This window comes from Carassius carassius, chromosome 1, assembly GCF_963082965.1.
Source record: "Carassius carassius chromosome 1, fCarCar2.1, whole genome shotgun sequence".
Lineage (NCBI taxonomy): Eukaryota > Metazoa > Chordata > Actinopteri > Cypriniformes > Cyprinidae > Carassius > Carassius carassius.
In genome coordinates, this window is record NC_081755.1 from 43,289,703 (window position 1) to 43,432,426 (window position 142,724).

At 38.2% G+C, this 142,724-nt stretch overlaps 11 protein-coding genes across 15 annotated transcripts; 4 read left to right on the forward strand and 7 right to left on the reverse strand.

The window, feature by feature from the left end:
- Window positions 1-2,437: 2,437 nt before the first annotated feature.
- Window positions 2,438-3,998, forward strand: LOC132124436 (C-signal-like). The gene is made up of 6 exons (XM_059535470.1): window positions 2,438-2,628; window positions 2,703-2,757; window positions 2,842-3,029; window positions 3,128-3,289; window positions 3,613-3,723; window positions 3,863-3,998. Exons 1-6 carry the CDS (start codon window positions 2,488-2,490, stop codon window positions 3,974-3,976), a joined length of 771 nt encoding a protein of 256 aa, XP_059391453.1. The 5' UTR covers window positions 2,438-2,487; the 3' UTR covers window positions 3,977-3,998.
- Window positions 3,999-4,108: 110 nt separating this feature from the next.
- trim35-12 (tripartite motif containing 35-12) lies at window positions 4,109-9,297 on the reverse strand. The gene is made up of 6 exons (XM_059560121.1): window positions 8,721-9,297; window positions 7,054-7,149; window positions 6,712-6,942; window positions 6,600-6,622; window positions 6,403-6,521; window positions 4,109-5,378 (listed from the first exon to the last, which is right to left on the reverse strand). Exons 1-6 carry the CDS (start codon window positions 9,252-9,254, stop codon window positions 4,819-4,821), a joined length of 1,563 nt encoding a protein of 520 aa, XP_059416104.1. The 5' UTR covers window positions 9,255-9,297; the 3' UTR covers window positions 4,109-4,818.
- Window positions 9,298-10,534: 1,237 nt separating this feature from the next.
- Window positions 10,535-14,982, reverse strand: LOC132151772 (PDZ domain-containing protein GIPC1-like). Its single transcript, XM_059560133.1, has 7 exons — window positions 14,790-14,982; window positions 13,514-13,942; window positions 13,248-13,433; window positions 12,736-12,916; window positions 12,545-12,651; window positions 11,847-11,928; window positions 10,535-11,764 (listed from the first exon to the last, which is right to left on the reverse strand). The coding sequence occupies exons 2-7, from the start codon at window positions 13,811-13,813 to the stop codon at window positions 11,613-11,615; spliced, it is 1,008 nt and encodes a 335-aa protein (XP_059416116.1). The 5' UTR covers window positions 13,814-13,942; window positions 14,790-14,982; the 3' UTR covers window positions 10,535-11,612.
- Window positions 14,983-17,536: 2,554 nt separating this feature from the next.
- On the reverse strand, window positions 17,537-25,719 carry LOC132151781 (dnaJ homolog subfamily B member 1-like). Its single transcript, XM_059560143.1, has 3 exons — window positions 25,163-25,719; window positions 21,293-21,846; window positions 17,537-20,337 (listed from the first exon to the last, which is right to left on the reverse strand). The coding sequence occupies exons 1-3, from the start codon at window positions 25,371-25,373 to the stop codon at window positions 20,107-20,109; spliced, it is 996 nt and encodes a 331-aa protein (XP_059416126.1). The 5' UTR covers window positions 25,374-25,719; the 3' UTR covers window positions 17,537-20,106.
- A 7,397-nt stretch (window positions 25,720-33,116) lies between these two features.
- On the forward strand, window positions 33,117-39,394 carry LOC132151789 (very-long-chain enoyl-CoA reductase-like). Its single transcript, XM_059560156.1, has 11 exons — window positions 33,117-33,685; window positions 34,366-34,417; window positions 34,559-34,603; window positions 35,048-35,151; window positions 36,199-36,314; window positions 36,528-36,633; window positions 36,926-36,998; window positions 37,082-37,125; window positions 37,200-37,257; window positions 37,342-37,430; window positions 38,871-39,394. The coding sequence occupies exons 1-11, from the start codon at window positions 33,518-33,520 to the stop codon at window positions 39,042-39,044; spliced, it is 1,029 nt and encodes a 342-aa protein (XP_059416139.1). The 5' UTR covers window positions 33,117-33,517; the 3' UTR covers window positions 39,045-39,394.
- A 371-nt stretch (window positions 39,395-39,765) lies between these two features.
- LOC132151796 (polycomb protein SCMH1-like) lies at window positions 39,766-48,935 on the reverse strand. The gene is made up of 7 exons (XM_059560168.1): window positions 48,435-48,935; window positions 45,655-45,913; window positions 41,942-42,033; window positions 41,811-41,856; window positions 41,663-41,729; window positions 41,377-41,491; window positions 39,766-40,294 (listed from the first exon to the last, which is right to left on the reverse strand). The coding sequence occupies exons 1-7, from the start codon at window positions 48,777-48,779 to the stop codon at window positions 40,142-40,144; spliced, it is 1,077 nt and encodes a 358-aa protein (XP_059416151.1). The 5' UTR covers window positions 48,780-48,935; the 3' UTR covers window positions 39,766-40,141.
- Window positions 48,936-51,246: 2,311 nt separating this feature from the next.
- LOC132151803 (cAMP-dependent protein kinase catalytic subunit alpha) lies at window positions 51,247-74,556 on the reverse strand. 3 transcript variants are annotated; one of them, XM_059560191.1, is made up of 10 exons: window positions 73,603-74,556; window positions 57,552-57,613; window positions 56,992-57,120; window positions 56,817-56,915; window positions 55,950-56,032; window positions 54,973-55,099; window positions 54,692-54,787; window positions 54,489-54,611; window positions 53,139-53,303; window positions 51,247-52,996 (listed from the first exon to the last, which is right to left on the reverse strand). In XM_059560191.1, the coding sequence occupies exons 1-10, from the start codon at window positions 73,649-73,651 to the stop codon at window positions 52,871-52,873; spliced, it is 1,059 nt and encodes a 352-aa protein (XP_059416174.1). In that variant the 5' UTR covers window positions 73,652-74,556; the 3' UTR covers window positions 51,247-52,870. The 3 variants fall into 3 exon arrangements, with proteins under 3 accessions (XP_059416174.1, XP_059416181.1, XP_059416165.1); XM_059560198.1 differs by lacking the exon at window positions 73,603-74,556 and adding an exon at window positions 62,458-62,652; XM_059560182.1 differs by lacking the exon at window positions 73,603-74,556 and adding an exon at window positions 60,197-60,596.
- A 550-nt stretch (window positions 74,557-75,106) lies between these two features.
- LOC132151817 (histone chaperone asf1b-A) lies at window positions 75,107-81,763 on the reverse strand. The gene is made up of 4 exons (XM_059560212.1): window positions 81,311-81,763; window positions 79,658-79,773; window positions 77,463-77,639; window positions 75,107-75,823 (listed from the first exon to the last, which is right to left on the reverse strand). Exons 1-4 carry the CDS (start codon window positions 81,417-81,419, stop codon window positions 75,632-75,634), a joined length of 594 nt encoding a protein of 197 aa, XP_059416195.1. The 5' UTR covers window positions 81,420-81,763; the 3' UTR covers window positions 75,107-75,631.
- Window positions 81,764-82,958: 1,195 nt separating this feature from the next.
- Window positions 82,959-88,554, forward strand: LOC132151824 (protein crumbs homolog 3-like). 2 transcript variants are annotated; one of them, XM_059560226.1, is made up of 4 exons: window positions 82,961-83,346; window positions 84,261-84,462; window positions 86,597-86,640; window positions 87,487-88,554. In XM_059560226.1, exons 2-4 carry the CDS (start codon window positions 84,390-84,392, stop codon window positions 87,694-87,696), a joined length of 327 nt encoding a protein of 108 aa, XP_059416209.1. In that variant the 5' UTR covers window positions 82,961-83,346; window positions 84,261-84,389; the 3' UTR covers window positions 87,697-88,554. The 2 variants fall into 2 exon arrangements, 1 of the variants encoding a protein (XP_059416209.1); XR_009436445.1 differs by lacking the exon at window positions 86,597-86,640 and having other exon boundaries at window positions 82,959-83,346; window positions 87,487-87,603.
- A 1,819-nt stretch (window positions 88,555-90,373) lies between these two features.
- Window positions 90,374-94,891, reverse strand: LOC132151831 (tubulin beta chain). Of its 2 annotated transcripts, XM_059560252.1 has the most exons (4): window positions 94,322-94,891; window positions 93,263-93,371; window positions 92,287-92,397; window positions 90,374-91,749 (listed from the first exon to the last, which is right to left on the reverse strand). In XM_059560252.1, exons 1-4 carry the CDS (start codon window positions 94,400-94,402, stop codon window positions 90,692-90,694), a joined length of 1,359 nt encoding a protein of 452 aa, XP_059416235.1. In that variant the 5' UTR covers window positions 94,403-94,891; the 3' UTR covers window positions 90,374-90,691. The 2 variants fall into 2 exon arrangements, with proteins under 2 accessions (XP_059416235.1, XP_059416226.1); XM_059560243.1 differs by lacking the exon at window positions 94,322-94,891 and having other exon boundaries at window positions 93,263-93,397.
- A 1,177-nt stretch (window positions 94,892-96,068) lies between these two features.
- LOC132124502 (zinc-binding protein A33-like) lies at window positions 96,069-100,217 on the forward strand. Its single transcript, XM_059535589.1, has 6 exons — window positions 96,069-96,673; window positions 97,940-98,035; window positions 98,117-98,347; window positions 98,426-98,448; window positions 98,775-98,893; window positions 99,421-100,217. Exons 1-6 carry the CDS (start codon window positions 96,275-96,277, stop codon window positions 99,948-99,950), a joined length of 1,398 nt encoding a protein of 465 aa, XP_059391572.1. The 5' UTR covers window positions 96,069-96,274; the 3' UTR covers window positions 99,951-100,217.
- The last annotated feature ends 42,507 nt before the right edge of the window (window positions 100,218-142,724 follow it).

Below are 142,724 nucleotides of genomic sequence, written 5' to 3' on the forward strand. Positions count from 1 at the left end.
TAAATAGGGAAGTATTGGCAACCCCTCTGTTTTATGACACTGAGGGCCTCTATTAGACACTGAGGTTGATGATGAAGCAGCTTAGGAAGGGCAATTTTGCAGACTCAGCTGCTCTAGAAATTAATGTTTTGTCCAGTAGAATATTATCTGAGGCCTTCGGAGAACTATCCCCCATTTTTTACTACAGACAGCTCATCAGAGTGTCAGTATGGATATTTTGACAATGGCATGGCACCCTCAACTCTGGAGGTTCTGCAGCCAGTTGCGGAGTCCACAACAAACATTTCAGGGTCTATTGCATACCTTGCATTTGCTTCTAAAACTGAATGATGTCCCTTTCTACATGCTTGCGATTACAAGCTTGATTATGTATGACCCCTTCCTCCTGAGGATCCTGTTCAGACTGACGTAGCACTTTGCCTGCAGAAACCTCAGAGGGTAAACCAATGGTGTCCTCCTTTTGCATTGTAACACAACGTTAACTCAGTTTAGCTAGCTTTCTTCTACAGAGACAAAGAGGCCTCTTTGTCTGAATTATAATAAGACTCCCACACTGCGATCACAGACAGCTATCCTCAACATGGCAGCTTTCAGCCTTACAGGTGAACAGGCCAACCTTGGCTGTTTGTTAGGAACTACCTCTAGAAATATATAAATATATATTATCATATTTAAAATATAAACAACACCACATTGCTGTTTTAATACTCACCTTTTGTTTAAACATTTAAAACATATGCCAACATGGAAGCTTCCACCCTCACAGGTGAAGAGCTTCCATTAATCTCACTGCACTCTTCTTACACAAAGCACACGCTAATGTGTTAATTTCACGGGTAAAGATACTCCTGTCAGTCAGATACAACAAAAGAATGTGAAGCGGAATCTTTTCCTCAAACAACTCTACTGATAGCTAGGAGGCAAAAAAGAGAAATGACTGGCTACTTCGCACCTGTATTAATAGACGGCATGGTTAATTTGATATACTGTCTCCAGACAGCTCACCCTTAGCTAGGCTGACCTATACTGTGGCATGTTGACTGAGATGAAATACAACTGCTCAGTTAATAAGAGTATGCATGCTGATCTTTGCCGAGTATCCACAGTGGGCCGCCATTTATGCTGCAGCGCCCAGGGAGCAGTTGGGGGTTTGGTGCCTTGCTCAAGGGCACCTAAGTCATGGTATTGTCGGCCCAAGACTCAAACCCACAACCCTAGGGTTAGGAGTTATACTCTCTAACCACTAGGCCACATCTTCCCATGGTAAAGAATGGTAAAGAGTTCCTGGGCACTGAATAAATGCTAGTGAGAGAGCAGGGTCTCGATTGCTGTAGCATTCAAGGGTAAAGGCCTAAACTGGAGAATAATACACCCTTAATTACAAAGGTTCCAAAACGGGCTTTCGAAGCAATGCCATAAACTAACCCAATGAACCATTCAGTTTAGAGTCTTTAAAATAACTTTAAAAAAAAGGTTCTTTAGAAAAAATAAAGAAAAAATATAATGAAATAAAAACATTTTGTGGAATGGAAAGGTTCATGGATTTTAAAGGTTTTTATGTGATCACAGATGCAAATAAAGAACCTTCATTTTACTGGACAGCTGATGCTGAAGAAAATGTCATGACAGACCATTTTAAAATGTGCTTACCTACAAATGTTTTTAATTAAATAAATAAACCCATTTTTATTTTAAATGGAAAATGGCCAAGTTGGACTGTTATTTTCCAGTATACATGTGAACATGCATATCAGAATGCTCTTTTATCGACAAAGTGTTGGACACACTCGTCAGATTCTTGCAAAGAGACTGATGGGTTGGCTCCATAGTTGAGGTCCAGTGACACTAGAGTTAAGTAGTGAAGAAAGCTGGAAGACATAAATATTTATATGCCAGTGTTAAAATGTAAAATTTGTTTAATTCAAATGTATTTCAAGTTTGTTTTTTTTTTTGTTTTTTTCAGTGTTAAGTGTTTTTTGGGGAGTCTATTTTTAAACATCTTGACACAGCAACAACATTGGCTTAACCAATAGTGTTTTAGGATGGGAACATCTTGTTGTTTGACCAATTGGAGCAGGTGGAAAAGTTTTGGAAAATAAATATCTTATAAATAAATATCTTGCTCAAAGTCACAGTGCCAACAATGGAGCTACTAATTAGCTCATCCATTTCTGCGTCATACCTTCCAGATCTTGCTTTAGGACTGTTGTTTTATAGACTACATCTTTAATCTCTACTTTCACTTCTGATGGCATTTATGATTTGTAATAATACAGCTTTTGAAAAGCATCCAAGCAGTTTTATTACTAAAAGCAATAAGCTTTGATAAGTTTACGCTGAGTCACTCTGAAATGTCATCTTGACTCATCATGGTTACAAACACGAAGACCAGTGCAATATGGGGCGTGGTGTCCACTCAGCTTCCTACATAAAAAGCCAAATAGTGAGAGAGGTTGGTTTACAGTACCAAACTGTTCATTTTTGATCATGGCAGCATTAAAGGCATGCAGTGCTCTAGTGACAGGGGCCAACCGAGGCTTGGGTTTAGAAATGGTCAAGCAACTCCTGGAGGCCCATTGCTCAAACATTTTTGCTGCATGTCGTGACCCAGATGGGCCAAATTCTGAGGTAAGTGTTCAGGCGCTTTTGAAGACAGCTCAAGAAATCTTGATTTAATCACTCACATTCTCTTTCTCAATCAGGCACTGAGAGAACTGGCCAAAAAGCATCCAGGCGTTATCTACCTTGTGAAGCTTGGTAAATGTGCATTGTACATTTGACATTGCAATAGACAGTTTTTTGTGGTTTGAAATAACATCACGTTTTCCCTGCTACTATTAGATGTTGCTGATCCATGCAGTATCAAAGAGTCTGCCAAAAAAGTGGGTTTTCTTCTGGGGAAGAATGGTTTGAATCTGCTTGTGAATAATGCCGCAGTGTTGCCACAAAAAACCATGCTGACCACCACTGTTGAGGACATGCAAAACACCTTCAACACCAACGTGATAGGACCTTTATTTGTCATTAGGGTAATGTAATTACTTTTGGTAACAAGCCTTATCTAAAACAAGGCTTTATTTCTTGCAGTGTCTAAAACATTCTGAAACTTCTGATTGCCTTTAATCAGGAGTACCTGCCGTATCTGCGTACAGCAGCTAAAGCCAAGGGCAAACCAGGGATGTCATGTGATAAAGCAGCTGTGATTAACATCTCCACAGATGCAGCATCTATGAGCATCATGCCAGTACTTAAAGAACCGTTCCCACTCTTCCCATACAGCATCAGCAAGGTATGCAAGAATCCAAAGACTGATCTGGTGGGCTTCAAAAATCATAATTTGTATGTGGTTTGAAACTCAATTAAAATTATATTTTTGGAAAGGTTTCGGTATGAAAAGGTTAGATTAGATTTCAAATAGTTTAATGTGTAATGTCCCTGAATAGAAAAAAGTAAATTTTCCCAAAAGTAAATGATTTGAAATTGAATGTAATCTCATAATGAGTGTGCTAATGAGATGTGTGCAAAATCACCTCCATTCACTGATTGCTACAATTCTAACAAAACCCGTTTTACCTGATTTGAAACTTTGTCATACATCTGTTTTCCTTTCAGGCTGGTCTTAACATGTTGACCATATATACCGCAAGGGACTTGAAGGCAGATGAGATCCTCTGCATTTCCATTCACCCAGGATGGGTGAGGACAGACATGGGGGGAGATAAGGTAAATCTAGAGTCAGTAATAAAGGAATCTCTCAGGACAGAGCAGAACATAAGACCTGAATCACACAAGTACACTGATGGTCTCTTTTTGATAATGTTACCCTATTTAAAATGCATGTTCTTCCCTGTTTGTCCACCAGGCACCCATTGATGCCAGAGAAAGTGTGCAGGGAGTGATGCGTGTCATTGATAGCCTTACTGAGAAGCAGCATGGTGCATTCTTAGACTACAGTGGAAAAACAATGCCCTGGTAAACCAGAAAAAAGTTAATTAAAGGGCTGTAAATATAAATATATGTATAAATATATAATATGTCATTAAGGTCTGACATGTTCGGCATAATTTTCGGTGTGTTCAATACAATAAAACAAACTAAACAAACAATATTTAAATATTGTGTCATTTATCTGAAAGCAAAAACGTTTTGTGCTTTATAATTTACCATACATAAAAAAACACCATCACAACACATATTTAGTATTTAATGTTAAGTGTTTTCTGACAGTATTTCTACACTACTACATACACATTGTGAAAAGAGCAATAAATACAACTACTTTTCTGATCATTAGATATTTCTTATCAGTTACATTTTCAAATGTAAATATTAGTAAAATATCCAAACATTTACTTTGGTAGACAACAAACTGTCCATAAAACGTAACATCATGTACTACCAATAAAAGACACACTTGACTGAGCTCACGGTCAGTTTGTGTTAAGACCATAAAAAAACATGTGCTGATTACTTCTCTATAAATAGTATGCATGCTAGTGTTTGCTGAGACTCTACAAGGAATGGCAGAGTTCCTGGCCATTGAATAAATGCTAGTGAGAAAGGCATGTCTTTTTGATGCAACAATCAATGGTTAAGGGCCTAATACACTCTTAAATATAAAGGTTCCAAAAGGGGGCTTATGGAGCAATGCTATAAAAACTGGCCACACCTGGTCAATCTTCAGTTTGACTTGTTTCATGATTTTATTTAATTCTAAAACCTGGAAAAATAGTAATTTAGAAGAATATAAAGTAAACGTTTCCAAATCTTTGACTGGTAGTGTATAACTGAAGCAGAAATACTTAAATAAAACTGGCATCACCAGGAGGAACTGTTCCATACTGCCACTCTCACAGGGCAGATCTTCAGTGGCCCTGGATTGTTCCCGTTTATATTTGCCCCCGGACAGAAAAAAGGGAACATTGTCTCAGTAAAGTGGTCATTGAATGTGTAGATAGGTGTGACGCCCACTGAATCTAAGAAGATGACCTCTCCATTATTATAGTCGATCTTCACCCGAACCCTTTCCAGGTGGCCCTTCAGGTCGAGCGGTGTATGTGGGGTGGTCATGGCCGTGTACTTCCCATCAGAGAGAGCGATGGTCCAGAATCCTCCTTCGGGACAGCCTGAGATTTTGCCTTTTCTGCCTACTGATTCTTTAATCACACCAATAACCCAGTCATTATTTTGGCCCACGTCCACCTCCCAGGAATGACATCCTGACGTGAAACCCTTGGAGCCCAGTACAAAAACAAGGTGGTCAAAGCGCTCAGGGTTATCAGGCAGCTTTTTCATCGTCCCTGTGTTGGACACACTTGTCAGATTCTTGCTAAGAGACAAACAGGGGTACGCCGTGTTAGGGTCCAACGCCACTGGAGCTAAGGGGTGGAGAAAGTGGGGGAAACAATTTAACAAATGTATATTTATGTACCAGTGTTAAAATGTCAAATGTGTTTAATTTAAATGGAATTAAACTGTGTAATTTTTTTCAGTGTTAAAAGTTTTTTTTTTTTTTTTTTTTTTTTTTTTTTTAACATCTTGACACAGTAACATTAGCTCAACCAATAGTGTTTTGGGGCAGGGATATCTGGTTATTTCACCATTTGGAGAAAGTGGAAAGGTATTGGAAACCTGTCTGAAAACAATCACTTTTTGTGAACATTTCATTTGCCTTGTTAGTATTGACACCCATTAGATAAATAATGAAATATATTAATTTATTGGAATATAAATATATTACTATAAAAATATTTTTTAATTTTATAATTTAATCGCCATTTAACAAAATTTTTACATTATAGCATTGTATGTACCATGCCGGCTGAAAACTATTTCCCAGAAAGCTCTACTTCGAGGAAGTCGTGGCCTAGTGGTTAGAGAGTTTGACTCCTAACCCTAGGGTTGTGGGTTCGAATCTCGGGCCGGCAATACCATGGCTTAGGTGTCCTTGAGCAAGGCATCGAACCCCCAGCTGCTCCCCGGGCGCCGCAGCATAAATGGTCGCCCACTGCTCTGGGTGTGTTCACAGTGTGTGTGTGTGTTTTCACTGCTCTGTGTGTGTGCACTTCGGATGGGTTAAATGCAGAGCATGAATTCTGAGTATGGGTCACCATACTTGGCTGAATGTCACGTCACTTTCACTTTACTCAAAGTTTTCAAACTGGAGCCAAGCTAAATGCTGCAGATTTATAAGATAAAAACGCACACAGAACACATCAGTGACACTCTGAAAGTCTTTGAACTGCAGTTCAGTCATTTCCTTTTCCTTTCCATCTAATTCAACCTGTCAGACATTCTATTCAAATTGCAACTCCTGAATTTAAAGGGAACCTATTATGAAATTCCAAACACAAACTCATCCAACTATGGTAACTAGTACAACTATAGTAACTGAACACTCACTGTATTCCACCAGGCTCTGCATTTTTTCCCACACTCTGAACTGCAGCGAGGTGATGTGCTCCGCAACATCAATTAGAGAATTTGGGATGTTTTCTGGTTCGTTAAATGTTATCTGAGATCTGGAAGGACATTCATTCGGGTTAGTCGTGGCTTTTATGCAAATAGATCAATCAAATTCTTTCAAATGTACAAATTACCTCTTTTTGACATTCTTGTAGTTCTGTGTGGGGAAAAGTAAAATCAGTTACTTGCGCTAACATTTGTATAAACTTGATAAGATTAGATAACAATCCAAATACAGCAGGTTACCTGTAAAAAGAGACTGTCAGCATTAGCAATCTCATTTTCAATGGCAATGACAGCCTGAGAAAAGGTGAGTATATCACGGGTGATTATGTCAGTTTTTTTCTTCATCGTCTGTTTCTTGGTCTCTTCTTCTTTTGCCAGAACAGCAATCCTCGCAGCTTCCTCCTTCAGAAGAAATTGACGAAGCTCTTCAAACTCCTCGTGAATTTGTTTCTCTGTCTGTTGTCTTTGGTTCTATGTGAATCCAACATAAAGAAGGTAGTTAAGTGATTATTCCCAGTTATCAGTTGATGGTTAGTGTGTCATGTGATGTTTGTTAGTGTAGATCTTGTTCTTTGTTGATACCTTGATGTGGACAGTTATGTCATCACATTCCTGTTTGGCCTCATAGAGGCGTCGAAGGCTTTTCTTAAGCGGGATGACAATCTGCCGCATTTCCTCCTGGACATAAAAAAAAAAGTACATCTCAATCCAACAATGTCCAAAAACAACCCGCTAGGACAGTTTGTAAACTGTAAAAAATCTCATGACAAGATTTTGAAATACATTTATAATAATATAGAAATTATCCTAAAAGAAAATAGAAGTTCGAACTCTAGGAAAACACCCTTGACAACAAAACCAGTCATAAGGTTCAATGCATTACATTTTTTGGCATTAAAGAAAAATTTATAATTTTGACCCATACTATGTTTTTTTTGGCTATTGCTACAAATATACCCCAGCCACTTAAAGTCAGCATGAAACGGAAGTAGCGATTGTCTTTTTTTTGTCTACTGTGACATCTATCCGAGTGAAATGGCATTTGAAATGAGAGGGCGGGACTTGATTTTGTTCCTCGAGAATTGATTGGATTGTTGTAAGTTGAGGAGGCAGATCTGAATGCCAGTTTGCAGTTCGTTTTGAGGGGATTTCTCTCCACTGGATTCACGGCGACACCATAGCATGAGAGATGTTTATTTATTGAGGAAGATGACGACGAGGACAATCAACGGCACAAAACATGCCTAACAGAGACTGCCTCAATCACTGAGTACGTCCTCCATCAGGTTAAGTCATATTCATAAAAAAAATAAGTTTGCAATGTCCTAAGAGTAATGTTGTGGTAATATCCTCTCAACTTTTAAGGGTAGTGTACTCCCACATGGCTTGCCTCAGCACTGTTCAATGCATTGATTTCTAAAGGTTTTTCCTATAGAGTAGATGAGTTGTTTTGCGGGGGAGAGGAGGTTAACATTTTTGATTAAAGATTATGGGGACACATGAAATTTGAAAAACAAATAATAATGAAGTGCATGGATAAATTATTTATAATAAACACTGCAGTATTCCATTAAAAAAAAAAAAAAAAAGATTTTTTTAATTTTCATGGTGACTTTAAGACTTTAAGGTTTTGCCCTCCAGGGTCACATATTTACTATTAATGTCATTACTTTTGAAAATTCTATCGACTTCCCAGATATTATCAAGTTTTCCATGAGCATAAAAATGTTTTTTTTTTTTCAAAATCACCCACCATATTCCACAATTGTAATTTAGTAATAGTAACTAACCAACTTTATGCAGTTTTGTTTTGGCAAGGTAATCTGTATTATATTAATAAAATGCAAAACAATAATCACGTAATTATTGAATATACTGTATATAATGTATAAGAATATATTATTTAATATAGTAATCAAACTGTAGGTATTCATTCCGGCAGCATTTATTCTTCTAACTTTAGTTTATGCATATTAAATATTTACCATTAAAAATAATTAACAAAAAAATCTAATGCATCACACAGTAATAAGAATTGAGAATAATGAAAAATACAATAAAAAATATCCGAATGCATTACAATAATAAGGATTTTTGATGGTTAAAATATGCATGTCACAAATGAATTTTAAAATAAAAACAACCAAAAGCCTTATTATTATTAAGCCTTAGTTGGCTTATTTGGGGTTAAAAAATAAATAAATAAAAAAACCTTCAAAGAAGATATATTCTTAGAAATACTTAATCACCTTGAGATCATTTGCTGCTTCCTCCAAAGGACACACACTGTGGCCTTGATGCTTCTTGGAGGTTTGACAAACACAGCAGAGAACTTCTTCATCATGTTGGCAGAACAATTTGAGTCCCTCTCCGTGAGTGGCACAGAGAGCCTCTGGTTTAGACATCCCGTTAGCTAAATATGAGCCCACTCTCCCAGACGCCTGTCCTTTCTGCTCCTGTGCGATGGCGTCGCACACGTTCTTCAGAGCCAGACTCACGGTGGGCTCCGTCAGAGAACACTTCCTCCTGCACATGGGACATTCCCTCTTGGATGACTTCTTGTTCCAGAAGGCTTGAAGGCAGAGGCGGCAGAAACTGTGGCTGCACTTCAGGACCACGGGATCGGTGAAGATCTTGCAGCAGATCGGACAAGAGAGCTCATCCTCTAAGGGTGACTGCGTGTGGGACGACAAAGCTCTCGGGCGCAGAATTGGGACGTTTTTAAGGCTTGGAAGGGTGCTTGCTCTTCCAGGTTGAGAGGAAGCCCTCGGTCTCAAGGGCATGGCTGTCTGGTGTTGCTGAAGTGGAGTCCACTCGCTTTTGAAACCAAAAGCTACTCCTGCAGTGGTTCGTCTAGATCACAAGCACCCTCAAGTTCCAAAAACAAGTCTGTCCTTCACCAATAATGACCTTTTATAGAGCCGTGACTATCCTTAACTTGAAATACCATCACAAAATTCTCAGAAGTCAGTCTTTTGACCACACCTCGTCCACTGGAGCACTGGGTTTTTATTCACGTCACTCTAACATACGGTCTTGGTTCATTATAGGATCAACTGGTGCTTGAGGGGAAAACAACCCGCCAGTGATCCGTGAAATGTTTGGTGTAAGCATCATTGTTTTGGGAACTCAGAGGCAATGTGAGGGGTTGCAAGAGAGCAAATGTTTTCCAAATTCTATAGGGACATTTACACAAAGTAACTTTACACAGAAAACTCCACACATAGCCAGATGAGTGGAAAACATGGTTTCTAAAGGGATAACTTACAAATACTATACCAAATCACTCTTAAATTATATTTTCAGTTCAGCTCACTCCTTCCCGTGATATGTCCACAATGGAAATGGAAATATGCCCTTGGTGAGGTTGTTCAGCCAAGGAGAACGAACCCAATGTTTCAATGAACAACCATAAGAAGGAAACACCTACTGCTTTCCAGAACATAAAAACAAAACCAAACAACTCATTTTTGTTTGTTTTAATATTGTTGTTAAAATCTAACAAATGGTAATTTGGTGCAACAACAGATATAACAGATTTATATCATGATTATTGCCATTTGAAGGTAGTCTGAAACAGTGCAACATGAGTCCATCAAAACCATTGCATCAAAAGTGTAAAAACAACTCTTATCTAAATGTGTTCAAAAAGCATTGAATGAAAGAGTGTCCAAAGTAAATCAACGACAAGAGAGCTGTGTTTAAGCAACACTGATAGCTTAACAGTATGTAAAGTAACACCAAAACATTTTTTTTTCCTTTTACATTTACGATCTGGGTCCTTTAAACATTAACCTACATCTTCCATAATACAAGACGCCTGGCTAAATAATAATAATTAAAAAAAAGCTATATAAAGTTGAAAGTTTTCACCATCACATGATGAGTACTTTACATTTCAAACATGCTCTGACTTTACAGATGTGAAATATTACAGTGTTGAACTGCCTGGTTAAGAGAGTAATAATCAACTCTGAGTTCCACTAACTCAACATGTGCTCAGTATTTGGTCATATTCCCAGTAATATTGTCAGTATCATGGAAATGCTCATTGGACTGGTTGTAGTGTAGTTTTTTATATCAACAATATGTACACTCAAGTCAATACCATACAATCAATACCATCTAACACTTATACCATCAGTGCTTTAATATGAACCTGTAAATAGGTCTGGGCAATGTATATATATATATATTGTTTTCAAAATCCATGTTTTGCATATGTGTGTATATGTATATGCACAACATGGATTTTAAAATCTGAAACAAAACTATGCTATCGCCCAGCCCAACTTTTAAGCCCTTCATACCTCCTCCTTTACTCCTTTAAAGTATAAACACTGTAACAGGTGAAACACTATCTGTAATACTTCATGATATTTCGTAATACTGATTTAACTGATAAAAAAAGAAAAAGACTGTGTTGTGTTTGGCATTATGCGGTAGTTTACCACACTACTACAATGAAAACGGATGGTCTATTTCTTTCCCATTTCTTTTACCTTTTTAAAATAAGAGCTAAACCACAGAACTGGTAACGTAAAGCACTAGAGGTCATTTAGAAACGCTTCACTGCAACAGCTTCAAAGCCTCTTGAAATCCTTGGCATAACAAGAGCACATAACAAGACAGCACATGCTTTAGGGAATCATTATAGTGTTGATAAGACAAATGGTGCATGATTCTGCCATGGAACGGCTCAGATACACAGTGCAGAGGTCACTACAGTGCAAACTAGCATTGCCTTGATCTCTGCACTGTGTTCTGTGCCTTACCGTGCAATTTATACAGCGTCGGGCAAAACAGTGCAAGTGAACGTCTCAGTAAGTAACAGAGTAACCTCACAGGGGTACTAAACATGGGGCCTTGCAAATTCAATCAGTCTCAGCATCTTTCACTTAATATCCTACTAAATAAGACATTTCATATAAGTGATCAGGCTCAACCTAGTCAAATCTGAACACAATTTTAAATTACATTCAATGTAGTGTCTTCATAACATTTGGAGTTAAGAGGCCTACATACAAGTGTTTCCAGCGTTCTTAAAAGCATCCCAGCATACGCTCCCAAAATCAACAAAAACTCAATAGTGTTCCTAAAGCAGTATTTTCTAGAATTACCACTTTTAGCCATTTCTTATATTACACGCGACCGACCTTTGCATCGCCTATGGCACCCCACACATCAAACACAAACTCATCTGGAAATGCGAAATCACCCAGAGTCTCGTCCAAAGCTTCGGCAAATTCATCCGGGTTCATTTTGTCCTTGCCAAGCTCCACCATTGTGGCAGCTGTAAATGAGTGTGCGAGTTAGAAACATCAATTGTATAAAAACCAACTATAATAAAAACAGGAATATGCAGGGAAACATACCAAGTTCACTGTCTCTAATGCCCATGTAGCTCTCCAACAGATCATCGACTTTCTCGATAGCTTTTTCTTCAAATGCTGACGGCTGCAACACAAAGAATGAATGAAATATAACAGATTACCTCACTCAGCTAAAAATCATGATTGATTAGATGCTTGTGCCATTGCGGCTGGTCGTCTGTGGGGTTTTTCTAAAATGTTGTTGCAAACTCTACTGATTAGTCACCAGAATAATGTAATCTAGCTGGCATAGCATGAAGTAGCATAACACATATGGTTTTGCCGAAATATTTCAAATAAATATCACTGAAGTTTTTTTTTTTTTTTAAGATTTTACTGATACATGTAAATGTCATTTCTATAATTTTTCTATCCATGAATTCGAAATTTCTTAATATTTCAAGGTTTTCTATGACTGAGTAATGAAAAAGTCTTCTAAATAAGTGCAAATTCGAAGTACTTTTCCATGAGAGTACAGCCGCTTCCATGAGATCTAGGTTTTTCTCCTATTAATCACATTCCGATTATATTATTATATGTGACAATGCGCTGAGTTGTGAAATACAGCATGTACTTAAGTGTGTATCATATTACAAGACAGCTAGACATGCCTAGACTTCTCCAATCACACAAATACAAACACGTATCCACTGACTAATAAACTGAATTGTCATGATTGGCATTTAACCCCACGGTCTTACCAGTTCCTCTACGGTGGCTGGTCCTTTAGACCTCAGACGTAGAGTTCCTCTGCCCGTTCCTAACTGTGCAGAACCCGACCTGCTTCCCGACCGCTGACTGATCATGTCTTAAAAAAAAAGGGTATAAATATCATCATATCAGATTCATTGTGGCCATCAATGTCAGCTAAAGGCTATTCAGAAACACTTACCAAATGCCTTCAAAGGTTCCACCAGCTTCAGGAAAAATGTTTTCCCTTTAGGCAGTTCCTTCAGCATCTTGGCAACCTCATAATGGCGGCAGCCAATGAGTGTCTGCCCGTTGATTGACTCGATCATGTCGCCCACGTTGATGACCTGGATCTGATGAATAATACTGCCTTCTCTTATTCTCTGCAAAGGAAACAGAGGGTTTTCAGATGATTACAGCTTAGCAGTAGGCTGGGCGGTATAACTGGTCATATAAAGAAATGTTTGGTAGGTAAAACATGGTCGGTGTATACTCTATATGGTTGATGAGCAATGCACAACTTGACTTATTAATATAGAAATCAACTGATGTGCAATAACAAGCATGCTTATATCAGCTCATTCGCAACAATTAAGAATCAGAAAAACCCGTTTTGTAATGTTGGTTTTAGTACAAAATATTACATAAAATATAACATAATGTAGGGCTTATGTACGTACTTGCATCCTTAAAATCCCAGTTCATTCCTCTCACCTTAATGAAAGCATAGCCAGCTCCGTTATCAGTGATGGTGAGCCCCAGTGCATCCTCTCCTTTAAAGACCTCCACCTCTTTTTTCTGGCCTTTCACGTGAGCGAATATAAAGTCCTCTAGTCCGATCTGGCCTCCCAAAATTTTATCCATATCCACTTTGTGAGTATTCAGTGTGCAAAACATCACCTGGCGTAAGGACATAAGCATCTAGTTAGTATAATCACCAAGGCCTGCTTTTATAACACAAAGGGAAATCATGAACTCACCTCAGTCGGAGGAATCCCAAAGGCCTCTCCTATCTTGGCGTAGAGCTCACTCACGTTGCTGAAGCCCTCGATGCGACCCGTGGGGCTGCCGTGAGCCAGCTGGGTGTGGAAGAGCAGGCGAGGTCGCAGGCTGGGGGGAGGAGGTGGAAGGCCCTCATGGGTAGCTCCTTGACCCAGGCCAACCCTGCCACCAGTCAGGCCATCCAACCCTGGGACGTTCAGTCCAGCACGGATGGGCTCAGCCTCCTCGTTCTCCACCAGTGGAGACGCCTTCTTCCTGCGCCCCAATCCAAGTGGCATTTTGGACGCTGCAGTCTTCGTTTCTTGTACAGGCACAGTGTTTTAATACAAGAGGGGTCTGTGCAGCACCTTCAATAATGTCCTTTAATAGCCTTCTTGAGTTCAACCCATTCAAAGGATTCTACAGACCTGTGATACAAACAGGGGTCAAAATAAATACATCTGTAGCAAATTTAATAGACAAGCAAAGACGATAAATAATAATAATTTTAACTTGCAAGGAATTTAATTTGAAGAATATTCCTAATCATTATAAATAAAAGACAAAAAAAAACATTTCATTAAAAAGTTCATATAAAAATGTGTTACCAATAATAATAATAATATAAGTTTTACTTTGTTTTATTGTAGATATAATGCATAATTCTAAATGCAATTTCTATAATTTTGCTAACCTTGAATTCTACATTTCCTGATATTTCCAGGTTTCACTTTTCGGTATTCATAATAAGATTTAATGTATGAATGTATCTTCTATCAGTTCATTCAAAATACTCTGGTACTTCCATGTTTTTTATGACTGTGGGGACATAGTTTAATGTGCAATTATATTCCCTTCATTTCAAATGATAAAATTGCAAAATGCATGGTCTCTTCTATATATCAACGTCGTCATTCTCACACATTGATCACAAATTAACAAACTAGGTAACACATTTAATATACAAAGTCATTTTGTTTACATTTAAAAGGATTTAATTTGGATAAAATTCAAAGTCATTCCAAAACACCAAAAATAAGAAGAAATCATTTGGTTCTGCCTTGTTTATTTATATAACTGTTAAGTCATCCAGCAAGCAAACTCGAACAACAACCTGACTAAACATGACAAACTAAACTCAAAAACCGAGCACAGAAAAGCACTTTAATATGCTGAAGGGACAGGATTAAAGCAGCCTGGCATGTTTCTTTTCATAGACTGAGGCTAAAGCAGTTAACTGTGTGTTAGTTAGCATGTTAGCATCCTCACACTTACCAAACTAACATTGACAGACAATAAACCATGAACCGCTGGAACGTCGGGCTTATATTCTATTCATTGTAAAAGATGACTGATGAAGAGGGTTAAAGCGGGAGTTTAGGGACTATGTTCTGGTATGTGAGAGAAAGGCGGACACCACATCACTCAACAGGACCTGGAGCTCTTCCTCTACTGAGAAACCACACACACAGCAGCTCAAAGACGCGCGCGCCGCTGCCGCCTGCAGGAGCTGAAGAGGAAAGCGTTGCGAGTTACCAAAGCTGCGCAAGTACACTCGGCTGCAGCCTGCAGATCGAGGCGGGGCTGCACCTGGGACGCCCCGCCCATACCTACTCTGATTGGTTCGATCGTCTTTCAAAGACATACATGATAGGAAATGTGTGCGTAGTTGGTGTAGGATGGAGAATGCTGTTAAAAAAGCTAAAAACGCTGTAGAGTTTTACAAAGCCTTTACTATAATTATTTTTATTGTTAACTTGACTCACTATGTCTGATTTATTGAATCAAGAGATGTTAGATTAATTCACAAATGAATAATTGGGACATTCTAAAAGCACGCTTAACTTGAAAGTATGTGGCTTTAGGCATTTAAACAGTGTTTTAAAAAGACCAAACTCAGTAAACAAATTATTAATAAAGCATTCTATTCACAGACAAGCAGATATGAGCACAGAATACGAACACAAAGCGTTTAATTTCCACCCATAACCTGCTTGTCTGTAAATAAAATGTGTTATTAAAAATGTTTACTGAGTTTGGTCTTTTTAAAACACGTTTTAATGCATTATGCCACGTTACGCGTTTTCCTTTTAGTCTAATGGTTTTCTATGGGAGGAAAACGCTTAATTAAACACATTGCATTCTTATTCTGGAGTCATCTGCCTGTCAGTGAATAGAATGCTTTATTATTAATTTGTTTACTGAGTTTGGTCTTTTAAAAACAATGTTTTAATGCATAAAGCCACGTTAAACGTGGAATGTCCCGAATCATTCCAGCTGATTGAAAAGAATCGGCTCAATGGTCACAAAATGGATATCGGAGAAGATACCAATTTAATATAAATAGATGATACTTTATCAAGTTTATCTCAATGTTTGACAGTGGCTGTGAGACTGCACTAAAATAAGAGCACAATTATCATGAAATTGTGTTCGTCACTATAGCAACGGTTTACAGGTATGTCCTTTCAGAATCATCACTGGCCGATAGAAATAAAAGTTTATCGATTTCTTCACTTTCAAATAACGAGGAGCAGCATATTTTCCTGAAATAAAGGGGAGAAAAAGTCTATGTTTTGCAATGTAGTAAAGAAAATTAAAAGTTTCATAAAAATTGAATTGGCAGACACATTAGACTATTGCAGTGTCATTTATCAACTGCATGACGGATAATTATATGTAACAATAATTGTCTTGTCATGCTATATAAATTAAAACAGTAATGATACACCCCTTTCATTTCCTTTCTCATACTCGGATGATATGAAATAATCATATTTTCTAAAATTATTTAATTTAAAAAAAATTTTTTTTAGTCTATGCTTGGGCCCCGGTCCCCTCAGCAGACAGGCTCCTGGATGGCAAATTTAAAAAGTGGATACAAAATCAAATGAAAGTGATGTTGTGGTACATAAAAATAAGATTACTGTTGCAATACTATTAATCTGATTTGTGTTCAACAAACATACAAGGTTCTCACATTTTTGTATTGATGATTTTTTTGATGAACAGGTTTTGCACTGCTCAGACAAAGAGCAATACCATCTAGATATAAAGAAATAGCTCACCCAAAAATGAGTACCTGCTGAAAATTTGTTTCTTTAAAGATTTTGAGAATATCAGCATTACTAGCTGCTCACCAACGGATCCTCTGCAGTGAATGGGTGCCGTCAGAATGAGAGTCCATACAGATGATAAAACATCACAATAATCCATAAATCACATGACTCCAGTCCATTAATTATTGCCTTGTTAAGCAAAAAGCTGTGTTTGTATGAAACAAAGTACTTTTAAATTATCACTTCTGGCCATAGTAACACTTCTTCAGTGAGAAGATCCATCCTCTTTTCCTCTCACAACTAAATCCACCAACATATTTATTTAGAACGGCTTTTGCTCATAAACATACGTGCATATTTCTCTCCTAATTCAGATGAGATGACTTACTGGAGAAATAAATTTTATGGATAGATGACTCCTATTTTAGCCATAAACAACATTTTAAAGTTAGAAACATCTTAAAGATGGATTTGTTTCTTACAAACACAGCTTTTTACTTCACAAGATGTTAAGTGATGGACAGGAGTCATGTGAATTATGGATTATTGTGATTTTTTTATCAGCTATTTGGACTCATTCTGACGGCACCCATTCACTGCAGGGGGTTCCTTTGATGAGCAACTGATGTAATGCTACATTTCTCCAAATCTGTTCTAATGAAGAAACAAACTCACCTGCATCTCAGATGGGCTGAGGGTGAATAAATGTTCAGCTAATTTTCATTTTTAATTTATCACTTACAACAAGCACATCATCATCTACTGGTGTGGACATTAATATTCATTATAGTTCTTCATGTGAAAGGGCCTCTGAAGTAGAAATAGAAAAAAGATAACTTTTCTACTTATAAAATACTTAAAACTCTTGTAGCGCTGAAAATCACAATGATACTTTTCCATGATCATGTATGCATTCCTGAATACAAATACAGTAAAAGACTTACTACAAGACAGCACTTGTAAAGCCTTTAATCGCAAGGAATAAAAAACAATTATGCATATGATAAAGAATTGAGAAGCATTTCACAAAAAAACAACATCTTTTTACAGAAACACATATTCCATAACATTGTGAATTTCAAATAGCATGCTGATGATGCAGCAATCACGTGTGAGGTACTTTAAACTGTGTGCATATGTGCCATCGCAATCTGCATACGTTTGGCACAAATACTGTCAGTCCTTATAAAATTACTTCTGGTAATGGCAGTTCTAAGTTGCAAAATCCAGTAAAGTCTATAAAATCGCCATCATCTCATCATTGTACATCATCTCAATATGTGCACTACAATGACAGCATAAATACATGACTCTAAAATAAAAATGTGTTTCCCAGGCCATGAAAGAATATTATGAATTCTTTTCAAGCTACATTTACTGCAAGCAAAAGAAGGTTTAAGTTGTGTATAATGTTTTATAGTGTGAATTCCCACAAATGAATGCTCCTTAGCAAATTAGAAGTCTTGAAAGCTGAAGTGTGTAATTTTGCTGAAACTACACACTATTAGTGCTTTCCAAAACATCACCCATTAATAGTTAATTAAAGCTACATTCAGGCATTTTTAAACCTGAAATGTACTTGGCTGCAACAAACAAATAACTAGAGGAGGGATGGTCTGAATGGAGCAGTTATGTGCTCAAAGAAGGAAATCACAGTGACCCATGGGTCACTCCTAGCAGGAGAAAGCGAGTGATGTCCGCAGTGTGAATGTGCAGTCACATTTACCATTGCTCTGTGAATCTGCATGGTCGAAATCTAGTCTTTCCATCAGGAATCTATGAGTTTGGGAATTCTGTGGGAACGTTTCTGTGACGGTTTCAAAGTAGTCACAGAAATTCACCGCGTTGAGCCACAGAAAGCAGCTTCATTTGAAAATATGTGTGGGGAAAAATTTCCCCCCCACACAGATTCCTAGTCTCCTTATTTTCAACGTATGAGCTGATGCAGACATTTAACTTGAATGTGCGAGGCATCCGTTGTATTTCGTTTCCAGTTATTTTAATGACAAAACTGCTCGCTATACTGCTTGACATTGCAAACAGGTATTTCTTATTATCATATTGTCATAATTATAAACACACTGGTTTGCAGCAGAAGTAGTTTTACTGTAGCCTACTTATAGACCTTGTAGCCCCGCCCCTTTTCTGCACTGCATTCGTTGTCTTGTCTTCCGTTTTTTTTTTTCAACACACAGATCACATGAATTCATGAATTAACTACTCATTTAAAAATCGTCCCAGTCTTCTGACATTTACATCATTCGCTTCAAACATTACAATGTTTATGATAAATTCTGTTAGCTCTACATTAAGTAAACCCACTTCAACAGTTTATTCATCTTCGACAGTGATGCTATAGAGCTACCACAAAAACGGTAGTTCAAAATTCTAAAAACTAAAATTCTAAAGATGGCTGCACACGTGTTTCTCTGAAGCATAAGGTCTATTCTAAGCGGAAACCTTCCTGCCTCTCTTTTGAATCACACATGGAAGTGAGTTTAACTGCAGTTCATCAACTGACTGCTACAGACATGCTCCAAAAGGATTTCAATCCCATAGACCCCTCCCCCCCAATGTTAAAATGCCCAAGCGGAAAAGTGGTTTTGGACTACATAGCTAATCTTGCCCTAACTCATCTGTTTAAGTTATAATAAAATTCTGCATTAATTAAGGGCGTGGCCAGTTGAGTGACAGGTGGATTACCTGCTCCACCCACGTACTGCCTCTTTGCCCACTTCCAGTTATCTAAATCGAAAAAGATTTTCAGAAACCTATGAGTATGATCACAGACACTATGCCCATGTTTTATACAGTCTGTGGTCTACCCATCTATCTATTTACCTATAGTGCCTAATGAATCGGAAATCTCACACATTCATAGAAAATAGCTTACTTCATCATTGAAAAATGAGGTGGATTGGAATGACTCCATTTCCCCAATGAAGTTTTATCAAGCAATAGTAAATGTAACCACACTTTAACATACTCTGGAAGCACAGTGATAATGCTCAGGAGAGAAATTTCCTAGGCTCACTCTATGCAAAAAACTCGGCTCCCAGCAGCCCCGTCATTGGGGTTTCACACACCCACAATCACACACACACACACACACTTCTACAATCACTATCTGAGACCCTCAGAAATGTATAAAACCCTACTGTTCAGCATTGATGTTACTGTTAAGTACAATGTTGACTGCTCAGAGAGTAAAATTGCAATCTTAATTTAATAAACGAAAATATAAACAGATTCAAGGGGAAAGAAGGCTGAAGAAGCAAACAGGAGGATGATGGAGCAGTACTTGGAGGTACTACAAAAACTATGTGTGAAAGTCAATATATTACCAGTAAAAGTGCATTGCGATGTAAGTAAGTGGGTATAAATAATCTGTTGGGAGCTCTATTGTGTTTCTCTGAGCTTGAATTTTGTGTATTTACCACTGCTACTTTCAGGTGCAAAAATATCTAGAAAATCAGAAGGGCCCAATCATAGGATCTGTGTGTTGAGAGTCTGTCCTCCAGCGGTTGCGATGCTCAAGGTGGTAGGATCTGAACCAGAGATTCCCGGGCATTTGGTCCCAACTTGTCCGGAAATTTCACAGAGAAATCTAGCACCATGTCTCCTCTCTTTTCAGGACATTTGGACAGTGGCAGTCCTTCTCCCACGATCCTCTTCTTCATACCGGGTTTGATGACATCACGTGATGTCACTGTGACAGTTCTTCCGTCCAAGGTGGGGGCACTGATGGAGCAGCCGCAGAGAGCCTGAGTTAGTGATGGTTAAGAGAGAAAAACAAGATTAACACGACTTCCTTATTTAACCCTAAGTCTACACGAATAACCAAAATAATATCAAAATCACTATACGCCATACTGCCATTATTAAAGGCTGCGATTTAAATAAATAATTATATGCGCCGCCTGTTTCAGAGCGAATTGCTGCACTGTTCATTTACACGAGCAGCTGATGATCCAGTGTTTTCAGCATCTCAGAGCTAGTTTCACAGTAAATGCCAATGCCACATCTGCTCTGAGTTTGTGTGGCTTGTAACATGCAACTGGGAATGCCAGATGCATCAACCATCTGCCCAAACTTGTAAAGAGAAGCACTTACAAACCGTCTGTTTTCAACTAAAGAGAAAATGTAAGTGTTTTTCTACAAAAAGTAAAAAACAAATTTTCAACCTATTTTTTTTTAAATGATTAAAATGTATTTTAAAAAGTTAAGAACTTTTAAAATCATAGCTATAAATATTAGTATTTTAATTTTATAGTTGTACTGTAAAATAAAATAAAATGTCTGCACATTAAAATGCTTATTTTTATGTTATTTTATGAAATATTTCAATAGCAATATTATATTGTTAAATATTATTATTTAATAATAGTGTTATTATTATTATTACAATCATTTTAATACGTTATATTGATATAAACATCACAAATTGATTTTTGCAGCCCTATAAACAAACACAGTAAACCTGGAGTTCTCCCAAATCGTGCAGCCCTAGGTTAACCTTTGTATTCTCATGTTACTTTACTTGAATAAAGACATACTTTAATTATGAGAAGAATTCTAGGAACAAATTTTCATGTGATTTTTTAAAATGACCCTTTGCTGTACTGACTGAACACTTTTCAAAAGCTTAGCAGAAGTTCACTGGTGTATATTACTGGAGGTTAAGTAACTTCATCTCTCCAGCAGACACGAGACACTCACCTCTCGGAGGGATATCCTTGCAGGGTAGATGACGTCAGAGCCATCTCTCCTAAAAACTGGGTGAAGCTTGTCCTTAACCACAAACACTATGTCGGCAGGGATGTTGGTTGGCGTCTCGTCTCCCTCTTTGGGAAAGGTAATCTTAGTCCCCTCCTTCCAGCCACGCTTGATGTCCACAGTGAGGATCTTGTCTTCGGTGCGCACGGTGCAGCCATCCGGATTCAGCCTCTTGCGAGAGATCTTCATCTTTTTTGTGCAACCAGAGAACACTTCTTCCAGACTCACCTTGAGCTCGTGCACTACTGGGGGATCTTTCTTCTTTACTCGGCCCCCGTGCACACCGCCTCCCCGAGACTTAAAAGATCTGGGAAATCCGCCCATCCCGAAGGCTGCAAAGGGGTCGTCAATGTCCATGTCATCTGCGCCCCCAGCAGACGCAAAAAACTGATCGAACGGGCTGCGGCCACCGAAGAACTCTGCAAACATGGCGTGAGGATCACCGTGAAAAGTATAGCTTGGGCCATTGCAGCCACCTCCGGTGTGTCCCTTGAGTCCTGTACGAGAAAGAAATAATATTTACGGATTAACAGCAAATCAACATTTGAGAAAATATAAGAAACAGCATATAGAAAGAGCAGAACCAGCTCACAGGAATGACCCAGCCACGTGGTACAGTTTGAATTCCTAATCTGGAGATCAGAGGGGGTTTCAAGTCCCTCGTCGATTCCACCCTACACGCTCCTGTGTTTGCAGCATTCAGAAAAAAACTCAAACGGTCACCAAAGGTTATCAAGCTTCAGTCAAACAGAGACGCTAAAGGCTGATTTATACTTCTGCGTTGAAACTATGCTGTAGTGCGCGTCAAATCTATGCGTACCACAAGGACTGTGATTGGCCTGCTAGTACCCCTCCCTCCATATGTATTTGAGTTTGGTGTGCGTATATTAATATATTTTAATGTTACACCATATTTAAAAAAAAGCAAAGCAAAAAACAAGAGTCTATGCTGTCCGCGACAAACAGTTGTTCTACCAAGTCCTTGTGGAGATTTAAAGAATGCCATCTTTTCCTGTTATGTTGTCGTCTCTTTTTTTGTAGTTTAAATAAATTATCTGTTCTTTGATATTTATTTGCCACCGTCATGGCTGATGCTTCTCTGACAAGCTGCTTCTTCTTCAGCTTTTGTCTTGGTACTGCTGGTTACACCAGCAACATGCCCGTGGACACACTAGCCGTTTGCATGTGTACTGCACGTCGACGCAGAAGTGAAAACCGAAAACCGACAAACAGCCTAAAATGTAGAGGCTATATGGCGTATGTCTGATGCAGAAGTGTAAATCAGCCTTAAAGCTTTACTGCTACTGTGGGAGCTCACTTAATTTATACACTCCTCATTTAAGGCCCCAATATACTTCAAGCGAAATCCAAGAACAAATGGGTGTTATATAATATAAAGAAAAATGTGGCCAAAATGGTGTTTGTTTGGAGTGGTGGTTTGAAACTTGCCAAAGCTGACTCGCTGGAAAACATTGCACCTTGTGGAAAACACTTTCAAATTGCCATTGGCACACAATGATTACAGAATAAGTGGGTGTTGGAAATCATTTCAGGTTCATTTCGTCAACAATGGAGCCAGACTGAGACCTACATATATTTGGAAGTTAACCATACAGGTCCTTAAAATATAGATACCAAAAGTTAAGAACCAGTATTTAAAATTCAACTGCCTTGAGTTACAGGCAACCTTTTGGGGAAAAAAAATTGAAAAGTGCTTTTTTTCACAACTGGCATATAATGCAACAAAAATGGCTGTGATGAAAAAAATTAAAAAATAATCAGTTCCACCAGGGACCTCTGGTTGGGTTGACACTGAATGACCCGGCTGCTCTTTTCTGCTGTCTTTTTTTGTTCTGTATTTGTGCAACGTGCATAATGTAAATATCATCAGCAGCATAGTACACATACAGTACTGTACGCAACTTAACTGCTAATGCTAATTAATTTCTTTGCACTCATTTTAATTAATTAATTATATATATATGCACTTTTAAAACCTTGTTTTACCCCTGAGTGAAAAACAATAAAAATAATATAGAGTATATCGGGGCCTTTAGAGTACCACCGAAAAGCAGAAATACATATCAAGCAACATGACATGTCTCTTTTTAAATAATAACAACAATAGTAATAATAATAATAATAATAAAGAAATATCTACAATCTTCACTTTTAACAACACAACGTGACTTGTTTCCTTTTCAATTTTATTCATTTCCACAACAATTTTTCCATTAATAGCCTATCAGTGTGGACATCTATCCTTATATAAAGTACTAAAAGGTGTGTTATGGTACCACATCAGCACATTTTAAGAGCTGTCCATCTATCTGTATATATTAGTATTTATCTGTTCCATTAAAGCACTTATGAGCACACGCTGCCTGCGTTCAGCTCATATTCTCCAAAATGGTGCTATGTTGATGCGGAGAGACACAGAGACAAATTGTTGAATAAAGTTGTTGTTTTTGTTTTATTCGTGTACAAAAAGTATTCGTCACTTCATAACGTTACGGTTGAACCACTGATGACAGATGAACTATTTTGACGATGTCTTTCATACTTTTATGGACCTTGACAGTTTATTTTACTTGGCAGTCTATGGGACAGTCACAAGTCTCCTGGTTTTCTTCCAAAATATCTTAAATTGAGTTCTGACGATGAACGAAGCTTTTATGAGTTTGGAACGACATGGGGGCATGTGATCAATGACAAAATTTTCATTTTGGGGTGGAGTATCCCTTTAATACTGTGTGCTGTTACCTGGATGATCCACAACTGTTTTTCTGTTTTATGATGGTTGTTCATGAGTCCCTTGTTTGTTCTGAACAGTTAAACTGAGAACTGTTCTTCAGAAAAATCTTTAAGGTCCTGCAGATTCTTCAGTTCTCCAGCATCTTTGCATATTTGAACCCTTTCCAGCAGTGACTGTATGATTTTGAGATCCATCTTTTTACACTGAGGACAACAGAGGGACTCAAACACAACTATTAAAAAAGGTTCAAACAATCACTGATTTTATTTTTTATTTTTTTACAAAATAAGAAAAATTTGGACATCTTCATCCTGTTCAAAAGTTTTTACTTTTTACGGCTTTTAATGCATCTTGTTTTCTTCTGGAGCATCAGCGAACGTTTAAACCTATTTTTGAATAATTGTGTTTGAGTCCCTAAGTTGTCCTGTAAAAAGATGGATCTCAAAATCATTCAGTCACTGCTAGAAAATAAAATATGCAAAAATGCTGGAAAACTGAAGAATCTGCAGGACCTGGAGGATTTTTCTGAAGAACAGTTCCAAGTTTAACTGTTCAGAACAAACAAGGGACTCATGCACAACCATCACAAAACAAAAAATAAAAAGAAGTTGTGACCCATTGATCATCCAGGTAACCACACAAACTTTTGAATGGAGTTTTCTTTTATAATTTCAGCTATTTGTTGGTCTTGTGGACTATATGTTAACACATTTTATGTACAATATCTTACTCAGGACAATACTAAAAAATAACCTGCATTTTGTATGATCTCTCTTATTTTATTAAAATTATTCACATTTTCACAGATTCTGCAAAGGATTCCCAAACTTTCGCATGCCACTGTATATAACTATCTATATAGATAGACATATAGATAGACATACAGAGACAGACAGATAGATATAGATAGATGTACAATGTACTGTGATAGCAGTGTTATCAAAAGTACAAAAAGAATGTTATCTATCTATCCGTCTATTTATCTATATCTCTCTCTCTCTCTCCCTCTATCTATCCATCCATCCCTTTATCTTTGGCGGGACAGTGACAGCTCTTACCATCCTCTCCACATCTGTCATAGATGTCTTTCTTCTTGGCATCGCTCAAGACATCGTAGGCTTCGGCGATCTCTTTGAATTTGTCTTCTGCTCCGGCTGATTTGTTTTTGTCGGGATGAAACCTCAAAGCTTGTTTTCTGTAGGCTTTCTTGATCTCCTCGTCCGTGGCGCCCTTCTCTATCCCCAGGACCCTGTAATAATCTTTACCCATCACAAAACTCGACCAAAACGCCGCTGATGTTCAACTAACGTTAACTGCGTCCATATGTCGATACCCCACCAAATATTGAACGAGCTGACTAATTTAATCGATCCTCCTCCTCCTATTCTGTCGAAATCGGATGGACTCTATCAAACTGTTTTTAAGTTATTTATCCAAATCCTCACATATCGCGCACAGCCGCTGCCGCGTCCATGCGATATGCGATCATTTTCCCGAGACTCTTCTAACTTTAATCGATGTAATGTTTCAATATCACACAGAGTTCCCGGCGAAACGCACTGAACTGTAACTGTCAACGTCGCGAGCGTCCGCAGAAAGTCCGAGAAGCATGACTTGCTCGGCGGCGCAGATGCTGCAGATGTGACTGAACGAGCGCCTCCTGCGGCGAGGAGTGTGCCCTGCATGTTCCTAAAGACCTGTCTATAATCATTTGGCAAGTGTAAAATATTACATAACATTATTACATTAATACGAATAAGGATTAAATAAATAAGTAGTAAATAAAGTGAGCTGATAAATAAATGGAGATGTTGAAGCACTGTAGGTGTTTTATGAGTGAATCTGTTCAAATAGCCGATAGTGAAGAGACCAGACATGAGCTACTCACACGACTATGCCTGCAGTGACATAACAAAGAGAAATATGAGCAATATGAAATGCCTAAAGTAGTCAAACAGATAACAAAGGCAACCAAATAAAGACTACATTTTGTATTTTATTTGTACATGTTAGCCAGCTAGCTAGCTAGTTCACCTAATTAGCATACCCGTACCTTTCATTTTAATTCTGTGCATTCATACAGTGGAAAATTACATACTTGAACTTAATTATTTAATTTATTGAATGATAGATTATAGTCCTAGTCATGGTCTTTTTTAAAAGACATTTAGACACTTTTTGCTGAATTAAGAGCAAGCAGTAATAGAACTGATATTAAAACAACATCACAGAAGCTTACATTTATTTGAAAGAAAATAAAGTAAAATTAAATAAGCAGTTAACTCAAGCAAGAACATTTCACGGTGTCAGTGCTGCCAGTTAAGATGTTATAAAAAGGCTATTTCAATAAATATCATGGCTAATAAAAATAAACAGTCTTTAATGAGTGATTTTTATCTCTATATTGATTTTTTCTGCTCCTCTTCTTTGTATTGCTTACTGCCTCGTGCCCCTGATAATTTTCTTTTCCTATTTCTCTATTTTTATTTTTTTATTATTACTATACTTTAAGAGCAAATAAATTGCAAAACCTTTTTAACTGTATGCACCATACATAATTAATTTCTTATGATGACGTATTATAATTACGTCATGAGGCAGAAAGTGTTAAATCTTATGATTTTTCATTGATGTTAATTTTATTCTAGCATTACTTTAATCAGTTTGATGATTGAGCAGTACTAAAATTATGTCCTCATGAAATCAAAAATGTATTTATTTACTTTATTAGCGCACATTGCTAGTCTTGATGCAAGTTAAAAATGTTTGTCTTCGTAATCTTTAATCAAAATCTGAAATTTTTCTTGGGGGGTTAGGATTAGGCAGTCAGATGTATTAATAATTTGGCAGGGGGTGGAAAATGAGCACAACACCAGCCATAGCTCTTGTTGGGGAAAATGGCGCATAGCAACTTTGGCACATAATATCTGCTTTCTGATTGGTCAGTTCGCCTGTCAATAAAGCTTTTTTTTTTGTTTTGTTTTTTTTTGTTTTTTTGCGAAAGGTAAATTAGCCTAGATATTTCACTATCAATTTCCAAACATAATTGCAGCATTAAATATTGTAGCCAATCACCGACACATCTGTATAAGTGCACGAATGCAATGACTGGAGATTTTCGCTTAATAATAGACTACATTTTCGATTTGTTTTGGTTGTTCCCTACTGCATGCCTTCAGAACATTTGAAATATGGAATGAGTTGCATGGGAGGATTTCATATTTGTAAAAATATTGAAAAAGTTTACAATTTATTAAATGGACAAGTGCAAGCATTTTTTTTAAATCTTCTTTTATGATTTGAAAAAAGAAGGTAACCTAATATGAATAATAATATTAATAATAGCCTATTAGCGCATTTCATTGTGCATTAGGATGCAATATACGTATGCATTTTTTATGCTTATTTTGGCAAATGTAATGCAGTAGATCATCTGGGTATTATAGGCCTAGACAGAAAATCATATAGGCTTAATGTGCACAGTATCACACACAGTACTATATACTACAGAAATAGTAAGAGTGCTATGTTAGTATGCTATTCCAAACATAGCTGGAGCTGAGCAGTTGTTTACAGTAGTCTCGCAGTCCTTATTATAAAAAAGTGCAGCAGCCTATACTGAATAGTAAGCTTACCTATACAGAGAACAGCACTGCAAGGTATTTAAAAAAAATACCAGGGTACCATGATTACACAGCATGATATGATCTGCCATTGAAGAGCTTTCATGACTAGTCATGCATTTATATAAGGAGTCTTAATAACACATTGCTTCGGAAATGTATATTTCTCATGTTTTATATGTTTGGTTCAGCTGTCAATTGTGGAAACAGACCAAGAGTGGTGTAACACTCATCTAGTCTCATGTCTAGACAAGGACACAGTATTACTGCAAATCAAAATGTAGTAGTCTAACGTAATATGAGCTCTTGTTTGGTTCCATGCGTGCACGGTTAGCACACCATGATCATTTGGAGCAGTTGAAGTAAGCAAACAGATATAGGCTGTCTTCACTCCAGCTAAACTTGTCTGAGACATCATTTCATCTGAGCATCGTCTATTTTTATTTCTACTAAAAATCTTAGGATTATATCAAATTAAAGCTACTTTAATGAGTGAACACTGGCTTTTCCCAAAACACACTCATGGCAATTTCAGGTCTTTGGACCTTCATATTTGTATGAATCATCAAAAATACCACCTCATAATACAGTTACTTTATCTCATGAGACCGGGTTGATTTTTCCTGGGAGAAATAGAATAGAATAGAATAGAATAGACTTCTAATATATTGTAGACCTACATATATTTGAGTCACTCCAGCATTATTCATGTATTAATTTAGCTTAATGGTAAACCTTTTCTCAATGTTTTACCTTGTCAGTTCTGAAAACTTACTTTATAAGTTATGGTTTATTTGTGGTGTTGACAGTATTAGATTTGCATTAGTTTTTTCCTTAAAAAAGGGGCCCATATATTTTCATGGGGATAAAACAACAACACTTTTTTATGATTTAAATCTAAATTGTGTGATTAACCTGTCAAACTAAATTATGATCTGCTGTTCTGTATTGTACAATACAGAAGTGGAAAGAGTACAAAAATATTTTACTCAAGTAAAAGTAAAGTACCATTACATTCATGCAATTTTACTTAAAGGGTTAGTTCACCCAGATAGCAAATTTATGTAATTAATAACTTACCCTCATGTTGTTTCAAACCCGTAAAACCTCCGTTTATCTTTGGAACACAGTTTAAGATATTTTAGATTTAGTCCGAGAGCTCTCAGTCCCTCCATTGAAGCTGTGTGTACGGTATACTGTCCATGTCCAGAAAGGTAAGAAAAACATCATCAAAGTAGTCCATGTGACATCAGAGGGTCAGTTAGAATTTTTTGAAGCATCGAAAATACATTTCGGTCCAAAAATAGCAAAAACGATGACTTTATTCAACATTGTCTTCTCTTCCGTGTCTGTTGTGAGAGAGAGTTCATATCAAAGCAGTCTGGATATCCAGTTCGCGAACGAATCATTCAGTTCACCAAATCGAACTGAATCGTTTTAAACGGTTCGCGTCTCTAATACACATTAATCCACAAATGACTTAAGCTGTCAACTTTTTTAATGTGGCTGACACTCCCTCTGAGTTCAAACAAACCAATATCCCGGAGTAATTCATGTACTCAAACAGTACACTGACTGAACTGCTGTGAAGAGAGAACTGAAGATGAACACCGAGCCGAGCCAGATAGCGAACAATAGACTATAGACATATAGTTTTGAGCCAGAATAAACAGACGAGGAGTTACAAACTTTGGAAGCTGTAAGACGAAGGGAGAATCAGAACGAACACGGACTGGTGGTGTAAATGTGGAACATGCCAACCTATGCCGACAGAAACCGAGTGCCTTTGTTGTAATGAATGGGACCGGGTATAGCCATCAATGTCAAGGCTTGATAACAATCAAAATATTTGCGTCACTACCACGGAAGATTTCTCTGCCCTAATACACCCGGCAGTTGTCTTTTTTCCCCATTGTGACAAGATCAACTGGAAGAAACGCCCCATGCCGAGTGAACCTAATGGTCAGCTGGCCACCAAGTAAGTGATTTTGTTATAATGATCATTCATAGTTCAATGAAATTGTAGTATAGCCATTGCATACAGTGTGTCACAATAATAACAGTAAAGGGGATACACGGACCCCCTATTCACGTAATAGTGTCACTACTAAGGTTATATTACATTAGCATGGCACTGTTACAGTATGGCTAATGTTAGTCATCTCAAAACATAACGGAACACTTACCACAGCAACAGGTGATCCAATTTGTCCTGTCTTTATTATCGATGGGATGGCTGTATCCTTTAGCACACGTTTCATGGTCCGTGTGGCAACTTGCATTTTTTTCAAAATAGTCGTCTACAGTAAAATGTTCAGAGCAAACGAAATACTTCGTGATGGTGTTTACAGGTGTGTTTGGATCTATTTCCAGAGCAAGTAGCCATCGATTCATCAGGTCAGCGTTTGTGGTTGGAATTCTATTAAACATCATAGTAATACCTGGTCTCCCCTGTTTATTGTCGCAGTTCTTTACAATACAGCGAACACCCATGATTGTACACTATAAATCTACTATCTAGTAATTGCTGACTATTACTCCAACTCTGAGCGAACTCTCTTCTCCTCACCACGGCGCATCTCGGGTGCTGCGCTAATCACTCTGCCCAAGTAGCCACTCCGCCGAAGTAACGTTAGCTGTGCTCCTACGCCTAGTGAGAATATAGTTCCCAGTATTTATACGATTAAAAATGGTCTCTGTCTCATATAGCCTTGTTATTTGTACACGCTGTGACTATACAGATCACAACATGTAAATAGGAAAATGTTTGCATTATTTTGTCACTTATTGGGATTACTATGCTACCAGTATCCATTTACATCCAGTCTTTGTGCTAAGCTAGGCTAGCGGTGGGTGCGTCAAATAACACTTACAGAACGCACCGAAATAAAAAAGGTATGTATGGACTTATCTAACTCTGGGGGATACTGTAAATAAGCTAAAGTCCCAAAAAGTTGGAGTGTTCCTTTAAGTACAAGTAAAAGTACCAGTCTTAAAATCTATTCAAGTAAAAGTAAAAAGTAGCTCATTTAAAATTTACTCAGAGTAAAAATGACTTACTCTGTATTACTTATTGGTTACATTTTAACAGTGAGAGGGAGGCAAAAATGGCACAGGGCAAGGGTGTCGAACTCAGTTCCTGGAGGGCCACAGTCCTGCACAGTTTAGATATAACCCTAATTAAACACACCTGATCCAGCTAATCTAATCATTTAGGCTCATTTGAAAACTACATGATATGTGTGCTGGAGCAGGGTAAGAACTAAACTCTGCAGGGCTACGGTCCTCCAGTAACTGAGTTTGGCCTATTAATCTCAAACTAATTGTTTTTAATTAAAGGAATCAGTTATTTAGAATTATAAGACATTTGGGCTGTTACCAGGCAAATCAGTATCAACAAACTCATCTTTCCAACGCAGACGAAATGCAGAAGCTTCATCGGAAGTGGCATTTATATGTATTAACACATTGTTTAGTGCAGGACAAGAATGCATTTAACCTGCAGTTACAAATGCATGAATGATGTTTTGATATACAAGACATGAAATTTTGAATACTCATTTGAAATGATAAGAAATAATTCAATTAATTAAATCAAAAGATACTTTAAATGTGAAATTAAAATGGCCAGTATGTGTCAGCAAGTTACTGTTAATAAGTGAGTCATTGCGATTGAACCGAATCATTTAAACGGTTGATTCATTCAGGAACGAAACACATTGCTCAGAGATGCAAAACAGTGCTTTGGTGGCTGTGTTTGGAATAATTTTTTTGTTGTAGAAATAGAGCAAACTCAGGCAATATGGTGTCTAAAGCGCAAGTCTCTTAATTTACTAGTTTACTGACCTGTTGTAAATATGTGTATATATATATATATATATATATATATATATATATATATATATATATATATATATATATATATATATATATATAATCATGCTGATTTTTGGAGGAAAAGACGGCATTCTTTGTGTGATTTTGATTTACTATATGAAATAATATAAATATGTAAATTTTCTGCCCCTATATATCTTCAATTTTGTGATAATTTTAAATGCATTTTACAAGACTGAATAACAGTCTAATAGAACGCACTATAAATGCGCGCACACATCATTAAAACAACAACGATATTATCGCAGACGATATATTGCACGCTCCGCACCACTGTCTTTTTGGCTAATTTGTGCAAAACCTCTTGCTAAAATGTCAAAGCTTCATTTTAACCAACGATGCAATTATTTAGCTTACCTTACCGTCACATGCTTGCGAAGGGTTGATGTCTTGTCGAGAGTTTATAAGATGCTAGTTTGGTCTCCCTAAGCACAGCTTACACTGCATAATTGAGCATAAATATCGCCAGGGGTTTACTTCATTTCCTTCGAGTTCAACTTCAGAATATGACAGGGTTTCGTTTTCAGCGGTGTCTGCACCACTAACGCCTGTTTTGTCCGTCTGCATCTTTCTTGTGATTTTAGCGCCAGTTTGCCCTCATTATTTACTACAGTAGTTTCCAGGGAGCGATTTTCTTTTTCTTTTCTTTTTTTACTCAGTAATTAATGTGTTTTAAAATGTAGCGAAGTACAATACTTCAAACAAAATATACTCAAGCAAACGTAAAATTACAGATTTAAAAAATTACTTTAAAAAGTAGAAGTACACAAAAAAGATAGGCTACTCAATTACAGTAACGCGAGTAAAGGTAATTCGTTACTTTCCACCTCTGGTAAAATATCAAATAAATGTTACCTATAACTAAAATTAAATAAATAAGCTAGTTCCAAAGCAGCATTTTTCATTTTATGTAAACACATTTTATTTCATCATAATTTTAATTAAATTATGTACTAAAATAACCATAAATGAAAATTAAAAGCTTTATAAACATAAAAAACTTTTACAAATTGCTAAAACATACAATTGCAAATATATATATATATATATATATATATATATATATATATATATATATATATATATATATATATATATATATATATAAAAAACATAATTCATAATAATAATAATATCTTTATCTGTACAATCCTTTACATTCCTCAAAGCTTGAGAACAGCTGATGGAAACCAAAGACGGTAAATATACCAGATAACTTAAGACACTTTGCCTATCACTATGTCTGTCTGATCTACTTACTGCTGACAGACACAAATGGCTTCTGTAACCTGCCCAAACATAATGGGAGATCCTCTAGGGACCTCAGAAGTGGCTTATTTATTGACTCCGCTGGTGTGACCATGGACAAACTCAAATAGATGTCCTGACAGAGCCATTGCATGACTCTGCTTGCAAGGCAGATGTATTAATATTCCTCGGACACACACTGCTGCTGCACAGATGCACGCTGTCCTGACCCTAATTCAAAAAGAGACGGGGTGTGTAGGTAAGAGCCATGCACGGCCAGCTGGATTGAGTCCAACAAGGTCACGGGGGCTGGTATTCAGCAAAGCAGGCATATAAATTTAGCTTCATGAAAAGCCATGGATTATGTCTCTGGACTCTCAGCTTTCGTCTTCAGAGGAGTGGTTGTGATAGCCACCCCTCAGGTGTCAAGAGGTGGGAGATATTTCAGTGACACTGCACTCACTCACGCACACCGTCCTTCTCTGTCGCTTCTGCTCTCCGGCTGCACTGCACTCAACGGAGAGCTGGATTTGGGATTTATTATTAAGAACTGAGGCTTGAGGACTTAGGAGAGATGTGTGGGGTGTGAGAAAGACCTTTGAACTACGGACTAAACACAGTGTGCAATAAGTCGGAAGAAGTATCATGGATGCATTGGCTTTAGAGGCAAAAGGGGCTAAGAGTGAAAGCGCAGGAGCTTCGGCACCCCCCAAACCAAGACCAAAACCCCCCCAGAAAGCAAAACGAATTGTTTACTTTGAGGTGGAGATACAAGACGTCAAAACCCGGGAAAAACTACTGCTTCTGGATAAGGTATGTGTTAGATACCATTCAAATGACAAACCATTACTTGTGAATGGGGTTCCTCCTAAAAAAAAACGAACAAACAAAAAAAAACAGGTGAAACCAGCCTAAGATGGTTTTAGCTGGTCTTCCAGCCTGTTCACTGTTTGTTTGCAGACTGGCTTTACTGGGGTGTTTCTTTAACTGATCAAGTGGGTCTTAGCAAGCTAGGACCAACCAGCTGAACACCAGCTTGGAGACCAGCTAAGACCAGCCAACAGCTTATCCTGGTTTTAGCTGTTTCCCCCCCTCCATGACTCTAGATGTTCACTGTGTTTACACAATACAGAGAAGTAAAGAAATCACCTGTAATCATCAGCTGTTATAGATGACAGATAGCTAACAGTAATGCGAGAACAACTAATGCACATGCTGTAGGTTTGTAATAATAAAGCGGTCACTATCAGGAGGGTTCTGCATTGGTCGTGTTGCTTTTGGAACATGAGAATCTCCTCTGAGCTTCCGGGAATTCCTATGTGTGATCCATTGCTTAGACATGCATGTTTAGAATAGAGTAAACCTGATTTATGACTGCATGAGGTGGAAAACCGCAAAGAGGTGGCACTGTACATATCGCATATATTGTGTGTTTATGTATTATAATTGCAAAGCAGAATGTGGCTATTTAGCAGCCTTCTATCCTTCTGCAGGTAGAGCCAACAGCCACTATTTTGGACATTAAGTCTTTGTTCCACAAATCACGTAAGTTCTGCTCAGTGCTGAAGACGCTATGAAACTGCAAAGCCTTTCCTTAAATAGCTTTCTACAAGGAAGATGATAAGTTGATGACATAGAAATAATGGTTTTAGCCAAGTCTTACATGCCAGGCTTCAATTTTCACAGATCCGCACTGGTATCCTGCCAGACAGTCTTTATGCCTTGACCCAAGTAAGTACACCTTTAAACTTAGGAACATGCATGAGTAATATCTTAATGTTGTTCATTTACAACATATCACTGAAGCATGTTATTGCACTCTACCGCTGTTCATTTATTTGATTTCAAAACAGTTGAAACATTGATGTGCTAATATAACTAACCTCTGCACGATCCTCTGCATCCAATCTCCAGATCTGGTTTACCAACACCAGCTCATCCTAACCTGTGAAGATACGACTGTTATTCACTGAAATACCTCTGCATTGCTTTATTGACCATATACTCACCCGCTCTCCAAGTGCACCAGCCAAAACCTGTTCTTTGGATTACCCTGCTGCATTCTTCTGTTTTATGACACAGACTAAGTGAACATAGTTGGTGTCCATATCCATTATTTACGACACTGTATATGTGAGGAGAGCATTAATCGTAGTGTTACATTGTTGATTTCAGAAGGAAAACCCTTAAGAGATGAGGATATCCTTCAGGAGCTTCCTGTGGGAACCACTACAACCTTCTACTTCAGAGACTTGGGCGCCCAGATTGCTTGGGGAACTGTGAGTGTTCACATTTTTTTTGATTTACAAAAAAACTACAGGTGACAATATATGAACCCATCTTAATTTTAATTAAAGGCCAGAATGTAAGTTGAAATTCTGTTTCTTTTTTAATTTTTAAGAAGTCTGCCTTTTATTACAACAGCACGGTGTAGAGAAGACAAGAAGAGAAGAGGGAGAGAGAGAGAGAGAGGGGGCTGGGATTGGGATTGGGAAAGGTCCTATAGCTGGGATTCGAACTTGGGATGCCCATAACGAACATCGGCGCAAACAAATGTTGTGCAATGCAATACAATGATGATTTAGAGATGAAGCCTTAGAAATGTGCATAGTCCTGTCCTATCAGATACGCAGCAGGCCTCTTGATCAGAGAGCCACTGAAAGAAAGACATGCGTGCACACAAATACACATAAACCATTCTCTGAAAACGGTGCTGGGTGAGTTCCCATGAATCACAGGGTACCGAGGTGTCACATGTACAGTATTTGATTATTTTCAGTGAAAGTTGACTCAGTATCGCAGAGGAGAATTCCTTCTAAAACACAGAAGGTCTTCTGAACAGTAAGATAACTGACTCCACTGGAAATCTTTTTACATTTTTTGATATAATATGGAAAAGAGCAGCCTGGACATTCTACTATAAATAAATAACTTATTTTGTTTTCCAGAGAACAAAGTAGTTTATAACATGTGGTCGCGTCTGTGCAGTTAGTAGCATTTTACAATGGATTTGAACGTGGCTCATCAGAGTTTAGTTTCAGTCTTATAATCTTTCGCTGGCAATGTGAAAGTCAGATCAGTGGCTGAACAGTGTGTGCACAGGCCTCTGGTTCAGTTTTCTCTCACCTCCCCACTACTCAATCCTCTTTCTCAGAACTTCTAATCTCTCTGGCACCGTTTCCACACAGGTGTTGATCCCGTTCACCTTTTGCATGCGTAGCCCCCTTTGCCCACTCCTGTCCTGACTCCCACAGGACAGGGATGATGTCAGCACATGGGAGGTATGCACTACGTCACTTTATGAGTTTGTGAATGTGTGTTTGCAGGTGTTCCTTATGGAGTGCATTGGACCACTTGTCATATATCTGCTGTTTTATTTTCGACTGCCTTTAATCTACGCTCCCAAGTACGAGTTCACCGCCAGTAGGCATTTGGTTGTGCAGTAAGTATCATGAAGAAGAGCGCCGTCATGTGTTTAGTCTGTTGGATTCAGTCCAGACAGTGGGAACAGTGTCTCCTAACAGCTGACCTATACTGGTTAACCAAGATACCGGCCCAGAAGTGTATTTTGGGAATGATGTTTAGAAGCATTTGATTGATGTGTCTCAGGAATACACTTTTATTTGAAGATCTGTTGACTCTCTCTTCTCCACAGTATTGCCTGTGTGTGTCATTCCTTCCACTATGGGAAGCGAATCTTGGAGACGTTGTTCGTCCATCGCTTCTCCCACGGCACCATGCCATTTCGCAACATTTTTAAAGTGAGGATGCCTCGCAATTGTGTTTTTTGGTGTCATTTATATTTATATACATCCCAGAAGGCAGCAGTGTGTGACTGATGCATGCTAGGATTTATTTAGTTTTTTTTTTTTAAGCAAGTTCAGTTCTTTAAGTTGATGTGCATTGCACTAAATAAAGATTAGATCATGCCTTCAATATAGTTGATAAAAATGCAAAATAAAAAGAATAAGCACTGAATTTCAGTTAAAGGCAATCAAGCAGTTATATTACAGTATGAGTCTGTAAATCACATGTGATTCTTTCTTTTAACAGAACTGTTCCTATTACTGGTGCTCTGCTGCATGGATGGCTTATTACATCAATCACCCTCTCTACACACCGCCATGTATGTAACGTCTCACTCAAATGCTCTGCAACGTGTTTAATGCATTGAACCGTTGTTCTTAAAGCAAGTCTGTTTACATGCAGATTATGGGGAGACGCAGGTGAAGGCAGCTTTGGGAATCTTCCTAGTAAGCACGCTTCTGTAATGTGCATGTGTTTGTCTCATCAGCGTTCTTTACTCACTGATTTGTCATTTTTGCAGTTCTGTCAACTTGGCAGCTTCTCGATTCACATGGCTCTGCGCAATCTCAAACTATCTGGTAAGATCTGTGAAATAAATCACAAGCCTCAAGTCAACTACTGCGAGTTTGTTTGTATAATGCATTCAATTGTTCTTTACGAAGGCTGCAAGGTGAAGAAGATTCCTTATCCAACCAAAAATCCTTTTACATGGATATTTGCACTTGTTTCGTGCCCAAACTACACATACGAGGTGAGACCAGAGATTGCAGTGTGAGTGATTCCATGTCTTTATAGAGTTGTGCAGAGATTATGTGTTTTTGTAGGCCGACATTTAAAGTGACATCTGTCTGGTTCTCTTGACAAAAACCCATTGGGATTTTCAATTGGCTTTTGGATTGATGCAGAAAATATGCTCAGTGAGCAACAAAAGTTTATGATTCTTACACATTTTGTTCATCGGGATAATCCTCACGAATAAAAACAGGGTTTATGAATTGTAAAGCCTATATACAGTCGGTAAAAAAAGCCGAAAGTGTGCTATAAACGAACTGCAGAATGGGCATATTTTACCCAAAAATGAAAATTAGATATAGATCATTTTATCATTATATTACATTATATCATCCTTTGCAGTGAATGGGTGCCGTCAGAATGGGAGACCAAACAGTTGATAAAAACAAAACAAAACTCAACAACAAATCTTTGTCTTTATTTAATAATAATAATAATTAAATTTTTTAGTTTAAATTATAATAGTTTGAAAGAGTGTGATTATAAACACAGTGAGGCTGTAAAAGTGGACTAGTATTTACCTGTTCGGTGTGATGATGATGTTTACGGTGTGATGATGTTTAAAGGGGCTGTTTGTAATATTTTAACAGTACTGAAGCATAAAAAAAGGCTACACTGTTGGCAGATATTAAAGAATCATGATAAGCTTGCTACTTGTTTTCCCTGAAAAACAATGTTACAGCCAAATCATCTAATTTGAAAGATGTATTCTGTTTCTGAATGTCCATTTTTGTTTTGATCTGTGTGATTCTAACTCTAACCGAGTTCAGGGTTGACGTTTAGCTGAAAACACAGCGCTTTGCAGTCAGTGGAAGCCATTAAACTGACTGGGTCAGAGACTGCAGATTCTACATTACCTATATATATTTAAACACGGATAAATCACTCTTTAACTTTACAGTGTCATCCTCGCAGTCTTCCAGTATCTGTTGCGCTTGTGTTCTCAATCTGGCAACCCTTATGAGCGTCGAGTCTACATATATTTTGAATTTGGACTGCGGTACCCATTTCAACCGCTAGCTGTCAATGTTACATACTGTAAAGTCAGCCTCTGTAGTCCCAGTTGTCCACTTTAGCGAGTGCCAAAAAATAAATAGATATATAAAAACAAGTAAACAAAAAATATCTCAAGCGGGTTTTACTGATTATTTTATGTCATGAAATAAAAGCAGTGTGGTTCACACCTTATTCAGACATTTCAGTTTGGACAATGGAACCAAAAGAGCTAAAATTCTAAATCAGTTCCAGATTTTGGCCTACAATAATATATCATCCCTGCAGTAGCTACTTGTGTCCCGTGTGAACTGGTCCTGTAATGAAATGCTGACCCCTGCTGGTCTCGATGAGTATAGGCCTAAATAACAGACACTAAAGCTGCACTGTTGCTGTATTTCTGTAGCTGGGGTCTTGGCTGGGCTTCACACTCATGACCCAGTGTGTCCCGGTCTTGTTCTTCACTGTGGTGGGATTCGTACAGATGACGGTTTGGGCCAAAGGAAAGCATCGCAGCTACCTGAAGGAGTTCAAACATTATCCCACACTGCGCTCCCCAATCCTGCCCTTCATCCTATAGCAGGAAAATACAACACTACAAATAAGATATACAGAGGATTGTTTTTAAATCAGCTTACAAGTCAGAGATTTGCTAGCTTATATATATATATATATATATATATATATATATATATATATATATATATATATATATATATACACACATAATGAAATAAATAGTACTATGAGATATTTGTAATATTGTATTTGTCAAGTAAAGCCATTATATTTAAATTACAAATGTAAAATATAGAGTATAATGTCTTATTTATATACATGAATGTAGAATATTGTGCAAAATTATGGAAATAAAAAGATATTGAATTAGCAGACATAGTACCACTATCTAGAAATAAAAAGTGACTTTTTGTCTTTATGAGATGTGACTAAAGCAATGATGTCAGTTGAAGAGCAAATCTGTTCCTTTATTTTGAGGTGAATATAACACACTTAATTCCTTCCTCCAGGCGAGACTGAAGCTAATTAATTCGTATGTAGCATATATCCATCCCCTCTCAATCACTTCCAGGTGGTGTTATATTCTGCATTAGAAATTAAGTCTGATATTCTTTATATAAAAGAATAAATAATAATTGTTTTCTATCTCAATATGAATGTCAATATGAATGCTTCTCTCAGAGTAAATGAAGTGGCTGTGCAGTGCTGGAACCAAAGCATCAGTAACTCTCTCCAGATCTCTGCAAAACGCATCACAGAAAAGATTGATGCCACAAATACAATTTCAGATTCTGAAACTGGAATTTATTTCCTAACTCCACATGTCCATTTTAAGACATCTCTGAACATCGTACATTTAATTGGACAAGAACAATGTTTATATAATATTGCAACACTGTAAATCATACCTGACAAAAACAGAAGGACAAAACACTGGTGAATGAAAAGCTCCACCGTAGAAATAAAATAACACTTCTGCTAAGATGAATGGTCCCGTCAGCCCTGCGAGGGATGGACATGAGGACAGATGCAGGGCTGAATCATGCGGCATGTCCTCACACGGAAGAAGACAAGATAAGCTGAGGAGGATTGTGCAAATCAAGTCTTAAAGAGTTCATGTTTCCCCAGCGCTCTGAGCCAGAGCTGAAAACACCAGCACTATGAGAAGAGACGGCTGTCGTCCTGAAAGTGGCTCCTCTGCAGCACCTTCACATGATTCTCGTAGATTTTAAGAGCGGGGCCGAGTCTGAGCGACAGACCAGTCAACACGTCACTGCGCTGCATCAGCAGCAGGGACTTCCCATCTACTTCCTGTCAGAAGAGAAGATACAAAGGTGCAAATACTTTTACTCATCAAGGACACAGAAAATCGATCAAAAGTTACAGTAAAGATATTTATTATGTTTCAAAGGATTAAGATTTCAGATAAAGGCTTTTCTTTTGCACTCTTTTCATCAAATAGTTCTGGAGAATAAGTGTCACCATTTACACACACACAAAAAGAGCAGCACAATTGTTTTCATCACTGATATCATTTGCTTTAGTAGCAAGTAATTATATCAGTGATTTCTGAAGGATCATGTGACACCAAAGACTCGAGAAATGATGCTGAAAATACAGCTTTGACCGCACAGGGATAGATTACATTATAAAATATATTACAATAGAAAGCATATTGTAGATTTTAAATTTCCTTAGCCAACTTATTCACATAATTATGGCCATAAGATTGTAAGCAATATCTATTGAGGTTTGTTTAAAGTCACCATATAACTCATACTGATCCTTTTTCCTTCTTTCTTTTAGTCAAACAAGCTTTTTATTTCTAAAAACTACTCTAGTTAAAGAAGTTGGATTTTCTAGTTTTCTTGAAGATTTCATTATCATAATGTGTACTGTTGGTTTTAATTCCCATTATTGTATTCCTATTGTTGTTACTCAATGATGATAACGATGATGGAGGAAAGCAAAGTGTTCCTGCACTTTGAAAACACAATTTAATTCATTTCATACATTTAGATTAACTTTACTTGGCCTGGAAATAGTTTTTGTCCGAAGCCTAAACTCAGCGTAAGTTAAAGAAATGTCCTTCACATTATGTTTGGCATGAAAATATGAAATGAACGTCTTTTGCATTGTAAAACTATGATTTCATTTTTCTCTAGGTAAATGTATTTCCTTAGACTTCAGATGGAAAAAACAACTAAAAGATGTGCAAACGCTGCACTGAACCAACACTTTGGGTGCACAGATCAATAAAACCGTAATGACTTCAAATAAATCAAAAAAGCAGGATCCGCACTCACTAGTATACTTCCTAATCATTTACATAATCAGTAGAGTTAAAGTATGCTCTTATGCTCTTGGCAGGTTTGGTTCACTTCAGTACTAACCTGTGTCCTGAAAGCCAGCGCCTGCTCAGGGAAGCCCACAGACGTGAAGTACCTGGCCACATCGGCCACGCTCCAAAGCAAAGGGTCCTGTCCGATTTCAATCTTTACCACATCACTGACAATGACCAAAAACAGATTAAAGTCTCATAGTTCATGAGCAACTCATTCCAGACATTTACATATCACAACAACAAGACATGATCCAATGGGGTTTGATAACATGACACTTCTTCTGTATGATGCCACTGAAATGACACGTTAAGTTTAAGTCTCAATTTATACTCACTTGCCGTTATTCATCCCTCCATTGTTAACAGGTTCTTCCTCTGTTGTGCTCTTGGTGCACATTTCACCTGAGAAAGCACAGGTTTGAGTAAAATTGTCAGATCCGATGAGTTGACGGATACGGTGTGAGATTTAAAGAGAATGCTCACCCTGCTCAACAGCATCAGGTCGTCCGTCAGACTTCAGCGCCTCGTCCTGACGACAGACAGACAGACACAATATGAAGCAGAGGAACAGGACAGATGTGCTGTGACTGGAGGCGCAGGGCGGACATGCTTACCGACGTGACTGTGCAGTGTGACAGCAGCAGATCCTCGGCCTGAAGAGAGGAGAGACAGATGGCTGCCGGCTGCTGCATGAGCGCCACAGATCCTGTGGGTGACAACCACAGATCAAATCTCTTACACATTTAATCTTGGCTTCTTCTCACGGAGGTCTGTCACTCTCAACAGATATTAAACTATCCAACTCCTTGACATGCATAGCAATGCCTGAATTTGGCAGAAAATGAATGAAAAAAGAACAGGATTTGTAACAGGCTGATGGGGGTGCAAGAACTTTACCCTGTCAAAATGTGTGTTTGTATGTTTGTCCCCTTAAGACAAATTGTTGTTTTCTAACAGATTGTTCTGCTTCCACTTGATTATTTTATTAGTCACTTAAGTGTAGGAGAGCTCAAAATGGTTACACAATCCTCTTGGAACATCTGCGACAGGGATAAAATTTGTTGTGCTTATTTATAAAATAAATAGATGAATAAAAAAAAGAACACTGGTAAAATTTTTTGCAATGTTTTACATTTTACTATACTGAAAAACATCCATAGTTTTAAATGACCCGTTGGACAGACGCAATTTGCAGATCAATAGAATTAATGCAAATGCAGCAATTTGTTGCATTGTTTGTGGATGCTTGTATATTTTTTGTCTTATGCTGCATCCTAGGCAAGCCTGTGCATTAATCTGCGCCTGTATATATGCATGTTTTTAATATTTCAAATGAATGCAATAATGCACGCTGTAAAATTTTGACCTCTCTTGGATTTGTATAGCCTAATTTAATTTAAAAGCCCATTTTGCTAAGCATCTTATGCATTTCTTTTCTTTGTATTGTTCTTATTGGTTTAGTTTGGTTTATTTTGACGCTTTCCTTTTTTTCTGTTTTAGGCTATGCTCAACCAAGGCTGTGCGTTGGAATGTGATTTTGTACCCTGTTTGATTGTAAACAAGATGCAATAAAAAAAAATAAAAAATAAAAAATAAAAGTTTAATCATTCATCAGAAAAATAAAATAATAAAGTTGAAAAATGAAAAATAAAGTTGCTATAACTCAGACATACAATATCCAATCTTCCCCAAACTTCACATGTTTGATGAGACTCCGAACGTGAACAGATTGACATGCCCACATTCAGTTATAGTCACAGCGCCACCTATTGGCAACAGGAAGTGACATATTTTACACTGTGACAAACTACTCCTAGAAATTTTATGACATCAATGTCTTTTTTGTGGTCAGTCTAATCTAAAGGCCTGTGCGATGTTAAGTTGTGAAGATCTTGAGTTTTCGTTAAAAGGCTTGTCCATGGTGCCGTGACGAAGTTCGATGTCTCGCCATGGGAATAAAAGATGTTATTACTCAGGCATAAAATGTCCGATCTTCCCCAAACTTCACATGTGTGATAAGAGTCCTGGCCTGAACAGATCTGAAGGCCAATATTCCATCGGGTGTGGAAAAATGGTTCGATAGAGCCACCTATACACTTTCAACGGAGTGCGCCTCGAACTATGTTTCATGTACATGTACGAAAATCGGTAAACACATGTAACACACCAATACCTACAAAAAAGTATCTTGGTACGAAATCCGAATCCTAACAGGAAGTCGGTTATTTAGAATTTTTCTCTGCAAAATTGGTGTTGTTTTTGCCATTTCCAGGGGTTGTACTTTAACGAACTCCTCCTAGAGATTTATTCAGATCAACACCAAACTGTCAGTGTAATCTAAAGCCCTTAGTGATGTTAAATTGTGAAGATCTTGAGGTTTCGTTAAAGGGCGTGTCCACGGCGACCTGACAAATTTCGATGTTTCGCCATGAAAAAGGAAGTTGCTGTTACTCAGACATACAATGTCCAATCTGCCCCAAACTTCACATGTTGGATAAGACTCTTGACCTGAACAGATCTAAATGCCAATATTTAGTTATAGCCATAGCACCACCTGCTGGCAACAGGAAGTGACATGTTTTACGTTGTAACAATCTATTCCTAGAAAATTTAATGACATCAACATTTTAATTTGGTCAGTCTAATCTAAAGGTCTTTGTAATGTTAAATTGTGGAGATCTTGAATTTTTGTTAAAGGGCGTGTCTATGGCGCTGTGGCATTTGATGTCTCGCCATGGGAATAGAAGTTGTTGTAATTTAGGCATAAAATGTCCGATTTTCTCCAAACTTCAGATATTTTGAGAGTCATAGCCTGAAGACATGTAAAGGCCAGTATTCAGTTATAATCATAGCGCCACCTGTTGGCAATAGGACACACCATGCAGGAAGATTGGCAGATATAAATCACTTTGACATATTTCACTTATATTTACAACTTCAAACGCATAATTCTCGCCGTTCACTTTTTTACTAAAGCCATTTGCTTGCAGTGAGCCCGGGTGCGAGGGCCCGTTCATCGCTGCTTGCAGCTTTAATTATCATTGTATTTATAGTTATCGTCCTTGGTGTGAACAGGCTCACAGGACTTGCTTTTTAACTAAGCTTAAAGAGATAGTTCTCCCAAAAATCATAATTATATTATTAATCACTCACCCTCATGTCTTTCCAAAGACCTCCATTTATCTTCGGAACAGAGTTTAAGATATTTTTGATTTAGTCCGAGAGCTCTCAGTCCCTCCATTGAAGCTGTGTGTACGGTTTACTGCCCATGTCCAGAAAGGTAAGAAAAACATCATCAAAGTAGTCCATGTGACATCAGAGGGTCAGTTAGAATTTTTTGAAGCATCGAAAATACATTTTGGTCCAAAAATAGCAAAAACTACGACTTTATTCAGCATTGTCTTCTCTTCCGTGTTTGTTGTGAGAGAGTTTAAAACAAAGCAGTTTGTGATATCTGGTTCGCATACAAATCATTCGATGTAACCGGATCTTTTTGAACCAGTTCACCAAATCGAACTGAATCGTTTTAAACGGTTCGCGTCTCCAATACGCATTATGTGCTAAGTTTATGAGCGCGAGTAAACCGAAGGCTTGAATCAAGGGCAATCATCGCCAATGACGCCATTACGTCGAGCGCAAAAGAACCGGTGGAACCGTTTTCTTCAACCGGTTTATTGAATCGAACTGTCCGAAAGAACTACTGGTGATCCGAAAACCGATGCAACCGGTTCTTCACTCGTGAACAAGTCAGTCTATTGTTCGTTATCTGGCTCGGCTCGGTGTTCATCTTCAGTTCTCTCTTCACAGCAGTTCAGTCAGTGTACTGTTTGAGTGCATGCATTACTCCGGGATATTGGTTTGTTTGAACTCAGAGGGAGTGTCAGCCACATTAAACAAGTTGACAGCTTAAGTAATTTGTGGATTAATGCGTATTGGAGACGCGAACCGTTTAAAACGATTCAGTTCGATTTGGTGAACTAGTTCAAAAAGATCTGGTTACTTTGAATGATTCGACCCTCTGATGTCACATGGACTTCTTCGATGATGTTTTTCTTACCTTTCTGGAAATGGACAGTAGACCGTACACACAGTTTCAATGGAAGGACTGAGAGCTATCGGACTAAATCTAAAATATCTTAAACTCTGTTCCAAAGATAAATGGAGGTCTTACTGGTTTGGAACGACATGAGGGTAAGTTATTAATAACAAAATTATGATTTTTCAGTGAACTATCCCTTTAACTCATTTATTTGAATTACTATCTTTATTTAAATGCTGGTTAGTTTGCCATTTTATCTTGAGAAGTTAATTTAAAAAACTTGGGCACCTGTGTCTTGCTGGGCTGTAGGCTGTGTGTGCTCAGGTAGGATGTAAGCGCTGCCTGTGTCCTGCCTCAGAGCATCATGGGTAGGAGAGTTCTTTGAGGAAGCGGGGGAGGGAACAGGCTGACTGGTGTGACTGCTGGTGATGGGACTCATGCTGATGCCCGAGTCAGCGGTGCTCTGAGCACACAGGGCATCCAGACTGCTCTCATCCCCCTCCTCGTCCATACTGCTGTCCATTCCCGCTGTCGTGGACATCTCGTCCTAAAAAGATTGCAGCATTATTATTATTCTCATCCTTTTCAAGCAGGTACTTTGATCACCGCCAGTACTGCATAGAAATGAATGCAACATGAGGATTCAACAAAATGCACCACGTGGGCCATTTTTTTTCTACAGTTTCTATGGAACTTTATATAAATTATCTAATAAAAGTAGATACACTACACTTTGATTCATCAGGGATGCATTCAATTGATCGAAAGTGACAGCAAAGATTTCTAATTCAAATAAACGATTTAACCTTCTGTTTATCAAAGAATCCTCAAAAAAAAACCATTGACAATCATTGATATGTCTTTAACAGCAAATCAGAATGATTTCTGAAGGATCATGTGACACTGAAGACTGGAGTAATCATACTGAAAATTCAGCTTTGAGTCACAGGAATACATTATATTTCAATGTATATTAAAATAAAAACAGTTGTTTTACATTGTGATAATATTTAGCAATAGTATTATTATTTTTTCTTTTACTATCTTCATGACCAGATATATAAAAACCTTGGTGAGCATAAGAGACTTCTTTCAAAAACATGAAAATAATAATAATAATAATAATAATGTTTTAACAGTAGTGTATACATAATCATATACCGTTTTAAAATAATACTGGCATCTAAATATAGATTAAAACCCTTTTACTTTGATTACAAGCTGTATATTGTCACAAGGTTATAACACAAAATTGCAAAGATGCTTTTCCCTGGCAGTGGTTTAAAACATCTCATTTTAAATTAGCATAATTTCAGTGAATTTATACTTTAGACTGAAATTCTAGCACTGTCATAGTTTTTCAAAGACGACTGAACGCAAGAAGAAAGACTGAGTAAACTAGATAGTGAAGGCAGATTTTAATGTTTGGTTCTGAAATATTGAACTGTGTTCTCACAACAAGAATTCTTTACATAAATGTCTCCATTTTTCTTGGGCCAGGTTGTTGTGCGTTTTAAACCTTGCATTTTTTTTTTTTTTTACAAACTTGTTTTGTGTTTCCTAGTTGTTTACATGTTTCTGAAGTAATAAACTATTTAATGGCAGACTCCCATTATGTCTGCTTAACCCATTTAGTGTGCCAACATGCCCTGCTACTGGTTCAATGAAACGTCCGATGCAACAACGCTGCAAATGTTAACAAGGCCAGGAATATTTCCACTAAAAAGCATGACAAATACCAAGACGATAGGGGGAATAAACATCTAAATCACAGTATTAGCGCGCACTCAGGGGCGTTAAAAAAAGACTTCATAATGATTAGCACTTTAACGTACCAGTATCTCGCATTTAAACGAAATGATTTCAACAACCACACTTTGTGACTATGCTCAACCCATCGCTCTGCAAAACCGGATTATCATCGACCCGAGCGTCAATGTCTGAAGGCCGCGCGCACTGTTTATTCAGTCGGGAGTGAGCCAGAAATTCCTCTTCGTCCGTTCTTTCGTACGCTTTGAACCCCGGTTTTGGTCGGCACAGTGGGGTTAGGAACGTTACAAACACATCGAAATAACTTAATCACACAATATGAGGAACATTAGGGAGTGAGTTTGCTGAACGGAGGCGCGCTGAACTCCGACTCGCGCGCTGAGAGCGAAGCGAGCGGGCTCATGAATATTAAGTTACGTAGCATACGCGAGCTCATGAATATTAAGTTACACCAGGTTCGTCAGCGCCCCGAGAGAGAAGCGTGGTGAGCTCATGTATATTAATGAGCAACGCCATTGGCGAAGTTCACGCAGCCTAGTTAATATTCATGAACCCGCCCCGCTTCGCTCCGAGGCGCGCTGCCCGAGACAAGCGCGTCCCAAACCAAGCCAATGTTAAACGTGGCTGAAGCCAACATTTTCTCCCTTAAAACACACCCAGAACTAACGTTCACCTTTGCTCACATGTAAAAACCGTGATAAATAAGTACGGCAAGTTCACAAGCCGCACTGTCGACTTCGGTCGCACTTCGCGTTCACGGAGATAAAGGCTCATCCAGCAGCGCGTCTAATGACTTGCGCTTCAATGATCCCGAAACATTGTCGCATCGGACTCGATCACGACACGCACACGCGCAAAACAACAGTCTCTCGCCAGTGCGTTAAATAGCCGCTAATGCAATTGTCTCCGGTGTCGCTGCTTGTGCGAAATGCGTCAGTCGGCTGATCCGTGATGTTTTTGGTGACTTTCCCCCGCTGTGCAAAAGCAAGCTCGGGTTTATTGACATCGCGAAAGTTGAGTTAACGTGACCGGACTCATCCTGCGCTCACACAAAAACTCGCTCCGAGAGTTTTGGACATCGCAGGTCGTCCGAGCGCTTCCATTGTTGGCGATTTCCCGACGCTCGTGAAGGATCGCGCCGCTCCCCGTCTGCGACAGCGCGCGCGCGCGTCTCTCTATTTGCGCGTTTGCACTTGCGTTCACCTTTGCATACGCCACAACTAGTGATTAAAAACACAAATACTTCACATTCCGCGTCACGTTTTTCCCGGAGCGCAGCCGCTTCTCGGTTCACTTACTTCCAGATCCTCCATGTGATCCTCCTCCTCCGCGGGACCCAGAGCGCTTTCGCCGGGGCTCCAGTCCGCGAGACAAGGCTGTTTCACCGCACACTTGCTCTGCTCGGGTCTTCTCCTGCCTCTCAGCACCTTTGCCGCGTTGCGATAGGAAACTGAGCCTTTATAGTTGACTTTGAGCACCGTCTGCTCCTCTATCAGTTTCTCTAGTTCTGAGCGGGTTCGGTCCCAGTCCGAGCCGTGTCGTCTTTTGACCATCCTGCAAATTCTGTCCAGGTCCGGTCGCGCTTTCCTGGACCTCAGCGAGTCTATGGAGCCCAGGATCCACTCGCGGTACGGCTCAGACATTATTCCTAATGCGCTTCAGGCTTGATAGAGTGGATGAAGTGCGTCAGTGTTGCCTTCGACGTGACGCTCGCAGTCTTTCCAGCCGCGGCGCGAGCGCGCTGGAGAGAGAGAGAGAGAAAAAAGAAAAAGAAAAAAACGGAAACATACTGTACGCGTGCGTTGATCGCGTTGAGCGCTTTTAAGGTGGAATGCGCGAGATGCGCGGCCCGCCGCTAGGAGATTTAAGGAGGCGTTGCTCAGTTGCATGTTTACGTGCCACTTAAATGGCTGTCGATGCTGCTTTGGAATGCAATACAAGCAGACTGCATTACTGCGTATGGTTTTTTTTTTTAAGTCACACTTGAATAAGTCCGTTTTATGCAATTGCAAACTTTTCATTTACGTTCCTTCGTTTAATCCAGCTACTGATTTTGGAATTGAAAAGGTAAAAAAAACAAATTACTTTATCCACAATAAGTGGAGTGGAATATTACCTACGTACTGCATACTAAGCTACAAATAGTTTGTGAAACAATGGGTTATGCAACCTTAAATATCTAAAACAGTAGTACACTGAGCTCCATGTGAGAAACAAATATCAGAATCGTTAGTTATATATATATATATATATATATATATATAAATATAAAAACCCCCAAAGTTAAACATCTTAAAACGTCAGTCCATTCAAATGAGCAAAGTGTTTTTTGTTTTTTTTGTAAGATTTTGGGTCAAAGTACTTCTGCTTTATTGATCACACTAGAAATGGAAGGTCAAGTCAAGCGCATTGCACTGTGGGATACTTTATTGTGCAGTGTGCTTCACATTTTAGCAAGTGTAGTAGGTCATCTCGAGGAGATTTATAATAATAACTTCTCTGGTCTGCTGCCAGCTCATTTTGAGACAGAACATCATGTGACTAATGACAACACCGATCCATCGTTTATGCTTTTAAGAAAATGGTTAAAACTGTTAAATGTCCCGTGACAGATGAATCAGAATTCAGAACAATTAAGACGTCACCACATTTTTGTAATTTTAACAATTAAAACTTTATTGGAATGATACATGTTGCAAAATATTATTCTGTGTAATTTAAATTTTTTTTTTTTTTTTTAAACATAGTCGATGTGTCCTACGGATATCCGTCAACTTCTCCAGAAGGTAAAATAATTAAGACTGTTAAAGGCAGAGAATATACAGTGTTGTTTCCCGAGAAAGGTACAATAAACTACACCATCACCCATACCCATGGAGGGAGGAAAGAGACTCCTGTTGTTGAAAATATACTTAGAAAATATGCAAAAGTAAATCAAAAGTTTTTATGATTTTTTTTTTAAAGCAAATAGAAGAGTGTAGGAAATTGGATGTGTACAAAGGCAAACTGTATAATGGACTGATGCGTGCACGCACACGCACACGCACACACACACGCACACACACACACACACACACACACACACACACACACACACACACACACACACACACGACTGAAGGATGTGGGACACCCATGTATCTGAAAGGAAGGGACAGGACCCAGAGATAGATGGACGACATATGAATACGGCAAAAATGTCACATTTTTCCATGCTCTGACCAAAAAAAAAAAAAAAAAGGTGTAATGAAAGATGCATTTGAGCCACAATTTCCCCAAAAGTCACTGTTTTAAACCAGTGCTGCTTTAAACAGAACCCTTCCATGTTACGATCGAGCTCAGAGATGAGGAAAGGACGTGAAGCTGAACTGTACATTAAACTCAGCACACCAGTTGAGGATAGTCTTACGTTGCTTCTAGCGTCACAAGACCAGCGCAGAAGAGCCTTCTGGGTAATCTAAACATACAGACGCATTCTTTAAACACTGATCGTTTTGTTCTCCAGCTATTCAAACCAAGAGATGGAGCTGTTTCTCCTGTTTGTACAACCATTTAATGACAAAGTCTCCAGAAATGGGGCAAGAAAATGTCCCAGCAAAAGCTAGGCATGCAGGGAGAAGAATGAGGGAGGAAATCAAAACCTACCATGAAGTTTTGTGAAATATAAACTCCTCCCCTTTTGCTCGTCTATGTTTCTAAAGCAACATCAGCACCCGAATGATCAAAAACTGACCCAATCTGGTGTGTTTTGGCTGTGACTCTGACAGAATATATTGACATCACATTTCCTGAGAGGGAAAATGAGAGTATTTTGAGCTCGCACTGCAATTTAAATGGCATTAAAGCCGTTCAGTCTCCGATAGATACTTCTGTTGTTAGAAGAGTTGTCTGAAATACCAATTTTAACCTGGCACCAATTCTGTAGTTCGCACTCATTCAACAAAATTAAGTTAGATTAGTTATCATAACAAGCCAAAAATCGGATTTTGAAAACGCACCTAAACAGCCGACCCCTGAAGGACTGAGCTATGAGAAATGGTGGGCATCTCAGTTTTAAAGGTGAAGCGTGTCAGTTTTAAGCCACTAGCAGCAACAAAAATCTATTCTAAAATATCATGTCCTTTCTGTTACTCAAACTGACAGCGGTTCAGTTTGGCGCCTTTACAATCAAATTAAATATTCATCGACGCAAAGCTTTTCAAGCATAACGAAATAAAATCACTGCAACACACTACGCATTACTGCACACTTCTGAAAAACTAAACACCAACAACAACTAAAATCATGGGGGCTTTTGCATTTCGATTGTCTTGCATCCAATAAAGTTACAGAGCAAGATAGAAAGCAAACACATTTTGATCAGTTCGCCGGACGATATTTCAACAGACCGAATGGAGATTCACTAAAAGTCGATATCGTAAACAGACAATAAAGTCGACATGAACTACAAACTTATTTGAAGCAGAAAATGGAGATTGATTGGTGAAGCCTTAGAGAGTTAAAACTTACTGAAAATCGGCTTTATTTTCACACAACTTTCATGTCCAGAAGATTATTCTTATCATTGGTAAGGGTAAGGACAGATACCAGACTGTTCAATTAAACAAAAGGTTTGGTCACTATCAGGCGACACGGCAGAAAATTATAATAATATTAATAATAATAATACAAACAAAAAAACATCCACCAGGAACCCAGTGTGACCACAGAAACAGTGCTCTCCTTTAACGTTATCCTTTAAAAGCCTCTTTTTAAAAACAAACCAGCTGCATTACAAGTGTTTGTGTTTGCGGTTAATTCATTGCATTCCTTCAGTTCTGCTTTTTGTCAGTTTATCTGGAAATATATCTTAGGATCAAAGCCATCTGCGAAACGAGTGAAATAACGGATTTGGAGCTTCAAGTATGCTTTCATGCTACAGATGTGTAATTTAAAGTAGTGTAACGGATTTTCAGTGGCCACTTTCAACCCAAAGCACATTCTATTGGCTTAAATATGAACATTCCGGCTTTAAATACACTAAATGATCTGGAGAATGACAAATGAATGATCCAAATCAACCATCTTTACACCAAGCGGCTGATTCTGCCTGATCTTAGAGCACTGTAGCCAATTAATATGTGATGGCAAATTTGAAGGATGGTGGTGTGATGCTTGAAATCCAAAGGAGAAATAGGTGAGGTGTCAAACAAAAAGCCAGAAGTCTTGAACGGTGTAAGTTGGTTTGATTTGGTACTGGTTGCCAATAAGTGCACAGGACGTAAACATGATGTGACGGGGTGGAGAACTACAGAGCAAGGACACCTTTGCTAATTAAAACAAAACAAAACATTCTCTGGAGAAGCCAATATTCAGTACCTGAAAGTAACCTCTATATCTCTGGAAAAAAAAAAAAGAAAAAAAAAAAAAGAAGTCACATTTATCCCCATGCCAGCCAGTCACAGAGAAGTGATCGAATCTCTGCCCAATGGACCCTGGCTACCAAACAAGAGGAAAAACATGAAAATGGACAAGTAACATGGGGCGAAGGATCTGAAAAGGCAACACTGCTGGCGTCTCTCTCTGGACTTTGTTCTTCTTCTCCCTCCATCTGTGTGTGAGGGCTCTACGTTGTTGTTACCGGATAAGGCTCAGTCCAGTCCATCAACATCATCATCACCACCCTGGAAAACGTTTTCTTCTCTCTGTTGCCCCACATCTAACCTCTCTCCATCCCTCTCCTCCGCTGCTGCTTCTAGAATTCAGCAAACTCCTTTCCACATTTCTCTGAGAAAGAGACCCGGATTTCTTCTTCCTCGTAGTCGTCAAAGTTGCTGGTGTCCCCGGGGCCTTTGCACTTAGGGATGAAGGGGGCTTCCACCTGAAGACACGGGTTATTACATTCTGATGAAATATTATGAAGACCATAACATGTACTGATGATGAACTGTTTACAAATGAGGATGAGTTGAAGACTGGGGAAATGGTGAAAAGGTTATAAGAGCCCAGTGTGATTGAGGTACCTTCTTCTGGTAGACTGCGATCCAGTCGGTGGTTGCAAACCATTTGTGGCCCTTGATGTCATTGACGCCGTTCTTGAGGTTACCGAAGCGCTTCGTCAGATCTACCTGCAGCAGGTTCCTCAGCAAGTCCTTCAGGTCAGAGCTGAAATGTGAGGGGAAGCGGACCTAGAGAAAGATTGAGACACGCTGTCACCTTTACAAATATATGTCATGTTCCAATACACCAGAAAGTCTATCATAATTGACAATGCTGTGACTTGAATATTTAAATGTAAAACCATGTAGAAGACGGCTGATGTTGGACCCAAACTACAAAACTAATGAGAGCAGCAGCAGAAGGCAGCAAGCTAAAACCTTTAGATGACTTAAAATTGTAACTTTATTTTTAAAATTCATATCAGTATTAAAAGATACATTACTGGCAATAAGTAGATAAATAAATAAATAAATAAATAAATAAATAAATATGCAATAAGATTTCTCAATACACAATATTAAATTTTTCAGTTTAATACTGGATGGAAATTGTTAATTTGTCCCCTGGTTAAATATCTATGAGTGAACTATTGCCTAGTAACATTACAAAAAAAAATAATACAATGTAATATTAAACTAATACAATAAAACAAATATTAAAATTAATAAACGCAAATGTAAAATATGCTTGGTTATCTAATGCGCACACACACAAAGAAAAAATATACAAGCCCATAGGTCTGACTCCAAGACAGCATTTTTAGTATTATTTATATACTCCGTTTTTATTAAACTTTTGGAATAACTTTTTTCAGTTTAATTTTTAGTCATTTTGTTATGCGCCTTTGAGATTTTTATTTGGTTTTGTTCTTTTTAAATAATATTTAAGGTTATTTTTTTGTTTTTGTTTACTTACAGTTAATATAGTTTAGTTTTTCAATGTACACATTTAATTTAGTTGTCAAGGCAACAATTTTATTTATGTTTTAATAGTTTCAGTTTACTATAATCACCCTGCTCTGTTACCAAAACCACAAATAAAAACATTAAAAAGACACGAGACCTGTTCCAGTATTTATTTTTTGTTTATTATTTTGTAGTATTAATATTTGAATCAGCTTTCATATATATATATATGTGTGTGTGTGTGTGTGTGTGTGTGTGCATGAGTGAGTATCTTAAATGGTAAAATGTATTACATAAGTTTTTTATATTCTTATTTAGCTTTATTTTTATTTCAGTTCCAGAAGCAAGTTGTTTTCCATCTTATATTTTAAGTTTCTCTCAAGCAATGAAACAACCCCAGTTTAGATAATAACAGCACCACTGACACCACTGCACTATAGGACATCCAGCACCAATTAATGCGCTCACCTTCCCAGAAACAATCTTCTCGTAGATCTGGATTGGCTGGTCGGCAAAGAACGGAGGGTAACCAGCAGCCATTTCATAGATCAGCACTCCCAGAGCCCACCAGTCCACTGCTTTATTATAACCCTAAAAGACAGAGCGAGCAGGAGTTACGCTGAAATGGCTTAAACTGCAGTTAGGACAAGTAATGCAGCTTCAGTACTCACTTTACTGAGGATGATTTCTGGCGCCAGGTACTCGGGTGTGCCACACAGTGTCCAGGTCCTGCCCTTTACACGTTTAGCAAAGCCAAAATCTGTTACCTGAGAAAACAGCAAGAATGAATATTGCATGCATTTGTTTGTGAAAACCTGTGAAGAAGCCTGGGTGGCCTTGTAGAGACACCCAAACACAAAGCAGGTATACTCTTTGCAGTAGTGAGACATTCTTGGAGCTGCTATCATTGCATTTCATGAAGTGGTCTGGTTTTAAACCCTGTGTGTTTTACCTGTATGTAGCCCTGCTGGTCTATGAGCAGGTTTTCAGGCTTCAGATCTCGGTAGATAAGATCAAGTGAGTGAAGATATTCAAAGGTCAGAACTATCTGGGCGGCGTAGAATCGGGCATGAGGCTCACTGCACCGGACAGAGACAGACAGACACAAGGTAAATGTACAGCGGTCACAGGACCTGCGTGCAAAGTCATTACACAAGAATGAGACGACTGAATAGTTTTAAATAAAACGGGTTCTTTATTTGTGAGGAAGGTTGCACGGACAACAACGAATGTTTTGAATCTTGTAGAGTTGCTATAAAGTGCCTTCAAAAAGACACTATGAATACATTGGAAATGTTTGTCAAGTGACAATTTGGCCTCAGTGTTCCCCGTCTAAATATCGCACTGCAGCTCACGGAAGTTAGTCAACAGTTACGTAATATTTTTATTGCAAAAATGAATGAAATCACTGTCAGCAAGAATGTAGCGCTACTCTAGATTCGACTAATAAGTCTCAAATCTGGTTTTATTTGGAGTATGAGGTCGTTTCGAAATTGTGTGTCATCATTTAGATGAGGCACAATTTGGAGTACGACACTAAAAATAGTATAAAAAAACAATAAATAGCTATATATAAAAAATAAAGTCTAAGTGCATTCACACCAGACGCGAATGAAGTGTTAAGCGCGAGTGATTTATGTTAAGTAAATGCAAAGACGCAAATAGACATCCTGCAGCGCGATTTGCGCGAATGAGGCGGTGCGAATGACGCAATTTGTGCAAATTACTTGAATGAATGAATTGAATGACGCGGCGCAAATTCAATTTGCGCAAGTCGCGTCTGGTGTGAACGCCCCATAAGAGTGATTTCAGAAGAAAGTTCAAATCATCTAAATGTAAAAACAATCAATAAAGAAACACAAATTTCCACAAGTATAATAAGCCTGGTTGGCGTAAGCTCATGCAGCTAAAGCGATATGAAAAACTCACCTAAATCGGCCAATTCTACGTAAGTGAGAGAACATCTCTCCTCCAGGAACATACTCCATTACCATATACAGGTTAGTATTATCCTAAGAACAGAACACACAAAAGAAGAGCAAAAAAACACAGATATTCATGAAGGTTTAATCACAAATATAGTAAAACAGTTATATCGTGGAACAATATTATTACAATAACTGTTTTCTAAATAAATATATTTTAAAATGTTATTTATTCCTGTGATGCAAAGCTGTATTTAAAGGTAGTAAAGGGAGAAGTCGTGGCCTAGTGGTTAGAGCGTTTGACTCCGAACCCTAGGGTTGTGGGTTCACGTCTCGGGCCGGCAATACCACGACTGAGGTGCCCTTGAGCAATCACTAAATGGCCGCCCACTGCTCCGGGTGTGTGTTCACAGTGTGTGTGTGATCACTGCTGTGTGTGTGCACTTTGGATGGGTTAAATGCAGAGCACCAATTCTGAGTATGGGTCACCATACTTGTCTGAATGTCACTTTCACTTCACACTTTCAATTTCAGCATCATTACTCCAGTCTTCAATGTCACATGATCCTTCAGAAATCATTCTAATATGCTGATTTGCAGCTCAAGAAACCTTTCTTATTATTATCAATGTTAAAAACAGCTTAACATTTTTGTGGATACTGATGAATGGAAAGTCCAATAAAATTGCATTATGTATTTACTGTCACTTTTGATCAATTTAACATGTGCTTGCTGAATAATTATATTAATATCTAAAAAAAAAAAACATCTTACTGACCCGAAACTCATCTAAAGGCTGAAAGACTATTTTGCTGTATCATCCTTGTCTAAAATGTGCAAGTATACACACACACACACACAGAGCTTGTACCTTGAACGAGTGCTCCAATCGCACAAGGAATGGGAAGCTGACGGCCTGCAGGATGCGTTTCTCATTCAGCGTGTGTTCTATCTGTTTCAGCTTCACCACCTGAAAGACACGAGGAAATGAACTCCAACACACAGACATGCAGCTTTCAGCGCTGATTCCTCTGAGAGTGGCTCACCTTCTGTTTGTCGAGGATCTTCATGGCAAAATGCTGGCCTGATTCTTTGTGCTTGACTAGCATGACTCGTCCAAACGAGCCAGTGCCTAGAGTCTTCAACCTCTCGAAATGGTCCAGAGCTGCAGTGTTCTGAGGAACAGAATAAAGTATAAAAAGGAACAGAAGATGAAAATTATTGGTAAATACATGTTGTTTTAATTTTTTCCAAAGACAAACTTGACTGTTCCTGTATGGTTTATCTGGAGCACAGTCAAACTTACATGACTGATGATTTCACTTATTATCTGAATGTTCACCAACAAGAAGATCAATAGTGTAAGCTATTTACGATTTTCAGATGTGTGATGAAATACAACAAATAAATCATATTCTTTATACATCAAATTGTACTTTTAAGTACAATTTGAGACTTACTTTTAAGACTGGTGTTAAAGAAAAAAAAAAAAAAAAAGCAGGGAGTTCGTCTTGTGTCCAGAAGGGGGCGCAATGCAACTCGCTCATTGCAAATGCTCATTGGTTGGCAGTGATTGTATGCAGTGTAGAAAATGGTATTAACTGACCTGTGCTGGGTTCTCCCATTTCTTTAGGAAATCTTCTTTGGCTTTAGCAAGAAACTCCTTAACTGAAAACAAAACAAGCAGAAATAATGTGTTTGTTATTTTTTAATTATGTGCACAACAGAACAACATTGCACTTCAAGATATGCTAATTTGCTAAAAAAGAAAAAAAATCTAATGAGAAATTGCGATTAAAATCTGTTAAAACGTCAACAGGTAGGACATGTAAATACAGGCATGGCTGCATGGGAGTCAACATCAACCTTTTACAGCCCCTACAACACATTAAAGTCCAGAGTTGCTGGTCTACCCTTATTTATGACAGAAATTTATGACATTTCATCAGCTGTGCTGCGTATGAGCTGCAGAAATACCTGGGAAGACTGCTGAGAAATACTACCTTTTCCACACGTCACACTGTATGTACACAAAGTGAATCTCCTGAAAACATTTCACCCTGAAATAAAATGATTCTCATTCTCAGCTGTGCTTTTTATTATACTGTATTGTAGTACCTTAAAAATGTTACCACATTTCTTACAATTTCAGCAATAGGCATTCAAGCAAATTTTTTTTATTGTTAATTAAAGTATAAATTGGCAGAATTCTACAGCCAGACTGTGCGTGGGCATATATACATGTAATTTAAAGGTTTCCACAGTATATATGTTCTGTCATGAAACTCTAGATGCTGCAGGCTGATGGTTTGATAACGCAAACTGATGATATTCACAGCGTTAAACTACTCGGCACAAGCTGTTTGGTTCATGTTGCATACGCAGCCAATAAGCTTGTTGCTTTACATTTAAATGGCTGGTTTGCATTCACTAGAGCATTTTGCAGAGCTTTTAGAGTTCCTCTCCACCCTCCCCAGCTCCACCTTTCTAAATCTGCTAGGGGTTTTTATATATGCTACTTGTGCACCAGCAGTATGTCTTAAATACCTACAGTACAGTATCGGTGTATGTACTGGCAGTAGCTAGCTTTAGTTCCTATTTATGTTTATGTAGTTCCTATACTATGGATATTGATGGCTACAGTCAACTGTGTTACCAACATTTTTCAAAATATCTTCTTTAATGCTCAAGAGAAAAAAGAAACTCGGAGGATTGGAACAAATTAAAAGTGAGTAAATGCCTGAATTGCCATTTTTGGGCAAACTATCCCTTTAACTTCCAAAGCATTTACATTTTATATTGACCATGCCAACAAATAATCATCTTCCTATCAAATCCCTCTCTATAAAATCCGGTCAAATTCAAGTAATAACTGTTTATATATACACTTTCAGCAGTGTTATGTTGGGAACAATGCAAAAGTGAAAATAGGTTGTTTTCTTGAAGAGACATGCTGGAAGGTTTTGTACAGATTGGTTTAAATTCCAGGGCAGAGCTAAACTGTATAAATGTAAGTTCCCTACCACAAAACACCACAAACAAACAAACTTAAAACTGTGTTCCCCACAGTTCTGGCCACTTCCGTTTCTCATCATGTTTGTTGTGTGTTCAGAGCCTGTGGCAATCACTCTCACTGGCTGTTCGAGGTAAGGCCTGTTTCTAATTTCCACTGTTGTTAAAACCACATCGACTGAGCCCACCATGACAGAACAAGAGCTCAGACCCAAATCAATATCCACTGACTCTCTCTCACTTCATATTTCTCTCACTCCCTGTGTGTGTGTGTGCGCGTGTGTATGTACATTATGTGAGAAAAGTCACAGCGTCTTAATTTCTGCTTCAGAAACAGCGAGAAAGAATCAAGTCAGAAATCAGCACACCAATGAAGTACTACTTTTCATCCTTTTTTGTTTATTCTGTGGGAATGTCCAGATTACAGACTATTCCTCATTCCTCACTACCAGCGCTCCCTCTGGGGAAATGCAAGCTGTCACAGTAGCTGAGAAGATCCAACTGTTGTAACGGCTGCGCCCAGAGGAGACACACAAAGAAACGCAGTGCGATTACTGCCATTAAAGACTCTACTGCTGGACACACCCACAAGAAGCATTTCCAAAGTGCAATGCTTTTGAATCCAAAGTAGGGGCATTAAACGATCTCTTTCCATGGTGAAAGAGGCAGACGCTGTAGAGCGAGGTTAGTGACGCTCAAATCTACTGCCATTATCTCCAATCCGCAGGCTCCGGGCAGAGCCAGAGAGACAGCAAAAGCTTCACCCCACAACTTCCTGTCAATTCCCCTGCCTTATTATCTCTGAGAGAGATTCAGGAGTGTCTCTCTCACAAACCCAGTGGTTGATGGGACTGCACACCCTCCAGGGTCATATTCCTACTTCGTTTAGATAATCTGTAGAGGAACTACAGTAGGAGATAGTGGCAGGGGAGAGGACAGTGTCCAAAGTTCACCTAAACCTAATGCTGATCCAACGGGGCTCTATAAAACCATGCAACAACACATGTTCGAAACCGATTCAAAACAAAGGTCAGGCCTCAGCCGCTATGCCGTGCAAACAACCCAAAAGAAAAATCAAAGAACAACAACAGCCATACGTAAAAATAGCCCTGATGCAATTTCATAACTGGCTCAGGATATGAATGATCCTTGTCTTTGTGCGGACTTCCCTAACAAATGGGTGCCAAGACTACTGGAGGGAAACGACCGATTCCCACACAAAGTTAGACGTGCCCTTACCGTCCACTAGGAGCGTGGGACCATCCACTCCTCTTCCACCACTACTACCTCCCCCTCCTCCTCCCTCCACTGATCCTCCTGAAGAACGAGACTCTCCTGAAGAACGAGATTCCCGCTTCCCACCATGCCTCCTGGAGCTTTTTCGGTCACACATGGGCCCTGCAGCGACTGTTCCTCCTTTCTCCTCTTCCTCACAGCATCAGGCTCATAGCCCTACACCTCTTCCGAAGAGGTCTTTGCACGCTTGACCCTCACATCCACTTCTGCTAAGAGCTATAGGAGTGTTTCCAACGCTGCTTTTGTCTCCAAGTGTGGCCAATGATTCAGTCTGCTGTTCCTGCTCTCCCTCGAGTGCCAAATGCCGAACTAAAGCCTTCGCTTTCTGCGGCTCCACTGTGCGGACATCATCCTGGTAAATCAATCCCCCTCATGCTCCGTTTGTATCAATATTTATTCTGTACACAGTGCAATTCCACTCACCCTAAAGTGGAACACACAGGCCTAAAATGCAAGCACATACACAAACATGCGCACTGCATTGATCCATATAGGGACCTGGCCGCTTAGAGGAGGGGCAAACCTATAACAGCAGTGTCATATCTAATGAGAAACATGGACAATAAACAGATAGTGTAGCAAATGGAAAGCAGCAAAGAAATGGTAAAGAGTTTTTAAAAGTGGAGAAATTAGGGTGTAAAGTGCCTGGAAAAATTAATTGGACATAAAGGGTACTGCATAAAGTGGTCCCTCTAACCCTGAAAATGTCCTCTAGTGGACAGAGTCAACAATTGATTAGTCAGATCAATCAGCGTGGCCCTCAGCTCCTGTTGCTCACTCTGACGCACACCAAAGGGGGTCGGCTAGTGGGGCATTGACAGCAAAAGCCCCACTGGTTCACAAAAACACACAAACATATCTGAGAGCAGCACCCATTTGCAGACAGTGCAGCCCCAGGCCTGGCATTTCAGCCTCTTTCAGGGAATAAATGCAGAGACAGAGCGAGAGTAAGGCAGAGACACAGGAAGAGTCAGGGACAGATGGATTTAAAGACTGATCCAGATCCAGCCACCCAGGCCAGGTGGAGACTCAAGGGACAGTGACACCTTTGGTAAGTCTCTCCCTCCTCCATGACCTCATTTCTTAAACTATAGGTGCTGCTCTAGTCTAGGTATAAGCTCCTTCAGATCTCAGATATTTGGCACGTTTCCATGGGCTGACTTTATGGATACAGTGTTGGTAAAGGTGGGGTATTTTAAGCAAATGTTCATGTGCCCTGGTGGGAACTTTAAAGACGAGACTTTAAAAGCACAGAACAGTCGACAAAAGAAAATGCAGGAGAGTTGACACAGAACAGTCGACAAAAGAAAATGCAGGAGAGTTGACAAAAAAGGACTGATTTGACAGATGAAGATGAAGACACCGCCTGTAAAACACGGTCAAAATACAAATCAAATGCTTGTAGAGAAATCCGCAAATATTCAAACAGTCTGGAGTCTAACCCTACAGTCATCTAAAAGAGTGGATAAGCGCTGCATGAACGGGTAATGCCATTAGCATTAGTTCATAATTGAGACTGGCAGGAACAGCAGAACACTGGGACCCCAAAAAAGCGGGACACACTGACAGGTTTCCCAGGAAACAGACAATCAGCTTCCCTGGAATTCCTGTATGACGCAGCCAACGCCAGGCAACAGCACAAACATTAAAAGATGAATAAAAAGGGCTAAAGGGCTTTGTACCCAGGATCTGTGTCTCGGCAGTCCCACATCAATCCACGAAGCACAACAAGAGGTGCTAATCTAAACTAGATCGCCATATCACCCATATATTTACAACAGTTTCTATTAAATCCAAATCTCTTTTTGATCCCATTACGAAAAACATCAAAAAATTGTGCTCAGCCAATGAGTAATATTAACATTCAGAGAGCAAGATAATCAAAACAATGACATTTAATGGAAATGAAAGCAGATTTCTAAACTAAACACTCACTTTACAAGACTGACTAGACTTATCTAGCCTGGTGGATATATTATCCATAATCAAAGGTGAAGTATTCAAAAGGCTAATTGGTTGATCTCACACACTCATTTTGGAGTCAGGCCAGCACTTCCCTATATATCAGATGGGGAGGTAAAACCTTTAGACATGCAGGTTTCTCCACCCCCTTTGCCAAGCTCCGCCTTCAACAGTTATGTCCAAACACTCACTGTGCCAGCAGCCTTAAACCACATAATGCCTCAGGTCAGTCACTCACTCACTCCAGCAAGAGGCCTCGGACTCATCCTGGGACTGGTAGTGGCCGCCCTTCCCACCGCTAGAGTCTCCGAGACAGGGACTGGCCCGCTGGAACAACCTTTCTGCCAATCTTTGCAGCGCTGACATGCTAGAGAGCCGTGAAAATAAGTGCGGCGTAGAGGCTTCCAACTTTGTACGGTTGCGTTTCCAAACTCTTTTTCTTTTTTACAAAACAGGAGTTAAGGTAACTTCTTGCACGAGACTCTTCTATTTTGACCTCTCTGAAGATTCGGAACTCAGGGCAGGCGGGGCTGAACCTTCTCTGTTTCCTTGCCTTCCTGTGCCGGGCTCACACACCCCGTTTCCTCCCGTGGGCCTCCTTGAACAGTCAGGGACTTCTGTTTCCACCACCACTTGAGGTCAACCCTTACTGTTGTATCTTGATCTGATCCATAGCATTATCTGCCATGTCGTCCTCTCTTGTTCGTGCACACGATAAAATATGTTCCTCCCCAGCGCGTGGCCCCGGATACCATCCAGCACCTGTCTCTGGGGATCAGGGCGGTCCACCGGTAATAGAGCAGATATGGATGGGAAGCATAGCATGAATAAAGCCCCTCATTCCGACCAGAGGAGGCTGCGCTAAAACCCACCGCAATATTTTTTTGCAACTGAATGTATCAAGCATATTCAAATGACATGCAGTCACATGCAAATAGAAATCCACTCTTCACACATAGATTCTAGCAGCAGCATGCCACTGAGATCCATTTCACACATATCTGTTTCACCAACACCAACTACGCCTTATGCAAGCTGGGCTCAAGAGGGGCCTTGAAAGGTTTTTGACTTAGGAACAAACTGTGCATCAAATTTATTGCAGAGAACCTGTATACTTTGCAGATGAAAAATAACATGCACTTTAACTTTTTTCCAACATCATTTATGTTTAAGCTGTGTAAGAATTTGAATAATTCACTGAAAAGATAAAGACAACAACAAAAAATACATTTATATTTGTCATTTTTAAACCAGTTTGCTTCCCCCATTATAGTTTTTCATCAGGATGTTGAATCACCTTTTAGCTTTTTAGCAGTCCATTAAAATATGCATAACAAATTAGGGTTGTGACTAGGGATGTAAAGATTCACTCAACTCACGATTCGATGTTTAGATTTCACAAAATGTGATTTTTACAATATAATATTTAAGACAAATTATTAATTAAATGTGTCATTATATTATTGCTTGGACAAAATGCTGTACATTTCTTTGTAAAATTTAAATACAAATATAATAATAAACCAATATAGCACTTGCATATCATTGCTCTTTTGTTGGTTTTGATTGCTTCTATCGTCTTCATTTGTAAGTTGCTTTGGATAAAAGTATCTGCTAAATTACAATTTGAATAGAACGTAAATGTAAATAAAACTAAATTTTAATTTTAAAACAAGACCCAAATCAAATACATAACACAAAATAAATATCTTCATATAAACAAAATAAGGCTTTGTCTGTGCTCTTTCCATTTAAAATTAGCAACCACTGCATTTTAATCATGATCCAAACAAAGATGTTACATATGCATGCAAAATGAGCAGTTTTCAATTTAAATTAGATTGTATAATTTCAACCTTTTTGAAGCAAAAACAGAATGGTTTGACTTTAGTTCTGTGAAACTTATTATAAAAATATCTGCATGAAACAGAGGATGAGCTGAACGAGACGCAGATTCACTCTCTGCCAGCAGGCGGCGCTTAAAGTGTTTCCTTGGTTTCTGCTGTAAACGAAGCAGCGCTGCAATTGTGAACTTTAAAATGTTTTATACAGAGCGAAGATGAAAAGAAAAAATACCATCTAAACTTCTCTAAAGCCAGTAAGTTCCCCTCAGACATACATTAATTTAAACTCCTACCCCTAAATGAATCGCGATTTGTTTAGCATCTCAACCGATTTGAATCGTCAAATTCTTGTGGTTAATTTTTACATCCCTAGCTGTGACAGTATGGGATACTTTCTCAATGTGGTGAAGAAGCAAACAACCCCTTGTACCCCGTCCAATACATAATTATATTAATAAAATTAACACAAAAATACCTTTTATAGTTATACAGTTACATTAGGGCTGGACGATTAATCGAAAAATAATCAAAACCGAAATTCATAACCTCTAACCGACGTAATTTTCCCATTTCGGTTATTTCGTTTTTTTAATCCTGTTAACACTTCCCCCTTAAAAGCATACTAGCGCGTGTGTAGCCAAATGACTCTGTTCTCCAGTCAGTGGCATAAAAGCAAAGCAGTGTGAGCGGTGAGCCTTGCGTCTTCACTAAAGTTGTCAGTTTTATTTGTTTTATGGTTTGGACATTCAAGCGATTGGACGAATGGATGTGTATTATTATATCAAGCTACCATGTTCGCGCAGCTGCACTGTGGCACGAACACTCATATAAACAGTAGCTATGAAGATCGCGCGCAAAGAGGAACACAGAAACTAGTTGTTAGCGCTGTCCTGTGATTTATCACTAAAGTAGCTTAGAATCTCAAAACGTATTATAGCATATTTGTGTGCAGCGCACATGAAGCACAAGTGCGTGCATACAGAGCAGCGGTCGCGCTGCGGGTTCCCAGTTTGTGTCCGTTCTCGGACTGTTCTGTGTATTTTAACTGTAGAAAAGGTTGTTTCGAGTCGAAAACTACGATACAGAAAACTAACGTTACATCAGTATATCATCATAAACGCAGCTGTTTTTGTCTTACGTGAACATAAAAGATGAGAAAGAAAACACACGTGCAGTATTTTTGCTTAAAGAGACAACAGCCTAATAAACGCGCTGCCTGTCATTAATGTTAATCAAAGAACAAAAGAAAATCATTCACTGATCTTGACTGAACATTTAATAACTTTACTTGATTTATCTTTATTTTATTTATAAAAAGAAAACTAGTGTTGTCAAAAGACCCGGTACCAAGTCGGTACTAAAAAAATGTAAATGTCACGGTACCAGGTTTCTTTAAGTACCGGTAGTACCGAGGACCCGTTCAAACCCGATTCAGCGCTATGATTTCCGCGAAGCAGAAAACGCGGACAGAATCTCAAAATCCAGTCATGAAAATGAAACTTACATTTTAATATGGCCAGTCACGGAATTTGTCAAAGTTAGCATAAATTAATCAAATCAAATCTCCATATGGACCAGTATCTGTAAATGTTAAGCCGCAAAAGTTGGTTGAAATCTGCATCCTGCATGTTCTGCGTGCATGTCTCTGTGTGAATGAATGAATGGTTTGTTTACTACATAGACTGAAGCGCATGACGCTTGCAATAATGAGGACATACATCACCAGAACTGTTCTGAGTCACTTCACAAGCATTTTACCGTTTCATTTGAGTAAAACCAGTGTCAATTTAAAGGTATTCACGGAAAACCGTCAAAACAGCCTCTACATTGCGAGTAAATCACTCGCATATGTGAATAAATTTTACTTAGGGCGAGTAAATTATGTCTATTGTTAGCCATTGGCAATTCTTAGATTTTACTCGCCAGTGTGTGTGTTCGAGGCTATTATAAGATTGGCGCAGATATATTTTCACTCGCTGAACACTGACTGAGCGCTTCAGAGTTCTCTCTCCATCAAGCGATCTGTACTTTTCAATTCATCTCAATGGACGCACGTATTTGCCGAACTGTAAACTCTGTGTGAAGGAGCACGACTCGCCGTCGCTTTGCTGATAGCTCTGTTTCTCACACATGCAAAGAGAGAGAGAGCGAGAGTCTTACCACGCTGAATCGACATGCTACATGTAAACTATATTCTTTATTGTCTTCTGTCAAAATAATGTAGTTAATTTAGAATTATTCATATTTTCGAACAAGCAGAAGATATGCCGGTTTCTCCAGTGGTGGGCGGAGCTAATGCGCAAATGTCAATTTCATTGGCTGGCGCTCATCTTTTACCGTCCCTGTTTTGATTTCAGCAAATCAGTTCGACCGAACGCAGACAACGTGATTAATATTCATGAACCCAGCAGCTCATCAATCCATAGTGCGTTGTACATTGTTCGTATGGTAGAATTAGAAGTATTATTATCTTTTAATAATAATTATTATGATCTATTACTTTTTTTTTTTTTACAGAAACCCTTAATGAACAAAAATATCTTAAGCATCACCACCAGTCTTAAGTTCAGATAAATGACAAATATGCATTCATTACAAATTCATTTTTACATAAAGGCATTGTGCTAGAAATATTACTATTATTTTGTAAAATGTACGTGATACTGCTAATACTGTTAATTAAAAATTAATCACACAATATTTCTTCCATGTTTTAATTTTAATAGCAAATCCCCTTTATTTACCAAAAAATAAAATGTGTTTAAATTTCATAAATTAAAAGACAAATTAAATTTGGGTGAAACTTGTTTACTGTTTTTCATAATTATATTACTTGTAGAAGAACTTTAAACACAATTGTAAATAAGTATAAAGAATGGCATTGGTTTTATTTTTAGTGATAAAAAGTTATTTTTTTTTAATTAGCATATTTTTGTGTTTTGCTTTGGTATCGAAATTGGTACCGAGAACCGTGGATTTTCACTGGTATCGGTACCGAATACTGAAATTTTGGTACCGTGACAACACTAAAGAAAACTATTCAGTGTTTTTAAAGTTTTAATTTCTGTACCTGAAATTTAGTTTAGTTGTATTTATCATATTGCTAATTGATTTGTTTGTTCCTTTCTTATTACTGACCTATCTTATTACTTGTCTTTAACACTTTAATATTTGAAATTAATCTAGTTGTTTCCTCTTGCAGTGTTTTGTAGGCTGCTGATTTTTGCTCATGTTATTCAGCTGCAACAGAATGCTTTGTAAAAATGTTTGACATCTAAATGTTTGACTTAATTTTTTTTATATTGGATTTTTTATCTTATTGGAATCAAAACTAGGAATCGATAAGAATCGGAATCGATAAAATTCAAACGATACCCAACCCTAGTAAGAAATGTTACGAACATAGAGAAAATAACTGACAAAAACATAATAAACATCATATCAATCATATTTACAGTACAAACCTTGTCAGTGAACTATGAGGGCAAAAAAAAAAAAAGAAAAAAGTCTAAGTTACATACCTCTACAAGTGTTGTTTTTTTCGATATCTTTTGAGTTTAATAGGAATTATGGAACAGTCTTTGTCATCGCTTGTAATATTTGGTACAATAAATTACTAAAAGAATAACAACCTGAGAAAGCTGCAGAAAGAACAAGCCAAGCTCAACATGCCCCAACATTGCTTAGTTCTGGTGAGTTGTGTCAAACTTCGATTCCTATTTCTTTAAACATGGAGCAATTTTACATGCACACCAGTAAGCTGACAACAAAAGAAAGCTGCAATTTACATGACTTCATTAATAATTCAGATTATTTCCCTGTAGTGACATCAAAATATAAATCATCTTGATAATCAAAATATATCTGACTCAAGAGTATTCCATACATTTGTCAGTTGTGATGTTAAATTAAGCTTGCAACATGTCGGGAAACTTACAGCTCATATATTATCCTCTCATGAAGTTATAAACGCAGCATTTTGAATGAACCACTTCTACTTCTGCTGCATGAGATGAGAACACATTTTTTTTGCTCGGTCTAGATGTGCTTAAATCTGCACTAACGATGCATTCTTGTCAGGTATCACACATGCGCACGCATCACGCATAAGCCAACGGAAAGCAGTACAAAAAATCTACCTGTTGCAACCGGTTTATGCTTACGCCGTTTATGACCTTACTCCGATAAAAGAAAACAGGTCACCGTGTTTCCATGACCAAGGGTGTTTTTGGTTTGCATGTAAACACACTCACTGTTTTTTGGGTAACAGTCCGTGGATATAAACGCACTCATCCAAACGCAACTCGTTAAAGTTTGAATAGCCTAATTCATAATTTGTAACAGCAAATTATCAATAATATTTTTGAGCTATTAATTAGGCTACATTTATAATAACAACCTTTTTTAAAGTCCAACATTAGAGGCTTTTTTTCTGATTTGGGTTTTTCAAAGTGCAGCGTAAAAAGGGAACATCAGGCTAGTCTAGCCTATAGTGTGTACAAGGTGTATAAGGTTATATTCCGCATCCGCACCCAACCGCTATATTCACTCTTTGTTCACCCACTGTCCATTTAGAATAATTTTCTTCCTGACCCGACTTGCTTAACGCTGTATGTTCTATTAACTTCATGCCATCCAATCGTCCTCACATGAGGACAGTACTGTGTCAGTACCGTGGTAAAACGACATTACAGCAAAGTCACTACCAAGTGAAACTTTTCTGCTGCCGCACTTTGTATAATTATTATTATTCTTTTTTTTTTTTTTTTAACGCCACCCATCCCTTGCGGGCAAAAAGCACTTATAAAATGAAGGACTATCCTAGAGACATCTGATGCTGAGAACCAAAACCCACAAGAAAGCAGAAGCAAAGCAAACTTTTGCAACAGGAAAAGAGAGAAAGCAAAGAAGACGCAGACAGGAGGCCACACACAAAGTGGTCTTGTTCATAACAGTGGTCATCACATGATGTTCAAGAGACTGCTCAGCATCAACACTCCAGGCTGGCTGGATCACACAGGCTGCATCATATGACCCCGCCTCCATGACTTTACCAGCCTGCACCTCCTCCTCCTAATGCTTGCATCAGTTCCCAAGTGCTCTCTGAAGACTCATGGCAGCCCTGTGTTTATGTTTCGGGCCCTCTTCACTCACATCCCCCTCATAAATACAGTTATTGCTGGTTTGACCTTTGGGGTCAGAGATTCCTTTCTCATGAAACCCACTGCGACTCTTCTCAGCTGTTCCTGGAACATGCTTCCATTTATGATATGTAATCATTGCACTATAGAGGTTCAAATGGGCGAGGACATCAGGCTAATTAGCTAAGAGATAAATTCGATTTATTGAGGGACAGAATAAACAAACTGATATCTAAGAAGAGAACTGCACCTATGAAGACTGCCTGTTACTTTATTATAGTTTAATGGCAGTTCATCGTTTCAACTGCCAAATTAGCAAACACTTAGTTTGAGAGCTATAGTTCTAAATCTTACAGCTATTGTTCTCTAACAATAATAGTGATAGGACATGGCAAGAAGGGCTGTGTGGTATATCGAGTTTACATGATATATCAATATTTTCTTTATAAGCTATTTGATATGAGGCAATACTGTTTATATCAATATACAGTAGTTTAATAGAAGCGCATCTGAAAATATAGTGAAGGACATAGACAGAGAAAGTGCAGAGAAAGTGTATAATACAATTTGTTCTAAACATGTGACAGACTTCATATTAAGGCCTTTAAAAACTGGTAAGACATATCGTTTTGCGTACCATCTGTAAATGTTAGAAAGCCATGGAAATATTTAGCATGAGCCTTCTGCTTTGGGATTCTCCGCTAAACTTCACAGACTTCATCGAACGAGCACCGCCTCGCACATGCGCTCCAAACAGACAGAGCTCAATTAAATAGGAGCACAATAATTCTGACTTAAATACACATTTCACCGAAATATTGAAGTTGGACAATAAATGTGACATGTAGAATTTTAAACCTAAAAGTAATTCTATTTTTATGATCGCACTGACTGTAAAGTGACTGTAATGTGGTAATCAAATTAGCCTAACACATTTTTTATTAGTGAACTTACCTTCTGTTTTAAAAGCCTTATTTTTCTTTTTTTTTTAGATTGCAATGTTATAATGTTAGAATAAAATGTATTTTGAAACACATAATATAAAGGCTTACATGGTTACATTCACTTTATTTGTTTTCATAGCCTTTAATATGTACCGTTTTGTTGGATAAAATTTGTCGGTAAGTGAAATATATATTAAATACAGATTTTTTTTTTAAATACAAATACAAAAAGGAAAGTACAGAGATATTAATTTTTGCCCATATCTCCCAGCCCTAATGACAAGCATGCAATTCACAGGTAAGCAACAAGCTAAATATTTAGAGTAAACAATTTTCTTAAATATCTTTCCTGGAAATGTTTTACATTCATGATGCTTTTCCAAAGAATAACATATGGACTCGCAAAGGGATACAGTCTTAAAATGAAAAGTTCTTTGTTGGCATCTATGGCTCCATGAAGAATGTTCCATTGGTTCCATTGAAGCTTTACACTTTGTGGAAGTGGAAAGAAGGTTATAAGGTGTTCTTTACACTAAAGGGCCTTTCGCACTGCTTTAGTTCCAGAACTAAATGTACAGTACTAAAGAACTGGGACGATTTTGTGCAAACTATTTCACAGTACCATTTAAAGGGTTGCATTTGTCTGGCCAATCAATGTTTACTTACTAGAGGTGTGACGAGATCCGATGTGTCTCGCGAGAACGTGACGATAACCTCCCAGACCTTTCAAATATATTTGCATTACACTGGCCCTTTCACCAGTGGTGGCATGTAAGATATTTTATGTTCACATCAGGCAAGTGGACTCATGTTAAGCAGGAAAATTATGCGGTGTAGTCTTTATCCAGTCATAAAAACAGAATTCACAGTTTTATGCTGAATGTCACGGAATTCATGTCACGGAATCAGTCAAAAGTAGTTCATTACACTTAAATCAAATCATGATATGTATCTGTAAATATAATTGATCAAATTTAATTGAACTATTAAAAATAAGTTTAGAAAAAATAAAACTGAAAAAAAAGCAATAAAGAACAAATCAAAGCAAAAAAAAAAAAAATTGGAATTTAGGGAAAAAAATCAAATGGATTTCATAGGGCCCTAACTATCCCTCAGCTTTACTGCGCCCCTCAGTTTGGGAACCACTGCTTTATTCTTTTAAATGGATACATTAATCGTGTTTATTTATATATACTTTTTTATTAAAGTGGAAATCAGTTTACTGAATAATAAACATGACTGACTGCTTCACTTCCATAAAGGGATATTTGTGTTGTTTATTTTTATTTATACTATTTAAATTTTTGTGCAATTACAATTACTAAAAAAACCTTTTGCAGAGTTTACATAATGTTTATTACTGCATAAAATTAATTCAAATAGAGGTTTAATTTCATGAGCTGATTTCAAAACGCACCTACATTTTTTCCCTATACATTTCATCATTGAGGATTTCTTTAAAAAAATTCAAAAAATTTAATCTCTCTTGTCTCCTTCTCGTGAACGCAGTCTCGTGTCGTGTCTCGTCACACCCCTACTACTTACGTCACGGTAGTACCAGTTGTGCTGGTTAGACCCAGATCTGGAGTAGGACCTAATCTGGTTCTCGAATAAAAAAGGCAGTCCGGTACAAAAAAAAATAAAATAAATTGCACCCAGTTCCTGCTGTGCAAAAATGCCTAAAAGTGGGTAGTTCCACAATTAGTTCTGGTACTATGAAAAGGTTCCCGTGGTGCGAAAGGCGAAAAAAAAGAAAAGTTATTTTATGAACTGTTGACTGAACCCAAAATGGTTCTTGTATGGCATTGCTGAACCCACCACCTTTTAGAAACTTTATTTTAATGAAGTTTACTTTGTGAACAAAAGTTTCAAGCCGATAAGCAAAGCAACTTGTGCACAATATTCAAAGTCTTTTGAAGCCACAGGATAGCTCGGTCTGAAAAACAGACATAAATGTTTTGCCTTCTACCACAGTTTTCAATTCACACTTCCAAATATTCTAGCTTGGCACTATAATGTGACATGAAAAACCAAAGGCAGTCAGCATAACTGATGTTAAACCTGTCTTCATGTGGCATACTCGAATATAGGCCCCTGTGCAACAACAAACGAGATCCGAGTGCAGAATCCTCCAAGAATCCTCCAAGACTTATGGACTAGATCCATGGTGCTTTTTGATAACGGTGGAGATTAACAGCCCTAGGTGTCCATTCTCTGTATGGAGCAGCTTGGACATAATTCAATGTTCATTAAAGAAAGAAATGCATACAGGTTTTGATGACTTGAGGCCTAAGTCTAAATTTGTTTTCCTGCTTTAACATAGACATAAAATGAATGCAACATTATTGCAGGAGGCTGGAGAGATTCACCAAAACTTCATGACAATCTCATGTTTACACACTAGAATCCTTGAAAACGCTTCCCTAGATCCACTCACAAGCCATTTATCATGCAGAAAACAAACCAATTTTCATATTTTTGCACCGTTGCATCAAGCACACTTAACTGAGTGAATTTTTAGAGAAGCAATAATATCTGCTAAATCTATGAGTTATTGATGTTTGTCTAGAAGTCATTAACTGGTTATTACTAGTTGCAGAGGAAGTCTAAAATCTGAATGTGAAAAAAGATATGTGACAATGTGACTGGAGCACAAAACCAGTCATAAGTAGCCAACAATACATTGTATTGGTCAAAATAATCATTTTTTTCTTTATGCCAAAAATCATTAGGATATTAAACAAAGATCATGTTCCATGAAGATACTTTGTGAATTTCCTACTGTAAATATAGCAAAACTTAATTTTTGATCCTTAATATGCATAGCCAATAACTTCATTTGGACATCTTTAAAGGCCATTTCCTCAATATTGTCACATTTTTTGCAACCTCTGATTCCAGATTTTCAGATAGTTGTATCTCAGCCATTTATTCTCCTTATTCAGCTTAAAGATGATTTATAAATCTGTCAACTAACATCTCATAGCAGTCAGTGAAAGTGAATTAACAGGGCAGGCCTTTATTAGAAGATTAAATAGGATCAAGAGATATTTAAAGTAAAATTTATATATACACATAATTACACATCATATTGCTAACAACATCTTAGGACTTTCCTCCAGTGGAGCACAGAAAGAGGTTATGATGAGACAGCCTCCTCAGTCACTATATCTGTAAATATTCTGAAAGTTAATGAATGTGACACTGTCATCTTCCTTTGAGCTCCACATAAGAAAGTCAAACAGGTTTACAAGGACATGTATACGAGTAAATAAATAGCGGTTTTGGCATTTTTGGGGTGAACTAACGTTATACCTTTTAACCTTTATACCTTTAACTTTGACTTCAGACCATGCAGGTCATTCACTCAGTGGAAATGACTGGCCAAGATCAGCTGAGGAGATGCTTCACTATACATCGAAGCCCAGCCGGTGAGAAGTAAACACACGAGCACTCACCGCTCTCCATCTCGTTGCCCTTGTTCTTGGCGGTGGGCGCGTTGCCCATGATTGCAGGCCAGGTATAACAGATCTAAATCGACTTTTCTTGACGCCAACTGTCTTCAGACTCCGTCTCCTTACTGCTCATACGATGTCTGCGTCCGTTGCACTAGCTATGTCCGAACATAACTCGCTGGATCACAGTAACGTTACGCTGTCAGATCAAATGAAGTCTGGAGGTTGATAGAAGCTGTTTAGTTGGTTTAGCTAGCTAGCGAGCGCTAGCTAGCTAACAGTAGCTGTCTGGTTGCAGAGCTTCGGTTTAGGTAACGTCTCTCAGCTCTCCTGGGTCGGGTCCGCTGAAATTCCACCAAGAGCCCGTCTTCTTCTCCTTCTCTCGCTCCTCTTCCTCTCTCTGCTAACCCTGAGCGAGGCCCTCGACTTTCTTCTCGACCGCCACGAGCACTTGTTTTCAACCGTCCGCGCGCGGGTCCAGTCGCAGCACGCCGACTTCGCCGCACCTTTTCGGTAGCCTGGTCGTTTGCTTGTTTGTGTTGATGAAGCGATCCGGTCGTGTGCACTATGTAGCTCGCATAATTCGACAGTCAGAGCCCTTCCATTAATCCTCAATCCACAGCTACAGGGAACTCCTGCTTCGGCGAGAGCTACGCGGTGTCCATTGGCCGTTACGCTTGTGACGCGCTAGCAGAGCGCGCAGCTGATTGGACAAGACCTCATCAATCCAACGAAGGGAGAGCGACGATAGGCCAAACGCTATCAATCTGCAGGATTTAATCCCACCCCCGCAAACTGACAAATAACGTCATCTATGTTCATTTCATTAAGAGTTTTCTTTTCGCGTTCAGTCTGTGTAAGCGGGCGCGGTGTTTTGCTTTCTCAATACAGAATCGGTTTCATTCATAATCCTTTGGTGTTCCTCCGCGGTGTGTTTGTTAGCGAAATGGCCGCGCGGACCCCTCCCGCTGGACTAATCCGTGATAGGCTGTGTGACGTCAAGACGGTCTATTTTTAGAACGTTGGTCAAAATTTGAAAACGCGAACACCCGACGCCTTTAGAATATTATCACGAGGACTGACTTCTGCAAAACAACCACGCTGAGGTCATATACGCAGGTATATGCATTGCATTTGGGCAACTAAGGTTAATGCGCTTGCTCGGTTACAACGAACGGATTTATTCGTGCAGATCATGTATGAACAGGTTGCGTGCTTTACTGTGCATTGCAACCGCAAACGCATTAATGCCGTGCAAGAACATAAAGAGGAGCAAATCCACAATTTGACACTGATGCTAATAAAAAACCTAAAAGACTGCTTTGAGGTCTGGTCACAGATGCTGCAGTAGTCCACGTTTCCAAGCAACAAGCGGCTTGTGTCACGCCAAACATGGTTAACTCCTGCATAATACATCACAGCAGCTTTTTATGAATGAAAAGGCTGCACAGCTGGATCCACTCTGTGTACAACGCAAATCAAAGTAAAACGACTTCAGTGACCATGATCACGTAACAAAACATTTATTTAATTGAGAACTGGGATATAAAAAAAAAAGGCTTATACACAATATAATACGGTCCCACCTACTAAAATATTGTCCGCTGCAACCTTTTGCACAAGTTTTTCTTATGGCGTATGTTAAATGAATAATGCATTTGACATCTTATCTGTTGAGCTGATTTTCAATCCCCTTTCGGTCTGAGGAAAGATCGGTTTTGGATCAAAAGGCTGACGGCATTAGATGCAGCACATCCTAATACCCGAATCGTGTCTTAGATTCATGACTCACCAGCTCTCAGTTCATGTTTCGAACCAAAAAGCAAATATGTTTATTGCATACCAGAGGATTTGGCATAATCATGCTCACCACTGATTTGTTTCGAATAGGTGTGAAGACTGTAAGACAATTAGATTGATTTGTATTTCTGATGTGTTTGAAAGATCCCGCCTCTCCTCCACAGTGTCCAGATTGACCTGAGCTCACGGATGAGCCTTGAGATGTGAGGATTATTCACAGGAGCCTGCGTCACTACAAACAGTCCATGGAGTTCTCTGGCACCAGGCCGAGTGGAGGTGCTTTTCCCGGAGTGCAGGATGGGGGCAACATGGCGTTGGGTGCAGGGTCCACGTTCTCTGAATCCTCCATTTTCTCAGCACATCCCTCCCAGTTGATGTGAAATCTGGTTACACGTGGGTTGGAAGCCAGAATGTTCCTCTGGAGCTGAAAGCAAGCAGATGAAAAGGGCTTTGAATACACACTTTAATTTTACAGGGATGCAAATTCATTAGGGATGGGAAAAAGTGATGGTAATAATACCCCCCCTAGTGAAAAGTTGTAAAACATATCTTTCACAAATGTTTATTTACAATCAATTTTAGCATGTTGTCTCAGGCCACATTAACACTTCTGTTTTTATAGAAACCATTCAATGTTAATAAAAGCCTGTTTCTGCCACAGAATAAAAAAAATAAATGTAATTGCAACATTTTATCCGACGTTTTGCACGCAATTCTGCGATAAGTCAGATATGAGAGATATACACAATATAATTATTATTTTTTTATTATTCTTTGGCAGAAGCAGGCTTCTATAAACATAACTATAAAATAATAAAAATTATGTAATTGTTTTTATTTTATTACATTTCATACATTAAACCAAAAACAAAACAACACTGTTGTTCAATGCAACTTTCAATATTTCAATACAATAATAATAATAATTATTATTATTAGTAGTAGTATATTAGTATTAAATTACATAAATTAAACAAAGAAATATAACTTAGTAATATTATAAGTATAATATTATAAGTAACTTTATTATACAAATATGTTTATTATTTTTCAAAATGTTATTTTGTTCATTTAAATCCCAAAGCACTAAGTTAAGGTAACCCTTGTAATAGTCCACACCTTTTATGCACCATTTTTATTAGAATTGATACTAAGGAGTGATATTACGCACTACTCAAATGAACTTCAGTTGTATATTTGACACGTTTTATTCAGATAAAAAAAATTACTTCTTAATAAAACTATTAAAGCCCAATGAAATATTTGAAAGCTTTAAGCTTTATGAGTACAGTGTTCGTTCCTGTATTGCCGTACACCATATGAAACCGCAAGTTGGGGCCAGATTTATTTACTTTACATTTATACATTTAACAGACACTTTTTATCCAAAGCAACTTACAGTGCATGTAGGCTATAGATTTTTTTTACCTGTGTGTTCCCTGGGAATTGAACCCACAACCTTTTGCCCTATTAACGCAATGCTCTACCACTGAGCCACAGGAACACTTATACAGATATACAGGATTGAATCTGTTTTTAAAATAACCAATGACCTTTAGTTTACATAACAGCCATTCATTTTCTACTCGCTATTAATAGTTTAAAACAGGTGTTATTGAAGTCAACAGTCTTTTTTTCCTTATTATAACATATCCAAGCTAAATGGCTTATTAAGTGAGATTTGCGTTTCCATTTATCAGAGATTGATTGGATCATAGAAAAGTGGCCGTTGCAAGCTAAACGCAGAGTGCAAGTGTGGAGTCAGCTGTGGAGTGACCGGTTGCTGGAGAGAGAGAAAAAAAAAGGATGTTCATGGATAAATAATTTACCATAAATACTGCAAGATTCCTTTACCTTTACAATTTTGATTTCATGGTGACTTTAAGGGGAGGGACTATCTTATTCTAAATTGCATTTTTGGCAAACAATTTATAGTAAACTTGTGAGTGAAAAATGAGATTATATTTTTTGGTTTCATTTTTGTTATGTATATTTCCTATAGCTTTAACACAGACGGATGAAAAGCGGCAAAACTCCAAAGCATAAGAAACATGGTGACATACCTGTCCATAGTCAGGTTTGAGGGGCGGATTCTCACGAAGCTCAGTGTCCGTGTACTCATTGTTAACGTAGTAGCCAATGCGTATGAACTCCTGTCCTCTGTATGTGCATGTGATCAGAACAACAGTGACACCCACAGCATCACTCTCAGGTATTAGGGCAGGGTTTGGAGCATCTGCCTGTTGCATGAAAGACAAAAATACCATAACAGAAAGTAATGAGGGAAAGAAAAGTATGACAACACACGCATGACTCTAACTGGGTGTAACTGGAGGAGAAGTGCAATAATTGGCTTTCTGTGTGTACAATTAACATAGAACAACATTCACCAATAAACCACACTCACGTAATTTCAAATGCACAACACAAAAAAAAAAATGTTTACTCATGTTCTGCTAGCTAAATCAACTTTTGTGTCATAGAAGAAAGTTAGGATGGTTCACATAAATTAGTTAATTTACAATTTTGAGTGAACTACCACTTTGATTTTAGTCCTTATATTATATTTAAGAGGTTTGAGTCCTGAAAATGTACAGGTGCGGTTGACACACCCATAAATAACCGAAATGTGTGAATGCAGCCGTATGAATAACTCAAATACAGGACTGACAACTTTATTCTGTTGCTGTGTGACATGTAATCTTAATAAATAAATCTCAATTATAGCTGTGATGGGATTGTGGCTATAAAAGTACTAATGAAATGCAAAAAAAAGTTACATTAAAGGGGTCATATGACGTTGCTTGAAAAAGAACCTTATTTCGTGTTTTTTGTATAATGTAATATGTTTATGTGGTTTAAGGTTCAAAAAACACATTATTTTCCACATAATGTACAGTTTTATATGCCCTGCCTTTCTGAAGCGCATCAATTTTTATAAAGCTCAGTCTTAAAAGCGAGGTGTGCTCTGATTGGACAGCTATCCAGTGCCTTGTGATTGGCTGAATACCTCAAGCGTGTGACTAGAGGTTGACCGACTTTTGGCATTTTTATTATTATTATTGGCATTGGCCGATTGTGCTGCAAATATAGGCAGGCACAGTGTCAGGCAGCAAAGCATTGTTATGGGACTCTCTCTGAGGCTGCGTGAGAGACGGAGCAGCTCACACTCTATGACACATTATGACTTATACTTCTTTTTACGAGTTGCGTATCACGCCGCGTAAACATAAAACCATGTTGTGATCGGAGAAACGACAAACAAGTGCTACTCTACACTGCTCAAAAATCATCAATGGCAAATTCTTTAAATATGAAAACATACTTAAAGACTCAGAATCAAAACAGCTGGCACTGTAGTCTACTCTCCCAGGATCAGGAAACAGTTCTTCATAAAATGCGTTGCACATACACAAATATTTGGGTTGAACTGTTCTGGAACAATGTTGTAAATATAACCTGACCACTCATTTCTAGTCGTGTCCTCTTTTGGAAGGCCAAAGAAAAGTTGTTTGGCTTTCACAACGAAATGCACAGTGTCTTCACAACATGATGGCAGTGGCAACAATACTACAGCAAAATCAAAGTTTCTTTGCGTAAACATTTGGGCGGTGTAATGCAAATCTTTCCACATCATGACATAGACATTTGGGGGCGTTTAAACAAGGCATTTTAGGAGGGCATGGACGAGTCTAAACTTTTATAAAGAATATCTCTTTGTATTGTTTGCCACAGCCTTACACTTTATTTGTCAGGCACTCTCTGCTCAAAAAAAATAAAAATGTAAAATAAATAAATTATAAGCAAATCCATTTTCTGCCAGCAGGAGGCGCATTTAGGGTGAAATGAAAATATAATCTAAAATGTTCTGAAGACAGTCGGTTTCCTTCAGAAATACAGTGATATAAAAACACCTGCACCGGTTTTTGATTTCTAAAATGTGCTGTGCTCATGTTTATTCAACGAAGTCAAAGCCTTTTGGAAAATCTATTTGTGGCGGACAATTTTGATATCAGTCTTTGCAACTTTAGGGATCTTATCTATGCACAAACAGCTTGTAACACTCCAAAGAGAAAGGAAAACTTTTAAAAAAAATAAAGGAGAAAGGAAACCTTAAAATTGCATCATTTGACCCCTTTAAGCAGATGCAACACTTTGAAAATAGCTCATTTATGCCTTATTTGTGTCATTTAGAAAGTAGAATTTTACTAGAATATATTTTTACTGTTGATGATGATAATGTGTGTTGTGATCTCACCTGAAACACGAACATATGTCGGCCTGCAGGAACTGGACCAACCAGGACAGAGTCAAGAGTCTGATCATGCTCTTCACTTTCTGCTGAGCCCACATAAATAATCTTCCATTCAAGATCTATAACAGAGAAAACAATTACCTGTTTATGCAAAAGATCAGACTAATAATAGTCCCGCATAATGTGTAATTACAACAATCTTTCCTTCAACCATTAAGAAAACAATAAAAAACAAAACTATAGCATACACTACAGGCCAAAAGTAAAAGAAAGATTTTTAATGTTTTTGGAAGAAGACATTTATTTTAAAACTATTTTTTTTTTTGCAACAATTTATTTGTGAAAAACGAAATACAGTACCATTCACAAGGTTGTGTTAAGTCCAGTTGTAAAGAAAATAAATCTAAATAAAGAAATTAAGAATCCTTTAAAAAATATATTCTGATTTCCAAAAATATATATTAAGCAGCAAAACTGTTTTCAACACAATAATGATAAATGTTTCTTGAGCAGCAAATCGGCTCAGTAAAATGATTTCTGAAGGAGTGACTCTGACGACTCGAGTAATGATGCTGAAAATTCAGCTTTGGTCACAGGAATACATTAAAATTGAAAATATATTTGAATAGAAAACACTTATTTTAATTTTAATAATATTTTACAATATTACTTTTTTTTTTTTTACTTAAAAATGCATCCTTGGTTACATGACTGGTAGTAGTGTATGATTTTGTTGGAAATAAAAGTGCAGATTTAACATTTTACATTTCATTTTCTAGTACTGGGGTCACACAAGTTAAACGAAGTGATCTGACGTGTAAAGAGATCAACTTTACCAAGTTTTACAGAAATATTAACGGTTCTATATGACAAACCCTGTAGCACAGTGGCATTATAGGAATGCATTTAATAATATGTACCCTGGAGCACAAAACCAGTCATAAGTAGCATGGCTATATTTGTAGCAATAGCAAACAATACATTGTATTGGTCAAAATTATTTTTTATGCCAAAAATCATTAGTATTTTAAATAAAGATCATATTTAGTAAATTTACTAAATAAAATATATAAGAACTTGAAATATTTTATTAGTAATATGCATAGCTAATGACTTTATTTGGACAACTTTAAAGGTGATTTTCTCAATATTTCGATTTTTTTTTTGCATCCTCAGATTCCAGATTTTTAAATAGTTGTATCTCAGCCAAATACTGTGCTATCATTACAAACATACATCAATAGAAAGCTTATTTGTTCAACTTTCAGATTATGTAGAAATACAAGTTGAAAAAAAAGACCCTTATGACTTGTTTTGTGGTCAAGGGTCCCATTGGAGAGATTTTAATAGTAATACCATCATCAATATTGTATGATAGCCGTTAATTATTTGAATTTTTTTTTCTTAGAAATAACGTACACACCACAATAGAAAACGACAAATGTTGATGAAGAGAGACGATTTGCTTGGTTTTAACCATTCACTGTATAAAACAGGTTTGAAGTGAGAAGCACAAAGGATAAGTTACAGCTCAGATTCCTCGCACGCTGCAATCACCCGCCATTCTGACGTCATCTGGAGGAGCTAGCGCGTTAGATAGCAAGCTAACGAATAATGAGAAAATACACCAAACCTAAATTCAACTTTAACACTTACCCTCGGGAAGATCCTCCATGCACTCAAACGTTACTTCGAACTGAAACGGGTTTCCAAATGGACTCGGGTTGTCCAGGACAGCTACATTTAGCACTTGCACTTTTGCCATAGCGCTAGCGTTACAGAAGTAACACGGAAATTTACAACGCAAAACAACGCAAGACCGATAAGCCGAGAACAAGTTCGAATACTCAACAGACGTTTCGAGTAAAACTCTTAGAAGGTTTGGTTTCACTTCTTAACTGGCGATCTTTTATTCCGATACCATAGATTATACTGTTAAAGCAGGAGAATAGAGAAGTCTAGGCTGTCTCTCCTCCCAAATTAAAGGAGAAAGAATTCAAAATATGACCTAAAGTAACGTACAAACGTAAAACACATATGATTTCACGAAACCCGTCACTTCAACTGACAATACAAATCTACGAGACGAGCAGCGTTCTCTCCCGCCAGAGTGTTCAGACAGCTCCAGCGCGCATCACGGAGAGCGGATTGGTTTGTGCGCTGATTGGTCAGTAAACATGAGGGCCCGGATTCTGCGAACGCTGATTGGACGACAGTGACAGCTGTTACATGGACAAGCCCTCCTCTGAGTTTGATTGGCTGCATCATCTTTCCGAGCTACAGTGTAGTTCAGCGGTTGATTGTGTAGTAGTCTATATTATGGCTTTAAACATATAGAATTACAGATGACTGTTTACTGGGTGGATAATAGTAAGAAAGCCTATTGGGTAAAAAAAAATCAGTTGCTGAGTGTTTCAGACGCATATGAACCAACAACATTGGTTTTTTTTGTTTGTTTTTTTATGAATTGTGAATTAAATGTGAATTGTGAAAGACGCCAGAAAAATAATTGACACTCTGCACAGTTTGTAATTGTCTGTGTATCAAATAAGCTAATTAAATTACTTTTGGAGAGTTTGTGAAAATATAATTTTATTAACAAGATAACAGATGAATAATACGTTTAAATGTATGATTATTTAAATGTTTTATGTCGCTTGAGATTACAATATTTAAGTAGAGTATGTAAATAAATAAAATGTATTGTTGTACTTTTCTAATTATTAGATTATGTTATATTATATTCATAGTTGTTTTCGTACTTTTTACTGACTATTGGGCAAGTTTAGTGCTAATTTCCTTCTGTGTGGCTCATCAACGAATCAACAGTAACGAAGTGGTTAATGATTTTCCTAAAAGGAGGAAAGGGATTAACAGAACTGGTATGTCAAGAATTTTAACTAAAAAGATTAGAACTTGATTCGCTACCACTGGAGGTCGCAACACAAACAGAGCATTACAAACTGATGGAATTAATAACTCACTCCTTCTGTCTGTGTGTGTGTGTGTGTGTGTGTGTGTGTGTGTGTGTGTGTGTGTGTGTGTGTGTGTGTGTGTGTGTGTACATATTTATATATCCTGGTGGGGACTCAAACCTGAAACACACAGACTCATGGGGACCTAAATTGTTTATGTTTCCATTTGCATTTGCATTATTTTAATCTCTTTAAACTTTAATGACAGCTAAAAAAAACCTTCGATTTAAAACCTAAAATTAGTCAAATACACATTCAAACCATTTGACATGCGTAAAATATTCTGATTCGCAATGACACTAGATTAAACCAGTGCTGGTGTGCGTCAGTGAAGTCATCGCCACGCTGCGCAGGTGCATGTCTCGCGCCGCAGGTAGTGGCTGGACTCAGGTGTTGTAACGCGACACTGAACCATGTGATCAGCGAGGAGAATTTAGGAAGAAGAAGAAGAATCCAGCTCGAGGATTCACCCAACACTAAATACCAAACCGCACAAGACCACCATTGATAGCAGGGCACGTCTCGAAGGACAGTGTATTATTATTATTATTATTATGAGCAGGACGCCGGAGTGTCGCGATAGTTTCGGTTGAAGTAAGTTACTTCATTTCACCGGTAAGGTGAGGCGGAAGCGAGCTACGGTCAGGTTCATGGGATATACAGTCTACATATAGGCTATTCTTCAGGAAACATCGTGGATTATGAAGATACATACAGGTATTTGTTTTGTAGGAGTTTGTTTCTGTTTATGTGCCTCATATGGACGAATGTTTCCTTAATGTGCATGTCGTGGACTGGATAGAGGTTACAGGTTTAGACACGAAAAGTAAATACCTTTTTCTATTACATATGGCCAGGGTCAGCTGTTGTGTATTAAACACACCCAATACATCTTGAAGAAATATTTACTAGAAAAGAATTTACAGAATCCTTTGAAACGCACAGGAATAAACACCAAGGCCTACGATGGAATGAATCAGTGTATCTGGATATATGTAGCTATATCCTAAATGTAATTTAGGAGAACATAATCAAAAAGGATTAGGAAGCTAAATGATCTGGTTCCCCACTGGCAGAGGTGGACAGTAGTGAAGGATTTTTGACATTACTCGAGTAAATTTAAAAAAGTATCTGTTCTTTTCTTCTGACAACCTTTATTTCACTACATTCCAAAGCATAGTGTTGTACTATTTACTGCACTGCATTTCATAAATAAAAGTGGTTGTCGTTATACCTTTAATACTTTAAAAATGTAATACGTTTTTGGTACTCTTTTAAAACTTTGAATGATTTTGCTTGAGTAAAAGTTAGAAAGTACTAGATTTCTAATGTAATTAAGTATTAAATTATATTTAATATGAAATGAAGTGTAGTGAAAAATACAATATTATTCTTTGAAATGTTGTGGAGTAAATGTTTTCCGAAGAAAAACACCTGTACAGAAGTACAGACACTGGAACTTGGTTTATTTTTTATTTTAAATCAGAGTAAAAATCCTTCACCACTGTCCATCTCTGGTCACTTGTAATTTAGTAATATAACTGATTTTGTTTGTTTTAAACAATTCCAACGATCAATTTAGCGAAGCAACTTCAGATCCTATAACAGACATTCCTACTCTTCCTTTGCAGCTCGCTAGAGACAGATAGGACTGCTTTAATTCTTTGATCTGGGACATGATTTATTGACCACATCAGCTCCACCGGAGCACCAGCCCCTTCTGGTTGAGGGTAGGGGTGCAGACTGACTCCATCCCGGAGATGATACGGCAGGTTGGGAGGTTGGCAGGGAGTTTTTTGCTGCTGCTGCTTCTCAGGAATGTTTCGGCCCCGGGTGAGTCACTCGCTCCACCTCTGTAGTCATGTCCGAAACTGAACTTTGAGAGTATCCGGACTGTTAATCACTGTTGTAGCTCACTGCATTTAAACAGCTCAGTGGAGTTGCGTCAGATTAATCTGAACACAAAGACGAGGAACACTCCTCTAACTTGTACTTAGTACAGGACTGTTTCTTGAACAGACAAGCTCAAGCATGTCGAGGTTCCTGCAGAAACGTTTATGGTATTGTTGTAAAATCATAAAATGGTACAAAAGGTGTGTAATCTTAAACCACCAGTCTCATAAAACCTGCCCAGATCATATTTCACCTTGAAAATCACAAAAAATATGTAAGAAATTAAAATTTTTCTTAGAAAAATAGACCAATTTTTAGGGGAATTACTTATATTGTTTTTGTACTGTGACATTATTTTCATGACATTTCAGCCACAATTTCTCATTAATGTAATACAAAATGTCCATTTCTCAGTACTTTAATGTGAAATACTATGTGTAACGCTTTACTTTAGGGTCCACTTCTCACTAGTTGTTTATTAGCATGCATGTTACTAGCATATTGGCTGTTTATTAGTACTTATAAAGTGCATATTAATGCTTTATCCTGCACAACCAAATTCTAAATCCCTTAATCCGTCACCATACCTAAAATACTTTAACTATTAATAACCAGCGAATTAAGAGTTTATTGAGGCAAAAGTGGTAGTTAATAGTTAGTTAGTGAGAGTTGGTCCCCAACTAAAGTGTGAGTGTATACTTAAACACATTAATTTGATGTTTGCTGTACAGCCTTTGATGCTGACTTAAAGAAAATTGGAATTTGAGGCTTGGCCATAAAATAGGCTTATTTGTGTGAAATATCATTTATTAGTATTTTTCATCTAATTTTTGGGATACAACATGTTTTGTGAGATTCATACACGAGTTGGGCTAAAAAAAAATAGGTGTGCTTCATGACTCATCTTGCAGCAAGTTTCTTTGCTTCTTTAAAGTAATCTTTGCACTTTTGCCCCTGAGCGATTATTTACTCCTGTAAATTATTAAAATATTTGCTTTTTTTTTGTATGTATCCTCCCTCTCTCTCAATCTCTCTATACCACGTGTGTGTGTGTGTGTGTGTGTGTGTGTGTGTGTGTTGTCATAGCGTTTAAACATTTATATTTATCATGAGTTTGCAAGTGTTACATTTGTTTTAATCAAGTCAGCAGTTTGTACCATTATTTTGATCTCTGACCTTCAAATGCACATTAGTTTGTCAAAGTCCAAACTCGAGATTCTGCTAAATTGCCAAATTTTGAGATTATTTGAGGGATTTGATGTTCCTTAAAGAGCTGAGGCTAAGTATGGGACCAGCCGATACTTTGCTTTTTTAAATATTAAACAAAAAGCCAATTATAACGATGTATAAAGTCATTTATTTAAAAATGTGAGTAGATCTTACCACTGGAGTCCAAAACATTTGCTACGTGAAAAATGGCATACAAATGTCCCTAAATTTTTTTAGAATTGATGATAAAAACAAATGATTAAACCTGAACAGTTTTGAACAGATTCATAAAAACACACTATTTAAACAATAAATTATGAAAATGAATTAAACCTACTTTCAGCAACATGCCATTATAATACTCTCAAGAAAGGCCAAACTTGTATAATAGCAAAATAACTCAATTCAAAATGTTATGTCACCAGAAAAATCATCAATGCATATACAGTGAATATGATATCACTCAGTCAAAATGATTAAAGACAATGTAATTACCTGACAAGTGCAGCTTTATTTACTGTTGTATTGCTTATTGAAACAGGAAGGGGAGATATGTTGATTTTTATTATTTTTCTAAAAGGTCATTATCCTTTAGTTAATATGTGTGAACTATTGTTCATTGCTTTTAGCTTTTTGTGTGAAAATACGAGGGAACACAGTGATGTGACTTGAAATGATATCGACACCTCAAATAAAATATTAAAGAACCAAAACATGCTACTTTGAGCTGCAACACTGTCTTTAAAGAACCATGCAAGATCTGTGAGCCATAGGACGAGTACCAAAATCATATTAGTGTCTGTAGATCTTAATTCATATTTTGTACAATTAGCTGTCATCTCATTGTAATGTTTTCTTTTTGCAGGGGAAATGAACACAATGCCCAATAGCACTACAGCTCCCAGCTCTGTGAGTAATTTCTCCTGAAGTGAAGTCAAGTATTTATCTCCACCTTAAAAGCCTGAAGCACATCTTCTGTCTAGAAATTAAAAGATGTTTATTTCTCTTTTTAATATCTGATCGACTATCGGCCAATATAGTCTTCGTTTGATCTTTAAGAAACAAAGTTTCCCAAATTTGAGAATAAGAAATTCTTATGTTCACCAAGACTGCAAAATACAGCAAAACTGTGTTTTTGTGAAATATTATTACAATTTAAAATAACTTGTTTTCTGTTGCGGTATAATTTAAAATGTAATCTATTCCTGTGATGTTAACGGTGAATTTTCAGCATCATTCCTCCAGTTTTCAGTGTCACATGATTCTTCAGAAATCATGCTAATATGCTGCTTTGCTGCACAAGTAACATTTCTTATATTATCAGTGATGAAAACAGTAGTGATGGTTAATTGATTGATAAATTTTCTTTTTTTTTAATAAAAACAACTGAACACATTATTAATTGGGGGAATGAAAAGTATGAATTTCTTTTAATTTCATTCCATTTTTCTATATCCTCAAATTGAAATGTTTACTGCATGCGGTGACACTTATCATTTTTCAGTGTCCTTAATAACAGTAAATTACGCATTATTACATGCAACTAACCCTAAACCAAATGTCAACCCTAAAGTAAGTACATGGTGTTATTAATATTATTCAGCATTATCTTGTTTGCCACCTCAGGTCAAACTAAGAAATTTAATTACAATTCTGAATTGCCTTGGAATAAAAACATATCACAATATCTGGTTTCTTTATGCGGTTCTGTTGTACTGCTCCAGTTGATTAACATCCCTACTTTTCTTTGTCCAGGGCCCTAATATTGTGGCCATTGTAGTACCAACTGTGGTCGTGGGACTGCTGGCTATTTTGACAGCTGTTCTGGTGTTTCTGTTCTGCGTGGTAAAGAAGAAGAGACAGACGGAAGGGACGTATCAACCCAGCGCAGAGGAGCAGTCAGGAGCACGTAGTGTGGAGACGCCTGACGCTCTGAAATTACCCAAGGAGGAGAGACTGATTTAACACTGGTTTATGACTAACCAGCAGCACGTGATAATAGTGACTCAATTCCAAAACGGTTAAACAGATAAACATTAACTAAGAACCGTTTCTGAGGGCATAAGGCACAACTATGTTTTGGAAAAAGTAAAGCGAGTCTGACTACTTGGAAGAAACTTGAAGGAACAGATCCTCTCTCCAAAAAGCCACATATTTCACAGAACAGATCATTTCATGCCAATTTAGACTGGTAGCTTTTCTCTGAATACTTCATTTTATGTTTTGTCCCCTGTTTTAATGGTTGCTTTGCACATACCAATGCTGATGTTTGTGGTTTCCATTTTTAATAGTGAAGTGTGTAATGTCTGCACCCCTAGTGGCACAAAACAGTACAGTCTGTTTTGCATTCAAAATTGGCCAGACTTAAAGGGATAGTTCACAAAAAAAATACCATTCTGTCACCATTTACTCACCCTCAAGTTGTTCAAAACGTGTATGAGTTTCTTTCTTTTGTTGAGCAGAGAAGAAGGTATTTTAAAAAATGTTGGTATAACCAGTTTACTATTTAGGTTAATGGCAACTTTCAACTGTTTGATGACAAAATCATTACAAAAATGCTAATTTTGGGGTGAACCATTCCTTTAACAGCATCAGCTCAACCAGTGGTGTGAATCTGAGGGCGTGGCTATCTGTTTGACTTAATAATGGAAGCTGGCTGCATTTGAAACCTTAAACCTTTTTTTTTTTTTTATTATCATTTAAATTAGTCATCAATTTTTTTATATATGTTTGTTGGCACTAGATTATGCAAACTACATCTTTAAATATTTATTCAAATCAAATTGTTCATGATATAGGATGTTCATAAACTCATATCTACTATGTTTGTTGAAACCACAAATCATTTCAATAGCTGTATTTGTCTAGATTTGACTCAGTAATGTTTCCTAATATTTATATATATATAAGGTTTTTTATTATTATTATTATTTTTTATTTAATCTAATATTAATTGTCCAGAAATTTGATCAGTGCAACAATGGATTCTATTTGGAATCATTTTGGATTCTTTTATCATAGCATGGATGTTTACACTCAAATATTTCATGCATTATGTTTCAATGGAGTGCCTTTTCAAATTTTTAGAATTTGCGAAATCATGTTTTTAAATATAAGATTAAAAGGCAATTGCCATGCTATATTGTGAATATAATCACTGCTAATGGGTTTTGCTATAGGCACAACGCTCAGTGGAGTTACTATATTTACAACACAGCACGGCCTCAGGTGCTTTGCTTTCATAAAATGGTTGTTCCATGATTAACAACACAAATTTACATTAAAAGATTATTTTATTAAGCTAATTAATTAAGTGTTATTCTTCCGCTGAAGATTCAGTCTGTAATAGGCTACAAAAGAAGGTTAGTCTTCACAACATGCCCTATTATACTCTCTATATTGTGGAATTTATCACAGCTACACGCGGTTTGTCTTCTGTTATTCCAGAGAATTATTATTCCGTATTTACACAGAATGAAAGGTCATACACATTTATAAATGAACCGCTCTATACAGAGCTACCACAAAAACAGATGTTCAAAGACAAAATTAAGACGGCTGCGCACTTGTTTCTCTGATGGAGTAGGTCTATTTTCCTCATCGGATGTATTTTTATGGTATACATTTTTTTTTTCAAAACATATTTTTACAGTGGTTACTATTTTATTTCGTAATTGTACCAACCTTGGTTTGTTACTGTTTATTGTTTTTCTTCCAGTTATTTGACCAGCAGCTAATGAATCAGACGTTTTGCACATTCACAGAAAATAGCTTACTTCTGCGTAGGAATACAAGGTGTTAAATAAGGCCTTTACCCCAACCCACAAACATCTGTTGAAAATTTGTAGCTGGATAGGTGTTGGCTACTTTGAAATTTTATGGCATTACATAAATGTCCTGACTGCTGACACTACAATAATAGGAGGAGGAGCATCTTTCTTAGGAAGCGTATGACCGCATTGCTTAAGGATGTCTCACAAATTTGCTTGCCAAGAACAACGCAAGAGCTTATTGTGATGTCTACATCTAAGAAAAGCATGCTCAGTTTATTGTTTTCAGCAACACTGCTCTCTAGCAGTCTAGTTTGTTTTTCAGGCAGTTGTTTTATGCTACTTTGGTTTTTTTCTTTGGTTTGGCGAAATACAATGTCAACAATGACATACTGTGCATTTGAAGTGATAATATCAGGAAATTAATATACTTCAGGGCCCCAAATACTGACAAAGACAATATTCAAAGGCCCCAAAAAGTGGCCTTATAGTGGCAATATATTACATAATTAAATAAACAGTTATAATTAATTTTGAAGAATAATGAAAGTATTACTTTTCTAGTTGTTTGTAATTTTCACCCGATTAAATATTTTAGAGCTTCACATTACTAGAAAAAAAAATATTTCCTTATATATCCAAGTTTTCCAAGACCACAAGAACCATGGTTCATAAATAAAAATGACAGTTGTTGAGGGAACAAAATAAAATCAGAAATATGTCAGCTCACATTTTGGTTGTCAGCTGTTTTAGCTCATTTTTCTAGGTAGTTTTGTCTTATATTTTAAATAAATTAAGCCACCCTGTTTCCACCAGTTAACATTCATGAAACCCTCTATGACATTAAAAAACAACAGCATTTCTGATGTACAGTGGCAGTAGCCTTTATTCAGATTGACACTGACACCAGTTACATCATTCACAAATCCAAAGGCTTCACAGTTAAAATCACTTGCGTTTCACTTGAATGTGAGGGGAATTTGATGGCGTGCATTCAGAAACACAAAATCAAACCAAAAGTTCACAATTCCTCAAAATGTCACTGGAGAGGGGAGGGGGTGGGGCGACTGTCTTTGATGGATACTGAATGTGAAATCCTATTCATTGTCCTGGAGAGCAATGGTTTGTGGTGAGGATGAAATATGGTGGATGGAGTGGTAGGGACACTTATTTTGCCAGGCGGTCACGATTTACGCGACCTCCTCCTCGCCCTCCTCTTCAAACTCGCCCTCTTCGGCGGTGGCGTCTTGGTACTGCTGGTACTCGGACACCAGGTCGTTCATGTTGCTCTCGGCCTCGGTGAACTCCATCTCATCCATGCCCTCGCCGGTGTACCAATGCAGGAAAGCCTTGCGCCTGAACATAGCTGTGAACTGCTCCGAGATTCTCTTGAACAGCTCCTGGATGGCAGTGCTGTTGCCGATGAAGGTGGCTGCCATTTTGAGCCCGCGGGGTGGGATGTCGCACACGGCAGTCTTGACGTTGTTGGGGATCCACTCGACGAAGTAGCTGCTGTTCTTGTTCTGGACGTTCAGCATCTGCTCGTCCACCTCCTTCATGGACATGCGTCCGCGGAAGACAGCGGCTACGGTCAGGTAGCGGCCGTGACGGGGGTCGCAGGCGGCCATCATGTTCTTGGCGTCAAACATCTGCTGCGTGAGCTCAGGCACAGAGAGCGAGCGGTACTGCTGGCTGCCTCGGCTGGTGAGGGGAGCGAACCCGGGCATGAAGAAGTGGAGGCGTGGGAAGGGCACCATGTTGACGGCCAGTTTGCGAAGGTCTGCGTTGAGCTGGCCGGGGAAGCGGAGGCAGGTGGTGACGCCGCTCATGGTGGCCGAGACAAGGTGGTTGAGGTCACCGTACGTTGGTGTGGTGAGTTTGAGAGTGCGAAAGCAGATGTCGTAGAGAGCCTCGTTGTCGATGCAGTAGGTCTCGTCTGTGTTCTCAACCAGCTGGTGGACGGACAGCGTGGCGTTGTAGGGCTCCACCACGGTGTCGGACACCTTGGGCGAGGGTACCACGCTGAAGGTGTTCATGATGCGGTCGGGATACTCTTCACGGATCTTGCTGATGAGGAGGGTGCCCATGCCGGAGCCAGTGCCTCCGCCGAGAGAGTGGGTGAGCTGGAAGCCTTGCAGGCAATCGCAGCTTTCTGCTTCCTTACGAACAACATCTAGTACTGAGTCCACCAGCTCTGCTCCTTCTGTGTAGTGACCTTTGGCCCAGTTGTTTCCAGCACCACTCTGACCTGCAATCATTAAAATTTTACATTGAAAGTCCCGTTCAAAGAAAGTGTGGTGGCCATATTTGGTACATCTTCATGCCTGAGATCCAGAAATCTCAAAAATTGGCCAAAATTGCATTTGCGTAACATAATTCAAACAAGCAGCAAAATCTTGCACATGTTGGCCCACAAATGCTATTTAATTTAATTTGGTAAACAGCATTAAAAAAAGTTTTCAGGTTGGTAAAGCCAACGCGCCAACAGAGCTTCTAACAGCAGCTGGTGATGACTTTATTAACAGGACTTATTGCGCCATATTGTATGTTGAAGTTTCTTCCATTCATAATATGAGTTCACCATCTTTGTATATCTAAGGTTTGATAAAGTTACATTTGACATTCACCATGTCAAATTTGAACTCCTTCTAGCACCCAACAGAAGACAACATTTAATTGCTGTCAGTGTGGATTCATACCTACGAAGTGTGAAAAATTATACTGTAGCAGCACATGGTGGAAATAACAAAAAATAAATAAATAAATTGAGAAATGATTAGCTTACCAAACACAAAGTTGTCAGGTCTAAATATCTGTCCAAAGGGTCCAGAACGAACTGAATCCATTGTGCCAGGCTCCAGATCCACCAAGATGGCACGGGGAACATACTTCCCACCTAAACAAAAAGATGGATACAGTAGGTCATACTAACCAGACATTTGTTTCAGTGTGCATGCAAATTTCTCTGCACATACGATGATGTTTAAAAATCTGAGAGCGCAATGTTGGCTTACATTTTGCTTAGCTAAAATCTATACAAAGCAGCATATTTTTTGACAATGAATTTTGGAAATTTTAATCAATGGTTTTTGTGTCCTCTTTTTGCTGTGATTATAGCAGCACTCGAGCTGTGTGAAGTCCCTGATGATCTAATTATCATGTTATCCAATCCAACATGATTTGAGGATGATTCAAAGGAATTTACAATGTGACAATTATGCTTACCTTTCATAAGTGACTATAAAATAATTATAGTAATTATAAGTATAATTATAATTACAAATTATTGTCACAGAAACTTAAATCTGAAAACTTAATTTCCACTTTTTTCAGTGTTATTTTAGAATTATTTGTATACTAGTATATATTTTTTTAATATACTAGTAATGATTTTTGAATAAGCTTATTTATTTTTATAAATTCAGATTAAATTATAGTAATTTATTTACTATATTTAGTTAATTTATTATTATTATTATTTATTTAGTTAATCTTATTTTAGTTAGTTGCCAAGGTAGCTTGTCTCATTTTTATTTTATTTATTAGTTTTTCTTCTAATAATGATTGTATTTATTTATTTTGATTTTTAGCCATAAAAACACTGCTTTTACATCCCAGAAATGCAATGTTGCCTCAAACCTTTTCCACTATATTTTTATGTTGCCACCAAATTTTATATTTATTTCAATATTGCATGAAGTTGCTGACAATTATTGCTTATGCAAACTTCATGATATTAAAAAAAAAAAAAAAAAAAATACCTGTGGCTTCATTGTAGTAAACACTGATCCTGTCTAGCTGCAGGTCGCTGTCTCCATGATATGTTCCGGTTGGATCAATACCGTGCTCATCGCTGATCACCTCCCAGAACTGAGAGGAGAGAGAGAGAGAGAGAGAGAGAGAGAGAGAGAGAGAGAGAGAAGGGCGGAGGCCAGAGAGAGAGTGGGGCAGACGGAGACAGAAAAAACGAAGATTGAAATAAAATCGTTTTGAAATAAAATAAAAATAAAATAATTATGTCAAATAATTAAATGTCAAATATGTAGTTACAATTTCATGTAGGATCAAAATCAACAATGCTGAACAAATAATAAAATGCAACGAAAATAATTAGATTATATTATTCACAGTTTATTTTTTATACTTGTTTTAAAGAATGTTTCTCTAACTTATATTTAGAATCTTGAGGATTAGCCTATGCACATTTTACGGATTCCAATGAATGCGAGGAATGTGATGTTATTTTCTTTAAGTGATTAACCAAATGTAGTCTAAACTCGGATGCATACGTAACTATTATATAGCCTGCATTTGTAATGCATTTTTATATAGTTGCTAAATATTAAATACGAAAAGTTGAATAGTTTATTCCCGTGTGCTAATTAAACGTTAGGTCATTCCAGAAGATAGGCATAGGAGGAACCAATTTCAACGATTCAGTCTCATAACTATCAAAAATATATTACCATGCAAGTATAAATAAGGTCTAACTGCAATAAATGTGCCATAATTGCATGATTACCACAAGAAAAAGATAGAGAGAAAAAAGGTACTTTTAATTCATTCATTCTCCATCGTCCATGGGATGAGACGTTTCCACGCCCAATGAAAGCACATCTCTGCGCTCAATGCACCGACTGTCTCCATCTCCAAAATAGAAAAATCCGAGTTTGAATCGTGCATGCAGCTGACAAAAGCTGCAGAAGGAATCCAACCGGACTCCAATGCACTTCTAGAAGATTATTTTAAGGGCCGGATATTATTCTCGGAGGACATGGCATGCAAATTCAAATCTCAGCCATCCGTTCTCCAAATGCAACGTTCTTGGGTGTTTTTTTTTGTTTTTTTTTGTCAATCTGGTTGCCGCACTGGCCAGCTTGCAGGTGCACAATCTCGCGCATGGTGCTGCAGGAAGGTCAATGGCGGGGATGCAGGAGTCGAGGGCTGTCTTGTGGCGCACGCTAACGGAGGAGCTGCTGTTTTTTCTGCGCGTCTCTGTGGCTCGGAGATTAACGCCCGCCTCTGAACTCCGTCACTGGGCTGAACGTGTGGTGCAAGATTACGTCATCGCCATGGTAACCAAGACCGGAGGAGAGAAGGAGAACCTTGAGCTCGTGGAGACACCGGATAGGATGCTGCACTCTTCAAGGACCACTGACTATAAAGCTATGTCTGAAAAATATTGCAAAGACAATGGAGAATGGCTTCTCATTACAGTAATCAACTACTATGGTACTACCATGGGGTTTGTAGTTGGATTCACTAGAGCAGGACCATAACCACAACAGAGATGGATTGGTGACTGATACTAAATTATTAGTCAATATCTGGTCCATACTGTGATTTTTTAAATGATGTTTTAGCCCTGAGCTCCTAATATATCCTAATTTAGATTACACTTTAACAGATTTATGGTCGATGTGCTTGATAATAAATTATAAGAAGTCAGTTTGGAGATATATGTGGCCATACCATGTAACCATTAGAAAAAACTATTTATCTAATACTATATATATATATATATATATATATATATATATATATATATATATATATAGTATTAGATAAATAGTGTTTTTGACCTAAATTAAGGACATTGCATTTGTATGATTTTTTTTAATGTGATATAAATAAACAATCATTAAAACCCAATACAAATTATACATTCAAAAGTACTTATCAACACTAGTCATATGAGAAATAAAAAAGTTTAATTCCAGACTCCAGGCATTTTGTCCCTTGCTGATTTCTGACACCGGTTCGAACAGAATGGAACCTACAAGTTTTTTCTAATGGTTACATGGTATGGCCACATATATCTCCTATATATATGCTTATTTACAATATACAGTACTAATAAAATCTTCAAACAAACAAACAAATTAAAATTATGCCTATAAGTAGCTCAGTATTCACAAGATCATCATAAACATATAGCTGAAATCTGAAATATTTGGCCAGTTATTGGTATAATATACTGAAAAAAAGGTGTGAAAATATTTCTAGTAAATTTCTCAGAACACACACACGCACACACACTCACACACACAAAGCCACATTGATAAACATGAAATTGTGAAGGAACGGTGCAACAGCAGATTTTAATATATATTTAGATTTCTGCAATTTTATAGCCATACATTCAACAAAACAGATACAGATATTCAACTTCAAGTCACCATAATTTACAGAATAAATGAATACATAAACAGGGTGGGACATTTTTTGCCTTTTAGCCCAGACTAAATGCATTTTATTTAGCTGTCATTACAGTACTTTTATGGCATTAAATAGAATTCCTGTTATAATTTTAATTAACATAAATTAAACATGCAATACCAAAACTACCATGATATGTGAAGATTACAAAATTACAATGTAAACAGCTAGAATGATTGTTTTGCATTACAGTAATGAGATTTGTACGTGTGTATGTCACAATGTATATTTATACACATTATCTATGAATAATGCATTTAATGTGATGTATGGGAAGAAACCACACCTACTACTCAAATCAGACTGCGGAAGCACGCTAAATGATAAGGATCAACTACCATCGGCTTTCAACATCATTCAAAACACTTGACTAGTTTTACTAGTTCAGTGTGCTTAGACCCCTCCTTCTCTACTGATGCATGTCAAGACAGACTGAGCTCCACGAAACCAGCGGAGCGAGAACAAACACCTGTAAACTCAAAAACAGCTTCAGGAGCGATGTCTAACCCAGACTACAATCCCTTCTCTTAAAACCCCAGTACCTGCGAGAGGACATGTCTGCAAACCTTCCCGAAGAGGACCTCTCCTGTCCCGTGTGCTGTGAGATCTTCCAGGATCCAGTGCTTTTGCCGTGCAGCCACAGTTTCTGCAGGAGCTGTCTGGAGCGCTTCTGGGAGAGAGCGGTCATTCGTAGCTGCCCCGTCTGCAGGAGAAGAGCCTCCAAGAAAAGCCCTGCTTCAAACAGGGCCCTCAAAAACCTGTGTGAAGCATTTCTGCTGGGAAGAGGCCAGAGCAGCACATCTGGATCAAACATCCTGTGCTGGAGACATGGAGAAAAGCTCAAACTCTTCTGTTTGGTGGATCGGGAGCCCATCTGCGTGGTGTGCCAAGCCTCAAAAATGCACAAAGGTCACGATTGCTCTCCCACGGAAGAGGCAGCTCTGGACTGTAAGGTAGAGTTTGACAGTGCCACATTGTCGTGACAAACTGTGTTACATTGTGTTGCTCTCTGTCACTGATTTACAGCGGCAGGGCACAAGAATGCTGTTTCTCAAGTTCGCTTTGACATTAACACAGTGTTCAGCCAAATAGATCATGGCAGGCTTTCAAACAACACCTTCTACATTCCCCTCCTTCAAGTTTTCATTGTGGCATATGCGTCCTATTGTATACTGGGGAAAATGTGATCAACTCCATCCAAAATGTGACATTAATCTTTTAGAGTGTACTTGGACAGTTAGATTTGGGCAATGCTGGAGAGAGGAATTTGTGCAGGAAAAAAAAGAAAGGTATAGGTCTTTTTCTGAAGAAAATACTGTAATAGATACTATTATAGTTTTTCTTTTATATGTTAGATTAGTTTAATTTTAGATTTAATAACTTTTTTTTTTCAACTAATTTTCTTTCTTATTTTTTTTTATTTCTTTTTCACAGTTACGATATATAATGCTACATACATTGCATGAAGTAATAAAGTATAAAAACACTGCATATTCTTCACTGTGTAAATTAAATATATTTCTTATTAAAAGCAGGAATATTAGACTGCTGTCACTTTAAGAGCTGCCCTGATAGAAATATACTGTTATACATTTTCTTTCACAGCTGTTTGCTTTCAGATCTAAGATCTAAATTACAGCGTTTATGAGGATACTTGCAATGATGGGCATTTTTTTTACACATCCAAGTGTGTATTTAACCGTTTAAGGCCTATAAAGTGGCAAAACTTACTCTGTTTAATACTCCCACACTCTAATGAGTGCGATCTTCACGTGTGCACACTTTTCTGTCTCAAACAGAAAAAATTCTCTTTCACAGCTCATTGCATTTTAGCAGCATAAAATAACTTGTTTTTCAACCACAATGCTTAAAAATGCATGCAAACGATAATATATTAGGTATAGGTATATAGGTATTTATATAATAATATAAAATAATTGGAAAAATGAAACATAAAATAATAAATAATAATTATTTTCAGCCAGTTTATTTTATTTAAAGTAAAACATATTTTTAGCTCCAGTACATGTTAACTATAATAACCCTGGCTTCTTTTTTATTCATTTAATTCATTATTAGTTTAATTCAATATTTATTGTGTGATAGACACTTCTGATGCCAATACCCAAAGCAAAGTCTCTTTCCTGAAGCACTGTTTTACACACATTGAGGAATGTACATGTATCTGTGGTTTTACTTGAACAATATTTTATTTGCAGGATAAAATGACTGCTGCCATGAAGGTTCTGCAATTTAAGCAGGAGATATTCAGTAAAGCAAGACAATCTTCAGCTATTTCTTTGGAGCACATTAAGGTTAGTATTATATTTAATCAGTTATTGCTTTTGTCAAAAGGTCAGTCCGTAGATTTCTTAAATATCAATTATTTATCTTAGAATCAGGCCAAGCGGGTTGAGAGACAAATGAAGGATGAGTTTCTCAAGCTCCATCAGTTTCTTTACGAGGAGGAAGAGCGCAGGTTATCAGCAATGAAGGAGGAGGAAGAGCGCAGGGTTGCAGAAGTGAAGAACAGAGATGATGATAATGCTCGGAAGATATTGTCTCTTACAGACATGGTCAGGATGATGGAGCAAACCATAAACGCTGAAGATTTAACATTGCTGCAGGTGAGAAGATTGACATCTGCTGCAATAACACCTTCTCATTAATTCACTGAGTCAGTCATTTGTGTTCATCTTTTACAGAACTTCAAAGCTATCATAGATGGGTAAGTACGCCTATGACTTTCTTTTTATTTCTTTTTGTTTTCTGTTGCTTCTAATCTAGTGGATCGCAACCTAAACGTAGTTCGCAGTGTCACACATTAAGTTTTCCCTTTTGGATGATATTTGCTCCACTATAATACTATAATCAGCTACTATAATCAGTTTACAACTTATTACATATATGACTGAACTGACATCAGCTCAGTTTTAAGAATTGATACTTCTATGTGATAAAATATTTTGCTTCAATGTTGGCATGGCAAAATGGTAATTCTAAAGCAAAACCAGTGCTCAAAATAAAATAAAACAAAACAAAAAATGTTTGCAGAACATGGACTACCTTTCAGGACCCAGAAGGCATGTCAGGATTTTTGTTGAACGAATCTAAGCATCTTGGGAATCTAAAGTACAAGGTCTGGGAAAAGATGCAGGCAGTTGCACCTTACAGTAAGTATCTCTTTTTTATGTACAGAAAGAACATTGATAAGAATAGCCTACATTTTAACTTTAATATTTCAGAGGGTTAATTTATTGTTTTTGTATAGGTACTGTAATTAATTGGATTTTTGTCATATCAACGTTTATTCAAATGATTTAATCCCAAACTAGTTAACTGTAAATTACATATAAAACTCTGATTGAAGTGTATTAGTAGTAGTATATGATTATCCAGTTTCACAAAAAGCTAAATCGTGGTTTTGATAATGTCAACAACACTAGAGAGAAACTGGGGTTAACCGCTTTTGTACGTTTTTCTGAGGGCAGTACAAATGTAACCTTACACAAATGTATGTATAAATACCCACAAATCATTTATTTTACAACTGAAATAATGCAATAATATGGGACTTGTTATGTGATGTAAAAATGGCTGACTAGTGATTAAAGTTTCAGTTATCAAGTACCAGCATGTGCTATATGCTATCTCACAACATTTTTTGTATATGTTTTCAATGTCTGTCTTTGTTCATCAGGTCCGATAATTCTGGACCCAAACACAGCCCACCCTTGCTTGACGCTGTCAGACGACCTGACCACTCTCCGCTATAGCACCCCAAACCAAGTTCTCCCCAGTAACCCTGAGCGTTTCCACATCAGCGCAGAGGTGCTGGGCTGTGCTACATTTAGCTCTGCAAGCCACAGCTGGGAGATCGAGGTTGGTGACAATGAGGACTGGATCCTGGGCTTGGCCAGTGAGCGTGTGAAGCGAGATCAGGAAGTGTCTGCCAGACCAGAGAATGGCTTCTGGACCATCTGTCTACGGGATGGGCAATACAGGGCTATGGCATCACCCCCGACTGCTATAAAAGTGGAGGAGAAACTGCAGAGGGTCTTGGTCCAGCTGAACTGGGACAGAGGGGAGGTGGTTTTTTCAAACCCATCATGTCAAGAAATTATATACACTTTCAAACATGTCTTTACAGAGAAGTTATTGTCATACTTCTACACGCAAAGTAAGCATCCTTTGCGTATTCTCTCCAAGCCTGTGTTTGTGTCTATGTGAAAGCATCCTCTAAAATAGGTACAATTCAAACTGTGGAAAATTAATCATAAATACACGTGACAGATGCTTAAAGCGATTTATAGTTCATCACACAGTTCATTGTGCAAAGTAGCCAGAGGCAGTTATCTTAATGTGTCTGAGCAAGCGGATCTTTACTGCTAATAAACATTCAGACAAGTGTAGTTTCTGAATCTTCTCTCAATTGCTGTTTGTCATTACTGTACATACACACAGTATGAAGCAATTTATAAATTGTGCACACCAAAACAGCTCTTGAGAATAAACACCCACGTTTTAAATCAACGTATGTGGGTTTGTTTATGTATTTGTTTTATTTTTACCTTAAAATATGAATTTCAAAATCATTTTGATGGTACACTGATTTACAAAACTGACAAATAAAACTAACGGCTTCCACTTTTTTCCCAGAACATTTGTTCTGAGTGTGAGAAAAACATTTATTTTATAATGATATTTCCTTAACTTCTTATTATCCAATGAAAGGTTCGATTTTTGTGATTTAAAAAAAAAATAAAAGATCAAAAGGATTAACAATGCAGAATAATTTTCACAGCCTACTTTGATCATATTTACCATGGGTGCCGATATTTTTGGCCATGACTGTATGTTCCGAGTTTGTTAATTTGGTGAAAAAGGATTGCGGCAAAAACTGCACATATACACTGAAATTACGATAGTGATACTTTAGGCTCACTTAACTGCAGGGGGCTCTTAAAATACATAAAACTACATACATAGGAACATATACAGTACAGACCAAAAGATTGGACACACCTTCTCATTCAAAGAGTTTTCTTTATTTTCATGACTATGAAAATTGTAGAGTCACACTGAAGGCATCAAAACTATGAATTAACACACATGGAATTATATACATAAAAAAGTGTGAAAAAACTGAAAATATGTCATATTCTAGGTTCTTCAAAGTAGCCACCTTTTGCTTTGATTACTGCTTTGCACACTCTTGACATTCTCTTGATGAGCTTCAAGAGGTAGTCACCTGAAATGGTCTTCCAACAGTCTTGAAGGAGTTCCCCGAGAGATGCTTAGCACTTGTTGGCCCTTTTGCCTTCTGTCTGCGGTCCAGCTCACCCCTAAACCATCTCGATTGGGTTCAGGTCCGGTGACTGTGGAGGCCAGGTCATCTGGCGCAGCACCCCATCACTCTCCTTCTTGGTCAAATAGCCCTTGATGCCTTCAGTGTTCATAGTCATGAAAATAAAGAAAACTCTTTGAATGAGAAGGTGTGTCCAAACTTTTGGTCTGTACTGTATATATATATACAGTATACACACACACACACACACACACACACACACACATATGCTTTCAGAAATTCTATAAAATGACAAAAAAGAAACAAAAAGTGTGTAATTTATTTTTCATGGTTCAGATACTGATACTAGAATTCCATTCTTTTTTTTTTCTGAGTTCCAGAAGGATAGGCTTGTTTGTGACCAGGTTGAAAAGGATAACCGATGTTGTAAAAAAGACAGAACAGTAGTCTGGTTTGAAACAGAGTTTTATTAAGACATTACATGTTCTATTTATTTTTGGTATTTTTTAAAAACCTGTGAAGACTAAACATTTTCCCATGCATACTATAACACAACACCACTATATGACATGATTCTATCACCATCATTGGTTGATGTTGCAGTTAATAATGGATTGGGGCCAATTGTAAACTTTGCTTGACCCCAGTGATAACTCTTGAACCAACACAACCTTGGATACAGAAAAGATAAGCCACTGGATGCACTTATGTCGGAGCCAACATTGCCTTATGGGATCACATTTTAACTTAAACATGAAAAATATGATAAACATGATTGAAAATGACAAATAACAAACATTTGAACATTCGATTAAATAGATTTATTTCTGAGGACTTTCCTTATTTTTGCTCTGTGTTTTGCTTACACATGGTGGCGCCACAAGTCTTTAAATAAGCCTTTAAATGTTATATTCAGATTTATTCACTGTCAATTTTATTTGTATAGCTCTTTATGCAGTACAGATTGTTTCAAAGCAGTTTTAGAGTTACAGACAATAAAATAGTGATTCAATAATGCAAACAAAGTTAAACTCTTAAAATAAAACTCTAATAAAACTTTGCTGTAATATAGTTAAATATCAATGCTTAGAAAGATATATCCTATGTATAACTGCATATAATGTAGAATGGTTTGAAAAAAAAAGAATTCAGTGTTGCAGTTCAAAGACATAACTGAAATAGAGTCTAAAACCTCCAGTACAACATATATTTTTTGCTACAAATATCCAAGTTGATTTTATAATAGGTTCTATGATTATAATAGGTATAAGGTGTCACGAAAACAAATTCCTCGTATGTGTAAACATACCTGGCAATAAAAGCTCATTCTGATTCTGATAAGCAAAATGCTGAGCTATGTACACAAAACACATCTGTGCAGAAACACCTGTCAAAAGGGAATTCCACTGGGGTCCATACAAAAACGACACAAGACCCGCCCTGTTTCCTCAGCTTGGTTATATAAGGGTAGACTTGGCTATGTGAGGCAGCTGCACTTGTACATTGTGAAGAGTACTGATAGAACATTAAAAAAACGTATTTGTCTTTTAATCTTTTATTGCATGTATGATTAACACAGTGTTTCACCAACTATGAAGTACTCTTAACACTGCACACTAACCGCAGAACTTGGCTCCAACTTGCCCCAACACACCAGACTGCTGGTGGGGTGGGGTTCTCCAGAAAGAGTTGGGAACTAGTACATTAACTTATTTTGCACAATATATCACAAAATAACTTTCAGTTTAACTTTAATGGATATCAAAACTTAAATTGTAGTTATTATAAGACAACGTCTGTCACATTTATAGCATAGCTTATGGGAAGCACCACCCTATTAAATCTGAAGAGACAGCTTTGTGCGTTCTTGTCATGCCATTTTCTTTACCACTGGTCCACTTGAGCCTTGAGGGCCCTTGTGACCCTGTGCATGTCCCTGAGCTACTCCCTTTGCCTTTAGGCTAAAAGCTCTCCAGTGGCACGTCTTCTAATCGTTAAGGAGGCTCTGAGGGATTGACACTGTTAATCAATTGTGTTTTTCTCTTTCACCTCTGGGGGACATCAACCAGCTAGAGGTGAACAATGGAAACATGATTTTGAGAAGTGTCAAAGTTAATTGAAAAGTCTGTTGTGAGCTATACATGTACATCAGTGGTACCCAACCGTGGTACCAAAATACCCTGACACAACATATTTTGTATGTCTCCTTAATCAAATGTACCTGATTCAACTTGCTCATTAGAGACTCCTGAAATCGGTGTTAGAAATGGAAGACATCCAAAATGTCTACTGTTGGGGTACTGCAGAACAAAGGGTTGAGAAAAACTACTCTAAATCAATGTTATTCCTAATTAAAAGCCAACATGAAACACATAACTGACCATTTACTTATTTAATGCACATCACTGGTACTGGTAATTACTTACTGTAAATCAAAGAAAACAAAGAAAACCAAAAAATACTTTCTGCTCCATTAAAATGTAATAAGATATATTTGAATCAACTTTATTTTATCCCACTGACATAATCATAACCCTGTGGTAAGGTAATAGACAAAAGAGCCTACCACAACCCAACCACTTCTCTGCTGCCAGCTGTGACCAGCTTAACAAATGTAGATATGAAAAACATGTTTTTGACTGATTTCAGACTACATATATTCGGAAATAAAACATCATCTGTAGCTGAAAGCAGTTTGTGGCAGTTTTAAGGTATTGTGCCCTTTCATTGTTTAACGAACTAAACTATCTGTAAAGTTTTTTTTGAGTAGCTCCTGCTTCCTTCCCCACCAACCCCTGTCACTTCTGCTGAAGCTAAAACTGTAGGATAATGCTTGTTAATAATGCTGTACAACAAAGCTAATCAAGTTTCATAAATGAAATATTTAATAATAATAAATGTTCACCCGGGAATTGGTCACAACTTTTCTTTTCCAAAAAAGCATTATACCAAGAAGATGCTCTTTATATAAAAACAAAAACAAAACAAGACTGTGAGTCTGACATCCCTATGAAATCAAGACTTTTTACAGTTATAGTAACACTCATAATAATGTTGGCAATATTATTACAATATAGATGTTGAAACTATATTTTGACTACAGTTGACCAGAAATCCAGTTATTTTCCAGCATGGTAGTCAATTTGATGCTGTCTCAATTGTACAAAATTTCTAAATCACTCTTTTGATCATATGCTTACTTCATATAACTGATAATCTCATTTTGCTAATTAATTTAAAAGTACTGCAATAGTATTATTAAATGCCTTAAACTTTGAACCGGAACATAATCAGTTTTTCATGTTCAAAAGAACAAGTATCTGGATTTTTTTGTTTTTTCACTCTCGACCTACAAGTCTCATATTTCAATTGTATACTTTTTTTGTTGGTGTCTAACTAGTAACAATTTTAAACAATCAGCATACTCTGCAAATAATTAGTTATAATAGTGTTAAAACACAGTCCTAGCATATGAAATCTTGAAAGCTTGTACCAAATGTACCAATAAGCTCCCAATATCAATAGTCATTTTACTTGTATATTATTATTGAATAATATTGTTTGTATACAATTCTTTATGGTTCATTTGGAATTGTTGAAAATACTCCAAGCATAACCCAAACAACTGCAAGATTATCATGATTTTTCCCATAATCATTCATTTAATGTAAAAAACCTGTGGCACAACTAATATAATGACATAATGAAAAGGCATGCATTACAGTATTTAGGGATATGAATACACATAACATGAACATTGAAAAGAAAGAAAAGACAATGAAAAGCATGCTGCTTACCAGATAGATGTTTTTAGCTGTAAAGATGCGGGCCAGATTGTTGAGTCGCTTTTATAAACATTGTAAGGCCAGGAGGAATTACAATTGTTGATAGGAGGCAGGGTCTTTTTTGAGATGCTTTCTGGACTCGGTCCCTAATGGTGAATTAGACTGTGTTTTCTAGATTATTCTGTCCTCACAGGATCAAAGCTGTTTTGGTGAATGTTGTTTTATAAATTACTTCTTAAGAATAGTGTAGATTGTTTTGAATCACATTTTTGTGAAGCTTTTACATTTTATCCCTACAATAATACCATCTGTTAATCGTGCAATCATAAATCATCCATTTGCCTCAAAGTCATTTAGCAAACATATTGCTCATTCCAAACAGACAAGACAATTAATTGAAGATACAGCAAGACACTAAATTTGTTATACTTCTTACAAATGTACAGTATATATGTTATAATATAGATTGCTTAGGTGTGTCTTTTTAATACTAGGACAATGAATAGACTTCATAAAATCAGTCAGAGAGAATAAATAGGTTAGGTGAGGCATGAGACCTGCTTTGGCTGAGATTCAGCCCATCACACAACACCTCTCACCTGACTCTGACTAACATGCTCCAAAACTCGGTCTGGGGGCTGATTCGCATCTTGGGACTGGTCCTGGTTTTGTACCACCGGCCCAAAGGCCCTCATGTCAGTCTCTAACCCCCTTTCAATGCAAACACAGAGCACAGGTGTAGGACTCAGTATATGCACTTACATGTCTGCTGTGAGTTACTTCACATTTATAACAGATTGATGATCTCTTGACGTAGTGTTTCATGGAACACAGACAAGTTGGATAACTTGGTTTTCTGATTATTTATCAAGGCTGTGAAATAATAATTTTTGTATTTATAATATAATGACAATATAAAATATAAACAATATAAAATAACTATTGTCACTTAAATATCAGTAAAGCATACAGGCAAGTCCCTATTGTTCATACACATGAGGGATCAAAACCTAGACATCCCTACAGAGTTAAGTTCCATTTTTAAGCGAACACAATTGTATATAATATTTATAACTCCAAAACCTTGATAACCTATTTCAAGTGTGTTTGATTAAGGTCAAAAACTCATATAAACTGCTGCGGGGCCTGGGGAGCAATTGGGGTCGGTGCCTTGCTCAAGGGCAACTATGTTGTGGGTATCGAGGGTGGAAGAGAGTGCTGTTCATTCCCTCCCCCAACCAACATTTCCTGTCTGTATTGAGAATTGAACCTGCAACCTTCAGGGTACAACTCAGACTCTCTAACCTAGTGGTCTCAAACTCAATTCCTGGAGGGTTACAGCTCTGCAGAGTTTAGCTCCAACCAGCTTCAAATCACACCTACTTGGAAGTTTCTAGTAATCCAGAAGTGCTCGAAATCTGGACATGGTTTGATTAGGGTAGGAGCAAAACTGTGCAGGATTTGCACAATTTAAAACAGAACCCACATGCTTTGTTATCAAAAATTTGTTTTATTAAGTGTTGGGTTCTTTCCTTTTTTGATTTGCATGTTTTTGACCTTGCACCTTGCAAAACATTACATCAGTGTGTGATTTTTTAGAAGATGGTTCCCTCTCCATTTTGATACATTGGCAGCCCACAAATTTGATGAAAAAAGACAAGCAGCTCCTCCAAGATTTATAGAACTAAGAAATTAGATAATTTCACAAGCATAAAAGAATGTCTCGGTTACGTACGTAGCTCTCGTTCCCTGAAGGAGGCAATGGAGATGTCACGTTGGTGATGACGAATTGGGATTTCGCTTAGAGAGACCAATCTACTTCAAGTGTAAACTAAACAAGCCAATGCATTGGCATGCGATTATTGCATCCAACTGCCGCTGATCACAGCATGAGCATAAAAAGGCAGCAGGTGCAATGGATATCAGGATTTCGCTGAGGAGCCAAGCTGGTGACCCGGCTGCTCAGCAGTGGTACAGCTATCGTGGTGACAGGACATGACGTCTCTGTTCCCTCCTTCTATTCCCTTTCAGTTGGTCACTCTTGATGTCAAATCGGTTACCAAAGAATTGGGCCCCCTACCAAAGCGCCATGGGCACCACTGGGAAAACGTACCCATTCCACTTGGAACAGAAAGATTGCAGAAGCCCTATCCTTCCTGAAGGTTTCGGAAGCACGTACAAATATGAACATCTGTTTAGGTGCATTTGGAAGAATAAAGGTGATTGTAACCCTCTTGAAAATGGCAGAAGTCTGCCAGTGAAACATGGACTCTCAGGCTATACCGTGGACTTTACACATAAGGGATCCACTTAGGTTTCACATATTGTACCCAGTCTTCTACTGGTTCTCAAAGATTCATCAAGTGAATTCCTGGCAATGGATGTTCTGCCATGTCTGGCTACAGAGGGGATGGAGGAGCTCAACAGGAGGAGCTCAACATTACGGACACTCTGGAGCAGTTTTAGCAAGCAGACACTAAACCAGGGTCTTTCAGTTCCTCTACACGTTTGAGGTGAGAACACAGGAGGATACCGGCTCCACACGAAGGCTATTAAATCTAGTGAATGTGTTGGGGATCGCCCAGCCCGCAGTTCTATAAATATTTGTCAGCGAGGCAACACGAGCCAGCGCCCAGGAGGATGTAACAATTATAGTAGAGTGAGCTTGCAACCTGGGTGTGCTTGATAAGCAAGGGTGATGGCATCCATACCCCAGTGGGCCATCATCTGCTTAGGGATGGCCTTTCCCTGCTGCCGGCCTCTGTAACCGACAAAGAGCTGGTCTGAGGTACTTAAGCGTGAGGTCAGTAGTGGTTTGGAGCTCTTTCAGAAAATCTGGAAATCTGACCACTCTCTTGGCCTGATGAACCTGCAGTAATGTCGTAGCGTGTAAGGCGAAGGCAGATTCTCCACAGGCCATAAAAGCATCGCTGGACAGACCATTAGAGTACCTACAGACGCGGGAGGGAAGGCACAGTTTGTCTTGCGGGGTCAAGGTGGTATTAGGACAAAATTTGATCGCAACCAACCACTCCACTGGGGGGATCCCCGTATAGCCCCTAACAGCACCACTGTTGAGGGTGGAGAGGGAGGAGGATCCAGCAGATCAGTTTCTGACAGTAAAAGGTGCCATCCATGACCTGGTGAGCTCCTCTTGCTCAAGAAAGGCACCGAGGCGGGGCGCTAAGAACCAGCGTGAGCCACCCTGAGAAACCAATTGTCCAAGCTTGAGTACTTGGGATGCGGTGGAGATTTCCACTAGAGCCCATCCCTCTCGGCGGCCAGAGAAAGCATAGCCGACATCTCAGGATCCGATTCAGGCCTTGCCACCACCCCGGAGGGCAGCAATGCAGCCAAATCTTACTCTCCAAAGAGCTCTCCCTCCGATGCAGTGATCATCATCTGGTTGCCGTGAGGAGCACAGAAGAAAACCGCTGGTATGCACTTTGAAGAGAGCACAGCGCATTCCTTTGGCGGCTCAACTGATTGCGAAGCACTAGAGGAGTGATAGCCTCCTGAGGGTTAGGTTCCTGAGGGGTTTGCCACCGCTGTAACCCTCAAACAACCGGTGCTACTGCTGGAAGTAGCCCTCGCCTGGCAGCTGCCAGGACGTGCACTAGATTGTGGCAAGAGAGCTCCCATCCCCTGGAGGAAATGGAACATGACAATGGGAACATGACTCATCCGCGAATGCCACCTCAGCGTGTTTAATCCCCAGATACGTGAGGCAGCGATCGTGACCATCACCTGTCACCAGGTAACAACCACATCCAGAAACGCACGGGTGAAACGGCATCTTTAAAAAGGCGATCCATCATCTTTACAAAGATACACCTGTGTAAACTCTTTTAGAGAAACAGGCTCTTTAAGGGAAATGCACTTTTAGGTGCTGAGAAACATAAGAGAAAAGGCCATTTGCAGCACGAAACGGGGTAGTGCAGCCTAAGTGCGCAACCCACTCAACACAGGAACGACCACCATTGACCACCAGACTGCTACGCTGTCTGCCAACACAAGAAACTTCCTAGAGCGCACTGAACTTGTCACACACAAAGCAATTTGCTAGGAGCAGAACGATGCTGTCATTCAGCTCTGAAACGAAAAGCTGGTATGCTTTGTACCTGCTGCCTTTTTATGCTCACACTGTGATCACCTGCAGCTGGATATAATAATCACATGCCAACGTGCATTCGCTCATTATCTCTCTCTAAGTGAATTCCAATTTGTCGGTCACCGCCATGACATTGAGAGTGACCGACTGAAAGGGTACTGTTGGCTTATAGAGGTCTTCATTTTGAGATTTCTTGTCCAAGTTGATGGCAAGTCGAGGTGCAGTCCTGGCACACAAAGAATTTGGGAAAGAGATCTATATTCTCTTCCTGAACAAAAACTTTTAATTGATAAAAGAGGTATCAAATGTATTATTGAGAAAAAAAAGTGTTAATCAAAATATACACATTCCGTTTCGATCTCCATTACACATGTTTTAACCCATCCAAAGTGCACACACACTAGGTTGACCATATGAGCCATCTTTGAAGGACGCGTCCTTCCCAGGATTTTATATTGCCTAAAATATCCAAAATAGTTTGACCAATAACATGCAGGTATGTTACATAATCAACCAATCGTATCATGTGAGAAGGTGAGGTCTACAGAGAACGATCAAAGCAATGCAAATATACGTACATGTTAGGTGTTTGTTCGTTCGTTCAACTTGAAGCGTCGCTGCGCACCAATCATTGTATGACACCAAAGTACCAGGAGAGTGACTTGAATGCATAAGGAGCCGTCTGCTCTTCTCTCTATAGCTGTTATGAATGTCATACAATGATCGATCTGCACAGCCCAAACGGCCAAAATCTGGATATTTTAGGCAATATAAAAATCCTGGCAAGGACGCATCCTGGGAAAATGGCTCATATGGTCACCTTAACACACACAGCAGTGAACACACACCCAGACCAGTGGGCAGCCATTTATGCTGCAGCACCCAGGGAGCATTTGGGGTTCGGTGCCTTGCTAAAGGGCACCTAAGTCATGGTATTGCCGGCCTGAGATTCAAACCCACAACCCTAGGGTTAGGAATCAAACACTCTAACCACAAGGCCACGACTTCCCACCTAAACTGAGAAACGGTGTTAAATGATGGAGTCAAACACATGCATCACACACAGATTTGCATGGGGAAGACAAAAGAAAAATCCTCAAAAATGTTTCACTTTGATTAGTTTACTCAAGCATTTTGCCAAATAATGTGCACCTTCAACATGCTTTCTATAACAATGTAAGAAAAACTATGTTCGAGGAAACATGAAAATATACAACTAATTTTATTTTAATTTGAATCAAAGTAGTTTTGCATCAAATACAATGTAATTTTTGCTAGTCGAGATCTGGAAGCAACAGCACTTTTTTTCCCGCTAAGACAAGCAGTTCACGGAAAGCTTTTTTTTTTTTCTTTACTTTTTTTGTTCTCATGAGCTGCTCAAAATGTTTTGGGTATGCAGAGAAGTCGCAGCGTATATGGACTGTATGCCCATAATGTATATGTTCTGATGCAAGTTTTGCCAGATTGCCAGTGTAGTTATTAGTATCTTGATACCATTACAAATAACAAATTCAATCCCTACTCAAAGAGAAATAAATACATCTGTATACATCCGTACATCCGACTTGTCAGAAGAAAGAGTCAAGCAACAGAGAAGGACAGCAGCTTGTGAGTGTTTTGTGTCGTTTTCTCATTAGACTACTGTGTGATCGTCATTGCTAGGAAAGTTTTTGGTTTAAATTGTGTGTCTTACCCTGGTAAATACGTGCTTGTGGCGCTTGGTTTTGCATTTGCCCATCGCGGGACTGCCCAGTTTCGATCTGCTAAATAGTGAGGCGTGGCCAAAGCCAATGAAAGTACTTAATTAGCTGTTTTGAAAGCACTTGTCAGAAGAAACAGTCAAGCAACAGAGAAGGACAGCAGCTTGTGAGTGTTTTGTGTCGTTTTCTCATTAGACTACTGTGTGATCGTCATTGCTAGGAAAGTTTTTGGTTTAAATTGTGTGTGTCAGTTAACAAAGCAGGCTTCATTTCTTCTATTGCTACTCATTCCCGTCTCAACCTCATGGCACTGACTGAGACTTGGATCAAACCTGAAGATACTGCCACCCCTGCAGCCCTCTCCACTAATTTCACCTGTTCCCACACTCCTCGTACCACTGGGAGGGGTGGAGGTACGGGTCTCCTTATATCAAAAGAATGGAAATTTGATCTTCAGCCATCACCTACAGGTACTAGTTCATTTGAATCACATGCCATTACAGTAACCCACCCTGTAAAAATCCACTTTGTGGTCATTTATCGTCCCCCAGGTCAATTGGGAAACTTCTTGGAGGCGTTGGATGTGCTGCTATCAAACTTTGCTGAAGATGGTACTCCTCTGGTACTGCTTGGTGACTTCAACATCCACCTAGATAAGCCCCAGGCTGCTGACTTCAAAACTCTGCTCACCTCATTTGATCTCAAGCTAGTGTCTACTACAGCGACTCACAAATCAGGAAACCAACTGGATCTCATCGACACACGCTGTTGCTCTGTGGACAACTCTTCAGTTGCTCCACTGCACACCTCAGACCACTTCCTCATTACTGCTAACCTAGCACTTACTCCTGAAGTGCCTCACTCTCCAACGCAGGTCACCTTTCGACGGAACCTACACTCACTCTCTCCATCTCGCCTATCTTCTGTGGTTTCATCCTCACTTCCTGCACTCTCTCAGTTTTCAGCTCTGGACACGAACACTCTTTGCTCCACTTTAACATCTTGCTTGGACAACTTTTGCCCACTGTTGTCTAGACCAGCACGCACCGCCCCATCTGCCCCCTAGCTGTCCAAAGTTCTCCGTGAACATCTCTCTAAACTCAGGGCTGCAGAGAGGAAATGGCAGAAAACAAGAATCTCTACCGACCTCAGTGTGTATCAGTCTCTCCTCTGTTCCTTCTCTGCAAATGTCTTCATGGCTAAAACATCCTACTACCACAACAAAATTAACCACTGTTGTGACGCTCGGAGACTCTTCAAGACTTTCTCTTCTCTTCTTAATCCGCCGCCACCACCTCCTCCATCGACTCTTACAGCGGACGACTTTGCAGCTTTCTTCACAAATAAGACAAGATCCATCAGTGACCAATTCTCCACACCGCAGACTGAGGACAACTTCACAATGATCGACGCACACTCTTTCTCCTCCTTCTCCTCACTCTCAGAGATGGACGTCTCCAAACTTCTCCTGTCCAATCATCCTACTACTTGTCCACTTGATCCGACCCCCACTCACCTCCTTCAAGCGATCTCTTCTTCAGTCATACCTTCGCTTACTCACATTATCAACTCATCTTTTCACTCTGGAACATTTCCCTCAGCATTCAAGCAGGCTCGGGTAAGCCCACTGATCAAGAAACTATCTCTAAATCCAGCGCTTCTTGAAAACTACAGACCGGTATCCCTTCTTCCATTCATTGCAAAGACACATGAGCGAGCTGTGTTCAACCAGCTTTCTATGTTCCTTGTACAGAACAACCTCCTGGACAGCAACTAATCTGGCTTCAAAAGTGGCCACTCAACTGAGACTGCTCTGCTCTCGGTTACTGAAGCCCTGCGACTAGCAAGAGCAGCTTCAAAATCCTCGGTACTCATCTTACTGGACCTGTCTGCTGCTTTTGACACTGTTAATCACCAGATTCTCCTGTCCACCCTCAGAAAGATGGGCATCTCTGGAACTGCACTCCTGTGGGTTAAGTCCTACCTCTCTGACAGATCCTTCAGCGTGTCTTGGAGGGGTGATGTTTCTAAGTCACACCACCTTGCTACTGGGGTTCCTCAAGGCTCAGTACTTGGACCACTTCTCTTCTCCATCTACATGGCATCATTAGGATCTGTCATTCAGAAGCATGGCTTTTCTTATCACTGCTACGCTGATGACACCCAACTCTACTTCTCATTCCAGCCAAATGACCCGATGGTAGCTGCTCGCATTTCAGCCTGTCTGAGTGACATTTCTAGCTGGATGAATGACCATCACCTTCAGCTTAACCTTATGAAGACAGAACTCCTGGTGATTCCAGCTAACCCATTGCTTCATCACAACTTCTCTATACAGCTGGGCTCATCAACCATTACTCCTTCGAGGACAGCCAGAAACCTAGGAGTTGTGATGGATCAAAAGTTAAGCTTCACAGACCACATTGCTATAACGACCCGGCCCTGCAGGTTTGCCTTATACAACATTAGGAAGATTAGACCCTTCCTGTCAGAGCAAGCAACCCAACTTCTTGTCCAAGCTCTTGTTCTCTCCAGACTGGACTATTGTAATGCTCTCCTGGCGGGCCTTCCTGCATGTACTGTCAAGCCTCTGCAGTTGATCCAGAATGCAACAGCGAGGGTTGTCTTCAATGAGCCAAAAAAGCTCACGTTACTCCTCTCCTCATCAGGTTACACTGGCTACCAGTAGCCGCTCGCATCAAATTCAAGGTACTGATGCTTGCCTACAAGACGACCACTGGCAAGGCACCAACTTACCTAAACACACTGGTTAAATCTTTTGTGCCCTCCAGAAGTTTGCGCTCTGCAAGTGACCTCCCAATCTCAATTCGTACAGCTGAGTCTACTCATTTTCAAGAAACATCTAAAGACTCATCTTTTTCGCCTGCACTTAACCAACTAACACTAGCACTTTTCCTTTTCTTGTCTTTTCATTTATTAAAAAAAAAAAAAAAAACCTTTCTATACTAGACTAATTGAGACTTGTCATGGCACTTGTATACTGTAGTTGTTCTCTTGTTGACCTGACTGCTTCTATTGTTCTCATTTGTAAGTCGCTTTGGATAAAAGCGTCTGCTAAATGATTAAATGTTAAATGTAAATGTAATAATCACTCCCCAAATTTCTCAGATCACGGAAACACTTATTTATGTGCAAATTAAGGTTTATTAAATAAAGACAAACAAAAGGAACATCTTTACTTCGGGAGGGGGCAAATTGCTAAAGTAAATTACAATAAACTACTACTATTACTACTACTACTACTACTACTACACACACACAAACTAACCTAGAAATCAGATAACAAATAAAATACTAATTCTTAAATCCCTGCTAACATAAACAGGAGAAAACGAACATAACAAAACAGGCACCCACCTCCCTACTAGGCTCCACTTAATCAAGGTCCAGGAAATGAGTAACCAGACATAAACATAAAATACAACTAAACCATTAGATTCAGTGATTGACAACAAATGGCTATGCTAATGATCCTTTCACCACTTGTGTTACACAACAGGAGCAATAATAGTAACAAAGACACCAGAAGAGTGGGGTGGCAATACTATAATTAGATATGTGACGGTGATACTTTGTGGTATGTTATTTGCTAAATAAATAAATAAGTAAATAAATAAAGTATAATAATTTCACACACTGCATAACAGTTGAAATGAGGCATTCAAATCAAATGTGGAAATGTTTTTCCACACTGTGGCATCTGGTGGTCAAATGACGAAACACACCTAAACCACTCTGCCCATATTTAACAGCTGGTTTACATACACTTCTAAAATGTGTGATTTGACAACAAGTTCTTTAGTTCTTTAACACTGAAAAAATATCAAAGCAACATATTGCTATAACAAACAGATAAAAAAAATTGTAATCAATCAATGAAATTTTGATCTTGTATATGTTAATCCTTTACATCTAGTTTAATTTCTTATTTGTTTAAATTATGTGTGCACTTGCCCTACCCTGACAAGAAAATAATAAACCCTCATGTCTCTGATATGGCTGTTTCATGGTACTAAATTGTTGCCAGTGTGTTCTGGCTGGTTGCCAGCCCTTGCGGAAAGAAAATATATTTTATTATATATGAACGGTCAATAGATTAAATAATTTTCAGTATATTGGTAATTATATAGAATAACACATTGTGGTAATATATGACAATATACTAAATAATACATCAGGAATTGCCACTTTTCATATATTGGGGAATATATGTAAACATATATGGTGCTCATATAGTCACATTTATATGGGAATATATATATTAGCAATATATCAACACAATTCAATGTAAATATTTATTTTAATATATTTTTTTATATATTTGTTAATATATAAATATTGACTACACATATAATTTAACATATGCAGTATAACGTCTCACATATATGTTTCATCGTTTCATCACAATTTCACCATCAAGTTAGGCACATCAACAATAACTCCTTCAAAAACAGCTAGAAGCCTTGGAGTTATGATTGATGATCAGCTGACTTTCTCAGACCACATTGCTAAAACTGTCCGATCCTGCAGATTTGCTTTATTCAACATCAAGAAGATCAAGCCCTTTCTTTTGGAACATGCTGCACAACTCCTTGTTCAAGCTCTTGTTCTGTCCAGGCTGGACTATTGCAATGCTCTCTTGACAGGTTTTCCAGCCAATTCCATCAAACCATTACAATTAATTCAGAACGCGGCAGTAAGATTAATTTTTAATGAGCCAAAAAGAATACACGTCACACCTCTGTTGATCAATTTGCACTGGCTTCCAATAGCTGCTCGTATAAAATTCAAAGCATTGATGTTTGCCTACAAAACTACCACTGGCTCTGCACCCATTTACCTAAATTTGTTACTTCAGACTTATGTACCCCCTAGAAGCTTGCGTTCTGCAAGTGAACGTCACTTTCACGGACTTTTAAATTAAATGTTCCCTCCTGGTGGAATGATCTCCCCAACTCTATCCGGACAGCTGAGTCCTTAGCCATCTTCAAGAATCGGCTTAAAACACATCTCTTCCATCTTTATTTGACCCTCTAACTTTAACACTCACTATTCTAATTCTATTCTTAAAAAAAATATACATATATTTATTTATTATGCAATTGTATGTGTGTGTGTGTGTGTCTGTGTTTGTATGTATGTGTAAAGACCTCTAACACTAGCTTGCTCTATTCTTTTTTTTATTCTATCTGTTTTCTTTTTATTTATTATATTATTTAAAATCCCATGCTAGGTGTACTGTGTTAACCTAACTGAGACTTGTTATAGCACTTATATATCATTGCTCTTTTTGTTGTTTTTGATTGCTTCCACCGTCCTCATCTGTAGGTCGCTTTGGATAAAAGCGTCTGCTAAATGAATAAATGTTAATGTAAACGTAAATATGCGAACATGTATGCAAAATATATGTATCCAAATATGAGCAAATTTAATGTGTCAGTGAAAGTGAATTTTGGCCAAGTATGGTGATCCATACTCGGAATTAGTGCTCTGCATTTATCCCATCCAAAGTGGACACACAGACACACACACACACACACAGTGAACAGCCAATGCTGTGGTGGCCGGGGCACAGTGGAGAGTTCAGTGCCTTGCTGTACACTCACTCCCCCCACTTACAATCCCTGCCAGTACAAGACTCGAACCCACAACCTTTGGGTGACAAGGCTGACTCTCTAACCATTAGGCAATGACTTTACCGAGTGTGTGAATTTTGTGTGTAATTTATTTTCACATGTAGCTACTATATTAGGGGTGTGCCATACCGTCCACCATAATGCTGTCATATCGTGATATCAATGATATAACGTTGAGTGAATAAGCAATAAGACCGAACAAATTATACCGAACAATGATGTGACGCGATCAAACACTAATGCAGCACAAATGCAGCAAACATGATGGCAGTGAGGAATCATTTAAAACTGTCCGAGAAAGACTCAATAATCATTATAAGCACTGACAGCAAGAGACCGTTTAGTACTGCAGCGCATGTCTTCCATGAGAAGAGGAAGGAATGGTTGTTGCTGGTTACTGTATGATGATAAAAATCATGAAATTGACTTAATTAAATACACTGCAGAAATGTTATGTTTTCTAATTCACACATAAATTGCATTCAAACAGCACTACCATTACTGGTACCCCTAGAAATTCTTATGAGTAAAATATATCTGAAATATATTCCCATTCATATTCATATTCCTGTTTCACAGAAATATAAATAGGTAGGAAAACAAAACAAAGGCCAAATTCCAAATTAATCAACCATCACAATGAGAAAAACCAAGTATATTTCTGATGTGCAACAAAAGATAATTGAGCTTCACAAATTAGAAAGTGGCTTTAAGAAAAGAGTGAAAATTTCCAATTCCACTATCAGGAAAAAATAATTATGAAGTTCCAAACAACATAAAATGTTATGAATCTGCCTGGAAGAGGACATGTGTCTATATCGTCCTAATGCACGCTGAGGTGGAGATTTTGAATGGCTAAAGACTCTCCAACACTCAAAAAAATCCTGGGTTATTTTTTTTATCCCAAATGCTGGGTTAAGCCTTTTGGGTCATTTTTTTGGGTCATTTTTCCAGTGTTTGGGTAGTTTTTGTGTTACCCACCTCCTGGATCAAATATAACAACCCAATGTTTGGGTAGTTTTTGTTTTACTCAGATCTTGGGACAGACGTAACCCAGCGGTTGAGTTATTTATTGCAGGGATTTTGCTTCTCTTCTGGAGAGAGCAGTTCTAAGTGCCATCGAACTGATGCATTTGTCGGTAAAATACTTACTGTGCTCTATAACAACACAACATGGCAATAACATAAAGCAACATGGCGCGCGGTATGAATCACCTTTAATGAGTGTCACGGTCTTTTCGTGTGATGGAAAAGCATGATGCTTTGCATAAAATAAAAATTGTATTCATAAAGATACTTTGGATGTTAAAATATTTCCTCAGAGCTGTTTACTGTTTGTTTTTGGGCAGATTATAAAGGCAGTCACAGTATATTTCGGCTACGACTGAAATGCAGGGCGGCTGTTTTGGCCGTGAGCAGTCCTTGTCGTACATGACTCTAGCTCGGGCCCGAGAACAAGCGTGGTGCAGCGCAGTTACAGTGGAAACAGCACTTACATATCATTGCTCTTTTGTTGGTTTGATTGCTGTTGTCTTCAATTAAGTCGGTTCGGATAAAAATGTCTGCTGAATGATTAAATGTGGACATTAATTTGCTTGAATCTGTATAGAATTGCAGACCTTTGTAGGCAGATTGGGAATGTATTTTTGAGACATTTAATTCTGCATGTAAACCCATGTGTTAATACAAAGGAATGATTGTTTCAATAAAGCTATGCAGTAGGCTACTGTATTGTTTTTTTGCTAAATACATATTTTATATGAATCAATATATGGCTATACGTGGTTCATGCATATATTGCAGAGTATTGAAAAATATAAAAACTAGATATAAGTATAAATAATAGTATAAATAAATAGATCTAAATATAAGACCCATATCTCAAAATATATTCTTACTATGTTTTATTTCATGAGTTTCTAATGTTGATTCTTCACTGAGATTGTGAGTTGTGATGGTGTCGTTCTGAGGAAATTAAGAAAAGATAAAAAGGTCAATTATTGTAGAAAGCAATCACAAACATATAAACCACCAATGACAGGCATTAAACCGTGATTCTTTGCACTCAGCAGCTTTCCCTTCCTCTGGTAGACTAGTGTAGACTGCTTTCTTTCAGTAAGACCAGTTTGCTTGTCATCCATCACAAACATCTTGTTCAGTGGGGTGGGAGTGATTTGACTGAACCAGGGACATATAAACATTTAAGTGGCACGACACAAAACTAAGAATACAAAAAAAAAAAAGATTAATTTTGACTTGTACTATACCATGCCCCCTGCTTTAAAAAAAAAAAAAAAAAACCGTCTGATTTTGACAGCAATGCCAGTCTTTTCCGGCTGGATAATGTGTGAAGAAACTTCTCTTTTTCCTTATGTTCTTGTATGTAACACATGATGGCGCCAGAAATCTTTGTATGTTTTATTTCCCAGAATTACAAAAGATGCATTTAATTTTAGTCAATGTTTTTCATTTGACAAAGTCTGGGAATTATACTCTAGTTTTAGTCAATTAAAGTTGGCATATTTTAGTCATGCTGAATAATATTTTAACTGATAATCATTAGAATTGATTGCTGATCATGATTGTTGTCATTTGAGAAATTACCTCAGAATTATTAAGAAGGTCCTTGCTGATTTAGTCACAGCAAACAGCTCAAATGACCATGTGAAGGAACACTGGCTGTATTAAACTTCCATCTGAGCAGAATATTTAAAGGGAGATCAACATACTACAATTTACATGTTTGTCAGTTTTTAGATCATCAATGCATTTTCCACAGTTTATGAGACAGTGTGTGTGAATGGCTGACAAGAAAATGCATCCATCTGTTAGGGGGATTTAACCTCTTGACATTTGGCAACCCAAAGGATTCAAAGTCATGATAATCAATATTTTTTTCTCCTCTTATTTTGTTGAAGAACGTATTGGGGGAAAAAAGTTTTTAAAGCTACATAATGTTTAGTGATGTCAGTGTTGGACTGCATTTTTTTATATAGCGCTTTCAACAGACCACATGGCCATCCAAAGCACTTTACAAGTTGCCTCACATTCACCCATTCACACACTCATTCATACACCGACTGCGGTGTCAGCCATTCAAGGCGCCATCCAGCTCGTCGGGAGCAGCTGGGGTAAGGTGTCTTGCTCAAGGACACCTCGACACTTGGTCAGGTGGAGCCAGGGATTGAACCACCAACCTTCCGGTTTGTAGACAACCTACATGAACCACTGAGCCACTGCTGTGTTGACTTGGTTTCATCTCGTTCTCAATTCGTTCATGAAATGAACACTAGTGGAATACAGATAGTGCTGCAGGACCATTTTACAGCTTGTGCCATGTAATAAATGATGAGATTTATATCAAAGTCTGCAATATGAGTAGAGCCCGACCGATATGGATTTTTGGGGGCCGATGCCGATATTAACTCGAAAAGAGCCGATTTATAAGCCGATATTTTGATTTTAAAAATAATCTGGATATTAGACCCATTTCCTATAAACTGCACTTACACAACATTCAATAGCACAATATCTGCCTGTTCTATGTATGTGGGCTGTATAAACCATTTTCCAGAATGGACTATGTTAAAAAAAAAAGCCTTAGATTACAGTCTCAATGACTAAACAATTGCACATCAAAAGTATATATTTTTTAATGATCAAAAAACAGTCTGGTTTTAAACATTTAACACTTTTACTTTCAGTTGAAGCTGGTTTTAACAGTCTGTGTGTTTACTGTAAATAAATTATAATACTAAAGTTAAAGTATTTGCAGAAGTAGTCCCACACTTTGCTGCTACAGCATTCACCTTTTTCAGCCATCTGTAGGCAGAAAGAGAGACAGAGAAAGAATAAGCATGTGTATTAATAATATCACCATGTATCATTACTCATGTCATCATTAGAATTATAATAATAATAAACTGGGATCTCCTACATAGGCAAAAATGAGAAATATATATATTTTTTTTAATTTGTCAAGCAATAGGTATTACCTACTTATATTTAACAATATTATTTCAACATTTTCCTGTTATGTCTGTAAAGCTGCTTTGAAACAATATGTAAAAAAAAAAGCGCTTGTTCAGCTCACATTTATTTACATGTCCCCTCTGGTTTAATCATTTCTGACGCACCTACTGTAGTTACTGTAACTACACTATATTTGCTCTCACAGACACATTCACAACAGACCCGTATATCTTCTCCTCTTCTCTTTGTGCAGTCTGAATCAAAACATCGTCTTGCCTACTATTACTGGAAGATTACGGAATCAATTCGAAGTTGAATGGTTAATCAGAATCAGAATCAGAATGAGCTTTATTGCCAGGTATGTTCAGACATACGAGGAATTTGTTTTCGTGACAGAGCTCCGCAGTGCAACATAACAGCGACAGAACAAAAAACACAATAAGGAATAAAAAATACAAAAAAATACAAATAGGTGGGTAAGGATTGACAATATACAAATTGACAATGTATGGCAGGTATATTAAAATGAGCATTTATGTATGTACATGTATATTATGTGGAAAAATTTTAACTGTACGCTAAGTATGTGTGTTGGATAAATAAGTGTATGTGTATATAAATATAAATATAAGTAGTATAGTGTGTTCCATGTATGTACATGTATATTATGTGCAAAAGATTTACGTGTACGCTAAGTATGTGTGTTGGATAAAAAGTGTAGTGTATATAAATATAAATAGTGTAGTGTGTCCCACAGTTATTATCAGCTGTTCATAAGATGGATTGCCTGAGGGAAGAAACTGTTCCTGTGTCTGGTCGTTCTGGCACTCAGTGCTCTGTAGCGTCGACCAGATGGCAACAGTTCAAAGAGGGAGTGTGCTGGATGTGAGGGGTCCAGAGTGATTTTAACAGCCCTTTTGCTCACTCTGGATAAGTACAGTTCTTGAACAGATGGGAGGGTTGTACCGATAATTCGCTCAGCAGTCCGGACTACCCTCTGTAGTCTTCTGAGGTCAGATTTAGAAGCTGAGCTGAACCAGACAGTTACTGAAGTGCAGAGGATGGATTCGATGATGGTGGAGTAGAACTGTTTCAGCAGATCCTGTGGCAGGTTAAACTTCCTCAGCTGGCGAAGGAAGTACAACCTCTGCTGGGCCTTTTTCACAATGGAGTCAATGTGAATGTCCCACTTCAGGTCCTGAGAGATAGTGGTGCCCAGGAACCTGAATGACTCCACTGCAGTCACAGTGCTGTTCATGATGGTGAGTGGGGGGAGTGCAGGGGGGTTTCTCCTGAAGTCCACGATCATCTCCACTGTTTTGAGCGTGTTAAGCTCCAGGTTGTTGAGACTGCACCAGACAGCCAGCTCTTTAACCTCCTGTCTGTAAGCAGACTCGTCACCGGCCTGAATGAGGCCGATGAGTGTGGTGTCATCTGCAAACTTCAGGAGCTTGACAGAGGGGTCCTTAGATGTGCAGTCATTAGTGTACAGGGAGAAGAGCAGTGGGGAGAGAACACAGCCCTGGGGAGCTCCGGTGCTGATTGTACGGGTGCTGGATGTGTATTTTCCCAGTCTCACTAGCTGCTGCCTGTCTGTCAGGAAGCTGTTGATCCACTGACAGACGGAGGTGGGCACGGAGAGCTGAGTTAGTTTGGGCAGGAGGAGGTTTGGCATGATCGTGTTAAAAGCCGAGCTGAAGTCCACAAACAGGATCCTCACATAGGTCCCCGGTCTGTCTAGGTGTTGCAGAACATAATGCAGTCCGATGTTTACTGCATCGTCCACAGACCTGTTTGCTTTGTAGGCAAACTGAAGAGGATCTAGCAAGGGTCCAGTGATGTCCTTCAGGTGGGCCAGCACCAGTTTTTCAAATGACTTCATGACTACAGACGTTAGAGCCACAGGCCTGTAGTCATTTAGTCCTGTAATTTTGGGTTTCTTGGGGATGGGGATGATGGTGGAGCGTTTGAAGCATGAAGGGACTTCGCACAGCTCCAGCGATCTGTTGAAGATCTGTGTGAAGATGGGGGCCAGCTGGTCAGCACAGGATTTCAGACAGGCTGGTGTAACACAATCTGGGCCTGGTGCTTTTTCCTTTTCTGCTTCCTGAAGACCTGGCGCACCGCATCTTCGCTGATCTGTATTGCAGGTGTGGGGGAGAGGGGGGATGCAGGAGGTGTGAATGGTGAGAGCGCTTGATTGGAGAGGTGTTCAGGGTGGGTTGCAGGAGTTGTGAGTGGTGTGAACAGTTGTTTGGAGAGGCATTCAGGGTTGGTTGCAGGAGTTGTGAATGGTGAGAGCGGTTGATTGGAGAGGTGATCAGGATGGGTTGCAGGAGCTGTGAATGGTGTGAACGTTTGTTTGGAGAGGCATTCAGGGTTGGTTGCAGGAGTTGTGAATGGTTAGTGTCATGAACGTTAGTGTCATGTGTGTTAGTGTTAGTTAACGTTAGTGTCATGAACACACTGCTGTCAATTTTGAGAAGAACCATCTTCAAACAAGTTAATAGCAAGCATTTAAGGGGCCTGCTAAAAAGGAAGCTATTAGCGTTAGAGTAACGTAACCAGTCTGAATTCACCAAATTGTTCTCTGGACCTGAGGGTAGCCTCTTCTTCCTTGCTTCTCTCTTAATTCTCATCAGCAGGACTAGCACTATCGCTCGCTTCTTACAACGGGACAGATACATGTTTGCTGCTGACCGAAAGGAGGAGGAACAGACTATGAAAGAGCTCCCGCTAAACGTTTTTAAAACTCCGCCTATGCCATAGCGCAGCGCAAATCGCGTTGTATCTGAAGGGCAACGCTGAGCCCAGCGGCAAGCGCCGTGCATACCGCGTACTGTGTGAAAGTACGCGGTATGCGGTCATTATGTGGGAAACACACCGCAATAGAATAAGAATAAGTTAACCGCTAACGTTATAGTTTGACCTCCTATTAACGTTCGCGCTCTTCCACTGATAAACATGGTATTAGCTTTGTGGCTAATCTAATATAGCAATGCATTAGTGGCTGTAAATGATGTTACAGAATATTTAGAAGTAATAATGATAGGACCGTTAGCTAGAACTACCACACAGTTTTTATATACAGGGTATGAACTAAATCTACAATCATTTCACATGACGAACGACAGACTCACCGTCAAAACAGTTGATCGCTTTCTTCTGTAGTGGACTTCTGGCGCTGTTGTTAACTCTGGAGCTGCAGAGCTCCCTCTGGTGGGTACACTATGCAACACTCATAACATGAGTGAAGCATGAGACTCTGTTTCTCATGTTTCATCGGCCGTTATAAATGCCGATGCCGATTTAAATGCAATTAGCTTATATCGGCCGATAATATCGGCCGGCCGATATATCGGTCGGGCTCTAAATATGAGATATCAATAAAACTGTTCTCATCATATTTTATATTCAGTGATGTCACAAATATTTTTCTCATTGTGTCTTTGAAACAAACCAGAGCAACATTTGTGGATCATGTCACATTTTGTGATCTAACAATACATCAGCTACCACAAACAGACAGGAGGATCTCTCCTTGGGGATGTTTTTCTGCATATCCCCACAGAAGTGCAGTCACTCCAAAACACAAGCATACAGGAACACATCTGTGCAGAAACACCTGTCGAAAGGAACTTCCATCAGGGTTCATTTCAAGGCATAAGACCCACCGTTTCCTCAGCATAAACATATATACAGACTTCACTATGATGCAGTTGCATTTGCATCAACACTACTCAATACTCATACAAAGAAAATTATTTGCTGGCTTCTGTAGCATGACATTAACATTGTGCACAACAAATCCCATTAAAAGAAACTTTTTCAGTCGGCAATATAGCAACAACATAGATGTCTGGTGCATTAACAAGCAAGACCAAAAGTGTGGTAACATGATCATCAGTTTAACCAACTTTAATGAGTTACAGTAGTGAAACCATTATAATAGATGATTATCACCCTATAAAAAACAAATTGAAGTGAGAAAGTCTTTAGAATTTAGATATTTTTGTTCTCATTGTCCTGTATTTTTTGTCATTATCCTGAAAAGGATATTATGGAACAGTTTCTTATTGATTTTTTTTTATGAATATATGGTTGGCCTGCAGAAAGAATTTCTATCACCAAAACTTATTCTATTTTGTTGTACATCATTAAACCGTCACGCTGCCTTAGAAGCCTGTCCGAAATCACGCCGCCTGCATAGTCACTGTCTCATACGGAAGTTTTCGGATGCAGTCAGTGACACGAAAGTGATACCAACAAGTTTATTTATTTTAAAAAAAAAAATTAAATGTAGAACTTTTTTTTTCGTGGCCAAACGCTGCATGCCAGAGACCTTTTTAGCCCTGTTTGTTACATTAATTTAAACTTATGATGCAAAAAACATGTCAGAGGCAGGTGTGAATCAGCATTCAATCCACATTTTACATCTTGAGCTGCTTGTTTAATCAGAATTTAGAATTCTGAAGAACTATCCATCTTTAAAAATTATTTTCTTTCCAATAATTGAAGCTACTACAAGATGTGTCTAACATAATGTGTGAACTTCTGTGGTTCATCTGTCTCCTTTATAGCAGAGCTTATGTGAAGGACCATTCTGTTAAACCTGAAGGGACAGTGAGCTTCATGTGTTCTTGTCATGCTTTTCTCTCTACCTCTTGTCCACCTGGAACACAGAAGGGCTTGTGACCCAGAGCATGTCCCTAACCTACTCTATCTCTCTGCCTTTAGGCTAAACTCTCTCCAGTGGGATAAAATAATTTTTGTCCTACATTTCATAAACTTTTTTCCAGTGATGACAACGAGACGATAACAAACTAAAACTCTTTTTGAATGACAAAAACTATGACGTAAATCTATTGACATTTTCGTCAACAAATAAAGACGAGATGAAAATGTTAGGGAGGGACGATCTGGGAAGAGATTAATTCAGAACAAATCTGCTGCATGGTTCGGAGGTTAGATGCGTACATATATTAACCGGCAGGACAAAAGCTAAGACACACACTTGCTGCACGACGCATAAAATGCCTAAAAATTTCAATATGTGGAAGTTAGAGAAGAGAGGACATATGGATAAATCTGACTATGCAAAAGACAACGCAATTCGGTCCGGTTTTCTGAGTATAGGCCATGAAAGCACGTCTCACAGCATACGAGTACTCTCTCGTGTTGCATGAATGGAGAATTACACACAAAATTATGTCGAATGTCCGTTTTGACGAGTATTCACGTAAACACAATTTATTATGTCTTTAACGTAAAGACAGTGAACGTAAACATAAGAGGGAACGTGCATCAGTACACTGCTTCCATTGCAGCTGTGCATTCCGTTTTACAGCAGCCTAATTTAGTTGCTTTTGTCCGAGTCATTGCTGTTAATCAAGCAACAAAAGAAAGACAGAAAATTATGCACTGCTCTTGACTGAAAAACTTTAGTAGCCCTCAAGATTATTCTACATTTATTTATAGAAATGAATATGTCTGCTTGAAAGAATGAAAAATATAGTAAACAATTTGCTATAAAGAATGGATAATTAGCCTATATAACCATTGGTATTTCATTAAAGAGAAGACCATTTTCTTGTTCTTTAGGAAAAGTGGTTTTATTTAATTTTAACATAAAGGCATGTTATGTGTCACTGCAGTTAAATCTGTGTCTATAAAATCTTAATATCAAACCTATATTGGTAGCTAATTTGAGAGAAATGCTTAATAAATTCACTGTAGATTTAGTCGACTAAAACTGAAAACAATTCAGATGACTAAAATATGATTAAAACTAAATGGCATGTTAGTTAAAAGACTATGACTAAAACTAAATCAAAATTTGTTGTCCAAATTAACACTAAGGCTTTCTAAAATCAACATTATTAATCAATTTAATGAGGGGAAAGAGCAGTTTTTTCTTGTTCTAATCAGGAGCACTTGTCCTCCTAATTAAAAATTTTTAGGAGCACCTTAATTTTTCTAATTTTATTAAATGTATGTAGGATTTTCTTCAGCTGTGGTGGCAGGACTATTTCCCATGGACCACACGCCCTCCCCACCAAAGAATCATGTGCACTCAGAACTGAATTTATTTTAACTAAAAAAGACAAGTAAATTGAACTGTTGTATAAAATCAATATCACATTTGCAAACTCTTTAACTATTAAAAGCTGTCACTCTCCTTATCACGTCAGTGGGCAGACAGAAAATGAGAGAGCGGAGACTGAGTTCTCAAGACTCAAAAGCACGTGCAAATGATATATTCCTTCATCTGTCATCGCGTTATAAGTGCAGAACCTGCGGGAATGAGTAGAATTGTTATTAACAGCTGCAATCCCACATCAAAATTCAAGTTCTGCTCTGTTCTCTGCTATTAACCCAACTGTGAATGATGCGAGCGGCATCACTATCACTGAGATGCTGCAGCCATGGCGGGAATGGTTATTATCTCCTTGCTAAGCCTTGATCATGTAAGGATCCTTGCTGTCTATGGGAGGGTCAGAGAGCTCTCATGAATGTATCAAATATATCTTAATTTTTGTTCTGATGATAAACAAAGCTCTTACAGGTCTGGAACTGAGAAATGAGGGTGTGTAATTAATGACAGAATTTTCTTGTTTGGGTGAACTTTCCATTTAAGTGGATTACATGATTGGTAGAAATCCTGAATATTTCACCAGAGGGAATTCTGACATTTTCATCTTGATTAAACATTCCAAGATCAATTCTTTATATAAACAAACACATGTACAGATTAATTGTTTACAATTCAACATATACTGTATAACATGCATTTAGAAAACAGATTCACTTTCAGTTCAGTAAGAAAAGGGTACATGAAAGCTCCAATTGAAAAATTGTAACCCTTTAAGTAAGAGAAGGTGCGGCCATTTGTCACTTGAATGTGCGAGGCTTCCAGTATCACTCATATTTATTTTTAGCTGTACAAAACAGCTTGTTATGCTGCTTGATATTGCAAGCCGGAGTTTCTTATCATATCGTAATAATTCATTATCAAGGCTTTGCCACAGTGTTTATCTCACTAATGGTAATAGAGCTGGACAGGCATCACTGGAGGATTTTTGTCTTTAATGGCAAGAGAGGGCAGTAGTGATCTGCCAGAGACTGATGAGTCTCTTTTACATGATTGAGTCTTACATCTCAAATTTACGAGCCGCACTCGCTAACAAACTTGACATTTTCATCAATGGAATAATTACAAAAGGAAACTATCAGGTAAATGGTTCTGATATATGACAACTTAATGGGCCTGGTCTGATCAGATTGTGTTATCAGCTGTTTTTTGCAAATGACTTTACTGCCCTGCAATTTTAATCAGAGAGCATACTTCATGAACCCCATTCTTATGTAAATTGCATTAAATTCAATGCAGGAACGGTTTTGTGAGCCAATGGCAGTCGAGTATCAATTGCAGGGGGAGCGGAAGTCAGCCACCTTTAGGTTTCAGCACCATACAGTAGAGAAACATTGGAAGATCCGAAGCTTGCATCAGTTTAATGGTGTTTATGCTACAAAAATTGAAAAACTATGTGCCTAGGTTACTTGTAACAATAATTCCAGGTATCCTGAGAGGATAGGCAATGTAATTAATTTTATTCAATTTTCTAAATCCAACCAAAACAGGGCAAAATGTCCCTAAGCATTCAACCACAATTCTAATAAAGATGAAAACATAAATTTTCTGGTTTTCATACTCTCATGAAGTTACACTTTTCATATGCTCAGGTAGAACGTTAATGTCATCTTGTGCTAACTAGTAAGTCTAGTAACTTAATCTAATTAATCAACATCCTCCAAATTCTCAAAGGGCTCGACTGTTAAATTTGTTGAAGCTGAAGAAGTCAAAGCTAAAGTTTAATAAGCAGAAAAGGAAATGCAGATAAAGATGCAGAGGGTACATTTGGATGGGGAGAGAGCACGTTCAGAAGCACAATTAACAGTGCAGGATGTTGAAAGGGAAGCTGCTGTGGCAGTGGCCAAAGCTGAAGCATCGTCAACAGCACTAAGCAGTAACATAGTATCAAGCCGCAAATCCAGCACTCAACACACTTCAGGTTGTCATGCCACTACTCAAAGAATAAAAGAGTATGTTCAAGAACAAGCTAGACTGCAAGCTAACAAAACGCTCGATACACCCGTACTTTAAGAAGATTGGTGGCCATTTGGGCTGGGCAATATATGAAAAAAAGAATTATATCTCGATATTGTCAATGTTTTTATGATATTCGATATATATATAAACTTTATTACAGGCTCTAGACCCAACAACAAGACAAACAACATAACAGAAGGAATAGATACATAAACACATAAAAAACATACTTTGATTCATGAGAGTCTTAACAGGCACCCATACCAATGTTTCCACAAATATGATTGATATCTAACCAAGCTGCACCTAGGGCTTGTGAGCATCATTATAATACAGTTTTGAGACTCATCAAGTCGGGACATGAACTTAAACATTAGGTTCCTCAAGAGAGCCTGTAAAGTGCTTAGCACTGAGTCACAAAAGAGCTTACTTGCACTGCTACTACTGGGCTTTTCTAGCAGTATCCTCAGGCAGTCATTATATGCTACCTGAAGTTTGCGCATGGTCTCCTTTTTGTAGTTGACCCACAATGGGGCTGCATACATAGGGGTGCAATATACACGAAACAATCTCACTTTTACATCATCAGAACAGTGATGGAATTTCTGGACTAACATGTTTGCTTGAACATACAACATTCGTCTCTGCCTATACATATCTGCATCATCTTCCAACCTGTCAGTGATGATGTGCCCAAGATATTTTGTACAGTAAGCTTACACAGAGAGATTGCCCTGACAGGTAAAACATTGAATGCAGCTTCTGATCCTCCTTGGTCCTACATATCAATACAACACTCTTTTTTGCATTGTACTTTACATCAAACTCAACCCCTACTCAGAGCATATATCTACTTACTGCTGGAACCCAACAGTGCTGGGGGACATAATAGCCAAATCATCTGCATACATCAGATGGTTTAACAGAGTGTTCCCTATCAGACAACCTGTCTTACACTTCCCTAACTGTTTCGACAGGCTGTCCATGAATAGGTTGAACAGAGCTGGAGACAGAAGTCCCCCCTGCCATACTCCATTGCCTACACTGAAGGGTGAGGATAGGCTGTTTCCCCATTTAACTTGCATATTTTGTTTGGCATACCAGTAAACCAGGATACGTATGATGCATCCAGGCACACCCCTAAGCTTGAGTTTAGTAAAAAGCTTATGGTGATTTACCCTGTCAAATGCCTTGGAGGCATCAATAAACCTTAGAAATATTGAAGAGCCCTGCCTTCTGTAGGATTCAACAGTTTCTTTCAAGGCATAGATACATAGATCTGTACTGTGCTTGGCCTTAAAACCAAATTGATTTTCTGTAGTATAAATGAGCTCACTCAGTCTATCTAGTAGCATCTTTTCTAACACCTTTGAAAGCATGCTGGCTAAGGCGATGGGTCTATAGTTATCCAAACTCCCTATTTTACCTGCCTTATCCTTAATGACTAGGGTTGGGCATCGTTTTGATTTGAACGATTCTGATTCCGATTCCGATTCCGATTCTTACTTTCGATTCCGGTTCTTTTCGATTCTCGATTCCGATTCTTTGAGGGGTATAGTCAAACATGTCACAGGCTCAATTCACAGAGAATTTTTTTATTTATATTCAATATTCTGCAGCCCATGTGGGAGAAAATTATGGAATGCCTCTTCACCAGAAAATATTAATATATGATTTATAAAGAAAAAAAGGTTTGTATATGCAGAACTTGCACGCTGGTCTGGACACTCTGAACATGCATAAAATAGCTCAATAATACATTAAAAACAATTCTTGTTAAGAAATATCAGCATGTCTGCCTTCTCAGGCAGTATCCGTGAACGTTCAGCACAGATTGTGTCACCGGCAGTTGAAAACACCCGTTCACTAGGTGTTGAGGAGGCCTGAACACACAAATACGAAAAAGCTATTTTTGCCATTAAAGGATAAGTCATGCGCTGGTTCCACCACCAGGCAGCAGGGTCATCCGACATAAAGGTTGGTGGTGTCTCCTTATACATCTGCATCTCCTTCTCTGCTTGGTCCTGGATAGACATGGTCCTCCGCTTTGATGACATATTTTCTGCATCCACATCGGCAAAAAGCTCCTCCAATGGAGACTTTCTTGGATGTTTGCTTGGAGGTTGTTGCTGCAAAAACAAAGAATAGGCTTATTCGCTAAAAGAAAAACATCTACTAAAGGCAGACAGAGGCTAAGATCCTAAATATAATTTCAGCATTTCTGTGCTTACATTCTCATCTTCCTCTTCATCACTCTCATGCCTTTTCTCATCACTGCTTTCCCCACAATCGACCTCTGTTGACTGCAAATAACATAATTGGCATTTATAGAACAAACATTTTAATAACTAAATTGGAGACATTAAATGATTGAGCTTCAATGTCATTATATAACCTGCTCGTGCTCAGATTCTGTCATCATGTCTCTCTTGATTCGGTCCCAGACAGCGTCGTCATCATCACCATCAATTTTTCTTTTGAAGCGTGGGTCTAATGCTGTTGCCACTTCAAGAAAGTTCCTGATGTCCTCACTCTGAAAAATATATATTTTTTGTATTTAAATATACAATTAAGTCACAGGAATATAATTATTTAATGTATAGTTCTTGAATGAAAGTTACCTGATATCGCTTGGACAAGTTTGCCCAAACTTGCTTCTTGAGATTAGATACAAATACTGTGTCCTCCTCAACCACAGTAAAGTGCATCTCAAGCTTTTTAATAATTGGCAGGATCTGTCCACATGTAGGGTTCTTCTCAGTTGATACACAAAGTGTGGAAGTGTAAAGAACTCTCATCAAGTTGATGAAGTCCTCTGCCTTCCTGAAGTCTTCATCACACAGCCTGGAAAGTCTGTGTGTGACAATTAGGATACATTTTATAATATAAAATGAAAGCTTTTCTTGCTTGTTAGATCATTTTTAATTATCTAGCATTGGACTCTCCCTTGAAGTTGACTGAATCTTAAGCTGCTTAGTGTTTTGTTCATCTAGTGTATTAGTGCTGTACTGTATATATATGTTCATTAGGATACCCAGATTTTCCTCTCTCCTATCTAGCTCTACCTGTCCCTCTCCATATTCTTTCTCAGCCGTTGGTCCAAGCTGGCTGCTTGAATTGCAGGGTATTGCTCTAGGAATCTCTCCATCATAAGGTAGAGAGAGTTCCATCGAGTTCTCACATCCAGTGTGAGTGAGTGTTGTGGCAGCTCTGACACAAACAATAAAAATCACAAATACAGATAAACAAATGATATTATATATAATATAACATCATACAACATGATTGTTTTATGTGTGTTTTTTTTTTGTACATTTAGACATTGTACTATTTAAAAAAAATAAATGCATGCAAAATTTATGCTATTAAAAAAGGCATTTTAATTATATAGTGTCCATAGTGGTCAAATGAAACATTCAGTGATTCTTACCTAGAAGATCTTGCTTCTCTCTCAGAACAACCTTTGCCATTGAGGACCTCTTCATCCACACGATGATGGCTCGTATCTTTGCAGTCCACTGAGTCACTGCACTCAGGGAGTAGAGACTCTGTGCTGCAAGATTGAGTGTATGAGCAAAGCAGCCCAGTTTCACAAACTCTAGTCTTTTTATGGCTATGTCCATATTTGCTGCATTATCCACAGTAGCAGCTACTACTTTGTCAAAGATGCCATATTCTTTGAGGACGTCACCGATCTCCTCTGCCACAGCATGTCCAGTCTGGGCTGTGTAGACAGCTTTTGTTTGCAGCACTTTTTGCTTCATTTTGCCCTCCACTAAATAGTGTGCTGTTACAGTTAGGTAGTGGTCTTGAGCAATGCTAGTCCAAGCGTCACAAGTGAGGGCAACAGAGTGGACATCAGCAAGCTCAGAGATTACATTAGATTTTTCCACCTTGCACCAAGCTGGGATTAACTGGTTTGCCAAATAGTCTCTGGTAGGGGGAGTGTACTTGGGGTTGATAGAATGGATCATATCCCTGTGAACACAACACATAACAATATGATATATATACAGCATTTATTCATCTTTGTAATGTTAATTTCAACATTTACTAATACTTTATTAAAATCTGGTTAACATGAATTAATGCACTGTGAACTAACATGAACAAACAATGAACAGCTTTATTTCTAATAACTAACATTAACAAAGATTAATAAATACTGTAACAAATGTATTACTCATTGTAAGTTCATGTTAGTTAATACATTAATGTTTAATAAATGTTGTGAATGTTAACTCAGTCAAGTTAAATCTTAAATCATTGATTAACATAAACAGTTAACTTAACTTACCTGAACGTAGGGGATTCCACATCTGAGAAGGGGTGCAGTCTTTTCACCACATATGCAGTTACTTTTCTGTGGCACTCTTCAATTTTCTCAGATGGCATTTTTCCCTGCTTTGCTGCTAATGTGAACGGAGTCTGCATCGGTTCAGCATTAGCAGCAATGATATCAGGACTGCTGCTACTAGTGTGGGCAATTTGCTTAATGCTACATTCACCTACGAGGGGAAAAAATAATTTCAGCAACGTTGTTGTTCACAATTAGCAATTTAGTGTACACTACAATCCCTTACCTGATTGTGACGATTGTGAAGTGTTGCCCGAGGAGGACGGGACAGTGGCCCTACGCAGCATGTCAAACACGCTACACTCAGTTTGTATACCATGCAGGCGTAGGTGTTTCGTCATATTAGTAGTGCATCCTCTCGTGCAAGAAATAAGTCTGCTGCAAGTGTTGCACTGTGCTGATCCAGGTTTTTTTAAAGTAAAATAAAGCCACACTTTTGAGCGCCGCTTACCGTGCTCCATGTCTGATGTCTGCAAAAGATAAAGCGCGCGCGGGACAGCACTTCCGAATCCGGAGATACGGTGGCCACTATGCGCCAAAAACCTGCGCGTTTGGAACCGATGATCGGAATCGCCTTTTTTTCTCTGAACGATTCCAATGGTATCGTTTTTTAAAAAACGGTTCCAAGTTGGAACCGGTTTTCGATGCCCAACCCTATTAATGACTGTCAGTATGCCATGTGTCATCAGCCCTGTGAGGCAGATGGACAATAGAGCTGCTACCCTGGGGCTGGCTAACTTAAGGTGCTCCGCAGTGATGTTATCCTTGCCACTAGCTTTGTTATCAGCTAGTTGCTCTATAACATGATAAACCTCGCTAGGAGTAAAATGAATCACTTCCTCCTTTATTTTGCCCACACAATAAGGCTCACTTTTATTACAATTAAACAGAGCTGCGTAGTGCAGCCTCCACTGCTCTGCTATATTGTCTCCACCAGATACCCCTTCAATGTGGCATGGCAGTACTGCTTTGGCCCTATTTGTAGCTTTTACCTCTCTCCAGAACTCAGTGACATTGTTACCAAGCAAATTTTCAGCCATAGAATGAGCTCTTAAGGCTTGCTCATGCTTCCCAACAAAGCGCACTGCATATTTGTATCTAGCATTTGTAAGTTTCTTATGCTCTAATTCTGGCCACTGTCTGGGTCTACCAGCTATAACCCAGGCTTCTATGAGCTGTCTTAGCGGCTTCTTGATGGGCAGCTACATACTTTGTCCAACCAGGCTTGGTATTCTTAACCTTTCTGGGGTGAGTGTGTAGAGGTCTACTGGCCTCATATATAGCACTCACTATACTATTGTACATTTCACATAGGTCATTACAGTGAGTGTCATCATCACAGTTAATATTTGAACATAAAATAGCATCCATGGGTAGCTGTTCTTCCCTTAAGAGAACATCTGTCCTCCCACAATAAAACATGACATCCTCTTTAGATTGTTTAGCCCAATTCACTTTGACCCCATTGGTGCCATCTTCTGCCGATCTGCTGCAATCAGGTAGGTTATCAACATTTATCATCATAGAGACAGGTAAGTGATCAGTGGTAGTCAACCCATACATAATTTCAACTGTTTCCAGACTATCATGAGCATCAGATGTACAGATTACATGATCCAACCAGGATGTTGTATGCCATGCTTCACTGATGTAAGTATAACTATCTGCAGGCAGAAATTTCATGCTGGAAAAAAACAGTTTACTATCATGACAGAACTGTATCAAGTGCTGACCAAAGAGAGATTTGTCATCAGAGATGTCTGCATTTAAATCACCCATCACAAATATATTTGCATATGTATATTCCTTAATGTAAGAGTTTAAAAATGCCAATCTGTTCATATATTAATCTTCATTTTTATAGCAATCATATGGGGTATAAACATTTAAAATGATAAAAACATTCATATCATGCATAACTTTAATTGCAATACACCAGTCCACCTCTAATCTAATAATACTAATCATTGGGTCAAATTTCTTGCGCCACAGAATGGCCACACCTAAAGATATTCTACCACGTACCATTCTAGTGCTTAAATCCGTTTTGGACTCTCCTGCTCCATGGAAATCAATGTGGACAGAATTAAGTTTGTCAAGGTCCTGTGTGGCTAAAAATGTCTCTCTTGCAGAGAATGTCTGTGGTCTCCAGTAGCTGGTCAACAATAACACGATGCGCTCTGTCCCCAGCAGTCTGTCCTAGGCGCAAGCCTCGTGAGTTGTATGACACCACTCTGACCACCATCATTGTGGCTAGCACTAGGCATCATGTACCCCAGCCCCCATTAAAGGCACATTCATCACTGCCATTGGCCCGCCTGTAGACTTGGGTTTGCGTGTTTCATAAAATCGCAGTACAAAAGTTCCTTCAGGCCACAGCTCTGGATTATACATTTCACCCACTTCTTTGCACTCTGCAGTTATTTTAAATGAACTGAATCGGCTTTGTAAAGTTTCTATCTTTTGACAAGTTACATCACGCCCACGTTTATCTTTCATGTAACTAGACAGAGTCTCAGAGTCTAAATCAGGTGACAATTTTGTTGCAAATACACTCACCAGCTTAGACTTAATGACTTGGATGTCTCCAGCAGTACCAGTCCCAACAATGCCACCAGTTTTCTTACCTTTGGGAGGATGCAGACGAGGTTTGGTTTTAACTGAAGCATTATCGGGGACCTGTTTCCAACGGCTGTTGCTCCTCTTGTCCTGAACCAAGTTCCAGGGTGGGGTAGCAGCCACGTCACTCCATGTGACATGAGGGTCTCCCTTTGTGGCGCTGATTGGCCCATCCAAGCCCAAGGCAGAACTCTCCACCTTCTGGCTTGAGTCTTTCTCGCTGGTCTGGCCCTCCATGCCAACTTGGGTCTTCTCACAGACTTGTGGAGTAGACGATCTCTGACTTGTTCCAGGCTTGTTGGTTTGGAAAGTAGGCCCTCTCTCCAGATTTGGTCTAGGCTGCTCAATAGCACCCAGGCGTTGATTTATGTCTGCGGTGATAGTCCGCAGATCATCACAGGTGTTGGTCTGCAAAGACACAGCCTGTTTCATGAAAGTAATATCTGCACCTAGTTGTTCAATCTTCCCAAGCAAACAGGAAACATCAAGGCTGTTAAAAGTCACAGGTGGTAGTTCATCAAGATGGTGTGAAACAAACCTTGGAACATTTTCACCAGCTTCATTGAGAAGCCTAAGGCAATTCCTAACATTCTTTGAATCTTTTTGCAGCCCAGTATGAGCCACAAGCTTGCGAGTAGTACCTGGGCACAGTTCAAATAGCAGTTTGGTGGAGTTTGTAATCCATTCTGATCCAAAATGGTCCACAGCCATCAAAACAATCTCATCCTGTTTCACAGTTTTGATCTTAATAGAAAGAAAGTTTAAAAACTCGTCTTCCACAATGATTTTCCCTGTATCTGTGCGGTAGATTTCAGGTTTCGTTCGAATTTTACTTCTGCCTGCAGCACCTGCACATGCAGCGGCAGCCATTTTGAGCAGTGAGCCTTGATATATATCTTGATTAGGGGTGTAACGATACGCGTATTCGTATTGAACCGTTCGGGACGAGGCTTTCGGTTCGGTACGCGGTACGCATTATGGACCGAACGGTTCGTTGGACTAATTAATTATATTTGGAAAATAGAAAAAATTGTGAAATATAATGATATGCGTTCAACAAGGTAGCCCAATAACCCAAACGACGTAATAGTAATAAGAAGAAAAAAACACCAACTTATATGTTTATGTTAGGCTACTCAGTCAGGCACTCGCTCACTCAGTAATACACGCTGAAGGCGCGTTGCAAAATGGCCAATGCGTTTAACAGACCAGAAATAGAAGATCCTCCAATAACCAACAATAACTGGTGTTTGGGTGCACTTTGGATTCCCTGCAAGCTATAATGGTGATGGCAAGAGTGGTGGATAAAAAAACAACGATATGTCGCATCTAGGGTACACCAGCGGGAATACAAAAAAAAAAAAAAAAAAACACCAGCGGGAATACTTGAAAAATGTCAACTCATTTACGCCGACATCACCTTAATGTGTCAGTATCTGGGAAAAGACAGAAAAAAGGAGAAACATACACGCAACAAACTATCCCCGCAGCATTTAGACAGACATTTCCAACGGATTCAAACAGGGCAAAAGACATCACCACGGCGATTGGTAGGCTACATTTACGTTATAGCCGCGGATATGAGACCTTACTATTTACCATTGATTCTATCATCACCATTATAGCTTACAGGGAATCCAAAGTGCACCCAAACACCAGACCTGTTGGTTATTGGAGGATCTTCTATTTCTGGTCTGTTAAATGCATTAGCCATTTTGCAACGAGCCTTCAGCGCGTATTGAGTGATTACTCTCACCTTACTCTGTAGTGGAAATCGTAGGTTTTAAGAACATTCTTAATGTAATTGAGCCCCGTTACAATATTCCTTCACGAGCCCATTTCAGACAGACCGTAATTCCTGCTTTGTTCCAAAAGACATAAGCCCTATAGAGAACCAATTGAGTAAAAACACACTCAATATAAAGAGTTATAGAGTTCCATATAAAAAGTTAAATCTTTGTATTTGTTCATAACTAATATAACATTTTCATTTTTTTTTATAAGGAGCTGTTTTTGTTTTATACAGTATGCTGCTAAGAAAACACCATAGAAGATGGGTAAAGAATAGCTCCATCATTGTTCAATGTAAAAAAAAAAAAACATACTTTGTTAGTTTTAATAAATAAAACATTTTTTAAAAATCAAGGAAATTTATCTTTTGCTGTATCTAAAACGTACCAAACCGAACCGAACCGTGACACCAGTGTATTGTATCGAACCGAACCGTGAATTTTGTGAACCGTTACACCCCTAATCTTGATATGTTTAAATTTGCATTTAAATAATAAAAACGGGGGGAAATAAGCTGGGATAAGTATGTTTTTTTGGGGGGGGGGGGGGATTAACACATTTTTAGCTAAGAACACAAGTCTGTCTACAGTTTCTGGTTTAAGAGAAGCTCTGTGGCATGAAACTATGTTCCCACTGCCACTAAAAACCCTCTCAGATGGGGAGCTATTTGCTGTAGCACATTGGTATTTATATATGAAAAACATTATAAAAGTTAAATTCCTATTACTAATTACACATTGCCATGGCCCATGTTTCTCTATTCACATAACAGCAATTGCGTTACTGCGTTTATACAGCGACCACAATCACAAACAATACAGTTGAGATCTCATGACAGAACACAGACCAGTTGAATGACGCTTTCATTTAGATGCAAAAACTCCAGCTCGTTTGTTTTTCAGATCATCTGCGGCGGTGTTTCCGCAATGAGGAGTGAGCGTTTTCGTGCATGGTTGCCAGATTGCTTAAAATAAGCACACCACCAGGAAGACAATGTATCTATGTAACAGAGAAGCTCTGATTCGGGGATTTGAACTCTTATCTGGCAACCACACTCATGAGAATTCCAATCCCTACCCCGAAACCTATATCTCAATTGGGATTGGTTGATTGGAATGTTGTTCCAGGAACAACAAGGATGGTGGTTTCAATTTGTCCTTTCTCTTTGGAGTGTTACAAGCTCTTGGTGAATAAAGAAGATCTGTAAAGTTGCAAAGCCTAAATATTTGCGTAATGCCACCCAAATGTTCACGCAAAGAAAGAAGGTGTGGTTTCAGTAACCGTAGTTAGTGTTGAAGCAGCCGTGTCAGGGAGATGCTGTGTGTTTCTAGGCGAAAGCAAAAGCACTTTATTTGACCTTCCGAAAGTTGATGCATTTAGGAATCTTTAAGATTACTTACAACAGAACAGCAAAACATTTTATGGACGACCGTTTCGTGAACCTAGGAGAGGAGGTAATTCTGACTTTGCTACGACAATCTGGCACTTCTGAATCAGCTACTGTAAGTATGTTTTGTTATAAGTTTAAGTATTTGCTATTGACTGTTCAAATGCAAAATTTTGTGCTGTGTGTGTGCACGCACACGTGTGTGTGTAAAACATAACAGTGGAGTCAGCTGTTTTAACCATGGCTTATGTACTGTAAACACATACGAGCTTCATCACGGTGTCTGTCACGCCACTCTGTTCACCTTTAGGGCTTGAACTGATAGTAAAACTAAGTACATTATTGACTGTCTTTACATTTATTTTGAAAGATGAAGCTCATGATTATAGAAAGGAGCGTTACATTTCCGACGAGTGCTTGCGGTGTTGGACCAATCACAATCCACTGGGTCAGCTGGCTAATCAGAGCAGACTGCGCTTGTCTGAAGGAGGAACTTTGTAGAAAACAATGTGTTTGAGAGAGGCGGGGCAAAGAGGACATACAATAGTGTACAGTATTTGAAAAATAATGTTTTTTTAACATTAAAGCATGTCAACATATTCTGTAACACCAAATACACAAAATAATGATCTGTAAAAGTGCCTATGGAGCAGTTTGGAGTTTGGTGCCTTGCCTTGCTTGTCATGATATTGAAAGTGAAAGAGAGCACTGGTCATTCATTCTCCCCACCTACAATTCCTGCCAGACCTGAGACTTGAACCCATAACCTTTGGGTTACAAGTCCAACTCTCTAATCATTACGGCACAACTGCCCCTAATGTGCCAGGGGAGTTAGAGAAATAAAAAAATGATGCAAGGAATGAAAAGTAATGTTTTTAGCAACACACAATACCTTTTTAACTCTTTCCACATCATTAAAAGACTTTTCCTGGCATTCTGTTTTATCACTCGTTATATGATAGCAGGCGCCACAACACATTTTCCGAAAAAGTACTGAACCTTTAGATCCAAACACAGCAGAAACAAGTGATTGTGTATATAAGCATACGTTTCCCCTCTGTAGAAATCGCAGTATGGAGGCACATAGACCGGACCGAAAGGGCACTTTACCGTCTGCGATTAAAGGGGAAGGGGCTCGAGCATGCCATTGTTAAAGGGGTATAAGGGTATGTTATGCAGACTGTGTAATATGCCCCCCTCCCCCAAAAAAGGGATTGCTTATTTTGAGCTTGCTTTTTTTTTATTCTAGGCCACTTGTTTCTCTACCTGACAACACTGGTCACAGCTCAGGAAAATCACTAATGAATGACTTGCAGCACATTTTTGGTGCCAAGCAGTATTGGTAGCATGTCAGCACATCCTTTTCATTAATTTCCAGGGTAATTATTCACATGACCCTTACAGCTCTGGTGATGTGTGCCCAGAACTCACCACCCATGATCACTCAGAAGACTGCATGCAGATTACTTCCAGAGTGGTCACCTGCCAACACAGATACTGTTGTTGATAAGCTATCAGAGACTATCTGACCTCTTCAGTCTAGGTACGAAGCTCAAAATTAAAACTAATATATAAACAACAAGTTTACATGTAGAGTTTCTCAAGCTGAAGATGAAGATTAAAACAGTCATGGGCTGAAATGATTTATTCTTCCACACTGCTGGAGAATTGAGATATCAATCACACAGATGTCCCAAGAGTGATAAATGAGCTAATCATCAAACAATCACATTAGCAGACACTGCGTGAGGGAATTAGGCGATTGGAGAAAAATACAGATTGCTCTCTTAGCATATTTCAGACATTTAGTGAGATTTAGTGTGTGTAATACAGAGTGTACACTTTTAACCTCTCTATTTGTTTTCATGTATCTACAAGAAATAAATAACACAATGTGGTACACCAGCTTCCAGATAACAATGCTGTTTAGAGCTTTTCCTGTGATAAAATGTGTTATCAGTGGTGAGGAAAACCCATCACAGTCATAATGGAGACCACAAATGGAGTCTTTATCAGCTGAGTTCATCAGACAGCTGATATTCATGGAGCTACCATCTACAAATGGTCAGTAAGTGAAAATAATAGAATGCAGGGAAATAAAGAAGGCTGTGTACTGTATAGTGAATCACAGTTTTTTATGCACTCTTCCCTACTGATTTGTTGAGATACAAAAGATTTTGCAATGAATGCAACGAAGCTCAGTCAGGAACACAAACACAAACACTTTAAATGCTTAAACACTTTAAATGCTAGCAAAAGTCATGTCTCATTAGACATGCAAGCCCATGTAGTACACGCATTTAATCAGGAAGCATTATGAATAACCAAACAAAAGACATCATCTTTAAATGCACATAATATATAAAGAGAATGTAAGTGCAATGCATATAAGATCAGAGCTAGTAATAACTGTCATATTGCTTTTGTTGCCATTGTAAAAGCTATTAATTGCCTGAAGATGTGATTACAATAATTTTAATATGGGATTTTAGGCACTCTGCTCCTCATTATGCCTATACTTTGCTCAAAGTAAAAATGACAGCAAATCAAGGCCTTGAGTGGCTCATGGCTTTTAGTAAATGGCAGCAACAGCAAAAAGTAAATATTCAAATATGTGTTGCTTTGTTTATTTTTCATCTTATCCAAACATAATTTAGGGTTGAAAGGATTATTGATACCATTGCATTATTGGTATAATAATCAAAACATTGAATTCAGTTATTCATAATTTGTCTAATGTTATTCACACATTATTCACTGTTTTGTTCTACCTCAAAAATATTTCTTATAAATTCTTATCTTATAATGATTATGGATGTCAGACACAAAAGAAACTTTAAAAGCTGATGCTTTGTAACTACTGTTGGTAATGTATAGAATTTCTAATGTATTGTTTCATAATTCATTATTAAGTGCATTGATCTTAAATTTTATAAAGATTAAAAGACTGTTTAAACTAGTTTGAAATGCACTGATCAACCATTACCCACGATTTAATATGTATTAGCTTTGCAATCTGTAATGAATCTGTAATGCTAAAAGTGTTGAATATCACTGTAAAAGCAATGAAAGAAACTCAAACGCTCTTTCTCTCTCTGTGTGCTGCTGGCTGTATCTGCTGTAGGTCTGATCTGAACTGCACATAGGTTTTCAGAATAGTTGAATGCCTCTGCTGCTCAGAAACAGACACAGAAATGCCACTGGCCATGTCTAAACTCTTCCATTAAGGTCAAAAACTAAAAAGACTGAGCTGATGTATCAACACTCTCACTCTTTATATTATTTACAAATGATGAGAGCTGAAAATGCATTTTTCTCTGTAACTATTATGCCTGCCTGAAGACATTCTGGTATTCTAATATCACAAACATGAATGATTTTCACAATTTCTTATGCCTTTTTAAACCTGAATGGTATGCAACAGAAACATATGAATATAAGTAATATCATTATATCACTGATACAATACATGCCACAGTGCGAATGTAAGAATCCATGGTTCACTTAAAGTAGATAGAGATAGGTCATCTTGGGGAGAAGGGTGTCAGAATCATATTGCATTTTATAATACATATTAAGTGATTTATTTTATTATTATTATTTTATTATAATATATTTTTAAGAAGCCTTTAAAGGAAATTCTACAATTCATTATACATCCTCAAGGCGACCCCCCCCCCACTGTTGTAAGTATACCAAATGTCCTGCTTTTGCAGCTAAAACATAAATACTTCTGTCACCCAAATGTTTATAATGTACAGACAAATGTACAGTGTAAATACCTATAGCTTGCGGAGAAATTAAAATGATGATAATTTTAGAGCAAATGTATTGCGCTGACCTAAACGGTAGTGTGTATAGAGCACATATGTACTCATATGCATATCAGTCTGCAAGTCTATTGTTTAGTCAGCCTTTATAAGATATTTTTCTGTGTAGGCACATTTTAAAATATTCAACAAAACCCATCTGTCTATTATGGAACAGAAGGAAGAGCAGAATTGAATAGCTTAGTGTAAAATATTTTTGTTTTCAGGCCTCTGGTGTAATTTAATCATTTTACATGGCAATGGTTAATTTTTCCTGGCTTCTAGGTAAAACATTGCATGTAAGACAGGAGACGATTAATTGCATCTGAGCAGCATTCTTGCCTACTCCCATGACCAGCTCAGTCTCAGGAGATGGAAGAAAAACAGTCTGAATGTGT

What these genes read in the sequence shown, in the direction of transcription:
- LOC132151772 (XM_059560133.1), bottom strand. Translation starts at nt 13,813, where the DNA reads ATGCCACTTGGATTGGGGCGCAGGAAGAAGGCGTCTCCACTGGTGGAG. An exon ending in GGAACCTTTGAAGGCATTTG is followed by an intron (nt 12,652 to 12,735) that starts GTAAGTGTTTCT and finishes TTTTTTTTTAAG; the next exon opens with ACATGATCAGTCAGCGGTCG. An exon ending in CATTAGAGACAGTGAACTTG is followed by an intron (nt 11,765 to 11,846) that starts GTATGTTTCCCT and finishes ACTCATTTACAG; the next exon opens with CTGCCACAATGGTGGAGCTT.
- LOC132124502 (XM_059535589.1), top strand. Translation starts at nt 96,275, where the DNA reads ATGTCTGCAAACCTTCCCGAAGAGGACCTCTCCTGTCCCGTGTGCTGT. An exon ending in AAGATTTAACATTGCTGCAG is followed by an intron (nt 98,348 to 98,425) that starts GTGAGAAGATTG and finishes CATCTTTTACAG; the next exon opens with AACTTCAAAGCTATCATAGA. An exon ending in TTCAAAGCTATCATAGATGG is followed by an intron (nt 98,449 to 98,774) that starts GTAAGTACGCCT and finishes AAATGTTTGCAG; the next exon opens with AACATGGACTACCTTTCAGG.
- LOC132151824 (XM_059560226.1), top strand. Translation starts at nt 84,390, where the DNA reads ATGATACGGCAGGTTGGGAGGTTGGCAGGGAGTTTTTTGCTGCTGCTG. An exon ending in CAGGAATGTTTCGGCCCCGG is followed by an intron (nt 84,463 to 86,596) that starts GTGAGTCACTCG and finishes TTCTTTTTGCAG; the next exon opens with GGGAAATGAACACAATGCCC. An exon ending in GCACTACAGCTCCCAGCTCT is followed by an intron (nt 86,641 to 87,486) that starts GTGAGTAATTTC and finishes TTCTTTGTCCAG; the next exon opens with GGCCCTAATATTGTGGCCAT.
- LOC132151789 (XM_059560156.1), top strand. Translation starts at nt 33,518, where the DNA reads ATGGATGCATTGGCTTTAGAGGCAAAAGGGGCTAAGAGTGAAAGCGCA. An exon ending in GTCTTTGTTCCACAAATCAC is followed by an intron (nt 34,418 to 34,558) that starts GTAAGTTCTGCT and finishes CAATTTTCACAG; the next exon opens with ATCCGCACTGGTATCCTGCC. An exon ending in CAGCTTTGGGAATCTTCCTA is followed by an intron (nt 37,126 to 37,199) that starts GTAAGCACGCTT and finishes TCATTTTTGCAG; the next exon opens with TTCTGTCAACTTGGCAGCTT.
- LOC132151817 (XM_059560212.1), bottom strand. Translation starts at nt 81,419, where the DNA reads ATGGCAAAAGTGCAAGTGCTAAATGTAGCTGTCCTGGACAACCCGAGT. An exon ending in GACATATGTTCGTGTTTCAG is followed by an intron (nt 77,640 to 79,657) that starts GTGAGATCACAA and finishes TTCATGCAACAG; the next exon opens with GCAGATGCTCCAAACCCTGC. An exon ending in TCAAACCTGACTATGGACAG is followed by an intron (nt 75,824 to 77,462) that starts GTATGTCACCAT and finishes GCTTGCTTTCAG; the next exon opens with CTCCAGAGGAACATTCTGGC.
- LOC132151781 (XM_059560143.1), bottom strand. Translation starts at nt 25,373, where the DNA reads ATGGGTAAAGATTATTACAGGGTCCTGGGGATAGAGAAGGGCGCCACG. An exon ending in TGACAGATGTGGAGAGGATG is followed by an intron (nt 21,847 to 25,162) that starts GTAAGAGCTGTC and finishes TTTCTCGTACAG; the next exon opens with GACTCAAGGGACACACCGGA. An exon ending in CAAGGATATCCCTCCGAGAG is followed by an intron (nt 20,338 to 21,292) that starts GTGAGTGTCTCG and finishes TCACTAACTCAG; the next exon opens with GCTCTCTGCGGCTGCTCCAT.
- LOC132124436 (XM_059535470.1), top strand. Translation starts at nt 2,488, where the DNA reads ATGGCAGCATTAAAGGCATGCAGTGCTCTAGTGACAGGGGCCAACCGA. An exon ending in CAGATGGGCCAAATTCTGAG is followed by an intron (nt 2,629 to 2,702) that starts GTAAGTGTTCAG and finishes TTTCTCAATCAG; the next exon opens with GCACTGAGAGAACTGGCCAA. An exon ending in TATCTACCTTGTGAAGCTTG is followed by an intron (nt 2,758 to 2,841) that starts GTAAATGTGCAT and finishes TGCTACTATTAG; the next exon opens with ATGTTGCTGATCCATGCAGT.
- LOC132151831 (XM_059560252.1), bottom strand. Translation starts at nt 94,402, where the DNA reads ATGCGCGAGATTGTGCACCTGCAAGCTGGCCAGTGCGGCAACCAGATT. An exon ending in AAAAAAAAACACCCAAGAAC is followed by an intron (nt 93,372 to 94,321) that starts GTTGCATTTGGA and finishes CTCTCCTCTCAG; the next exon opens with TTCTGGGAGGTGATCAGCGA. An exon ending in TTACTACAATGAAGCCACAG is followed by an intron (nt 92,398 to 93,262) that starts GTATTTTTTTTT and finishes CTTTTTGTTTAG; the next exon opens with GTGGGAAGTATGTTCCCCGT.
- trim35-12 (XM_059560121.1), bottom strand. Translation starts at nt 9,254, where the DNA reads ATGCCCTTGAGACCGAGGGCTTCCTCTCAACCTGGAAGAGCAAGCACC. An exon ending in ACATAACTGTCCACATCAAG is followed by an intron (nt 6,943 to 7,053) that starts GTATCAACAAAG and finishes GGATTCACATAG; the next exon opens with AACCAAAGACAACAGACAGA. An exon ending in GCAGAGCCTGGTGGAATACA is followed by an intron (nt 5,379 to 6,402) that starts GTGAGTGTTCAG and finishes TCCACCCCTTAG; the next exon opens with CTCCAGTGGCGTTGGACCCT.
- LOC132151796 (XM_059560168.1), bottom strand. Translation starts at nt 48,779, where the DNA reads ATGTCTGAGCCGTACCGCGAGTGGATCCTGGGCTCCATAGACTCGCTG. An exon ending in TACAGCCCAGCAAGACACAG is followed by an intron (nt 42,034 to 45,654) that starts GTGCCCAAGTTT and finishes TGTCACCCACAG; the next exon opens with GATCTGTGGCGCTCATGCAG. An exon ending in GGAGGGATGAATAACGGCAA is followed by an intron (nt 41,492 to 41,662) that starts GTGAGTATAAAT and finishes GGTCATTGTCAG; the next exon opens with TGATGTGGTAAAGATTGAAA.
- LOC132151803 (XM_059560182.1), bottom strand. Translation starts at nt 60,350, where the DNA reads ATGTGTGACCGAAAAAGCTCCAGGAGGCATGGTGGGAAGCGGGAATCT. An exon ending in AGAAGATTGTTTCTGGGAAG is followed by an intron (nt 53,304 to 54,488) that starts GTGAGCGCATTA and finishes ATCTTTCTCTAG; the next exon opens with GTCCGCTTCCCCTCACATTT. An exon ending in TCGCAGTCTACCAGAAGAAG is followed by an intron (nt 52,997 to 53,138) that starts GTACCTCAATCA and finishes CCGTGTCTTCAG; the next exon opens with GTGGAAGCCCCCTTCATCCC.